The sequence below is a fragment of the Gorilla gorilla genome, chromosome 20 (assembly GCF_029281585.2).
Source record: "Gorilla gorilla gorilla isolate KB3781 chromosome 20, NHGRI_mGorGor1-v2.1_pri, whole genome shotgun sequence".
Classification (NCBI taxonomy): Eukaryota; Metazoa; Chordata; class Mammalia; order Primates; family Hominidae; genus Gorilla; species Gorilla gorilla.
The window spans coordinates 45,403,963-45,535,724 of record NC_073244.2 but is presented as its reverse complement, the minus strand read 5'-3'; the positions used below and the strand labels follow the sequence as shown (position 1 = coordinate 45,535,724).

The following is a 131,762-nucleotide window of genomic DNA, read 5'->3' as shown; positions in this document are numbered from 1 at the left end:
CAAGGCCAGGCTAGAAGCAGGCCTCAGGCTCAGAGCCGGTGGGCGGCGAGCCTCCCCTGTGGCCATCACAGGCAGTCCCCGTGAAATATGGGGACTCCTCCCTTTTCCAGCACCTGCATCCAGGGTGGTGGGTGAGGCTTCGAGGGGAGGTCCTGGAACCAGCGGGGCCATAGGGGCCACATAGGTGGGGAATCGAGAAGTGACTAGGGCTTCGTGCGCAAGGACACAACTAAAATCCCTTGTACAAGTCACACGGCTATAGGGAAGAAAACCAAACCGTTATCTGTCAGGGCCTGATGGATCCAGGAAAAGTGTTGCGTGAGAGTACTGTTTTCCAGGCCCTCTCTGCTCAGAGATTTTCGGGAAGGCGCCTACAGTGGCTAAGCGCGCAGGGAGCACGCACGGGGAACTGTCCCGGCCAGACCGCCCAGGGCAGTGTGGCCTCAACACCACTGAGCACCCGCTGGGGCCGCTAACCCCAGCACCTTCCCATAGCCTGCGGAGTTCCAGCCCCTGCCCCACCAGGGTAGGGGAAGTGGAAGCAAGCATTTCGTGTGCGCGGAGGGTGGGGGAGTTGCACTGTTTTGTTTTTTTGAGAAAAGGTGTCGCTCTGTCCCCCAGGCTGGCGTACAGTGGTGTGATCACAGCTCACAGTGATCACACACACCCCAGAGTCTCAACCTCCTGGGCTCAAGCAATCCTCCCACCTCGGACTCCTGAGTACGTAGGAGTACAGGCGCACACCACCACACAAAATGCTGAGATTACAGGCATGAGCCTCCGTGCGGGGTCTAGAAGCCAGCATTTGGGAGAGCAAATACCCAGGGAAGCCAGGACATGAAAAATGGTCTACCTTTCAAATGAGAAAGGAAAAGCCAGTTCAGTCATATCACATTTCATGGATTGCATTATCTACTATTTAAAAATTACAATATTGGCAGGACTGTGGTGAAACAGTTGCACATATGCTACTGGTATGAGTGCAAATTGGGATATCCTTTTGGGAAGAGCAGTTTGGCGGTGTCAACATCCGCACAAACGAACACGAAACTTAGAAGCAGTAATACTGCTGCTAAACATCTATTCAAGGGAAGTTATCAAAAATGCAGACAATAATCCAATCACAACCGTGTCGTATAATCCCAACATCATTTAGGTAATCTACAGCGGTCCCCAACCTTTTTGGCACCAGGGACTGGTTTTGTGGAAGACAGTTTTTCCACAGACAGGGATGGGGAGGGTGGGAACGGCTTCAGGATGATTCAAGGGCATTATATTTATTGTGCACTTTATTTCTATTATTATTACATTGTAATATATAATGAAATAATTATACAACTCACCATACCATAGAAACAGTGGGAGCCCTGCGCTTGTTTTCCTGCAACTAGACGGTCCCATCTGGGGGTGATGGGAGACAGTGACAGATCATCAGGCATTAGATTCTCATAAGGAGCACACAGCCTAGGTCCTTCGCATGCGCAGTTCACAATAGGCTTCGTGCTTCTGTGAGAATCGAGGTGGGACTCAGGTGGTAATGCTCCCTCGCCTCTGCTCACCTCCTGCTGTGTGGCCCAGTTCCTAACAGGCAGTGGTATACTGGTCTGTGGCCCAGGGGTTGGGGACCCCTGATCTATTCTGTCCTAGGATCTCCAGCCTTCTGAAAAGACGCTCAAAGGGAGCTCTCTGCATTTAAAGGCAGCTGTTGGGCTGAGTGTGATGTAATCCCAGTGCTTTGAGAGGCCAGTATGGGAGGATCGCTTAAGGCCAAGAGATCAAGACCAGTCTGGGAAACATAGTGAGATTCCATCCCTACAAAACGTTAAAAATTAGCTGCCAATGGTGGCACATGCCTGTAGTCCCAGGTATTTTGGGAATCTAAGGCAGGAGGATGCTTGAGCCCAGGAGATCAAGGCTACAGTGAGCAGTGATGGCACCACTGCACTTCAGCCTAGACGACAGAATGAGATTCATCTCTACAATAAAAAACAAAAAATTAAACTGGCGCGGTGACGGGCACTTGTAGTTCAGCTGTTCGGGAGACAGAGGCGGGAGGATTACTTGAGCCCAGGAGTCTGAGGTTACAGTGAGCTATAACTGTGCCACCACACTCCAGCCTGGGTGACAGAGCAAGACCCTGTCTCTACAAAAACAATAAAGTCAAGTATTTAATAACTGTTCTGGCTGGGCACGGTGGCTCACTCCTGTAATCCCAGAACATTGGGAGGCTGAGACGGGCAGATCGCTTGAGCTCAGGAGTTTGAGACCAGCCTGGCCAACATAGCGAAACCCTGTCTCTATTAAAATACAAATACAAAAATTAGCCGGGTGTAGTGGTGCACGCCTGTAATCCCAGCTACTTGGGAGGCTGAGGCACAAGAATCGCTTGAACCCAGGAGGCAGAGGTTGCAGTGAGCCAAGATGACACCACTGCATTCCAGCCTGGGTGACACAGCAATACCCTGCCTCCAGAATAATAATAATAACAACTGTTCTTTCCCCACCTGCCCACTTAGAGCTTTCAAGATTTAAACTATATTCACATCCAGGGTCAGCTAAAACCTATTACTTGCTCTACTAGTAATAAATGACAACTACAAAACCCAGAAACAACCTAAAATGTTTGATATTTACCATTAGAATAGTTTAAGTACATCCTTGAAGTGGGAAATACATTAAGCAGTTATATTCAAAAGATTTAATGAATGGCTTGGGAATCAGACTATTGTGATGTTAGGTGGATTTGAAGTAGTCTGCAGAATTGTGGGGTCTCATCTCTACATTACCCAAATGTCCCCCTGACCCCATCTTCTATCTCCTCGCTCCAGGGGTATTGAGTGATCTCAACAGACTGGCTCTTTCTGTCTGAGATGCACAGTCCAGGAGAAGGATGGGGATGGGGCTCTCTGGAGGGATTTAAAGCACTGTCCATGGACTCAATGTCCAGCCCCCGCTGATTCCCCCTCTGTCCTCCCCTGTTGCAGGAATGTTCTTTGTGTTCACCTCTCTCTGGGCATTTTCCTCCTGAGTCCAGTGGTATGCTGGTAAATGTCTAACAACCAGCTGTCTGGGGAGGAATTTGTATAAATCAGGAGCCCTGATGTGTAGCATTTGCCAATTACCATGGTATAAATACTCCCAGCATGGCCAATTTCAAGCTATAAATATGGGGCCACTGAACTGAGCTGGAAAGAAATGGGTATAACCAGTTCTTGCAAGCTGGGATAAGCTGGCTCCACACACCACTGCCTGAGTCCCACTGTTCCAAAGGAGGGGCTTCACTACACTGTGGCTTCCAGTTTATCATCCTCTCAAGTTAACTGGTCTTCCCTTTGTTAAGCAAAGACACACTTGGAGGCCAGAACAGGACATGTTCAATCTAGTCTTGCACCATGTCCTGAACCACCATCATCATCATCTTCCCAGAACCCAGGAGCTGACCCTACCCAGACTCTGTCCACGCCATGGTGATTTTTTGTTTGTTTGTTTTTTGTTTTGAGACGGAGTTTCATTCTTGTTGCCTAGGCTGGAGTGCAATGGCGTGATATCGGCTCACCGCAACCACCACAACCTCCGCCTCCCAGGTTCAAGCCATTCTCCTGCCTCAGCCTCCCAAGTAGCTGGAATTACAGGCATCCACCACCATGCCTGGCTAACTTTTGTGTGTGCGCGTGTGTGTGTGTATGTGTGTGTGTATATATATGTATGTGTGTATATATGTATGTGTATATATGCGTATATATGTATGTATGTATATGTATGTGTGTGTGTCTATATATATATATATATATATATATTTTTTTTTTTTTTTTGTAGAGACGGGGTTTCACCATGTTAGCCAGGCTGGTCTCAAACTCCTGACCTCAGGTGATCCACCCGCCTCGGCCTCCCAGAGTGCTGGAATTACAGGCGTGAGCCACCAAGCCCAGCCTACAATGGTGATTTTTTAAGGAGCCCCTCATGCCCCTCCTTGTAATCTAGCTTCCATTAGACCTCCTTAATTGTCTGTACTGTATGGACCCCAGGTATTGACAGAATTCAGGGGTTTTCTCATGGAGTCCTAGGCCACTTGTCAATCAGCTGTAATGGATAATGGGTTATGAGGGAAGGGGAATGGCAGCCAAACTCCACATGAAGTTTCTGGGACCCACACTTCTTTCTCCTTAGCCTATGACAGTTTTTACCCTTGTCGAATTTCCAGCACCAGTCTCTCACCTGAAGCACACACACCTTTTCAGCTCAGCTCCTGGGGGCCACTCCTCCCACACACAGCACCAGGCTCAAGATGCACGTTCTGTCCTATCCACTGGGAGGGCTTTTTCCATCCCCTCTTCTCTGAGCACCCACCCTGCCATGAAGCTGCCACGCTGAGAGGCAGCTTCCAGGAGCTCTAAGAGTCATAGAAACCAACCTCATACTCAAAAATGTAATACCAGGCTGGGCACCCAAGGGAATTTTTTCAACCCCTCTTCTCTAAGGCCCCACTCTTTCTGCCAGATTGAGTCTAACTTCAATCTCTCCTGGTCCTGTTATCCCCTTTAGGCCTGGGGATGCAAGAAGATTCAAAGCATTGATCATTGAAGCCATGGATAGACTGGGGAACCAATCTAAGAATTAAGGCTAAGACATGATACTTGCAGCTTGCTTCCTTCCTGTTTCCATGGGGGTTTTTGTTTTTTGTTGTTGCTGTTTGTTTGGTGTGTGTGTGTGTCTGTAACATGATCCCACCCTGTCATCCAGGCTGGAGTGCAGTGATGCGATCACAGCTCAGCTCCCTGCAGCTTCGAGCTCCTGGTCTCCAGTGATCCTCCCACCTCAGCCTCCATGTTAGCTAGGACTACAGGCGCATGCCACCATGCCAAACTAATTTTTTTTTGTATTTTTTTTTTTTTCGTAGAGTGAGGTTTCACCATGTTGCCCAGACAAATTCCTGGACTCAAGCAGTCCTCCTGCCTTGACCTCCCCAAATGCTGGGATTACAGGTACAAACCACTGCATCTGGCAAAGGCCCTCTTTTCTTGTCTTGAAGCCTTACCATGCACACAGGAATGGGAATTTCTGCCCTAACTTTGTACCACAGTAAAAAACCCCAGCCAATCTACAGCTCAATGGGGAGGACTTATTTGGGGATGCCCAGATTAATGGAGCTTTTGGTATTATTATTTTTTGAGACAGGGTCTCACTCTTGGCCAGGCTGCAGTGCTGTGATCATACCTCAGCCTCAACTTCCTGGCTTAAGTGATCCTCCCACCTGAGCCTCTCAAGTAGCTGGGACCACAGACACATGCCACCATGCCTGGCTAATTTTTTATTTTTTGTAGTGATAGGGTCTCACTATGTTGCCCAGGCTGGTTTTGAACTCCTGGGCTCAGATGATCCTCCTGCCTCAGCCTCCCAAGGTGCTAGGATTACAGGCATGAGCCACCATGCCCAACCTGGCATTAGGCTTTTCAGTATGAGGTTGGTGTTTATGACTTCCAAACCTCCCGGAAGCTGCTGCTATAACCAACTGGGACATCTGCCTCTCAGTGTGGCAGAACACAGGGTGTGGGTGCTCAGATCTCCAACTCACCACCTACTGCTGTCAAAATGACATGAGGAGTTGGGTTTTCATTCACACCAGTCTTTAGTTCATTGTGCTTTCAAAGGTTTCCACCCAGGCTGGCAACAGTGGTAACGTTTTCCAGCGAGTGCAGCACTGCACAGGGCAGGGATGCAATTTGTGTTGACAGAATGGCTGAATGACATCGTCTGCACAGTGCCTAAATTTCCTGAGACTGGTTGATCTGAGAATCAAAGTAAACCATTGAAAGACTCTAAAGTGCAAAGCCTGAGGACCTTCTCAGATGCTGTACGTTCTGGTAAAGCTTTTGCTCAGAATCTTCCCCGATCTGTGAGTCATCACTTGTTGCTAGACTTAAAATTTTTAAAACTGGCATGAGTCAGAGACATTTAGCAAAACTTCCTAACATGTTACTTTACCAGGAGATAATTGTCTTCAAAACATGGCCAAACTACACAGTGGCGTTGTAGCCCTGTAGTTCAACTGTTGATTTTTAATTTTTAGTTTGAGTTCTAAAATTTTTCAAATAAGCTTTTGGATGCAATGTGTTTTGAATCGGATGCAGGAAAAAGAAAATGTTCCTTCTGTGAGCACAATGCAAATAATGTGCTCCCAGTGTGAAATAAAAATACTTCTCTAAATATATCCTCCCTCAAAATGGTCAAATGGACCTCAGGAATATTGCTTTAAAATGCAAAGAAACAGGAGGTCCTCCCTACCTCTACATGTCACAATGACTAGAAACATCTGCTGACATTTTTCTTCTCTGATCTTTTTGGGTTTTCTTTACTTTTCACATTTTTATTTATTTATTCATGTATTTATTTTTTTGAGACAGTCTCACTCTGTCACCCAGGCTGGAGCACAATGACACCATCTCAGCTGACTGCAACCTCTGCCTCCCGGGTTCAAGCAACCCACATGCCTCAGCCTCCCAAGTAGCTGGGATTACAGGTGTGCACCACCAAACCCAGCTAATTTTTCTATTTTTTTAGTAGAGATGGGGTTTCACCATGTTGGCCAGACTGGTCTCGAACTCCTGGCCTCAAGCGATCTATCTGCCTCGGCCTCCCAAAGTGCTGGGATTACAGGCATGGGCCACCTCACCTGGCCCACATTTTTGGTTTTTGTATATTACAAAAGGCTGGTATGTGGCTTACATTTGGCCATGTTCCTTGGGTGTAGGCCAAGTCCACGTCAGACATGTATGCCACTGATGGACAATTTTCAGGAACATCTATTATCAACTAAATGCTGTCTGGCAGCCTCTGAGTGGGCCATTCATCTAGTAGGAACCACCTGGCTTAGTTCTCTGGAGGCTCAAATGAAAGAGAATCCTTCCCAAGTCACAGCCTAGCAACAAGAAGGATGGGTAAAGCTGACTTCAACAGTATTGAGCCCGGAATCCCACTAGCACTTTCTCTTTCCACCTTATATGTTTAATAACCTTTATTGCCTTTCTGAATTTAATCATAGGACATACTCAATATAAAACTTGGAAAAGTCAAATAGGCACAAAAGGAAAATAGACTGCCTGTGTATGTATATATGCATTTGTGTGTGTGTGCATATATATATATATATATATATATTCACTTCTATTATGAAAGTTTTCAAAGCTGAATGGTACAATGAAACACACACAGTACCTAGGTTCAATAAATGTTAATTTTGCTATTTTCCTCCCCATATAGCCTGAGAAAGGTGCAGTGGCTCACAACTGTAATCCCAGCACTTTGGGGGAGGCCAAGGAGGGAAGATCGCTTTAGCCCAGGACTTTCAGACCAGCCTGGGCAACAGAGCAAAACCCCTTCTACAAAAAATTGAAAAAATTAGCCAGGCGTGGTGGCATAACACCTGCAGTCCCAGCTACGTGGGAGGCTGAGGGAGGAGGATCGCTCAAGCCCAGGAGTTTGAGGCTGCACTGAGCTATGATTATACCACTCTACTCCAGCCTGGGCACCAGAGCAAGTCCGTCTCAAAAAAAAAAAAAGTTGCTGGTATTGAAGCTTTGCCCATAATACACTAAAAAGAACATAATTACAATCACATTATCGTACTGAAGAAAACAATTCTATATTACCTATATTCGTTCCATTTTCAAATTTCCAATTGTTACAAAAATTGTTACAGTCATTTATTTTGTTGAACTAGGATGCAAAAAAATTATTCATACATTGTATTGGGTTGTCTCTTAAATGTCTTTTAACCCAGAATGCCTACTCCTTCCTTTTTTGAAATGACACTTACCGAAGAGCCCTGGCAGTTATGGAATATCACACATATTCTGCTCACCTGATTGTTTCTGAATGTTAACTTGTGCCTCTACCCCCTCTCCATTTCCTGTCAGCTGGAGGTCTAGATGCTTGGTTAGATTCCAGTCAACAATTTCTTGGTGAGATACTGCTGTGTTCTTGGTATCATCTTAGGAAGCACAGAAACATCAGGCCGTCCCAGAAGTGACACTAGGTTTGATCACTTGAGTATGGTGGCAGCAGTCAGATCTGTCCATTGTGAAGACTGGTGTTTTCCAAATTAGTTAGGCGTGGTGGCTCACACCTGCAGCTACTCGGGGGTGCTGAGGTGGGAAGATCACTTGAGCCTGAGAAGTCAAGGCTGCAGTGAGCTGTGATCACATACATCACTGCACTCCGGCCTGGGGGACAGAGTGAGACCCCCTCTCTAAAATAAGTAAAGATTGATGTTTTCCTTTTGCAAGTGACCTGTGCAGCAACATTTGAGTGTTGTGCTAAAATTCTGTTCCTCAGCAGCCTTTTACCTGAAAGGTTTTGGCATCCAGTGATCTTTGCCTGGTCAGTTATCTCATTAATGGGTTAAAATGTTGGAACCTCTCATGGCACATGCTGAGCAGCCAGTAGTCTTCAGGACAATGGATTCCCTAGGTAAACTTGTCACCACACCGTTCCAAGTGAGGCTGGAAGACAGTTTGTCAACACCATATTTCAGGCTGGAGGTGAAAAGAAGCTGTTGAGGAAACTCCCTTTGCAAGCCCTACTCCCAGCTCCCAGCTGGTGAGACAATTTACATGGAAAAACCATGAATACAACACAAGATCTGAAGTGTCTCCACCCTCTAGGCACCTAGGGAAAGCTTGGATTTGCTTTGGTTCACTGTCTAGTTGTACAGGATCCCTGCAACTAGTAGTCAGACCTGCCTTCCTAACAAACCTGCTGAAAAAGGTAGTAATAGTTAATGCAAAGATGAAAAACACTGGTCTGCCAAATTAGAAACAACTCCGCAGACCTAACTGGCACTTATCATGCACTATACATTCAAATAGGAAAGAACAAAAGAACATACACAAAATATCAGAAACACATTGTTAACTGTGTCTACAAAGCAGAGTGAGGACAGGGCACGCGGCTCAGGGCCTGTAATCCCAGTACTTGGCAAGGCCAAGGTGGGAGGATCGCTTGAGGCCAGGAGTTGGAGACAAGCCTGGGCAACGGGAGACCCTGTCTCCACAAAAGTTGTTTTAAAAATTAGCTGGGCATGGTGGTGAGCTCCTGCAGTTCCAGGGACTTAGGAGGCTGGGGAGGGAGAATTGCTTGAATCCAGGAGGTCAAGGCTGCAGTGACCTATGACGGCACCACTGCAAAAATAAAGGCAGGCAGGATGATGTGTAAGAATGGACAGAATTTCAAAATCAAATTTCTAGAGAGCTTTTCAGAACAAAAAGTTTGAAGAGTGAGACGGCATCCTAAGATATTTCATTTTATATTACATAGTTAAGTTTCAAATTATTTTCTGGAGGAAAATTAAACACCTTCTAAAAACCTAAAGGCAGATGAAGCTCACAGGTGAAAGTCACTCCACTCTGGGGCTCCAGAAGGCTGAGTCTTAGTCAACATGACTTTTTCTTTTCAGAGACAGGGTCTCATTCTGTCACCCAGTCTGAAGTACAGTGGTACAATCTTGGCTCACTGCAAACCCCGCCTCCCAGGCTCAAGCGATCCTCCTCCATCAGCCTCCCGAATAGCTGGGGCTACAGGCAAGTGCCACCAGGCTCAGCTACTTTTTGTATTTTTTGTAGAGATGGGGTTTTGCCTTGTTGCTCAGGCTGGTCTCAGACTCCTGGGCTCAAACGATCCTCCTGCCTCAGCCTCTCAAAGTGCTAGGCTTATGGGTGTGAGCCACCACACCCAGTCTTCAACATGGTTTTTCTGAAAGCTCTGATTACATGCTGAATTTACAAATCGTGGAAAACAAGGAGTAATGGTTAATAAGCTGAATGGTACAGTACAAATTACACAAAGTAGAACAATACATGAATTAGAAATTTAAAATTTAGTTGAAATATAAAATAAATTATTGCCAGAAACACAAAGGGCACATGAATACAATAGGGGAAACAGCTTAATGCGTTTCTGTTCTCTGAAAACTCAAGGCTCATCTCTGAGTGATAAGAGTACCCTAACAGGCAAAGCCCTCTGAGGTCCGGGACCAGGAAGACAGTGCTACTCCACCTACTGGCAGTCTGGCACTATCTGTAGGCTGGAGTTGGGCTGGGGATGGTACATTCAAAATGGACTTTGGTAAACTAGGGGACAACCCAGACAAACACTGCAGAAAGGAGGAAGGACTCCCTTTCCAGCATCTCAAATTCAAGGCTCCAAGTTACTGAGCTTGGGCAAAGTCACACATTTTCTCAACAAAGGACAACTGCTGACAATCCAAATTTTAAAAACACTGCCATTAGGCCAGGCGCGGTGGCTCACGCCTGTAATCCCACCACTTTGGGAGGCTGAGGCAGGTGGATCACGAGGTCAGGAGTTCCAGACCAGCCTGGCCAACATAGTGAAACCCCATCTCTACTAAAAATACAAAAAATTAGCTGAGCATGGTGGAGGGCGCCTGTAATCCCAGCTACGGGGGAGGCTGAGACAGGAGAATTGCTTGAACCCGGGAGGCGGAGGCTGCAGTGAGCCAGGATCACGCCACTGCACTCCAGGCCAGATGACAGTGTGAGGCTTCATCTCAAAAACGAACAAAAAACCCACTGCCATTAAAAGCTTTCTTTTATTTACTTATTTTTTAGAGACAGGGTCTTGCTATGTTACCCAGGCTGGCCTTGAACTTCTGGGCTCCAGCCATCCTCCTGCCTCAGCCTCCTGGGTAGCTGGAACACAGATGTGCACCACCACCACACGCAGGAAGAGCTTTATTTTAGAAAGTACTCTTCCTACATGTGAAGTCTCCAAGAATAAAGAAAAGAAAGTACTCGTCTTTGGCAAACAGTAGAGATCTTCTGAACCTTTTTTGAGATGGAGTTTCACTCAACGCCTGGCTGGAGTAGCAATAGCACAATCTTGGCTCACTGCAACCTCTGCCTCCCGGGTTCAAGCAATTCTCCTGCCTTAGCCTCCTGAGTAGCTGGAATTACAGGTGCCTGCCATCAGGCCCGGCTAATTTTTTTTTTTTTTTTTTTTTTTAGTAGAGATGGGGTTTCACCATGTTGACCAGGTTGGTCTTGAACTACTGACCTCAGGTGATCCACCTGCCTCAGCCTTCCAAAGTGCTGGGATTACAGGCATGAGCCACCGTGCCCGACCGAGTTCTTTTTTTAATGGAAAGAATTTGACATTCCTGCAGTAGATATAAGGCAGCAGAAACAGAAACTGTGCAGGCATGTGTAACAAGAATGCAGATGCCATTTATTTGGTCCATAAGTATAGTCGTTATTTGAGTTTTACAAAACATCGAATATAAATAACCTGAAACTGTAACAATACACAAAAATTGGCTTCTTACACAGACATACCAGGCAGTACAAACTGAAAACTTGAGTAAATTAACATTGTTTTACATTAATATACATAGTGCCATTTAACATTTAAAAACAAGTTTCAATGCATAGCACTCGATACTTCTTTGAATCTGTTTCAATCAGTTAAGAGTATGAAAATGGTTAGATCTAGGCTAAAAATAATTCTTCTTCTAGCCAAAAATAAAGGCATAATATTTATAACCAGGTATCAACTTTACTAAACCACAATATTTTGAAACTATTAATGATACCTAAGGGTATTTACATTAAAAAGGCAACATGCATTGTGTTGTTTTATCTCATGACTGGTTATGCACACACTTTGTTCAAAGGGTTTTTAAAACTATATTCCTACTTTCAATACAGCATACTGCAATGTGTCTAACAGTTCTAGCAAAATGAATGCTTTCAAAGGGAGCAGAATCATTTTCAAGTCACTGGTGTCAATTTTTTCCCTTTGGAACAAAGGACATAACAATCTGGTTCTGCCCAGATAAACTAAGTAGTAAGAGGGTTCTGTTTAGAGGCATTTCTGTTCAATCTAATGCTATGACATCATCAAGCTCTTCCTTCTGTTCTATACGTGACCTCTTTGCACTGAGATTCTCTTTCTCATCTAATTTCCTCTTGCGGCTTCTCTCTTCTTCACTGACGTCGGCATTATTTGAAGAATCTTCTTCATCCGAATCAACTATGAGAACGTCATCTTGCTCTTGAGCTTATTTCAGAAAAAAGGAAAAAAGAAAATGGGTAAAAGTGTGGGAGTTACCTGTGCTCACCAGTATTTTCTATAATTGAAAGGTGACTCTTCTAATACACACCAGACTTAAGAATGGCTGCATTTTCACTTTACACATTATGTACTTCCATACTGTTTTAAATGTTTTATATAAGAACCTATTTATTTTCCAATCAAAACAAAAAATTGTGACAAGCATTATGTAACTCAAAGGACTCATTACACATCCTTGATTCTACCTCTACATTCTCCAATAGAAAAGCAGAGGGTACATATTCTAATAATGGTAGTAGAGGTAACAATAGCAACAACAATACAGCACTTACAATGTGCCAGGAACTGTTCTGAGCACTGTGCATATGACAACTCATTTAATCATCACAACCCTATAAAGAAGATCACATGATTATCTGCTTTCCAGGAAAGGAAACTCAGTGAATGACTTCCCAAGCTTACATAGTAGCAGAGGATGAAGCCAGGAACCATCCCCAATGCAGAACTGATACTAAAGGTGGTTTTATCTCCTCGTCCAACAAAATCAAAGGCAGAATACCTATCTTACTCATGGCTGTAACCTTGGAAACCTACCCAAAGTAGAGAATCAATAAATGTACACTTCAAATTATGATTTTGGAAAATCTACCAGATAGTCTCTTCCTCAAAGGAGGATGATGGACCTTTCTAATTTCAGTGAGGGGAAAAAAACAGGTTATGAACCAATGACCCAGGCCATAATCTCAATGTTCGTCTCCAAAATTCTCAAGAGAACATTAGAGCCAAGAGTAAACATATTCCAAAGAATGCCACAGACATAGGGTCAAAGAAATGAAAACAAAGAAGTAAAAATCTGGTAACCTTTAGTTTCCTAACTAAAGGAAGAAAGGGAGAGGAGTAAATATTCAAATCAGAATACAGTAAACAATCAGTTATTTGGAAAAATACCAAGCACCAGCACTGAAAATCCAGGGAAAAGGACTATACCCAAGTCATACTGGTGACAAGAAAACTCTAACATGCCTAAATTCCATACTTAACAAGCACCTGTTCACTCAAAATAGACAGATGCATGGATTTATTGCTCCTTAAAACAAGCATACAAAACCCCAACCTGCTACTACATAGGCTGACTTTGTGCACTAGTAAACTATCATTTCAAACTGTTAAAAACCAATTAACAAAAAATAACAAAGTGTTCCTATTTTCTGTAAGAAATTTCCATAAGAATTTCCCCCAGTCTTAAATGACTTGTTTGTTTGTTTGGAGCTGGAAGTCTCGCTCTGTCACCCAGGCTGGATGGAGTGCAGTGGCGCGATCCCAGCTCACTGCAACCTCCGCCTCCTGCCTCAGCCTCCCGAGTAGCTGGGACTACAGACGTATGCCGCCACGCCCGGCTAATTTTTTGTATTGTTAGTACAGATGGGGTTTCACTGTGTTGCCCAGGTTACTGTCAAACTCCTGAGCTCAGGCGATCTGCCCGCCTCGGCCTCCCAATGCGTTGGGATTACAGGCGTGAGCCACCATGCTAGGCCTTAAATGACTTTTTTTTTTTTTTTTTTTGAGACATGGTCTTGCTGTTGCCCAGGCTGCAGTGCAGTGGTGCGATCATGGCTCACTGCAGTGTCGAGCTCCTGGGTTCAAGTGAACCACTTCAGCCTCCTGAGTAGCTGAGACTACAGGTACATGCTACCATGCCTGGTTAATTTTTTTTTTTTTTTTTTTTTTGTAGAGATGGGGGTCTCTCATTGTGTTGCCCAGGCTGTTCTCCAACTCCTGGCCTCAAGTAATACTCCCATCTTGGCCTCTCAAAGTGCTGGGATTACAGGTGTAAGCCACCACACCCAGCCTTAAATGTCTTCATGGTTCATAAATTCAAAGCTCCATTACAACAATCAATACCAAACCAATACATACCTCTAGTAGTTTTATGGATTTATGGTCAATGTTCCTAATAATCAGTTTGTTTTTACTTCTGCTTGGTGGGTATTTAACAACCTGCTGGCTGGGGCCATACTCACCTGTGGAGGTGGAGGGCTGAGCTCCATCATCACTGCCATTGGTTATGCTTTTGGCAGCATCTTCAGCTTGTTTGGGCCCCACTTTTTCCGGGGCATCACCAACAACTTCAAATTCAACATCCTTTCCTAGGTCTTCACTGTAGGAGAATCACACAGGTCACTGCTATGACTATTTAGAAAGCAAAGGAGCACCAGAGAAATCCTGTTGTTCCTCAAAGCATACACTATGTACACACCAAATATGTGGATTCTAATTTTTTTTTAATTTTTATTTAAAAAAAAGTTAGAGATAGGGTCTCATAATGTTGCCCAGGCTGGTCTTGAAATCCTGGGCTCAAGCCATCCTCCCACCTTGGTCTCCTAAAGTGCTGGGATTACAGGCATGAGCCAACCATACCCACCTTGGAGTCTAATTTTCAAAGCACTGAACTTATAATAAAAAAGACGGTACACAACAAATTTCTGTGATAATCAAAAACTCTACATGCACTTTCAAATCAGGGCAAGGTTTTGGTTTTTTGTTTCTTTAAAACAGTAAATAACTTTTATTGCTAAAGCATAAAACTGGGTCCAAAGCTTGGTGGCCTAAAGCAACTCTTGGACATTATTTCTTCAGCTACGATGCCAAAAAAAGATTTCTACATCCTCTACTTACAATGTGATCTTTTTCTTTCTATTTTTTTTTTTTTTTTTTTTTTTGAGACGGAGTCTCACTCTGTCACCCAGGCTAGAGTGCAGTAGCGTGATCTCGGTTCACTGCAACCTCTGCCTCCCAGGTTCAAGCTATTCTTCTGCCTCAGCCTCCCAAGCAGCTGGGACTATAGGCGCGCCACCACACCCGGCTAATTTTTTTGTATTTTTAGTAGAGACAGGGTTTCACCATATTGGCCAGGCTGGTTTTGAACCCCTGAGCCTGTGATCCGCCTGCCTCAGCCTCCCAAAGTGCTGCGATTACAGGTGTAAGCCGTCGCGCCTGGCCTACAATGTGATCTTAACTATAGTAATGTGGTGTCTTATGGGCAGAACTACATGATTTCTGGGTCCCCCCATCTTTACAAGCTACACCATGCTTCTGTACATGAACTCCCAAAAACATCAAAAACATTTAAGTCAAACAAAAGACACACATGTTTTAAGGAGTGGGGTTCTGTTCCCAGAGAGCTAAAAAATATGATTAAAAACCCTAATTATGCCTCCTCTTTTAGATACCATGTGGTATTTCCACTTTATTGTACATGTCCTTCCACTTTTCTTTCACAAGTGAAAACAAGCATGCCACTTACATCTAGTGTCCAACTGAAGCAGGACCACTTTGACTCCATTATCTAACTGTGAAATACACTACTTACTAATAACTCACATTCAGTCCTTCCTGTCATTTTTTTTTTTTTTTTTCTGACATGGAGTCTCCCTCTCTTGCCCAGGCTGGAGTGCAATGGCGCAATCTCGGCTCACTGCAAACTCGGCTCCCCGGTTCAAACAATTCTCCTGCCTCAGCCTCCTGAGTAGCTGGGACTGCAGGCACATGCCACCACACCCAGCTGATTTTTGTATTTTTAGTAGAGACGGGGTTTCACCATGTTGGTCAGGCTGGTCTTGAACTCCTGACCTCGGGATCCACCCACCTCAGCCTCCCAAAGTTCTGGGATCACAGACATGAGCCATCGCACCTGGCCTCCTTCCTGTCATTTTATGCTTTTTATAAACAAAGTATGAAATGTAGTTCTCTCCAAATAACCACACCAACACTATGCATGTTTGTATACTCATGAAAATATTGACAAAATAACTGGACGCAGGTGGCAGCACCACTAAACCCTTTATGTTTGTTAGATGCTACCCATAAATCTCAAGTCAGGCACAGTTCCACCATGTCAATGATCATGAACAAAAATGCACCCTGGTCAACACATGAATATATCAGAATAGGGGGCCATGTCTATCTTAACTGTGCTATAGACTCAGGAATCTGTACAGACAATTCTTTTTTTTTTGAGATGGAGTTTTGCTCGTCACCCAGCCTGGAGTGCAATGACACAATCTTGGCTCACTGCAACCTCTGCCTCCTAAATTTCTGGGATTACAGGTGTGCGCCACCACCAGCCTTTGGCCAGGCTGGTCTCAAACTCCTGACCTCAGGTGATCCACCCGCCTCGACCTCCCAAAATGCTGGGATTACAGGTGTGAGCCACCATGCCCAGCCAGTGCAGACAATTCCCAATATTCTTTTGTTGTTGCCACAAAATCACAAACGAAATGATTTGTTTTATGGAAGAAATATTTCTTTTTTCTAGAGAACCTTGAAAAATAATTAATAATTTTATTCCAGTTCAATTACTACAATGAATTTGCCTCTGTTTAAACTATTCAAACACCTGGACTCTAGGTCTTTCTGATCAGCCACCACTGATGACAGTTACTCTTAAAACGTTTTTTTGCTTATTTCTTTTATTTCTGGTTTTCTTTTTTTTTTTTTTAAGTTGGAGTCTCACTCTGTCGCCCAGGTTGGAGTGCAATGGCGCGATCCCGGCTCACTGCAACCTCCACCTCTCGGGTTCGAGGGATTCTCCTGCCTCAGCCTCCCAAGTAGCTGGGACTACAGGCGCCTGCCACTATGCCCAGCTAATTTTTGCATTTTTAGCAGAGACGGGGTTTCACCGTGTTGGCCAGGTTGGTCTTGAACTCCTGACCTCAGGTGATCTGCTACACCCCGCCAATTTCTGAATCCTCAAATTTTTCTGTAGGTCAAACATCACGGAACTCAGTGACCAACTCAACCAAATGTACTATACAGTTTCAAATGAACAGCAGGGTTTAAGGATAAGAAAACACTTTTCCTCCATTTTGTCTAAAGTTTATATATTCAAATAATTTCTTACAATTAAAATATTAATAGCTCTTACCTATGAAGGATGTTGATCAATAAAGTATAGTCCTGGAGGAAGTCATCTGCTTGAAGCCGGCTGCCATTTCTAATTCCAAATTCTGACAACTTCTTGTGATTATTAGCTAGGAAACGTGAATAATTTAGATACTTCAGTTACATCTTCATAGAGCAGTCAGGTTCATTTTTTAAAAAGCTAAACCTCTGTTATGGGCTGAATTGTGTCCCGTTCACCAAAATCCAAAGGTTGAAACCCTAATCCCCAGTATCTCAAAATCTGACTGTATTTGGAGATAAGACTTTTTAAAGGAATGATTAAATTTAAATGGGGCAAGTAGGGTGGGCTCTAATCTGATCTGACTGATGTCCTTATAGGAGGAGGAAGGCAGGCACAGTAGCTCACATCTATAATCTCAGCACTTTGGCAGGCCAGGGCAGGATTGATTCCTGAAGCCCAGGAGTTACACAGTGAGGCGTGTGACTGCACCACTGCACTCCAGCCTGCTAGGCAACAGAGCAGCAATAAAAATTTTTAGGACTCTGTCTCCAGTCAATCAATCAATCAATCCCAAAATCTGGACAGAGACATCAGGGATGTGCACCCCTAGAGGAAAGGCTATGTGACACAACAGAAAGGCAGCTATCGGCAAGCAAAGGAGAGAGGTTTTAAAATAAAACAAACCTGCCAGCACCTTCATCTTGGTGTTCCAGCCTCCAGAACTGTGAGAATATAAATTTCTGTTGTTTAAGCCACCTGGGTTGTGGTATTTGTTATGGAGGCCCTAGCACCCTAAAACATTAAAACACTGGGAATTCAGTCTTAAAACACTTAACTACCGAAACTACTTCAGGGGGACCAAACTGAGAAATTCTGAAAACTTTTCCCCATTCAAATCAATTTTTTTTTAAGACAGGGTCTCACCGTGTCGCACAGGCCAGAGTGCATCCCAGACTTGAGCAGTCTTCCTACCTTAGCCTCCAGAATAGCTGGGACTACCGGTGTGCACCACCATGCCTAACTAATTTTCTTTTTTTTTTTTTTTTGAGACAGAGTCTCACTCTGTTGTCCAGGCTGGAGTGCAGTGGCACCATCTTGGCTCACTGCAACCTCCACCTCCCAGGTTCAGGCGATTCTCCTGCCTTAGCCTCCCGAATAGCTGGGATTAAATGCACCCCCCCCCCCTCCACCATGCCTGGCTAATTTTTGTATTTTTAGTAGAGACAGGGTTTTGCCACATTGGCCAAGCTTGTCTCCAACTCCTGACCTCAGGTGATCCACCCACCTCGGCCTCCCAAAGTGCTGGCATTACAGCTACAACGCCCGGCCTAATTTTTGTATTTTTACAAGAGATGAGGTTTTGCCATGTTGGCCAGGCTGGTCTCAAACTCCTGGCCTCAAGTGATCTGCCCGCCTCGGCCCCTCAAAGTGCTAGGATTAGAGGTGTGAGCCAGCGCACAAAGCCCAATTTTCTATATAATCTCAATTTTCAGTCTCCCCCCACTTTTTTTTGGCTTTTTAACATTTATTTCATTGTTTATAAGGAAAACGCTTAGAAAGCCTTTCCCTACGTTGACACCCAGAAAATACTAACAGTTTCTCCTAGTTCTTTTCCAGATCTGTTGCTTGCTTTACCATTTTAATCTACCAGGAATGCCCTTGGCATTCTTACCCAGATTTCCACCTCCAAGCCTTCTCACACATCTCCACTGACTGCAAACCTCTTGGAACCATCACATTCAAAAGGAAAACCAGTTAATGTGGGTTCACATTTTGGTGAATTAGCATCACCTGTGAAGTCTTGTGCTCGCCTAACAACGCTGCTAACATTGTAATGCTATTCCTCAACTGGGCTCCAAGTTCTGACTTTGCAAATCTCAAATCTATCACCTGCCTCTGCCTTAGTAAAAATCCCTCAATCCCCTCCTCCCTAATAGCTCCCTGCTACTCCCCTGTTTAAACCCTGGTGGCAGGTGGCAGTGAAATACTGCCCCTTCCTCTGGAGGGTAGGGGTCAAGGGAGAGAAGGAAGACACACACTGCACATGTGACAAGAAAGACTTCAACCTCACCACTGCTGCCAACCCCTCAGCACCCCAACTTCCAGTGAAACCAAATAATAGGCCACTCCCAAGGCAGTTTAGGTTGTTTCACAAGTTAACACCTTTGTAGACAGATGTTCATTCTGTCTAAATGCTCTCTTCTTTGTCCAGGGAGTCCTCACTACTACTTCAAAAACTGACCCAAGAGTACTCCCTCTCCTATTACTCCCCCTCCCTTTCACAAAGCTGAATATACTTTCCTTAGATTCGTACTGTGTACACACTCTTTCTAGTTTTCCTTGGACGATGCTCAATCCAGCTGTTGACAATCTCCCTTCTTCCAGGCTGCAAGGCACTTCAAGCCAAGGTCTTTTGTCTTATTCATCCCTGACTTATGAATACCCAAAACTATGCCTGTCATACAGGACTCCACACATATTCTGGTAAGTGCTGTCTCACCCTCCATACCACATGTATTCTGTACAGAAGGGTCACGCTGAAGCCATTGAGATTCCTGACCAGTTTCCATTTTTAAGCTAGCATTTGAAAGAGCTTGCAACAACTAAGGGACAGCATATAATCACAAACAAACATTTTTTTAAAAGTCAGCTGGCTAGAATGAGGCTTGAATACTCAAGTAGACTCCTAAAATAGAGCACCACACAGCCAAAACATGGCCTCCAATTACACATGACCTAATAGCCCAAAAAATTTCTCAACAAGCAACTACAACCAAGAAGAACCTTGACACTAAACCTGAATTTAAAGAAGGCTTAACATCTGAATCGCCATCAGGACCTCACAAAGTATGAATAAATGACCAATGGACAAATAGGTATGAATTAAGTCAATATACAGGGAAAACACAGGGCCTAGAACCTTTGAAAATAACAGTACACTGGCAAAAACCGGGACACGGAAAAAACGAGAACAGCAACTCAAGAAATGAGCTGCAAAAGTGACCAAGGAGGTATGGGATCACGAGTACAGTCTGAAGGAGGAATAACTACGATGCAATCCTTACTATGAAAGCTTCAACAGAATCAAATGTATTGTACCCTGTATAGCAAATGTGTTAGCAAAAGGGATGAACTGCTTGAACTTTTGAAAGGAAAGATCAGAAAGCCAAAACCGGGCACTGAATTTCAATAATCTTTCTGCTATATAGTAGGAACAGGCTACCAAGGCTTCCCCACTCTTGGAGAAAAATCTCCAAATGCCTTAGAACCCTACCCACTGTGATCTGACAGACAGAACAGTCTTCTCATCACAAGGTTAGCTCCCAGGATCCATGATATCGGCAAGGAGGTTCCCTGGAAGTGGACAAGAGCACTGCAGTCACTGAAAATGTCTGACATGGAGTTCCCAAACATGGAAGTGCGATGACCCCCAGCAATGTCACCTTGAAAGAGCACCTCCATGACCAAACACTGCCACTCTCTGCAATACTGAGTATCACATACAGTAAATGAATCAACTAATGTGCACTCTTCAAGCAGTCTCCTCAATGAGAGGAATGAATAAATACAATGTATGATACCTTCCGTCTCTCCCTCTTCGGAAGATATTAGGATTGTTCCTTTCCCATCTTCAATTTGGACATCTGGTGCTACCATAGCAAATTTTTCTTTCACTATCTACAAAAAAAAAAAAAAAAAAAAAAACGGATTCAAAATATTAACGTAGGTAATTAAAGATCATAAGAAATCCTAGACTTCTATAAAGGCTCTTACTTTCCCCTTCTATTTATTGGAAACCGGCGAAGTCACTCTTCAAGATCCCTTAGAGCAAGCAGGAAAGCTGTGGGGATTCACCTGAGTTCCATCCCTACATCTGACCACTGATGCAGATCAGATCCAACTTCATCCCAACAGGGGACTAGGAACTCCCTGGCTGGCTCTTGCTACTTTGTCTTTCCCTGCAGATTAGGTAGTGAGCTACACACACTTGACATATTTCATTTCAGTCTCTGTGCCAACCCTGTAATGGCAGGGGTTTGATAGATGGAATCAGTTCTCATTAACCTGACTCTCAGATAAGTCTCCCCGTTCCATGCATTTAGAGAAGTGATAATATTCTGTTAAATCCTACCAGCTCCTAAAAAAGAAAGAAGGAAAAAAGGAGGAACTCTCTATAGGTCTAAGAATCCTACAAATAGAGGAATAACCTTGAAGCTCAAGAATCAGGAGACACCAAAGATAATTATTTCCTAGAAAAGAAACTGGGGCAACCACCCACTGCTGTACCTGCCACTTCCTTGACCAAAACATAAGCTCAAATCAATCCATCCTGCCTAACCAGTTTCTGGAAGAAAGGCCATTCCCTATCAGGCAGCACTGTTATTTGAGAAGGGCCACTTCCTCCTCTCTCAAGAGGCATGTAAATATGTAGCATTATGATGGTCACAACCAGAGAACAACAGGAAGTGATCCCAAAGTGGAAAGTGACACTTTTGGGTCATAAAAAAAGAAAATCTCCCCTAATACACAAATCTAGACAATTTAACAGGAACTTAAGGACCAGACCATGTCCTAAACCCCCATTTCTTCCCTCGCTTCAGCTCCAGAGGTGAATCCAGGTGTGCAAATGCCCTATGTCCTCAGGGACTAACTTACCATATCAGAATCAGGTCATATTAGATAAGTGTGTACCACCACTTAGCCTCAACTCAGACCTCAGAAATAACAAACGCCCCCTAATTTGCTGGGAGTGGGCACTGTCCAACATGCAGAGAAACCAAAACTCTGCAAGTTACTTATACCCTTTAATACAAAGCTGGTAACTGGGGCTTTGCTCTACTGGAAATGCAAAGTTTGCACTGCATGCAAATACTTATCTGCTCACTGCCACAGTAAGGACCATTCGAGGATACCTGTTATTTGTCAAAAAATACAGAATTTACCCACTGCCTGGGAAGCAAAGAGCAAAGAAGTCCTCTGCTTGCTGTGATACTGTGCCACCACTGTGCTGCAGATTCCAGTCAAATACTCCTACTCCGTTCTGGGAATGTGAGGCACTTATTCTGGAACCACAGACAGAAAAGCCTGCAGGAATCCAGAAGGCAAAATAACCCAGGAAATCACAGCAACACATCTCTGCAGTTGGACCTTTTCAGAATCAGTAGCTAGTGTTTGTTTGTTATCACAGTAATACTGTAAAAGCAAAAGGAAAAGAGACCCAGGCCTTGCACTGACCTTGTCTTGTAAGGTGAGAACAGTCACTTTATGGACATTCAGCCGCACAGTCACCTCTGGCTTGCTGGCACATACGTAACAATTGGGGTTGGGAGGATCCAGTGCACAAGGCACAAGAAGCTTCTTTCTTGGGTTTGGTTGTTTATTCAAAAAAATCTTTGGAGGAGAAATAACAGGCAGAAATCAGAAACATGTGCTGTAATTTTATACACCATACAATCTAAAATCTCGTTTACCAGATATCCAATAAAAAATGACTTAAAAATTCCCGTCCAGATGGCAAAATGGATCAGGAAAATCATGACCTTTTTAGGAACCTGGTTTTTCAACCTTTTCTAATCAGCTAAAGGCTAGGCTTGCTAGGCTTGCTGAAAAGACATCTCCTTGTATTATATAAGACTCCGCGTTCTTCTGCAACCTGATTTGGCAAGAGTAAGGGCACAGGCATGTTCATCTGTGGTGCCATCATTGTATCAGCAGCTGGTGTCCCTCCCTGAGGCTATTCTTATCAAGCAAGCAATCTCCTGACAAGACCAACACATTAATTTCTCCAGTTAACGATAGTGCCTTTCACAGATGTCCAGAATCAACATCACTGCCTTCCCAAATTTTCTGATTAGAATAACATTTATATAATGAGGGAAAAAAATGTATTTCTGGCAGTATATGTACCTATTTACCATTTCTCTAATACTAAACAAAAAAAATAATTAAGAACCAAGGCAAATATACAAATTACACTGAAATTAAGAAAAGCTCCAAGCTCCTGCTTCTACTAAAGTTTAGAAAACACTAGCAAGATCCAACAGAAACAACAAATGTCAGAAGACAAGAAGCTGAGACACAAACCTTTATCTTGTGACTACAATGTAGTGTTGAGTCTGCTAAGAGGAATGAATTCTAAAGGAGTACTCTACGGATTCCCCTGAGAATACAGAACTAAATCCCTCAAGAGACACTAAAGCCCTCCTCTGTAAAATAGCTTCTCCGTACAATGAATACTGGTAGGTGGAAGGGCTAGAAGCAAACTGCCCAGGCCAAGCAGGCTACAGAGGGAGAAAGATTTGTTTGATTTTGGGCTTCACTGGGAAGGTAAGTGTGCTAAGGGAAACTGACAATAATAAAAGCAATTGCTACCACTATTAATACCTGGGCTAACATTAATCCAGGCTGGAATTCATTTGCAAATGTAAAAAAATGAAATCCAGATATATTACTATCTTTTTTCTTGAGGCAGAGTTTCGCTCTTGTTGCCCAGGCTGGAGTGCAATGGCGCGATCTCGGCTTAATGCAACTTCCGCCTCCCAGGTTCAAGTGATTCTCCTGCCTCAGCCTCCTGAGTAGCTGGGATTACAAACATGCACCACCGTGCCCAGCTAATTTTATATATATATATATATATATATATATTTTTTTTTAGTAGAGACCAGGTTTCTCCACGTTAGTCAGGCTAGTCTCGAACTTCCAATCTCAGGTGATCTGCCCGCCTCGGCCTCCCAAAGAGCTGGGATTACACGTGTGAGCCATCGTGCCCGGCCAGACATATTACTATTAATAGTCCAAGAGTGGCATGGAGCTAAGCAGGCAAAGAAACCGGAAGGATGTGATGGGAAATAACAGACATTTTAGTAAGTTCAGTAATTAGTACTGTTGGTGAGCTCAAAGGGATACTACAGCTTCAGGCTGCTATAAAAAAAATTTTAAAAATAATTTAAAAACTGGGTATCGGCCAGGAACGGTGGCTCACTCCTGTAATTCTAGCACTTTGGGAGGCCAAGGTGGGCAGATCACCTGAGGTCAGGAGTTCACGACCAGCCTGGCTAACATGGTAAAACCCTGTCTCTCCTAAAACTACAAAAATTAGCCAGGCGTGGTGGCACCCGCCTGTAATCCCAGCTACTGGGGAGGCTGAGGCAGGAGAATTGCTTCTACTTGGGAGGTGGAGGTTGCAGTGAGCTGAGATCGCGCCACTGCACTCTAGCCTGGGTGACAGAGCAAGACTCCATCTCAAAAGAAAAGATACCAAAAAATAAAGTTCTTAGAAATTAAAAATATAACATATATAATAAAAGTTTAAATAGAAAACTAAATCAAGATGGCAGACTGGGCAATTTGATTCTGTTCCTTCAAACTGAAATTTCATGAAAATAAAATATTTTAAGAGTGCATCGAGGCTGGGAGCAATAGCTCACGCCTGAAATCACAGCACTCTGGGAGGCTGAGGAGGGCGGATCACTTCAGGCCAGGAGTTTGAGACCAATATGGGCAACAGGTGAAACACTGTCTCTACTAAAAATACAAAAATTAGCCAGGTGTGGTGGCATGTGCCAGTAATCCCAGCTACTTGAGAGGCTGAGGCAGGAGAATCGCTAGAACCCAGCAGGTGGAGGTTGCAGTGAGCCGAGATCACATCACTGTACTCCAGCCTGGGTGAGAGCAAGATTCCACCTCAAAAAAAAAAAAAAAGAAAAGGAAAAAAAGAGCGCATCGGGCCAAGTGCAGTGGCTCACACCTGTAATCCCAGCACTTTGGGGGGCCAAGGTGGGAGGACTGCTTGAGCCCAGGAGTTCAGGACCAACCTGGACAACATAGCAAAACCCCATCAGTTTAAAAAAAAAAAAAAAAGGCCGGGCGCAGTGGCTCATGCCTGTATGCCTGTAATCCCAGCACTTTGGGAGGCCGAGGTGGGTGGATCATGAGGTCAGGAGTTCGAGACCAGCCTAACCAACATAGTGAAACCCATCTCTACTAAAAATACAAAAATTAGCCAGCGTGGTGGCATGCACCTGTAATCCCAGCTACTCAGGAGGCTGAGACAGGAGAATTGCTTGATCCTGGGAGGTGGAGGTTGCAGTGAGCCAAGATTGTGCCGCTGCACTCCAGCCTGGGCAACAGAGCTAGACTCCATCTCAAAAGATAAAAAAAAGTAAGTGTGCATCAATGACACTGTAAAATAACAGTACCATTGCAAACTAGATATTTTTTGAAATTTCTGAAGGTAAACAGGTCTTTTTATTTCAACGATAAAAAGGAGAACCTAAACAACTGTCAAAGTATTGGCTAGTATTTCCTAGGAAGCCTTCTTGAGCTGGTAAGAAAGCGAAGTGTCTGCAGACACAACATCGAAGGAAGGAATCCAAAGAGAACATCCAAGTAGTGTTAGTCTTAAGAGATACACCTACCCCACCCACCACTAAGGTAGGAACTCTTAAAATAGGAGACCCTTACACAAAGCAAGGACCTGAAAAGAGAGGAGAAAAATACTTTCTCCATAAAAATGATCTTAAACTTGGTGCTTAGTGGAGGGGGAGGAGTATCTTCCCACATAATTCATGACAATAACATAGGGCACGTGCAGGTTTGTGGTTTGAATACATAGGTATTGAAAATCCTAATTTAAAAGTGGTCCTGTATTGGCAGTGCCCCAAGCACCCAAATATAACCACAAATGCTCTTTGAAGAAATACATCTACAATGGGTCCCTAAAGAATTACCAGACACAATTCTAATACACATTCAGTTTAAAAAAAATCATAAACCATACAAGCAAATCACTACAAGAAATAGCAGAAATGACAGTAGACTCACCCATAAAGATCTCAGACATTAACATTATCAAAAACTATACAATAAAATTGAAAAGAATGACTCAATAGGAGAATGACTGAACAGGGGACTATAAAATGACCAAGCAAATTTTAAAACCCATATAGCACTCTCAGAATTGAAAAACAGTTGAAACATCTTCTTAGTATAAGGACCGCACAATGAATTTTTCCAAGAATTCAGTAAAATTGGAAATGTTAGAAGCAAAAGCAACTTCTTAATTTTTCCTTTTTGTTGCAATTTCCAGGAAGCTTAAACACACACTCACTTGGTAACCAGAAAAATTAGTTTTCCATTGCTTTAAACCAATTTTATTGTTTTCATTTTAAAAATTATCTGTTTAATGTACTTTTAATTAATGATTTTTTAAGGGGGGTTGCATAAAAATGCAAACAGAAATACTCACTGTTCTGCACTGGTCTATTTTTCCTGATAAAATCTTCAATCCTTCCAATACTATCAACCCAGCAATCACTGCATTAGTAGTAGCAATAGCAGGAATAATGTTCCCTGCCATTGCTGGGAAAAAAAAAAAAGGATGAGTATGTTTCACTGTTTAAAAAACAACTTCAAGGTTTGAGTGATACAACTTTAGTACAAATAACTTACATTTGATATCAAATCTACTCTTCATATTCATACTGAAAATATGCATCCTGAGGTTTGCAGCAGAGGTGACAAAATCCATTGCAGATGGGTCATCCTGCCAATAATTTAAACAATTTAACAAGTTTCTCCACAAATTTACTATTTTGAAGCATTACTTTCAGAACAATACTTTCACGTGTTTATAATACTGTAGACTTTTGACTAGAACAAGAGGGTGCTGAGGGAAAGACCAGTCAGCTAGGACCTCACAGTAGCATGGAGGTGGGTTAAGTAGGGGGTGGGGTCTCATCATCAGCTCCTCTGGTCCAGTAATGAGTCTGACAAGAACACCAAGAATCACCAGCTTCTAGGAACTCACTCCAGCCTAAACAAAGGCACCGGAGACTCAGTGTATACACTGGAATCTCAATTCCACTCACTGACAATGACAGCCTTTCCTGGGTCCACTCATCAGTAAAGAGAAGGTTGCTGGACAAACACAGAACCTGGGCCAAAAGACGAGCAATTTAAGAAAACTGTTTTAGGCTGGGCATGATGGCTCATGCCTGTAGTCTCAAGCAATTTAGTAGGTTGAGGCAAGCAGATTGCCTGAGCTCAGGAGTTTGTGACCAGCTCAGGCAACGCGGCAAAACCCCATCTCCACCAAAAACACAAAAAATTAGCCAGGCATGGTGGCGCACACCTAAAGTCGTCCCAGGTACTCGGGAGCCTGAGGTGGCGGGATCACTTGAACCCGGGACGCAGAGGCTGCAGTAAGCCAAGATCATGCCACTGCACTCCAGCCTAGGTGACAGAGTGAGACCCTGTCTCAATTAAAAAAAAAAAAGCTGTTTCATTAACACTTCAGAAAAACCTGGATGACTCTTTTTCACTCCCCTTTGCCAAACTCTCTTCATATGCACCACTCTCTCATATATGCTGTTTCTTCAAATAAGGCAATACAATCCAAGTTTTTCCTGTTACAATTTGTATTTTTCCTGAGACTATATCCTAGTCTGTAGATTTCAGCAAGGCTTCCTGCTTTGAACTGAGAAGATATCACCCTGGTCTAAAATTCAGAGGCATCACAGAACAGAAGAAAAAATATTGAGAGCATAGTTCTTTATGTACTTATTGGTTGGCTGTGAATCCTCAGGCAAGTCAAATTCCCTGAGTCAAAATCTCTTAATCTATTAAATAGGGGAAATTATATCCCCATCTCATAAGATGTGGTGAGGACTAAGAATACTGAATACTCAACACAGTGTCTTCCCTAAGCAGCTGTCTTATCACACCCATTACATGTGGACTTTACTCAAGAGGATAACAATTCCCACTCCAAGGGCTCTTTATTTAGCCTCTGTGCACTAATGAAACTTCCCAAATCACTAGCATAACAATAACAATGAAAATATGAAGTTACCCTTTAAATATCACAAAACCCAAGAGACTAATGTTTATAAGAATCCCAAGAATCTAAATATACTAGCTTCATTTTAGTGTATTTAGATGTCTGATTCAACCAAAGTTTCAAAATCTGTACACACAAATTTTTCTTAGGTTTCTAAAATTGGCCTTTATGCCTTAAGACCCATGACTAATCTTTACCACCACAGGAACATACAAGCTTTATGAGATGAAACAGTTTTAGCCACAGAAAATACTGATTACAATTAAAATTAAGTAAAATTAGTTCATAATATCAAATCTCAAAATATGACATAACTGCAGAGTACTATTAAATATGATTTTAACTTCTAAGAATAATTACATCTCATTTTTGTACCAAGAGCTCTGTCTTTCAGACCTCTGAAATAGTAATGACTATTTCAATTCAAAGACAATCTTACTATTTTCAAGGGCAAATCAGGCCAATGAGATGTTTTCTCCAAATGATTTTATGACTTCTATGAATACATCTACTCTACACAAGAAACATTTCACTTTAATATATTCACGTTATTTTTCTAGTCAACATAATTATAAACCCTGAACACATCACTAGAATCCCAAATGAAGTTTTATGATATTGCTTGAATTCATGTACAGAAAATTCAGCTCCATACAGCAATTAGAGCTGAAAATATCCAAGCCAAATTCAATATATTTCCTCAAAATCTAGTAAATATTCAAAAAATGACTAGCTTCTATTACATCTCAAGAACTAAAACACACTTTTGACATGTAAGTACTTGTCACACATTGTCAAAACGAACCTTATCCCATATGAGCTCAGCTCCATCCCCCTTTTCTGCTAAATGAACTCTCAAAGTCTCGATGCTCTTTGAAAAAAGACGTGCATAGCTCTTTACATCTAGAACCTGCTGGTCTTTCAGGCCTAACTGGGGTTCATTCTGTTGATCTGATGCATTCGTTTCTTCTCCTAAAGAAAAAAAATATATATTAGAAATTTCACTAATTAACATCATTCCTCTACTGTGCTCTGTTTAACAAGTTCAATCCCCGACCATTAAGAAATCAAATATGAAATAAATTCCATTAAAATAATTATCATGGGGCCAGGCACGGTGGCTGACGCCTGTAATCCCAGCACTTTGGGAGGCCGAGGCAGACGGATCATGAGGTCAAGAGATCAAGACCATCCTGGCTAACACGGTGAAACCCCCGTCTCTACTAAAAATACAAAAAATACGCAGGCATGGTGGCGGGTGCCTGTAGTCCCAGCTACTCGGGAGGCTGAGGCAGGAGAATGGCGTGAACCCGGGAGGCGGAGCTTGCAGTGAGCCAAGATCGCGCCACTGCACTCCAGCCTGGGCGACAGAGCAAGACTCTGTCTCAAAAAAACAAAACAAACAAAAAAAAAAACAACTGTTAAACCTGAGATAGGAAAGGTACAAGACCACCTCAGTACCTCATAGGATTACTGGGAGATTTGAAGATATAATGTAGATAAGATGATAAATAAGCATTAGGCCCAGCACCTAGTGAGAATGAGAACTCAGTAAGCGGACACTACTAGAGTCATAATTAAATGTTTGATAACTATCCCTGATTGTTGAGAACTGCTCCAAATGATATCCCAAGTCTCCCGGGATCTTTTAAGTTTCAATGGGTGCTATACTGCTGTGCATAAATTAATCCTAATACAGTTCAGATAAAGGAGAGACAAGAAGTGTTAAAGGGGAGTGGGATGAGAAAGCAGCCACTACAAGTTTTCCTACATTTAAAATTTTAAAATATGCTGGGCACAGTTGCATACAGTCCCAGCTACTCAGGAGACTGAGGGAGGAGGATGCCTTGCGCTATGACAGCCTGTGAACAGCCACTGCACTCTAATCTGGGCAACATAGCAAGACTATGCCTCAAAAAACTTTTCATTTCTAAACATTAAAAGAATTTTAAATTAAAAATATGTTTCTAGATTAAATCTTAAAGAGATAATCACAAGGGTACAAAGGTGTACATAAATAGGCTAGGCGTAGTGGCTCACGCCTGTTATCCCAGCTACTTGGGAGGCTGAGGCAGGAGAATTGCTTGAACCCAGGTTGCGGTGAGCTGAGATCGTGCCACTGCGCTCCAGCCTTGGCAATACAGCGAGACACGGTCTCAAAAAAAAAAAAAAAAGATATACATAAATATATAGCGATTTCAAAACTTTATTTCAGGGAAAATACAAAAACACTACATGTTAATAAGAGACTAGTTAACTATACTGACTGACAAAAGCAAGTCAGAGTTTATCAATAGTGTGATTCCATTTACGCAGTGTATACACAAATGCCTGCATCTGCGTGCATAGGGCGGACCACCAGAACACTCCTGAAAATGTTATTAGTGGCTATTTCTGAAGTGTGGGACTTCAGTGACTTTTGTTCTTCGTATTTTTTTGCACTGTTTGAATATATGAAGACATATCATTTTCAAGCAACAACAGGGCTATACAAAGACTTTACACGAGGATATTTCCAGCTTAGGTGTTCCAAGACTAAAATGTATTCTTTACCTTGACTTTGTACTTCAGCCCAGTCCAACGGAACTGGAGGTTTCCTTTTCCGCCATAGTTTGTCCATTGTCAACAGATACCTGATGTCATCTTTAAAAAGCTTACAAAAGAAAGACAGATCCCATGAACCCTATAATCCCTAATTGATAAGATACAAGAAAATGTCATTGCTGATCTATTATATTACACTATGAAATCTGATTTAAAGATACGTGTCATATACCAGCAGCATAACAATTTTCAAAAGAAAAAACATTTGTAAAAGGAAGTTCTAACAGAATCTCTACATTGAAAACAGCGAAATGCAGAAGTGCTCTGAGGAATGCAGAGTAAGGGAGCCCTGAACTGCCAACTGCCCCTGCCTTCCTAAGTCACCTCTCCAAAAGCTCCCCTAAATTTAGCTCCAAAGATCAGTCTGAAGCACAATCATACAAATAAATGTACACATACAAATAAACGTACATTATGTAGTTGTAAATAAATGCACAACTACAGACAATCACTGAGCCTAGGGATGCCAGTCAGCAATGCCTCCAAGCTCATGGGGACATGCACACAAAGTATACAGATTTTTAAACTAAAGTGCTTCACAACAGAAATTCTGAACTGCGATATCTTTAAAATGTGCCCTCCCCTCCAAAAATAACCCACAGAAACACGAACAAAAATAAAATGTAAAAACCCCCAAACACACAATTATTACAAAAACAAAAACATTACAAGTAGATTGCAAAACTATCATATGAAAAGATGTGTTAGAACTTCAAGTGATTTTAATATTTTTTCTTTTTCCTTATCTGCATTTTCTATTGTTGATTAATTTATTCAACACATTTATTGCTGGTACCAGGTAAGAACAGAAATTTGGCTATATTTAAAAATCACATCCATTTCTATCAAAATATACTTAATCCATCAATACTAACTGAGCATCCTTAATCTTTAGAGAATAAGCCAAACATACAAATAATCAGAATACAATTTAGTGTGAATATCACAAAGCCTTGAGTAAAGTAATATAAGGATTTCTGGCCAGGCATGGTGGCTCACACCTGTAATCCCAGCACTCTGGGAGACCAAGGTAGGTGGATCACGAAGTCAAGAGATCAAGACCATCCTGGCCAACATGGTGAAACCCCATCTCTACTAAAAATACAAAAATCAGCTGGGCGTCGTGGCGCGTGCCTGTAATCCCAGCTACTCGGGAGGCTGAGGCAGAAGAATCGCTTGAACCTGGGAGACGGAGAGTGCAGTCAGCTGAGATCGCACCACTGCACTCCAGCCTGGCAACAGAGTGAGACTCAGTCTCAAAAAAAAAAAAAAAAAAGATTTATATTTTATCTAAGAAATAAGGAAAGAGTCTCCTTGTGACAGCAACATGTGAAATGGGTACAAAGGCAAGAAGATGAATCCACTATGACTTGGGTAACAAATGTGGCTGGAAACATTTTGTAGAGGATCTTGAAGGCTTGAACCAACAGTTTTCTAAGCCTAAGCTCCATCTCTTTTATTCAACTATTACTAAATATCAGAAGCCCCTCAGATTTCTGTACTGAACCATCTTTTCATTCTGTCCTCTGTGGTGTATCATGTCCATTTCCAGTAGTTAACCACATCTATAAAACTAGGAATCCCAACCATATCCCTAGTTGAAACCTCTCTACTTATCTACAAAACCACTTCTCTAATGTTCCAAAACAATCTCAAATGAGTTCAAAATTGATTATTATCACCTTCTCCTACCCTCCCCCAACCCCTCTACACACATCTGCCTCCCAGCTCACTTATATCGGAGAATAGCACCTCTGTTCTTTGACCAGCCCAGGCTGAAGTGCAGTGGTGTCACCATAGCTCACTGAAGTCTCAACCTCTTGGGCTCAAGTGATATTCCCGTCCCAGCCTCCTGAGTAGCTGGGGACCGCAGGCTCAGGCCACCATGCCTGGCTATTTTTTTTTTTCGTTTTTAGAGATGGGGTCTTGCTATATTGCCCAGGCTGGTCTCGTGCTCCTGGCCTCAAGTGATCCTCCCGCCTCAGCCTTCCAAAGTGCTAGGATTACAAGTGTAAGCCACAGTGCCCAGCCAGGTACCATTTTTTATTCCACTGATCTTCACCATATACATGCAAAGTCCTGTTTAGTCTGCTCCTCCATGCTCCAGTGGGAGTACAGATGGCTGTACTCCAGATTATTCTGGCACTGCACAACTCCAGGGGCACTGTCCCAGATTGGTTATAATATGAATATCAGATCCTAGGGTAGTACGTGCATTCCCTCTATCCCCTTATAGTGATCCTGTAAGACCACCTTTCAATGGATTCCCATTGTCTTGCTATAACATCCTTAAGAAGGCCTAGAAAGTCTGCCTGATCTGACCTCAACTTCTCTCTCCAGTCATCTTTTTCCACTTTCCCCCTTAATGGGATTTATGTCAGTTTTCCAACTGAGAGTTCCCTTGTACATACTGTACCCTATTCAGAGAGTTTCCTTGTACATACTGTACCCTATTCCGACTCTTATTCTTTCAAGCCTTGGGCTTAAATGTCACCTGCTCTAGAAAGCATCTTCTGAAGCCTCTCCCTAACAACATCTGAAATGGGTATGCAGGCCAGGAGATGAGTCCTTTAGATGAAACTTATTATTAAAGGGCTGCAAAGCATCTGAACTTAATGTCATTAAGACTCTGAAGCTGAAATTTATTGTTCAATGTTTGACTTCTCATCTAGACTGTGAACTCCCTCTAAAGAGCAAGGACTCTGTCTTCTGTCTTGTTCACAACTAAATCCCCTGTACTTAAAGAGGTGTCTGGCACACAGCAGATGTTTAAAATTATCTGCTAAATAAAAGACTGGAGATGCACTTCAGATTTTTCTGGCTTTCAAGTCTTGCTCAGATTGGAATGGAAATAAGGATACTGGTTTGGAAGATACTGCTGTTGACCATATCAAAGTTTACTGCATCTTAAGTATAATCAAAATAAAAACCATTATGATGCTTAATACTGAGTGTCAACTTGATTGGATTGAAAGATGCAAAGTACTGGTCTTGGGTGTGTGTGTGAGGGTGTTGCCAGACATTAATATTTGAGTCAGTGGACTGGGAAAAGCAAAGCCACTCTTAATCTGGGTGGGCACCATCTAATCAGCTGCCACTGAGGCTAGAATATACAGCAGCCAGAAAAACATGAAAAGACTAGACTGGCCTAGCCTCCCAGCCTACATCTTTCTCCCATGTTGGATGCTTCCTGCCCTCAAACATCAGACTCCAAATTCTTCAGTTTTGAGACTCAGACTGGCTCTCCTTGCTCCTCAGCTTGCAGATGGGCCTATTGTTGGGCCTTGTGATCGTGTGAATTAATACTCTATCCACTCCCCTTTGTATATATCTACCCTATTAGCTCTGTCCCTCTAGAGAACCCTAATACAACCATGTTTTAGAAAAGGGCTGTAGTGAGGAAATAAATGCAATAGGGATAAGAAAGTCAACCTGTGGGCTGGGCACGACGGCTCATGCCTGTAATCCCAGCACTCTGGGAGGCCGAGGCAGGCAGATCACCTGAGGTCAGGAGTTCGAGACCAGCCTGGCCAATATGGTGAAACCCCCTATCTACTAAAAACACAAAAATCAGCCAGGCATAGTGGCGGACCTGTAATCCCAGCTACTCAGGAGGCTGAGGCAGGAGAATAGCCTGAACCAGGAGGCAGAGGTTGCAGCAAGCTGAGATCATGCCACTGCACTCTAGCCTGGGTGACAGAGCAGGATTCTCTCTCAAAAAAAAAAAAAAAAAGAAAAAAAAAAGTCAACATGTGACATCTGCTACCACTGAGGAAATAAGACGAAATACAAGCTGGGGAGAGCAGTATGTCATTTGATTAAGACAGCAGAACCTGTGCGTGTTGGAAAGCAGACAAAAGAAACCAAGAAAAAAAAGATCCGAGACACAGGACAGAGATGAAAATCCTGTCTGAAGAATGGTACAAAAGGAAAGCAAAACACCACATGCAAAAGTTAGCCTTTACCGAAAGTGGCTTCTCTCCAGCAGAAAGAAAAAGAGTTTTCGGTTATGTGGAACAGTCTCTCAACAGGTAAATTATGTCCAATGGTTTCAAACCTGTTATTATATCCTTAAGGTCATCTGCTTAGTGAGAGTTGCAAGAATACTGAGGCAGTTTGATAAGAGCTGAGAAAGTTTTAAGTTCTGTGATAAACTTGCTAGGGGCTAGGCTCAGTGGTTCATGCCTGTAATCCCAGCACTTAGGGAGGCAGAGGCTGGAGGATCTTTTGAACCCAGGAGTTTGAGACTTGAAACCAGGAGTTTGAGATCTGCCTGGGCAACATGGTGAGACCCCATTCTCCACAAAAAGGAAAAAAAGAGTCAAAAAAACCCACACACGTACAACTTGCTAGGGAGTTAAGACAGAACAAAAAAACTTTTAAAACACGGACCTAAGGGTCTAGATGAACAATAATTAGGTAGACCCAATAAAAACAATTTCACAGATTTCTCTAGAAATATTTAACAGGCAAATAGTATATACTACTGATGAAGAGGGATTTCACCAAGAAAAAGGGGCTTATGGGGTTCAAGGGCAATTTAGGACACATGTCAGTCAAACTGCTAATAGCAGATATGAGCAGGAAATAAAAGTGAACATGAAGCCAGGAGCGGCGGCTCACGCCCATAATCCCATCACTTTGGGAAGCCAAGGTGGGCAGATCACTTGCGGTCAGGAGTTCATGACCTACCTGGCCAACATGGTGAGACCCCGCTTCTACTAAAAATACAAAATTAGCCAGGCCTGATGGTACACACCTGTAATCCCAGCTACTTGGAAGGTTGAGGCAGGAGAATCACTTGAACCCAGGAGGCGGAGGCTGCAGTGAGCCGAGATCGTGCCACTGCACTCCAGCCTGGGCGACAAGAGTGAGACTCCATCTCAAAAAAAAAAAAAAAAAGTGAAGATGAGAAGCAGCAGGAAAACGAACGAAGAAGTTCTGTAAAAAGTGAGAGAAGGAAAGACAACCAAGAAGGTATACAAGCCACCTCTCATTTTACCTCCTATTTAGATGTTATACTGATAGATTTAGTGTAGATGGTAACATTTTAAAACTTGCATATCCTGACTGCATCAATCATTTTATTAGGACATCACAAGGCATATACATAGAAGCTTAATTCAATTTTATGGACTATTTTAAAACAAGCAGAACTAGAACAATACATCTATGCACAACAATACATCTATCCATGATTATAAAGAAAGTAAATCTAACCTTGGTAAAAAGTTTAACTGGATCATATCCAGTTGACTTAGCCCATTCCTTAGTAGAAATACGTTTAATGTCACCATCTTCATTAGATGCTCTAGCTCTGGCTTCGGCTTCCGTTGGTTCCCCTATAAAACGATCATTATTTTATTTTCAACTGTAATAAATGTAGAACTGAACTCTTTTCACTCACCTTTGGGAATAAAAAGAAAGTCACTCATGGAAATCCCCAAATGCAACACATTCTGAGTTCAAGGAAAAAGAAAATAACACATTCATCAGCATCTTTTTGTATCCCAGTTTCTTTCTTTCTTGTTTTTGGAGACAAAGTCTCACTCTGTTGCCCAGGCTGGAGTGCAGTGTTAAGATCTCGGCTCACTGTAGCTTCTACCTCTTGGGCTCAAGCCATCTTCCCATCTCAACCTCACAAGTAGTTGGGACTACAGGTACGCACCACCACGCCTGGCTAATTTTTATATTTTTTGTAGAGACAGGGTTTTGCCATGTTGGCCAGGCTGGTCTCAAACTCCTGACCTCAAGCAATCCAGCTGCTTCAGCCTCCCAAAATGCTGGGACTACTGGCGTGAGCCACCTTGCCTGGCCTGTTGTAACTTAGTTTCTGAAAGCTACACATATAACAGTTCAAAGCACAGACCAGTCATGAGATCTAGGAACAACTCGCAGCTCTATTTACTAGACCTGTGAAATTTCTCTTAACCTTGATTTCCTCATCAGTAAAATGGAATCACATTTTTTTTTGTAAAACATTGTTTTGGATAGGCACGGTTGCTTACGCCTGTGCCAGCACTTTGGGAGGCCAAGGCGGGTGGATCACCTCAGGTCAAGAGTTCGAGACCAGCCTGGCTAACATGGTGAAACCCTGTCTCTACTAAACATAAAAAAATTAGCTGGGCGCAGTGGCAGGTGCCTGTAATCCCAGCTACTCAGGAGCCTGAGGCAGGAGAATCATTTGAACCCAGGAGGCGGAGGTTGCAGTGAGCCGAGATCGTACCATTGTACTCCAGCCTGGGCAATAAGAGAGAAACTCCACCTCTGAGACAAAAAAAAAAAAAAATTAAATAACACATGTTAAACACACATTACCTAGCACATATAGCAATTTTTTTTTCCCTTAAGCTACCAAAATTAAATCAACAAAATAAAAATAATAGTATCTGATAAAACATATGCCAAATAATTTACTCACAGGCAGCTTCAGGGTCAGCTCTGTCAGGAGATACTTCTTGATCAGCATCTTCTTCCCCAAACAACTGGCTATAATTTAAGAATAGTAAATACTTGTGTATAACAAAGCATTCTGAACAAACATGTAATTTAGAATATTCCAAATATTTAGCAGAGATGAAGACTGAACAACTGGCTAGGCGCGGTGGCTCACACCTTTAATCCCAACATTTTGGGAGGCCGAGGCAGGCAGATCACAAAATCAGGAGTTCGAGACCAGCCTGACCAACATGGTGAAACCTCGTCTCTACCAAAAATATAAAAATTAGCCAGGCGTGGTAGCGCACGCCTGTAATCCCAGCTACTCGGGAAGCTGAGGCAGGAGAATTGCTTGAACCCAGGAGACGGAGGTTGCAGTGAGCCGAGATTGCACAACTGCACTCCAGCCTGGGCAACAGAGAAAGACTCCGTCTCAAAAAAAAAAAAAAAAAAAAGTGAATAACTGATAAATGACCACAAACTTAAAAGTTTAACACAATGTGCTTGGACAGCTTGCATCCCAATTTCAACAGCAATGTAAGCAAGGTTAAATTTTAGCAGACCTACATCCATTCCTATCAGCAAGGCTCTGCACATTTCAATGTTAAAACCTCTGCTCAAGAAACAGGTGAGTGGTTTTCACTTACAACCTGGATAACATTCTAACACCAGAATAATGTTTGTGTTTACACCTGCAGCTACCTGTTCAACAAACATTATTATATACCTCATGTGCAGAGTCCCAATCTAGGGGATAGAAATTCAGCAATGAACAAGATTAACCTTTTTTCATGGTAGAATGGCTCTTTACTGCTGAACAGAGTCTTAACAAACAATTTGAAAGTATTAAGCTGAGATTCTCTTTTATTAATAAAGTTATCCTAAAAACTGTTTAATAACTCATGGATATAAAAGTTTCCAGTATTTCCTCAAGTATATGATTAATGAAAGTTATCTTACAGAAATCCTTTGTACAACCCCCCACCCAACTATAATTTCAAAGCTCTGATAGTCACTCCCAACAATGGCATGTTAACACCTCCTAGAATTAATGCTTTGCCAACTAGTGAGTGCAAAATAGTAGACAGCCCCTAATTTAAAATGGTTCCACCAATGATTTTTCACCTTTACAACAGGTTTATTGAGGTTATATTAAAATGCATTTTTGGCTGGGCGTGGTGGCTCACACGTGTAATCCCAACACTTTGGGAGGCCGAGACGGGTGGATCAACTGAAGTCAGGAGTTCGAGACCAGCCTGGCCAACAAGGTGAAACCCTGTATCTACTAAAATACAAATATTAGCTGGACGTGGTGGCAGGCGCCTGTAATCCCAGCCACTCGAGAGGCTGAGCAGGAGAATCGCTTGAACCCAGGAGGCAGAGATTGCAGTTGCACTGCACTCCAGCCTGGGCAACAAGAGCGAAACTCCATCTCAAAAAAACAACAACAAAAAAAGCAGCATTTTTTACTTAATGGTATTTTTTATTTATGATGAGTTTATCGGGAAGTATCTGAGGAGCATCTGTAGCTTACTATGGTCTTATACTTAATTTTCCAAGTAAGTCTTATGATTAAAACATAACTTGCTTATTGCCTATTTAGGTTTCCCTTCGAGTGAAAAATGCTGCTCATATTAATTTTGCCAGATTATCTTTTTTGTGTGTGTGTGACAGGGTCTCACTGTCCCCAAGGCTAGTGTGCAGTGGTGTGATCACAGCTCACTGTAGCCTCGACCTCCTAGGCTCAAGTGATCCTCTCACCTCAGCCTCCCAAGTAGCTGGGACCACAGGCATGTGCCACCATGCCTTGCTAATTTTTAAATTTTTTGTAGTGATGGGGTTTCACTATGTTGCCCACACTGCTCCCAAACTGCTGGGCTCAAGCAATCCTCCTGCCTTGGCCTCCTAAAGAGCTGGGATTACAGGTGTGTGTCACTGCACCTGGCCACATTATCTTTTTTTTTTTTTTTTGTCTTTTTCTGAGACAGTCTCGCTCTGTCCCCCAGGCTGGAGTGCAGTAGCATGATCTCCATTCACTTCAACCTCCGCCTCCCAGGTTCAAGCGGCTCTCATGGCTCAGCCTCCCGAGTAGGTGGGACTACAGGCGTGTGCCACCACACCCCACTAATTTTTGTATTTTTAGTAGAGACAGGGTTTCGCCCTGTTGCCCAGGCAGTTCTCAAACTCCTGGCCTCAACTGATTCACCCACCTCAGCCTCCCAAAGAAAAAAAATGTTTGCCAAATAAATAAAGCTTCCAAGTGTAGTTTTTGTGAACACTTATCAAGTTGACACTGTTATGTATACTTTTCTGAGTGCAAAAATTAAAGACAATGTTTGCTGAAGGTTTCTACAAAATACCCTTTATCAGGTTGAGAACATTCTCATTTTAGTAAGAATTTTTTTTATTTTTAATTTTATCTATTTATTTATTTTTTTGAGACGGAGTATCGCTCTGTCGCCCCGGCTGGAGTGCAGTGGTGCAATCTCAGCTCACTGCAACCTCCGCCTCCCGGGTTCACGCCATTCTCCTGCCTCAGCCTCCCGAGCAGCTGGGACTACAGGCACCCACCACCACATCCGGCTAATTTTTTTTATTGGTAGTAGAGATGGGGTTTCACTGTGTTAGCCAGGATGGTCTCGATCTCCTGACCTCGTGATCCGCTCCCCTCAGCCTCCCAAAGTGCTGGGATTACAGGCGTGAGCCACCTCGCCCGGCCTAGTAAGTTTTTATTTCTGTTTTAGTAGAAACTTTCATCATGAAAGGCCGTTTGCTAAATTTTACCAAATGCTTTCTCTGTATCTATGAAAACTATATAGTTTATCTTTAATTTCCTAATAAGTGAATGACATTTACAGATTTTCTAGTTTAAACCAAGCTTGTATTCCGGAATAAACACATGTGGTCAAGACATACTTTTTATTTTATATGATTCTAGATCCATATGGTAATTTTTTTTTTTTTGAGATGGAGTCTTGCTCTGTTGCCCAGGCTGGGGCGCAGCAGAGCGATCTCGGCTCACTGCAGCCTCCACCTCCCGGGTTCAAGCAATTCTCCTGCCTCAGCCTCCCAAGTAGCTGGGATTATAGGTGCCCGCCACCATGTCCGGCTAATTTTGTATTTTTAATAGAGACAGGATTTTGCCATATTGGCCAAGTTGGTCTTGAACTCCTAACCTCAGGTGTTCCACCCGCTTCAGCTTCCAAGTGCTGAGATTACAGGCATGATACACTGCGCCCACCCCCAGGATACGCTAATATTTTACATAGGATTTTTGCATCTATTATTTAGGTGTGAGACTGACTAGCAATTGTTTCTTATGCCATAATGGCCTTGACAGGTTTTGCTATCAAAGACATTGCTAGCCTCATAACACGAGCTAAGTAGTATTCCCTTTTAAAAATTTCTCAGGGAGAGTTTAGCTAATATTACAATATACTCCTTGCAAGTTTCATGAAATGAATCTGTAAAAATAACATAGGTTTGGTGCATTATTTAGAAGAATTTAAACTACTTACATTTCTCTAAGGTATAGTGCTAAATTCAGGCATTCTATTTTCCATTTTTTTTTTTTTTTTTTTGAAACATCATCTCATGCTGTCCCCCAGGCTGGAGTGCAGTGGCCCAATCTCCACCCACTGGGTTCAAGTGGTTCTCATGGCTCAGTCTCCCAAGTAGCTGGGACTACAGGTGCCCACCACCACGCCTGGTTAATTTTTGTATTTATAGCAGAGACGGGGTTTTGCCATGTTGGCCAGGCTGTTCTCGAACTCCTGGCCTCAAGTGACCCACCCACCTCAGCCTCCCAAAGTGCTGGGATTGCAGGCCTGAGCCACCGCACTGGGCACTTAGTAAGTTTTTAAAAATGTATTTACCCAGATCATTTAAATTTTTTATGTACTACCATGGTCTTATTATCATCCCTTTTATTTCTTATAGCCTATTTAATCTCTGCTATCTGTATTCCCCGTTTAGTTCTCACTTACTCCTCTTCTATTTTGTAGTCAAATGTGCTCTTACTTCAATTAATATCCTTCCTTCTCATTCCTTTTTTCTTTCTTTCTTCATTTTAAGACAGGATCTCACTATCACCCAGGCTGGAGTGCAGTGGCACAATCTCGGTTCACTGCAGCCTCAACCTCCCAGGCTCAACGGATCCTCCTACCTCCGCCTCCCAAGTAGCTGGGAGTACACGTATGCCTGGCTCATTTTTCTATTTTTTGTAGAGACACGGTTTTGCCATGTTTCCCAGGCTGGTCTCAAACTCCTGGGCTCAAGGGATCCTCCCATCTCAGCCTCCCACAGTGCTGGGATTAGAGGCATGAGCCACCATGCCCATACCATTCTCATTTCTTAAAGTGTATTCTGTGGTTCATTTTCTAACTTAAATTGGATTCTTAGTAAAGATTTAGTAATTAATGTTCAGCCTTTCTTCATGTATGTAAATCTGTAACTTTTTGCCAACCACCACATTCAATACATTCTGGTATAGCATTTTCATCATTATCAGTACAGAGTATTTTTAACTTCCGTTGTGATTTCTTTTATAACCAATGGGTTATTTGTAAGTATATGTTCACATTTCCAAATATAAAGATTTTTATCGCTTAGTTACATGGCTGTCTCCAATATAAGACTAAGTTTCCTGAACAGTCATGGCCACATTTAATTTTTTTTTTTTTTTTTTTTTTTGAGACAAATTCTCACTCTGTTGCCAAGCTGGAGTGCAGTGGCGCGATCTCGGCTCACTCCAACCTCCACCTCCTGGGTTTAAGCAATTCTCTTGCCTCAGCCTCCCGAGTAGCTGGGATTACAGGCACTCGCCATCACGGCCAACTAATTTTTGTATTTTTAGTAGAGATGTGTTTCACCATGCTGGCCACGCTGGTCTCAAACTCCTGCGCTCAGGTGATCCGACCACCTCAGCTTCCCAAAGTGCCGGGATTACAGGTGTGAGCCACCGCACCCGGCCAGCTGAATTTAACCTAAGAAATACCACAAGAAAGCTACTAAAGCATCCCTTCACCATATTTAAACATCCAGAGTTCAATCTCTTCAAGGTAATTAAATAAAAATGACTCCATTTTCCATCATCAGTACCGAAAAGCATGCCAAGAAATATACACACGCTTACTTGAACAAGTACTTTGCCCAAACGATGCAATGTATAGGTTCTGAAGGTGTGTTACGAATTGTACAGCCAGGAAAGGTTCTCTGGGTCGGCTTAGGATGACACTCATAACACTCGGTCACACCCTATGAAGTCAGGATATGAGAAAAAAATATTTACTCCATGATGGCAGTTTCTCAACATTGTAAGGTAATATAAACACTTCATTCATCTATGTTCCAACTACGTTTTATGTTGTCAAGGAAATTTTAAAATATTAGTGACTCCAAAATGCTTACTTTATGATAAACACAAAAGCTAACTGAATCTACCAGTCATAGGTAAGGCTGTGCCAGGACGCCGACTCCTGGCTCAGTCAACATGACTTACAAGCCCAAATAAAAATTACTACACCTGAGTGTCAAATATGAGTTTACCTTGATCACACTAAACAGAAAAACTACTGGAAAGACAAACAGCAGCTTTCCAAGAAATTATTTCTCAAAGTTGTAAATGTTATTTAAATATTATTTGCAGCCATTTTCTTATATGTGTATTTTTTTTTTTGAGCAAAACTAAGTGGGTCTGGGGAATACAGCCATATCCTTATAATCTCCTGAAATTAAGTAAGCTACAAGATTAATTTCAAGATATATCTCCCTACACAGAAAAATCTTAGGTGTTACTAAACCAAATACTCTTCATTTTACTGATATACGTTTCTTTTTGGCGGTGGGGAGACGGAGTCTCGCTCTGTCATCCTGGCTGGAGTACAGTGGCATAATCTTGGCTCACTGCAATCTCCGCCTCCCAGGTTCAAGCAATTCTCCTGCCTCAGGCTCCCAAAGAGCTGGGATTACAGGAATCTCCCACCACTCCCAGCTAATTTTCATATTTTTAGTACAGACGGGGTTTTTCCATGTTGGCCAAGTTGGTCTTGAACTCCTGACTTCATGTGATTCGCCCGCCTTGGCTTCCCAAAAGTGCTGGGATTACAGGCGTGAGCCACTGCGCCCAGCCCATTTTATTGATACACATTCAAGTTTAAAATTACAATTTAAGGAATTTATGCCTTGGAAGAAGTACATGACACCTGAGACAACTTTTCAAAACTATCAAATGAATCATCTTTCATTATCTCAGATATTCCTAACCTCAGTCTCTTCTTTTTTTCTTTTTGTCTGAGACGGAATTTCGCTCGTTGCCCAGGCTGGAGTGCAATGGCGTGATCTGGGCTCACCACAACCTCTGCCTCCCAGGTTCAAGTGATTCTTTTGCCTCAGCCTCCCGAGTAGCTGGGATTACAGGCGCGCGCCACCACACCCAGCTAATTTTGTATTTTTAGTAGAGATGGGGTTTCACCATGTTGGCCAGGCTGGTCTCGAACTCCTTACCTCAGGTGATCCGCCCACCTTGGCCTCCCAAAGTGCTGGGATTACAGGCGTAAGCCACCACGCCCAGCCACCTTCAGTCTTAACACACAGTGGTGTGTCAGAATCGCAGTAACAAGGATATAAAAAGCAATGTCTGGCCGGGCGTGGTGGCTCATACCTGTAATCCCAGCACTTTGGGAGGCCAAGGCAGGCGGATCACCTGAGGTCAGGAGTTTGAGACCACCCTGGCTAACATGGCAAAACCTCATCTCTACCAAAAATGCAAAAATTAGCCAGGCTAACTGTTCAAGAACCAAAACTCTCAAATACTGTTTTAATATAAATTGCAGCAGATTTAGAGTTTTCTCCGAAACACCATTTCTGATGCCCTCAGCCTTCCAATATGCTTTCTTGAGGGTAGCCACATGGCAAGCAGTCATGAGACTCATATTGCAATGCAGACAGAGAACTTCCGTCTTGATCTGTCAACAGATACTGAAGGCCTCCACTTATTCAACAACTTAATACGCACTGACATACACGACAGTCTTTTGTAAAATGGTATTCAATAAGGTTCCAAGAATAACATTTAACAGTTAAAAGAAACAAAGACACAATTTCTAACATGAATAAGCTGCCAAAAAAAATTAGACACAACCAGCAAATGTTAAGTACATTATAATTCTCTTTCTATAGTTTCAAAACGTGGAAAACAACTCTTCAAATGTATCTACAATATTTAACTTCTTAAAAGAACTGAAAGAAAAAATATCTGAATAGCAAATGAAACTGTGTTGAGGTTTTAAAAACTGAGATATGTGCCAGGCACGGCGGCTCACGCCTGTAATCCCAGCACTTTGGGAGGCCGAGGCAGGTGGATCACCTGAGGTCAGGAGTTCAAGACCAGCCTGACCAACAAAGAGAAACCCCGTCTCTACTAAAAATACAAAATTAGCCAGGCGTGGTGGCGCACGCCTGTCATCCCAGCTACTCGGGAGACTGAGGCAGGAGAACCGCTTGAACCAGGGAGACGGAGGTTGCGGCGAGCTGAGATCGTGCCACTGCACTGCAGCCTGGGTAACAAGAGCGAAATTCCGTCTCAAAAAAAAAAATAAATAAATAAACAAACCAAAACAAAACTGAGGTATGAGCACACAGGTATTTTGTTCTATTATTCTCTAGTTGTATTTAAATGTTTGAAGTACTTCACAAATACACCCCTAAAAAGTTTTCAAAGTTCCCTTCCACATTATAAGCCCAGACTCTTAGACAATAGAATTTTTTGGTTTTTTTTTTTTTTGAGACCGAGTTTCACTCTTGTTGCCCAGGCTGGAGTGCAATGGCGTGATCTCGGCTCACGCAACCTCCGCTTCCCCGGTTCAAGGGATTCTCCTGTCTCAGCCTCCCAAGTAGCTGGGATTACAGGTGCACACCACCACGCCCGGCTGATTTTTGTATTTTTTAGTAGAGACAGGGTTTCACCATGTTGGACAGGCTGGTCTCAAAATCCTGACCTCAGGTGATCCGCTCGCCTCGGTTGACCAAAGTGCTGGGATTACAGGCATGAGCCATCACGCTTGGCTTTTTTTTTTTTGAGATGGAGTCTCACTCTGTTGCCCAGGCTGGAGTGTGGTGCCATCTTGGCTCACTGTAACCTCCACCTCCGAGGTTCAAGCAATTCTCATGCTTCAGCCTCCCAACTAGCTGGGATTACAGGTACACGCCTCCACACCCAGCTAATTTTTGTATTTTTTGTAGAGACGTGGTTTCACTACATTGGAGAGGCTGGTCTCGAACTCCTGACCTCAAGTCATCTGCCCGCCTCAGCCTCCCAAAGTGCTGGGATTACAGGCATGAGCCACTGCACGCAGCCGACAAAAAGAAATTTTTGATGCCTGGTATATCATGCTTACCACTCTAAGGATTTTAATACAAAAGTCAAATGAAACAAAATGGCAGAGCTGAAAGATTTCCTTACCCATAGTCTTTTGAGCACCTTTATAGCATTTTAAGTTTGTTTTTTGAGACAGAGGCTTGATCTGTAGCCCAGGCTGGAGGGCAGTGGTGCAATCTCAGCTTACTGAAACCTCTGCCTCTCAGGTTCAAGTGATTCGCCTGGCTCAGCCTCCCAAGTAGCTGGGATTACAGGTGCCGGCCACCATGTCCAGCTAATTTTTGTATTTTTAGTAGAGATGGGGTTTCACCATGCTTGCCAGGCTGGTCTCAAAATCCAGCCTCAGGTGATCTGCCCACCTCGGCCTCCCGAAGTGCTGGGATTACAGGTGTGAGCCACTGCACCTGGCCGCATTTTAAGTTTTATATAAGCATAAAAGTCCTTACATTTTGGATGTTCACCTGTTCATTTTATATAAACACAAAGTTTATTTCTTCCTGCTCCAAGGTCTCAAATAAATATTTGGGAAGTTAAAAAAATAAAACTTTTCTTTACCTTTTTGATAGTAGTTACTTGTCCAAGATACCCAGCTGTTCCACTTTCAATAAGAGGAACATCAGCTGCCAGGCACATTCTATTAACATGGTTTCGGGCAGCTGGAAGTAAAAAAACAGTATGAGTTTTTGGGAAAAAAAAAAAATTAGTTATCTTTAATTAGGATGACACAGACCCAAAACTATCTTACTGGCTTCATTTTTTGTACAATTTTCTTATAGCTATGGCCAGAATAATACAACTGTTAATTGCAGACATTTAAGAGACATTCACTTAGCAAAATATCAAATAGAATTTATATCACAAATTTACTCCAGAGAAGTACCCACAGAAACACATAATTTTAAAAATCCAACGTGCCATATTTCTCTTCTATTGCTGTACCTTACACAAAACAGTTTCAAGGTGTTCCTTAACTCACCACTATTCTAATATAATTAGCAGATAATACATGATAGAAATGAAGGCAGAATGTGGAATATCAACTTGGAACTATTAAAGTAGTTTAAGGCTAGGAAAAAAGATGAGTCAGGTTAAGAGAGTAATTTCACGCCAGGAGCAGTGGCTCATGCCCATAATCTCAGCATTCTGGGAGGCTGAGGTGGGAGGACTGCTTGAAGCCAGGAGTTCGAGGCCTGCCTGGGCAACAAGGCAAGACTTCATCCCTACAAAAATAAACATAAAAAAATTAGCCGGGTATGGTGGTGCCTGTCTGCAGAGTAGCTACTGCAGAGGCTGAGGTAAGAGTATCACCTGAGCCCATTTGAAGGCTTCAGTGAGTTATGATCACACCAGTGCACTCTAGTCTGGGCAACAGTGAGACCCCCAAGCCTTAAAAAATAAATAAACGTAATTTTGACTTTTCCTTGTGTTTTTTATTTAGATATTTCTGGCCCAACTTGTTGCAAACTCACTTAGTAGATATACTTTTACATGTGGAAGTAATTACAGACAAAGAATATCACTCAAGCATTCCCCACCCCACCCTCCAGTCACACTTTTTCTTTTTTTGAGACAGGGTCGCACTCTGTCACCAAGGCTGGAGTGTAGTAGTGTGATCTAGGCTCACTGCAACCTCTGCCTCCTGGCTTCAAGCGATTCTCCCACCTCAGCCTCCGGAGAAGCTGGGACTACAGGCACATGCCACCACACCGGCTAATTTTTGTGTTTTTTTGGTAGAGACAGGGTTTCACCATGTTGACTAGGTTGGTCTCGAACTCCTGACCTCAAGTGATCCTCTTGCCTTGGTCTCTCAAAGTGCTGGGATTACAGGCGTGAGCCACTGTGCCGAGCCACAGTCACACTTTTTGAGAGCTTTTCACTTCACTTCTATTTATACCTTTTGGTAGAAATGCAGAGAATATGATAGCTAAATTCCCGCCTGGAATAAGTCATTTCTATATAAAACTGCAATCAATGGGCATGCTTTAAACTCGATCATTTCTCTTACGTCTTTTAAGTTCTAAATCACAATAGTCTAATAAATATTAAATTTTAAACAAATTTGATATGGGAGAGAGGAAATACTGAGAAATTAAAAGTATTAAAATAACCTCACCTCTGTTATCTAAAGCATTCATAACCAGTATAAACTGTCGGAAAAATTCCACATTATAGTCAGGGCTACAAAACAAAATAAAAAAAGGTCACCAAAATAACTAGCCTTCCACATGATCTTTGCAGTATAATAAACAGTTCTGAAAAAAACATAGTAACTGTAAACAAAACTGATATCAGGATTATATGCCATATAGATAGTAAGGTTTGACTCTTTCCAAACATAAGCAGATTTTAAAGAAATTATTTCCTTCAAATTCCTATCCTTTTTGGCCAGCTAGGGCACAAGAGAAAGATCTCAAACTGGCAGAAAGATGGCATGACTTCACTAGTCCCACTAGGCCTTCTTTGGGCAGCAAGTGCCTGGGAACGCATAAAGAACACATTCCCAGGATCTGCCTGGCCTCTGACTTCACCTCACATGATCAGGATCAGGCAGGGTTCAGGCCCCTAGGGTATCTGCTTTTAGCAGCACTGGGAAAGCAACACAGGGTAAGGAGGTTATAGGGCTATAGGCAGGTTCACGGAGTAAAAAACTAAAGAACAAGCCGGAGATACAGGCCGGGTGCAGTGGCTCACGCCTGTAATCCCTGCACTTTGGGAGGCCAAGGCGGGTGGATCACCTGAGGTCGGGGGTTTGAGACCAGCCTGGCCAACATGATGAAACCCCGCCTACTAAAATACAAACATTAGCTGAGTGTGGTAGCGTGCGCCTGTAATCCCAACTACTCGGGAGGCTGAGACAGGAGAATCGCTTGAACCCAGGAGGCGGAGGTTGCAGTGAGCCAAGATCATGCCACTGTACTCCAGCCTGGGCAATAAGCGCAAAACCCTATCTCACAAAAAAAAAAAAAAAAAAAAAACCCACAATCCAGAGATACAAATGCCCTGAGAAAGTGTTAAGTACCTCAATTCCAGTACCTCAAACAAGGACTATTTTTAACACTATTTACTTGTAAGCTAAACCACCATAGATAAAGGACAATTTCGGCCCACAGTTCCTTTGCTCCAACACCTCCAAAATTATATATTTACTCTATCTTTACTGAGATAAATATATTTATGTACTGTCAATACTACTGCCCTACCACAATTCCAAGTGTTATATTACAGAAATCAGAGTCATACTACAGATTATTTTGGGAGGGAAACTTTTAAACAAAAAAAGGCAAACACTTTAGAAAAGTCTGAATCATCATAAATAAGGATATTTCATAGTTTAAAATATCTTCTTACTTAAGGCAAGCATATAAGGTCTTTATAAATTTCCAAGTAACTTATTTATTAAAAGTATTAAACTATCTCACCATTTATCTAAATCATTCAAACCATGTATTTATGAACTGGTAAAAAGAATGCCACTCTGTAAGCAGAAACCACCACTGTTTAATAATTCTAGAAAAATCATTTTTTTAAAAAAAGCTGAATGACTTTGAGCTTATATATTTGGCTTACAAAACCCTTATACTTTATACAACTTTGCAATGTAATCACTAGAGCATACTTCATGATGCTGTCATGGTAGGCAACGATATTAGCTTTCGGGTAAAACTGCAGTACACTTTCCTTGGCAACCTGGAAAAAATAAACAACACTGAATTACTACAATATTTCTGTTCCTATCTGAAATCTGCTTCTGGAAGCCACAATGCTGTTATCTATTTACATAACACCTTATTTATATTAAACACCAAAGAAGTCCAAAAATGTGAGAAAATTGCATTAGGGTTAAGCTACACTTATAAAATTATACTTTTATACTTATAAAATAACCGGAGAGCCCCCCCGACCCACGTACCACCAAACACACTTCTACCATGAATGGCAAGCTTCAGCAAAAATACAACATGAAGTAACCAAGTGTCATTCATTTATTCACTTAACAAGTATTTACTGAGCATCTTGCATGTACCAGGAACTATACAACGTTCATGTCAAGCAAGAGAGACATTAATCAAATAGCAATCCAGATTAAGTTCAATTACAAACTCTGATAAATGCCATGAGAATGACAGGAAAAGGCCAGGCATGGTGGCTCATGCCTGTAATCCCAGCACTTGGGAGGCCAATGTAGGAGGATCCCTTGAGGCCAGGAGTTCTAGGCTGCAGTAAGCCATGACCGCATCACTCCACTCCAGCCTGGGGCGACAGAGTGAGACCCTATCTCAAAAAAAAAAAAAGAAAAAAAAAGAAAATGATAGGAAAAGTAAAGGTTGTTATGAGAGAAAAACCAACCTGACTTAGTCTAAAAGGTTTAGGAAAGTACTCCTGGAGAAGGAAGCCAAAATATGAAAGAAGAAAAAGAGAAACAAGTGGGGGTTTGCCAAACAGGTTGGGAGACAGGCAAAGGGAAAAGATGTTTTAAGACTCTGAATCACCAAGGAACACTAAAAAAACTAAACAAAGATCAGGGGGAACTGTCTTGTTTCAACTAGGACAGCAGCATAACGCGCCTCTAGCCCCCAAACATACCAGTAGTCAACCTCTAGGGGGTGTAGGAACACAAGGTGCATCCTAAGCAAACCATCAGAAACTTAAATATAAAGAGGCCATGAAAGTTACACCATCACGGGATTATTTCCTTTTTAGAACAAAAAAGGAGGGCTTAATCTTTAGTCCTTTACTTGATATATCTTTATCCTTCATTATCTCTCAGCTGAAATGAGAGCTTCACCCATTTTTTCCCTCCTATATGACAGGCAGGATTAATCTGTTATCACAAATAGAAGCTCCATCAAATTATAGAAATGGTATGAGAAATATAGTTACCTGTGCCTTTGATCTTCCAACATGTTTCTTTTGAAACAAAAACTGTCTGTTGAGGTTGCTTACATCAATAGTATCCAGATCAATCTACAAATGCATAAACCCCAGATAAATGACAAACGTTTACGTATGTTTGAGCTGTATCACTTCTCTCAGCACCTATAATCCAGAACTTTTGATATCTGCTACATTAGTGGAGAAAACGTTTTTCGAATCCGCCATACCAAAATTGTTAAACTGATAAAGAATAATTTAATGCATGTAAGAATCTAGATTTAATGTCAGAGATAAACTTCTCAAAAATATTTTGAAAGAATGGCATATTTTGTTTGTTTAATCATCCTGGAAAATATTTCAGGAAATTCCCTGGATGCCATAAAAATATGTGAATTCATTAAAACTATATGTGCTGTCGAGGTAAACACTAACTGAAAATATATTAACATATTTCTCTACACCGGGAGTGGTGGCTCATACCTGTAATCCCAACACTTTGGGAGGACAAAGTGAGAGAATCGCTTGAGCCCAGACCTTCAAGACCAGCCTAAGCAAAATAGTGAGACCCTGGTGGCTACAAGAAATAGAAAAAATAAAATTAGGTGGCACATGCCTGTAGTCACAGCTACTCGGGAGGCTGAGGTGGAGGATCACTGGAGCCTGGGAGGCGGAGGTTGCAGTGAGCCGAGATCGGGCCACTGCACTCCAGCCAGGGTGACAGGGCTAGATCCTGTCTCAAAAAAATACTAAAGTATTTCTCTTTCAATCGAATTACTCTTTCAAAAACAAAATATTAAATTTAACTATGCCCTGTTCTTTTTCTTTGTTTTTTGAGACAGGGTCTCCCTCTGTTGCCCAGGCTGGAGTGCAGTGGTGCAAACACAGCTCACTGCAGCCTCGACCTCCCAGGATCAAGCGATCCTCCTGACACAGCCTCCTGGGTAGCTGGGACCACAGGCGCACACCACCACGCCCCGCTAATTTTCTTTTTTTGTAGAGACGGGGTTTCTCTATGTTGCCCAGGTTCTGTTCTTTTTCTTAAATGATACATGGCAAACGTTTATTGATTTTTTGCTGCCTCCCTTAATTCAAGCCTTCATCCATACACAATTTCATTTACTACTAACCTGAGAACTGTGAAAGGAAACTTTTACACATGGTTAAAAAAGTATCATGTTTTAAGTTTTATCTAATTTTTGCTTAAATATATAATACATAAAGAAAAGAAACAATGACTCAGTCGGCCACCTGTACTTTTTTGTTCATTCCATGTTTCCACTAGCCCTTAAGACACTTTAAACTCACACCAAAGGGCCAGTAACATCTCCAATCTCTAAAAAGTTTGCATTAGTAGAAATAACGATTCAAAATAGCACTGGCTTGTCAACGTACACCAATGCAAAAGGCACAGTCCTAACGTCTTTAATGAAACAAGCGAGTGTACCGTCTACTGTGAGAGCAATGACAGTCACGCAGCCTGCGGGAGCCCTGCCACTCGCTCCGTGACCCAGGGTAAGTTAGTTACTCAACCCCATTGCGTCTCCCTTTCCTCATCTGTTAAAAATAAAGCAGGGTGGAAATAGCGTTTGCACTCCTCGGGTGGTATGAAGATGGTGCGCGTTCCGTGTGTAAACCCGCTCGTGACCAGCGCTCGGGACGCGTTGGTCGCTATCATTGCCATCCTCCGCCCCAGGTCGTTACTTCGGAGTTACGACGGGGACCTCCAAATTAAAGTCACAACATCCGCGAGGGACTCAATCCTCTCCCGCATCTCCTAACAGCCGGAAATTTGTTTTGAAGGGAGGATAAGAGGCGGCTTCACGCCCTCGAAGCGCCACACATCGGCGCTGCCGTGGAGGCGGGGGCCCGCGGCCTCCTCGGCGTCCGGAGCCGGCCCAGCGAGCGGAGGCCCGCCCCGTGCCCAAAGAACAGTCTCCTCCCGCTGGGGGGCACAACCCGAGCCTCTCAGCCTGCCCCCGCCCCGCAACTCCGGTCCCGGGCTCCGGGCCCTGAGCCTCAGAGCCCCTGGAGCCCCGGAACCCCCGAATCCCAGCCCCCGCACCACAGCCCGCCATTCACGCGCGCGCGCCCGGCCCTCACCAGGTCGATGTGGGAGAAACCGGTGAGCACGAGATTCTTGAGGAGCTCGCAGCCAATGCCGCCCGCCCCCACCACCAGCACCCGGCCCCCGGCCACCGCCTCAGCCAGCTCCCGGGGCAGCCCCCGCGACAGTGCCATGGCGGGACAACCACGAGCCGCGGCGGAGGCGGAGGCGGGAGAACCGAGCCGCGGCCGGAAGCGGGTGGGGGAAGGGCGGCCTGGTTTCCGCTCCTGCGCACTACAGCCCCCGGCAGACACAGGCAGGGCACAGCGCGACGGGGTGTGCTGCAGCCCGCGGGGACCGGCAGGCTCTTGCAAAGGGCTGGCGACCTCCAGCTGAGACCAGCGGTGTTATTCCCACACCAGCATAGGCCCGCCATCAGACCTAAAAAGTCCAAGGGTCGCCTTCTAGCCTGGGGTTTCAACTCCCAGCCAAGACTTCCTTACAGGTTAGAAAACTGATGTCCCTATACGTAAAGAGCTCTTACAAATTAACAAGTGTCACCTCCCAAAAAATATAGGCAAAGGATGTGAACAGGAAACTCACAAAAAATTGGACAATATGATCAATAAGCGTATTAAAATGTAAACCATGAAAGAATCGCTTGAACCCTGGAGGTGGAGGTTGCAGTGAACCAAGATCGCACCACTTCACTCCAGGCTGGGTAACAGAGCAAGACTCCGTCTCAAAAAAAAAAAAAATGTAAACCATGCAAAATGGTAAGATTTTCACCTGCCGGGCGCGGTGGCTTACGCCTGTAATCCCAGCACTTTGGGAGGCCGAGGCGGGTGGATCACGAGGTCAGGAGTTCTGAAACCAGCCTGACTAACATGGTGAAACCCCCATCTCTACTAAAAATACAAAAATTAGCCGGGCGTGATGGCGTGCACCTGTAATCCCAGCTACTCGGGAGGCTGAGGCAGGAGAATCGTTTGAACCCAGGAGGCAGAGGTTGCAGTGAGCCGAGATCGCGCCACTGCACTCCAGCCTGGGCAACAGACTCCATCTCAAAAAAACAAACAAACAAACAAACAAAAACACCGAAACAGCTGGGGGTGGTGGCACAAGCCTGTAGCCCCAGCTACTCAGGAGGCTGAGGCAGGAGAATTGCTTGAACCCAGGAGGCGGAGGTTGCACCACTGCACTCCAGCCTGGGCGATACAGCGAGACTCTGTCTCAAAAAAACAAAAGTTTTTCACCTACTAAACTGGTAGAAAGAAAAAATAAGTAACACTTATCAAGGGATTGGGAAACAAGCACTCCAACACACTCCAGGTAAAGATTCCAAAGCAAAGCTTCTCTAGAGGGCGTGGTGGCTTGCACCTGTAGTCCCAGCTACTCAGGAGGCTGAGGCAGGAGGATCACTTAAGCCTGAGAGGTCGAGGCTGCAGTGAGCTATGCCCTTACCACTGCACTCCAGCCTGAGAGAGAGCAAGACCCTGTCTCGAAAAAAAAGAAAAAAAACCCCTAAAATTGTGCACAACTTTTGACTCATTCATTCCAATTCTAGGAAACTGTCCTGTAGCAGTTATCATTGATTTAAAATATATATAAATTTAGTTACAGGGATGGCCATCATGGGAATAAAAATTGGAAAATACAAGTGGCTAAAAATTGTATAAAGCTTTTGATGTATATTTAAAAAATAGAGCAATTATAAATTATGTCGTGGGAAAAATATTAATGGGAAAATGCTCCAAATATAATGTTAAATGCAAGAAACAAGCCCACCCCATGATCACCTAGGCCTCATTATCCTCATCTACGTAGGCAGAGCATGTCTGAACATGGCTGGGAGTGTTTTTATACTGCTGTTATGGGGCTGAAGAAGGGAAGGGGTTGATCATGTTAAAAATAAAGAAAGGGGAAGACTGGAAGGCAGCTGGATAAAGGGACAGTCTCCAGAACGGAGTAAAGACCCCTTCCTGGGATACTGCAGGAGCAGAAGATGGGAGTGGGTGAGGGCGGGGACCTGGGCTGATGAACATGGGCAGGTCTAAACAGCCAGGGTCACAGAGCAAAAACCTCCAGCAGCTAGAGCAGGTTCAGTGGCTTGATCAAGTGCCAGAAACAGCATAGGAAGCAGTGGAGTGCAGGTGTCAGAGGTGTACACAAGAGGCTGACCACTGCTCTTGGCTCTTTCGCTGCTCTCCTCCCCCCTAGAATGCCCACCAGGATGGCTGTGCAGGCAACACCAGCCCTCTGGACTAGAGAGGAGCTACCTTCCTAGCTGCCACTGTGACAGCTGGCCCTGGACCCTGGAAGGGCAGACCAACCCACAGTCAGGAGGTCCTGGCCCGGCCCCGGCCCCGGCACCAGCACCCAAAGGCAAAAAGGCAACTCACAAAAACAGAGGTTAATAACTTGTGAGTTAAAATAAGGTACATACACACATATTTGGACATAAACATTTGTTTTAATTTACATTAATAAAAGGAAATGCTCTACTTAAACAATAATTCATCTGGGTCTTCTTGTATAATACAAAATTCTTCCATGGGGGTCTGATGATTTGGGGGCCAGCAACTCTTCTCACATGTGTAAACTAGAATTGTTCCAAATTCCACAGAAAGACCTGAAAAATACAACATATTCAGGCTTCCAGCAAAAAGAGTTATGAGACTGATGTTACTAAAAGGAATGATTTTACCTTATAAGCTGAAAAAGTAATTAGGTAAAGCAAAAACAGTGCTTACTGCTTTCAGCTATAACAGAATCACAGTCTATCCTATAATAAGTGAATATTGATAACAAAAAAGCAAAATTAAAGTGGCAGGAAAATATACTTTAAAAATAAACAAAAATTTCAACAAGTGTTCATTATAACTGTCTAGCTATCTGATGTTGAAAATCTATATTAATCTACATGGTTCATGTGATATACATAGCTTTTGGCTAGGTGCGGTGGCTCACAACTGTGATCCCTGCACTTTGGGAGGCTGACGGGGAAGGACAGCTTGAGCCCAGCCTAGGCAACATAGTGAGACACCTGTCTCTACAAAAAACAAAACAAACAAACAAACAAAAAATATATATATATATATCTCATATAGCCTGGGCAACACAGTGAGACTTTACTAAAAAAAAAAAAAATTCACTGGGTGTAATGGTGCACACCTGTAGTCCCAGCTACTCAGAGGAGACTAAGGCAGGCGGATCACTTGAGCCCAGGAGATAAAGGCTGCAATAAGCTATGATTGCACCGCCGTACTCTGGCCTGGGTGATAGAGTGAGACCCTGTCTTAAAAAAAAAAAAAAAAAAAGAAAATATATATCATAGGACACACTACTGCCGAGAAAGGATAAGGATTCAGGCAAAAAATATAAAATAAACCCTAAGAGTTTACAGAAAATTATCAATGAATAAAGCCATAAAAAAAGATACCAAGAAAACATAAGCAATAAGAACTCTTGATATTAGAACAGAAAAGCAGGAGTCAAGAGGATGACGTAGGCAATGATTTGCAGCAGCAAAGGAGAAATACATTGTTTAAAAATGTATGCACTGGCTGGGCACAGCACATTGGCTCATGCTTGTAAACCCAGCACATTGGGAGGCTGTGGTATATGGATCACCTGAGGTCAGGAGTTCAAGACCAGCCTGGCCAACATGGTGAAACCCCGTCTCTACTAACAATACAAAAAATTAGCTGGGCGTGGTGGTAGGCACCTGTAATCCCAGCTACTTGGGAGGCTGAGGCAGGAGAATCGCTTGAACCTGGGAGGCAGAGGTTGCAGTGAGAAGAGATTGTGCCACTGCACTCCAGCCTGGGCAACAGAGCGAGACTCTGTCTCAAAAAAAAAAAAAAAAAATGAAAAAATGGCAGAGTTTAACTGGTATATGACCTTCCTCTAGGAGCATCTGACTGGTAAGGGAAAAGCGCCTCAAGTGAGCAAGTCTACAACTCCAGTAAACACATTGCGCATGCGGCCTCTCCCAAGTGCTGGAGGGCCACTATGCATGTGGACAGCCCACCCCAAGGGAAGAAACAAGAGAAGTAACCCAAGACCCGGGAAGTATAAAACCCCAAGTCAAAGGTCAAATGGACACTTGAATCTCTCAGGTTGCCTGCTTGGCCCTCTTCCAACTATATTTACTTCCTTTCGTTCTTGCTCTAAAACTTTTTAGTAAGTTTTCACTCCTGCTCTAAAATTTGCTTTGGTCTCTCCTCTGTCTTATGTGCCTCGGTCAAATTCTTTCTTCGGAGGAGGCAAGAACTGAGGTTGCTACAGACCCCTACAGATTCACCGCTGCTAACAGTATTGTGGCAAAAATGTTAGGTACAAAGGGGGAAAAATCAGACCACCCTCATACCTCTACAAAGCTACATTCCATGCAAAAGACATTTCTATATGAGTGAAAAATCTCAGAGACTAGAATGCCCATAAGCCCTTCCAGAAAAATATATTTCCCAGTGAGACTGAACCACCAGGAAATGACAGGAGGCAGCAGGGCAAAGGGCTGGCAGGGCTTTCACTGTCAGAAGACAACACAGGGGTCTACAAGGTTCTGAAAAGAGAAAGTGGGATTTAAAAATTTTATACATGGGTTGCCCCTCAAATATGAAGCCACATTACCATGCACAATCTGAAGCAAGATACCTCTGAGCCCTCCTTAAAGCTATTACTTGAGAAAATCCAGCTACTGCAAAAAGAATCAAAATAAAACAGGAATAAAAAAGCTCACTCTAAGAGTGGTGATAAACACTGAATCCATTTACACATAGAACTAAGGCTATCCAAATAGCTGTGATAATTATGATACTGGCCAGGCGCGGTGGCTCATGCCTGTAAATCCCAGCACTTTGGGAGGTCGAGGTGGACGGATCACTTGAGGTCAGGAGTTCAAGACCAGCCAACATGGCGAAACCCCGTCTCTATTAAAAATACAACATTAGCAGGGCGTGGTGGTGGGCGCCTGTAATCCCAGCTCCTCAAGAGGCTGAGGCAGGAGAATTGCTTGAACCTGGGAGGCAGAGGTTGCAATGAGCCGAGATAGTGCCACTGTACTCCAGGCTGGGCGACAGAGTGAGGCTCCATCTCAAAAAAAAAAAAAAAAGATACTGGGTCCAGGCACGGTGGCTCATGCCTATAATCCAAGCACTTTGGGATGCCGAGGCAGGTCGGGAGCTTGAGGTCAGGAGTTTGAGTCCAGCCTGGCCAACAACAGTGAAACCTGTTTCTACCAAAAATATAAAAAATTAGCTGGGTGTGGTGGTGGGCACCTGTAATCCCAGCTACTCAGGAGGCTGAGGCAGGAGAATCACTTGAACCTGGGAGGCAGAGGTTGCAGTGAGCCGAGATAGCACCATTGCACTCCAACCTGGGTGAAACTTCGTCTCAAAAAACAAAAAAGATACTGAAATATTTCAAGGTAGGAATAGGGTATAAATTTCCTTATCTACTATGGTAAGGAGCCAGATGCATCCTATCTAAAACTGAAACACAGAAAGAATGTTATTTTCTGTTAATAGCAGAAGCACCTTTCAGAAACTTGGGCCTCTTAGGTAAAGAACCTATTACCAAAAGTCCAGGCCAGGCGCGGCGGCTCACGCCTGTAATCCCAGCACTTTGGGAGGCCGAGGTGGGCGGATCACAAGGTCAGGAGATCGACACCATCCTGGCTAACACAGTGAAACCCCGTCTCTACTAAAAATACAAAAAAAAATTAGCTGGGCTTGGTTGCGGGCGCCTGTAGTCCCAGCTCCTTGGGAGGCTGAGGCAGGAGAATGGCATGAATCCGGGAGGCGGAGCTTGCAGTGAGCTGAGATTATGCCACTGCACTCCAGCCTGGGCGACAGAGCGAGACTCCGTCTCAAGAAAAAAGAAGAAAAAAAAAAAAAGTCCAGTAACTGCTTCACTTATACTTAACATTCCTTCTGTTAATTTGTACAAAAATTTGTTCTAAGACTTTTAATTACCATATTAGTGAATTTTCCTATTTTAGGAAAATTATTTTCGTCTAGCCATCCATACATTCATCTGACTTGCTATTTGTCTTTATGTCAAAAATGATTGTTGGAATAATGGTTATTAACATTGATAATAGTTTTAATTTCTGGCCAGGCATGGTTCATGCTTGTAATCACTTTGGGAGGCCAAGGCGGGAGGATCGCTTGAGTCTAGGAGTTCGAGACCAGCCTGGGCAACATGACGCAAACTTGTCTCTACAAAAAATACAAAAATTCCATCCTGGCCAACACAGTGAAACCCTATCACTACTAAAAATACAAAAACTAGCCGGGCGTGGTGGCGGGCACCTGTAATCCCAGCTACTGGGGAGGCTGAGGGAGGGGAATTGCTAGACCCCGGGAGGTGGAGGTTGCAGTGAGCCAAGAACGTGCCACTGCACTCCAGCCTGGGCGACAGAGAGAGACTCCATCTCAATAAATAAATCAATCAATAAATATTAAAAAAAAAAAAAAGACTGGCTGGATTATAAATTTCTTTTTTTTTTTTTTTTTTGAGACAGAGTCTCCTCACTCTGTCGCCAGGCTGGAGTAGAATGGTGCGATCTTGGCTCACTGCAACCTCTACCTCCTGGGTTCAAGCGATTCCCCGCCTCAACCTCCCAAGGAGCTGGGACTACAGGCACGTGCCACCACACCCAGCTAATTTTTTACATTATAGTAGAGACAGGGTTTCACCACATTGGCCAGGATGGCCTTCCTTGATCTCCTGACCTCGTGATCCACCCGCCTTGGCCTCCCAAAGTGCTGGGATTACAGGCGTGAGCCACCACACCTGGCCTAAATTTCTTAAAATAATTTTTTAATTCCCAAATTTTCTGTAATTTGCTTATGATATTTTATAAGTCAACAAAAGGTTTTTCATTTATTTAAAAATAATGCCAGAAATCCACAAACTCAAATTAATAAAGGGCTTCTCACCTAAATTAGCACTCTTGAGCATGCTGACCAGTGCTGGCATAAGCTGAAACTCAAATATCCTTTGGCCTCCACACTGGCTGCAGGCTGGGAGCTTGGTGACTTCTGATGTAGGGCAGGTCAAAAAGAGTGGCTCTCCACTCCAGGAATACCTAGGACAAGGAAACAAAGAACCCCAAATCAGAGCCACACAAGTCGCATTCTAGCATCTAAGGCCATGCTTTGCAACCTTTCTTTGTTTCTTGCAGAAATCTCCCAGAGGCCCAAAAACCTAGCACCATGGCTGTAAAGCATAGCAAGATATCTGGAAATCTTGTCAGTGTTCCATTCAAAGTCTCAAAGGCACTAAAGCCAATGTTCAACTGAATCTAGGTAAAGCTGCAACAAAGTCCAGACCCAGCTCCACTGCAGATTAAATGGAATCAGCCCTCCCATCACTGGCCTTACAGAGGAAAGGGCATGCCTTAGAGAAGAAGTCCCCAACCCCCAGGCCATGGACCCCCAGGCCATGGACCAGTACTGGTTGGTAGCCTATTAGGAATAGGGCCATGCAGCAGGAGGTGAGCAACAGGCAAGCGAACATTACCACCTGATCTCCACCTCCTGTCGTATCAGCAGCATTAGATTCTCATAGGAGCGCAAATCCTATTGTGAACTGCACATGCAAGGGATCTAGGTTGTGTGCTCCTTATGAGAATCTAAAGCCTTATGATCTGAGGTGAACAGTTTCATCCCAAAACCATGCCCCACGTCCCCCACCTCAGTCTGTGAAAAAATTGCCTTCCATGAACCAGTCCCTGATGCCAAAAAGGTTGGGGACCTCTGCCTTAGAGGGAGGAAACATTCACTTCAGTTTTTGGGTTTGTTTTTTTTTAAGATAAAGCCTTTTTCTGTTGCCCAGGCTGGAGTGCAGTGGCACAATCACAGCTCACTGCAGCCTTGACCCCCTGGGCTCAAGCAATCCTCTTACCTCAGCCTCCTGAGTAGCTGGGAACACAGAGGCGCATCACCATACCCAGCTAGTTTTTTAAAAAAAAATTTGTAGAGACAGGGTCTTGCTATAATGCCCAGACTGGTCTCAAACTCCTGGCCTCAAGTGATCCTCCCACCTCAGCCTCCCAAAGTGCTGTGATTACAGGTGTGAGCCACCACATCCAGCTCACTTCAATATTACTGTTCTTCGATATATAATTTCTGGTAAATCATTTTAAAAGTTACTAAACATGCAAAGAAGCAGGAAAATTTACCCCATAAAGAAAGTTAATGCAAGGAGACCCATGGACAAGATGATAAATTTATCAGACAAAAACTTTAAAATACCAGTAATGAATATGTAAAAAAAAAAAAACCTAGTGGAAAAGGTAGGCCGGGTACGGTGGCTCAGGCCTGTAATCCCAGCACTTTGGGAGGCTAAGGCGGGTGGATCACCTGAGGTCAGGAGTTCGAGATCAGCTTGGCCAACATGGCGAAACCCCATCTCTACTAAAACTACAAAAATTAGCCGGGCGTAGTGGCAGGTGCCTGTAATCCCAGTTGTGGGGGAGGCTGAGGCTGCGGCTGCGGCTGCAGAATCGCTTAAACCTGGAAGGCAGAGGTTGCAGTGAACTGAGATTGCTCCACTGCACTCCAGCCTGGATGACAGAGCAAGACTCCATCTCGAATAATAATAATACAAAAATTAGCCAGACACAGTGGTGCACGCCTGTGGTCCCAGCTACTTTGGAGGGTGTGGCAGGAGGATCACTTGAGCTCAGGAGTCTGAGGCTGCAGTGAGCCATGACTGCACCACTGTATTCCAGCCTACGCAAGCAACAGAACAACACCCAATCTCTTAAAAAAAAAAAAAAAAAAGCAACATAAAGAGTTAAAAATAAAAGACAAAAAAGGAACAAAATAGTAAACTAAAAATACTCAGTCACTGACAAGCAGGTTAAATAAAAGGAATACAGAGACAAAAACAAAAAAAACCCACCAAATGGAAAGTCAGGTGTAGTGACAGATGCCTATAACCCTAGCACTTTGAGAAGCTGAGAGGCTGAGGTGAGGGAACTGCTTGAGTCCAGGAGTTCAAGACCAGCCTAAGCAACATAGTGAGACACCCATCTCTTTAAAAAAAAAAAAAAAAAGAAATGGAGGAAAAAACAATAACAGAATAAAATTAACCCAACATGGTGGGGTGTGGTGGCTCATGCCTGTAATCCTAGCATTTTGGGAGGCCAAGGCAGGCAGGTCACCTGAGGTCAAAAGTTTGATACCAGCCTGGCCAACATGGCGAAACCTGTCTCTACTACAAAAAATTAGCCAGGCATGGTGGTGCGCACCAGTAATCCCAGCTACTCAGGAGGCTGAGGCAGGAGAATTGTTGAACCTGGGAGGCAGAGGTTGCAGTGAGCCGAGATCGTGCCACTGCACTCCAGCCTGGGCAACAGAGCAAGACTCCGTCTCAAGAAAAAAAAAACAAAACAAAACAATTAACCCAACAATACCAATGATTACATTAAAGGGACTGCATATTCCGTGTTAAAAAAACTGTAACTGTTAAGTTGAACTTGATCAAAATTTAAAGCCATCTGTCAGAATCTGTTTGAGTGCTAAAAAAAATTAAATTGAAAAAGGACTTGTACTCTTGACCATATGAAGAATTCCTACAACTCAGTAACACAAACAATATGGTGAGAGATTTGAATGACACATTATCCAAGATTATATACAGAGATGGAAAACAAGCACTTGAAATGATGCTCAACATCATTTGCCATTTGAGGAAATGCAAATTAAAGCCACAATAAAATGCCACTACACACCTTCTTAAATGGCTAAAATTAAAAACTGAACATCCCAAGCACTAGCAAAGATATACAGGAAGTAGAATTCTTAAAAACTGCTAGTGGGAATAGAAATGGCATAACCACTTTGGAAAACTGGCCTGTTTCTTAGCAAGTTAAACATGCATATCCCATATAATACAACCGTTCTATTCCTAGGTATCTACCCCCCCAAAATCAGAACATGTCTTACAAAGAGATGTAAACAAATGTTCACAGCAGCTTTATTTATAATAGCCAAACACTGGAAATAACCCAAATATCCATCAACTGGTAAATGTATAGTGGCACATCCATACAATGGAATACGACACAGCGGTCAAAAGGAATGAACTATTGATACATGCAATAAGAATAAATCTTGAAGTATTCTAAGTGAATAAAACCAGACCAAAAAAAAAAAGTATATCCTGTATGACCTTATATACTTTCACAGGAAATGCACTAAGGTGCAACAGAAAGATGATTGGCGGTTGCCTGGGGACTGGGGGAGCAGCACAGGACAGGGTAGGCAAGAACTTGCGAAGAAGTATGAGGAAACTCCTGGCAGGGAGGAATATGTTTACTGTCTTGACTGTTGTGATTTCAGGGGTGTATATGGATGTCAACTTATCAAAGTGCACACTGTAAAAATATAGGCAGTCTGTTGTATGTCAATTGTATCTCAATAAAGCTGCTGAAAAATAAATGTAAACAGACACACTTCACTACAGAAGATACACAGATGTCAAATGAGCATACGGAAAGATGCTCAACATCATTTGCTATTAGGAAAATGCAAATTCAAACCACAAGGAAATACCACCACCACCACCTACTAGAATGGCTACATTTAAAAGACTGACAATATTTTTAAAACCATCACCAGGCTAGGTTTCTCAATGCCAACTATTCTTATACTCCCTGTATTTTAGTATTTGCATATTTAGTTCTTATTTCATTAAGGAAAAATTCCCAATTTTATCTTTGAACATTGTTTCTGATCCATCTATTGCGTTCTCTATTTTGGACACCAATTCTCCTCATAGTAAATATATTTATCAACCCTTCAAAGATACCATCTTCTCTCTGAATGCTTTCTCTTTTTCTTCTGCATTCACTGGATTAGCTCAAGTCTTTCCTCTATACCAGTACTTTGATCTTTAGCCAAGTCTATTATGTTCCTTAACTTTTTTTTTTTTTTTTTTTTGAGACAAAGCCTTGCTCTCTCGCCCAGGCTGGAGTGCAATGGCGCAGTCTTGGTCAACTGCAACCTCCGCCTGCCAGGTTCAAGCAATTCTTCTGCCTCAGCCTCCCGAATAGCTGGGACTACAGGCACCCGCCACCACACCCAGCTAATTTTTGTATTTTTAGTAGAGACAGGGTTTCACCATATTGGCCAGGCTGATCTGGAACTCCTGACTTTGTGATCCGCCTGCCTTGGCCTCCCAAAGTGCTGGGATTACAGGCTTAAGCCACCACACCCGGCCAATGTTCCTTATATTCTATATGTATTAGATATGTAATGTCATGGGGCTTGGTTTCTTTAGCAATTCAATTTCCGATTCATACATAGTTCTTTATTTTCTCACCTTTGAGCTCTTGTTTTATGGAATCCATTCTTATGAAGTTCTTATACATTTTGAAGCATCTGCTGGGACCGATGTGCTCCTTGGATTATATTTTATTTTATTTTATTTTTTGAGACAGAGTCTCACTCTGTCACCCAGGCTGGAGTGCAGTGGCACGATCTCGGCTCACTGCAACCTCCACCTCCCAGGTTCAAGCGATTCTCCTGCCTTAGTCTCCTGAACAGCTGGGACTATAGGCACCCACCACCACGCCCGGCTAATTTTTGTATTTTTAGTAGAGACAGGGTTTCACCATGTTGGCTGGAATGGTCTCGATCTACTGACCTCGTGATCCACCCGCCTCGGCCTCCCAAAGTGTTGGGATTACTGGCGTGAGCCACCGAGTCCAGCTGGATTATATTTTCTGGCAGACTTGGTTCTTGAGCCTTTTCTATGTTCTCTTCATTTCCTTAACTGTTCTTGCCACAGTATGATTACCTAGGTGGCATGCTATTTTTCATCTAGCTCACACCTAAAGGAGGCAACTCAGTTAAGACCATCTATTTGCTCTGAAATGTCTGCAGAGGTTCTCATTGATTTCCTGTCCATCTCATATGAGGCCTGTTTTCCTCTCTCTAAGAGTACTGCCCATTTCCTCTACATTTCTGTAGATGGTAAAAGAGGGAACTGGGGTGAGGAGATAGTTCTTCTGGGACTGGATGCAATCTTTATTAGAATACCTGGGCTTTGCTTTTTCCTCTGAGACAGTGTAAAATGCTGTATGTTGAGAAAGATCCCACTCCAATGGAGGCGAAATTGCCCTTAACTTTCTGACTCATCATGGAACAAAGGAATGTTGCTTCTGAGAGGCAATCCCCGTCCTTTCCTACACCACCTCCCCACCACACCCAGTTCTTCAGCCAACAGCTGGGTCCACCATCCTCCACATTAGGAGGTGCAAACTCTCCTCCTGTGTGCTTCCTTCCAGACATATTATTAACTGAAAATTCTTAGGCCGGGCATGGTGGCTCACACCTGTCATCCCAGCACTTTCAGAGGCTGAGGTGGGTGGATCACCGGAAGTCGGGAGTTCAAGACCATCCTGGCCAACATGGTGAAACCTCATCTCTAATAAAAATACAAAAATTAGCCGGGCATGTTGGCACATGCCTGTAGTCCCAGCTACTCAGGAGGCTGAGACAGGAGAATTGCTTGAACCCAGAAGATGGAGGTTGCAGTGAGCTGAGATCGTACCATTGCTCTCCAGCCTGGGGGACAGAGACAGATTCCGTTTCCGAAAAAAGAAAATTCTTTGTGGACTCATCAGTATATTTTAGGCAGGTGAGAGAAAAGGCCTGTGGAAGTAGAACTTGCACTTAACCATGCCGGAAATTTCTGTATCTTTCTCTGCAAAGATAACTTAGTTACATAAGTGAATAAATATATATGTTAAACACTCAAGAACTCTACTAGACATTTATGGATATTATATCCTGGGCTATCACTTTGAGTTTTATGGCACTAAGCCCTTTTCCTTTGTTCAGTGCTGATAAAAGGGAATTTCTTTTTTAATATTTATTTTATTTGGCCTGATTTTTAGCTTTTAGATTCATTGTGGTAGGTATCGGGGAAAAAGACCATCTGAGCTAATTCTGCCCACTTCGTCTGGACCTGTTTTTACTATGTGGCTATTTTTATAAATTATACCTGCTGGGTATGTCATTTCCTCTGAGGCCTTTCTGATAGCCTACCTAAAATAGCTCTATTTTTTCCTCATTTATCACTTATGGAAATCATACAGGTTTGTTTTTAATCTCCCCCACTAGACACAGTGGCTCAAGCCTGTAATTCCAGCACTTTGGGAGGCTGAAGCGGGCAGATCATTTGAAGTCAGGAGTTCGATACCAGCCTGACCAACATGATAAAACTCCGTCTCTACTAAAAATACAAAAAGTAGTCAGGCGTGGTGGCGCTGTAATCCTAGATACTCGGGAGGCTGAGGCAGGAGACTCTTAAACTTGGGAGGCGGAGATTGCAGTGAGCCAGGATCACGTCACTGCACTCCAGCCTGGGTGGCAGGGCGAGACTCCATCCCAGAAAAATAAAAATAAATTAAAAAATAAAAATAAATATATGGGCCAAGGTTCGTGGCTGATGCCGGTAATCCCACCACTTTGGAAGGCCGTGGCAGGAGGATCACTTGAGGCCAGGAGTTTGAGAGCAGACTGGGCAACATGATCAGACCCCATCTCTACAAAATACATTTTTAAAAAATTAGCCAAACATAGTGGCACACGCCTGTAGTTCTAGCTACTTGGGAGGATCGATTGAGCCCAAGAGGTAGTTGTTACAGTGAGCAATGATCACGCCACTGCACTCCAGGGTGGACAACAGACTGAGACCCTCTCTCTAAAAAAAAATTTTTTTAATAATAATAATAGTCCAGGCACAGTGGCTCATGCCTCTAATCCTAGAACAAACTCTGGGAAGCCAAGGCAGGTGGATGGCTTGAGCCCAGAAGTTTGGAACCAGCCTGGCCAACATGGTGAAATACCATTTCTAAAAAAATATACAAAAACTAGTTGGGCATGGTGGCACGTGCCTGTAGTCCCAGCTACTTGGGAGGCTGAAGTGGGAGGATCACTTGAGCCCAGGAGGTCAAGATGCACTGAGCTATGATTGATCACACCACTGCACTCCAGCCTGAGCAACAGAGCAAGACCCTGCCTCCCAAAAAAAAAAAAAAAAAAAAAGCCAGGCATGGTGGCTCACACTTGTATCTCAGAACTTTGGGAGGCTGAGGCGGGCAGATTACGTGAGGCCAGCAGTTCGAGACCAGTCTGGCCAACGTGGTGAAACCCCATCTCTACTAAAATACAAAAAAATCAGCTGGGCAGGGTGGTGGGCACCTGTAATCCCAGCTACTTGGGAGGCTGAGGCAGGAGAATGGCTTAAACCCAAGAGGTGGAGGTTGCATTGAGCCAAGATCACGCCACTACACTCCAACCTGGGCAACAGAGCGCGACTCCCTCTCAAAGAAAAAAAAAATTAAATAATAATAATAATAAAGGCTATGAGAACATGGACTTCGTCTGTGCCGTTTCTTGCTATATCTGCAGCACCTACAAATACCAGTAACTGGCATGCAGAATAGACTTCATAAGTATTTGTTAGACAAATGAGTGCACTTTACCTTACTGAATCCTCCTACACATCCTATAAAGTAGGTATTAGGTCCTATAAAGCAGGTATTAGGTTCTCTCTTGGTTTGGGGAATACTGTAGGTTTTGCTTTTCTCATATTTTCCTGTGTTTTCCAAACTAATATGTATTACCTTTATAATCAAGGAAAACAATAAAAGGAACTGTGCCTTTTTTTACCTCAAAATCTGCTCCTGACAAGCAGCAATTCGCTTCATGAATTTGTAAAACGTCTGATCTCCACTTTTAATTATGGTCTTCTCATATTTTTCATCACCATCATTAGGAAGGCTAAAAACAGAAGCAGAAAGCACTTTTGAATGTCTATATCCAGAAAATTACAGCATTTGCAAGAGAAAACAAGATAATTTTCTTTTAAAAAAATTTATCAGGCCAGGCGCAGTGGCTCACGCCTGTAATCTCAGCACTTTGGTTGGGAGGCCGAGGCAGGCAGATCACAAGGTCAGGAGATCGAGACCATCCTGGCCAACATGGTGAAACCCCATCTCTACTAAAAAATACAAAAAATTGGCTGGGCATGGTGGCTTGCGCCTGTAGTCCCAGCTACTCAGCAGGCTGAGGCAGAGGAAATCGCTTGAACCCGGGAAGCAGAGGTTGCAGTGAGCCGAGATCGTGCCACGCCACTGCACTCCAGCCTGGTGACAGAGTGAGACTCCATCTCAAAAAAAAAACAAAAAAAAAACAATCACGCCTTTAATCCCAGCACTTTGGGAGGCCGAGGTGAGCGGATCACCTGAGGTCAGGAGTTTGAAACCAGCCTGGACAACATCTTGAAACCCCATCTCTAATAAAAATACAAAAAATTAGCCAGGTGTGGTGGCGGGCGCCTGTAATCCCAGCTCCTTGGGAGGCTGAGGCAGGAGAATCACTTGAACCCAGGAGATGGAGGTTGCAGTGAGCCAAGATTGCGCTATTGCACTCCAGCCTGGGCAAGAAGAGTGAACCTCCGTCTCAAAAAAAAATTTCTCAGGCCGGTGCAGTGGGCTCACGCCTGTAATCCCAGCACTTTGGGAGGCCGAGGCAGGCGGATCACTTGAGCTCAGGAGTTCAAAATCATCCTGGGCAATCTGGCAGAACCTTGTCTCTACAAAAAAATACAAAAATTAGCTGGGCATGGTGGCATGCACCTGTGGTCCCAGCTATTCCAGAGGCAAGGCTGTGGTGAGCCGTGAGCACACCATTGCACTACAGCCTAGATAACAGTGTGAGGCCCTGTCTCAAAAAGAAAAAAAAAAAAACTGTCAAAGTTAAAAAACTGTCAAGTAAACTTTTTTTTTTTGAGAGGGAGTCTCCCTCTGTCACCCAGGCTGGAGTGCAATGGTGCAATCTTGGCTCACTGCAACCTCCACCTCCTGGGTTCAAGCAATTCTCCTGCCTCAGCCTCCTGAGTAGCTGGGATTGCAAGTGTGCGCCAACACGTTCAGCTAATTTTTGTATTTTTAGTAAAGACAAGGTTTCACCACATCGGCCAGGCTGGTCTCCAACTCCTGACCTCAAGTGATCCATCTCGGCCTCCCAAAGTGCTGGGATTATAGGAGTGAGCCACCGCGCTCAGCCAAAAACTGTCAAGTAAATATTTTTGATGTTAAAATTGTGTACATGTAGCTCTGCAGTTCCCTGCCCAACCCTTCTCCCAAGCCATTTTCAACTCTTGGGTAATTATTTACAATTTAAAAAGTCGCAGGGCACAGTGGCTCACACCTGTAATCTCAACACTGTGGAAGGCCGAGGCAGGTGGATCACGAGGTCAAAAGATCGAGACCATCCCGGCCAACATGGTGAAACCCTGTCTCTACTAAAAATACAAAAATTAGCTGGGCATGGTGGTATGCACTTGTAATCCTAGCTATTCAGGAGGCTAAGGGAGGAGAATTGCTTAAACCTGGGAGGTGGAGGTTGCAATGAGCCGAGATTGAGCCACTGTACTCCAGCCTGGCAACAGAGCGAGATTCTGTCTCAAATATATATATTTTCATATATATATATTTTCATATATACGAAAATATTTTCATATATATATTTTCATATATATTTTTCATATATGTGAAAATATTTTCATATTTTCATATATATGAAATATATATATATATTTTCATATATATGAAAATATTTTCATATATATATTTTTTCATATATATATGAAAATATTTTCATATATATATTTTTTCATATATATATGAAAATATTTTCATATATATTTTTTCATATATATATGAAAATATTTTCATATATTTTTTAATATATATATTTTATTATGTATTTTATATATATATATATATTTTTTCATCTGGGTGCGGTGGCTCACGCCTGCAATCCCAGCACTTTGGGAGGCCAAGGAGAGTGGGTCACTTGAGGTTAGGAGTTTGAGACCAGCCTGGCCAACATGGTGAAGCCCCATCTCTACTAAAAATACAAAAATTAGCCGGGTGTGGTGGCGGGTACCTGTAATCCCAGCTACTTGGGAGGCTGAGGCAGGAGGATCACTTGAACCTGGGAGCTGGAGGTTGCAGTGAGCCATTATCACACCGCTGTACTCCAGCCTGGGCGAAAAACTGAGACTCTGTCTCAAAAAAACCAAAAATTTTTTTAATTAGCTGAGTTTGGTGGCACACACCTGTAGTCCCAGCTATGGGGAAAGCTGAGGCCAGAGGATCCCTTGAGGCCAGGAGTTTGAGGCTGCAGTAAACCATGAGCAGGCTGGGCGTGGTGGCTAACACCTGTAATCCCAGCACTTTGGGAGGTCGAGGTGGGCGGATCACTTGGGGCCAGAACTCCAAGAAGAGCCCGGCCAGTATGGCAAAAGCCCATCTCTACTAAAAAGAAAATACAAAAATTAGCTGGGTGAAGTGGCGCACGCCTATGGTCCCAGCTACTCGGGAGGCTGAGACATGAGAGCTGCTTAAGCCTGCGAGGGAGAGGTTGCAGTGAGCCGAGAACGTGCCACTGCACTCCAGCCTGGGCAACAGAGCAAGACTGTCTCAAAAAAAAAAAAAGGCCATAACCACACCACACCACTGCAGTTCAGCCTGGGAAACAAAGCAAGATCCCATCTCTAAAAAAAAAAAAAATGAATAATACTCTAGTCTGAAGAAACCCACCAAAAATAAGCAAATACATAAAAACTTAAGAAATTAAAAAATAAAAAATCCTGCCGGGCGCAGTGGCTCACACCTGTAATCCCAGCACTTTGGGAGGCCAAGGCAGGTGGATCACGAGGTCAAGAGATTGAGACTATCCTGGTCAACATGGTGAAACCCCGTCTCTACTAATAATACAAAAATTAGCTGGGTGTGGTGGCGCACACCTGTAGTCCCAGCTACTTGGGAGGCTGGGGCAAGAAAATTGCTTGAACCCAGGAGGGGGAGGTTGCAGTGAACCGAGATCGCACCACTGCACTCCAGCCTGGCAAGAGAGCCCATATCACACACACAAAAAAATAAATACATAAATAAATAAATATAAAATAAAAAGTCCTTATAACCATCAATTCTATTAAGGATTATTTTCAAACACCAACATGTCTTCATGCATTCCCCTTCATCATTATTCTGAAAAAGCCTACAAATGAAACAGTTCTGGTAAAGAACCAGGCCATTTCTCCAAATATTCTATTGAAATTTTTTTATTCTAATAGTAAAAAATGCTGGGTGCAGTGGCTAAAACAAATTCTTAGGCCAGGTGCAATGGCTCACGCCTGTAATCCCAGCACTTTGGGAGGCTGAGGTGGGTGGATCACCTGAGGTCAGGAGTTCGAGACCAGCCTGACCAACATAGTGAAACCCCATCTCTACTAAAAATACAAAAATTAACTGGGCATGGTGGCACATGGCTGTAATCCCAGCTACTTGGGAGGCTGAGGTAGGAGAACTGCTTAAACCCGAGAGGTGGAGGTTGCAGTGAGCCGAGATCGTGCCATTGCACTCCAGCCTGGGTAACAACAGCGAAACTCAAAAAATTTTAATTGGTCAGACATGGTGGTGTGCACCTGTACTCCCAACTACTTGGGAAACTAAGATAGATTGCCTGAGCCCAGGAGTTCAAGGCTGCATGAGCTGTGATCACACCAATTTACTCCAGCATGGGTGACAGAGTGAGACCCTGTCTCTCTCAGTCAATCAATAAGCAAAAATGATCATTCTTACTTCTTTAGAGAGCTTTGGTTTATAAAGCCTTTCAAGATCTACCCTCTCGCTTAACTCTCAAAAAATCATGGGATGAAACAGAGAACAGAGATATCAGCATCACTCTCATTTTACAGAATTGAGGATCTGAAAGCATCTCTGAGGTCCTGGGCCAGTTCTGGAGCCACAGCCAAGAGTCAATAAACAAATGGCGTTTTTCTTTTCCTTTTTCCATTTTTTCACCCCAATCTTATTATCCCAGATCAACTGGTAGTTTTCTAACTTGCCTGTCTCTGCTATAAAGACATATTAGAAATATAAAAGAAAATTTAAGAGTCAGTGAACGCGTCTTCTATAAATACTTGCCATCTCTAACTTCTGTTTGTTCATCTTCACTTTCTTAACGGCAATTATAAATAGAGCAGGGTTTTCAAGCTAACTCAAGTTGGCTGATAAGGAAGTGAAGCAAAAAGGTCCTACATACAAGTTCTGCCTGAAAGTTTCCCCAGGTCCTGTGGTGAAACTGAAGGGTAACTCTTGTGGCTGCTTCCCAATCCAGTCACCTCTCAACCTCAGCAGCACACATCCTCACCTTTGGGAAAGCAACTGATCCATGGCAATGCCTTCTCTCTGCTGATAGTCCCTCAGAAGGCTGTGGGCATGATCCAGGTTGACAAAGTCCCTGTAATCATCCTCATCTGCAACACAGATGTAGTAGGGCAGGAAGAGCGGCAGCCCAGGAGGCACACGATGGGCAGCACCCAGGACAGCATCCTGCAGGCGGAGGTCTTGGAGCCGAGCAGTCCAGTCTACGTCTTTGGCACTGCTGGCATCATTCCCAAAATCCAAGGTAAACTGTGGTGAAGGCGCCTCCTCAGTATCACTTCCCCAGTCATCAGCACCTTCACACCAGGCCTCAGCTGCAAGGCTGTTTTCCTGTTTCTGGAAAAATATTCAGTGAATGAGGTCCGAGCACATTTGGGAGGTTTATTCTAATCCTTCGGCTCCAGCCACCCACCCCGGCGCCTTCCAGAGGGAGCCTTCACACCATCCCCTTCCCCTCTGGTACACTCCAATCAAACTTTCTAGACCCTATGTACTCAAAAGCATGTTGGAGATGACTTAAAATACTTGTCTTTCCTTTTTGGGGTGAGTGTGACAGATATAGTACAGGGGTTATTCAACCATCCATTCCAATATCTTTCTGTTGTGCTTCATGTATTGCAGGAACTGAAAAGAAAGAACTACCTTTCCCAGACCCCTTAGCAGCTAGGGTTTCAGATATGATTAGGGGTCTGCTAATCAGGTCTACTAGAGAGAAACATGAACTTGAGACAGAGTGAAGTAGAAAGAAAGACCACATAGCAAAAGGTAGCCATTGTGTAGACACAGACAGAACAAGGCTTTGGAGCCAACGGTTCAGTGGCAAAGACAGCCTCTAGTTCACCAGATCACACCTAAGCTTCCTGACAGCAGGGGAGGTGGCATAGCAGCTCCTTCAAGGCCAGTTCTGAGGTGTGATTCTGGAGGGCATTCCTGGAGCCTCCTCCTTCAGCCTATCCACTTACTAAAAACCTCACTCCTGTGTTAAGTCTGTCTCAGCTTAAAAGCCAGGCATGGTGGCACGTGCCTGTAATCCAGCTACTCAGGAGGCTGAGGCAGGAGAATCGCTTGAACCCGGGAGGCGGAGGTTGCAGTGAGCCAAGATCACACCACTGCACTCCAGCCTGGGTGACAGAGCGACACTCGGTCTCAAAAAAAAAAAAAGCAACAGCACTTTTCTAATTATCTGCACCTGAACCCTGACAAATATAGGCAAACACCACTGTCTTCAACTTTTTATTCAAGTACTGCTAATACTATGCCTAGCAAACATCAAGAACTGGGTGCAGGCCGGGCCCAGTGTCTCACGCCTGTAATTCCAGCATTTTGGGAGGTTGAGGTGGGCGGACTGTTTAAGTCCAGGAGTTCAAGAACAGCCCGGGCAACATGACAAAATCCCATCTCTACAAAAAATATGAAAATTAGCTGGGCATGGTGGCACGTGCCTGTAATCCCATCTACTCAGGAGGCTGACGTGGGAGAATGGCTTGAGCCCAAGAGGCAGAGATCATGCCACTGCACTCCAGCCTGGGTGACCAGAATGCAACCCCATCTCAAAAAAAAAAAACAAACAAACAAACAAACAAACTCAGTGTATATATAAAGACACATTTACAGTCAAAGGGAGGCTAAATTGTGTTCTGCAGCTACCAACTTGCCTGCCTTTTCAATAAATTCAGATTTCATCTTATGAAATGTGTTAATACATATATAGCTCTCATAAAGTAAGTATATTTACTATAAAGACACGTATACGTTATCACATACAACCACATATATGTACACACCCATATATATTCCCAAACAGGAAAATCAGTAAACTGTGTGTCTCAAGACCTTCAGTGTAAGTTTTAAAAAACTACTATATATAAAATGGAATATTTTTCACCCTTAAAAAAAAAAGGAAATTCTGTCATTTGTGACAACATGGATGGAATTGGAGAACATTTTGCTAAGTGAAATAAGCCAGACACAAAGACAAATGCTGCATGTATTCACTTATATGTGGAATCTAAAACAACCTCAAAGAAGTAGAGAGTAGAGTGGTGGTTAAAGAAATCTGGAGTGGCCAAGTGTGGTGGCTCACGCCTGTAATCCCAGCACTTTGGGAGGCCGAGGCGGGTGGGTTGCTTGAGGTCAGGAGTTCGAGACCAGCCTGGCCAACATGGTGAAACCCTTTCTCTACTAAAAATACAAAAATTAGCTGGGCGTGGTGGCGAGTGCCTGTAATCCCAGCTACTAGGGAGGCTGAGGCAGGATAAGCGCTTGCATCCAGGAGGTGGAGGTTGCAGTGAGCCGAGATTGTGCCATTGCACTCCAGCATGGACAACAAGAGCGAAACTCGGTCTCAAAAAAAAAAAAGAAAGGAAGAAAGAAACCCGGAGCGGGAAGAATAAGTAGATGACGGTCAAAGAATACAAAACCTCAGTTATTCAGGAGGAATGTGGGTTTTTTTTAAGTCCTACTGCACAGCATGAATATAGTTAATAATGGAGTATTGTGGCTGGGCACGGGGGCTCAAGCCTGTAATCCCAGCACTTTGGGAGGCTGAGGTGGGTGGATGACAAGGTCACGAGATCGAGACCATCCTGGCTAACATGGTGAAACCCTGTCTCTACTAAAAATTTAAAAAAATAAAAAAATTAGCTGGCCGTGGTGGCGGGCGCCTGTGGTCCCAGCTACTCTGGAGGCTGAGGCAGAATGGTGTGAACCCAGGAGGTGGAGCTTGCAGTGAGCAGAGATGGCGCCACTGCACTCCAGCCTGGGCAACAGAGCGAGACTCCGTCTCAAAAAAATATATATAATATTGTGTATCTCCAAATTGCTAGAGGAAATTTCAAATGTTCTCACAAGATGTTAAGTATTTGAGGTGATGAATGCATTAACTAGCTTCATTTAATTATTCCACATGATATTCATGAATCATAGCCATCACTTTATACCTCATAAATTTATACATTATTATAAACTGTCAATTTACAGTTAAAAAAAATGTTGAAGAAATCCAGGAGGAAGTCTCCATCTCCCTCTCTTTTTTTTTTTGGCAGGGGACAGGGTCTGGCTTTGTCACCCAGGCCGGAGTGCAGTGGCACAAGTGTAGGTCACTGCAGCCTCAACCTCCTAGACTCAAGCAATCCTCCTACCTCAGCCTCCTGAGTAGCTGGCACTACAGTTGCGTGGCCATCATGCCTGGCTAATTTGTTTACTTTTTATAGAGACGACGTTTTGCTATGTTGCCCAGACTGCTCTCCCAGCATTTTGTTTTGTTTTGTTTTGTTTTTACAGAGTCTTGTCACCCAGGCTGGAGTGCAGTGGCATGATCTCAACTCACTGCAATCTCTGCCTCCTGGATTCAAGCGATTCTCCTGCCTCAACCTCCCTTGTAGCTGGGATTACAGGTGCCTGCCACCATGCCCGGCTAATTTTTTGTTTTTGTTTTTAATAGAGACGGGGTTTCGCCATGTTGGCCAGGCTGGTCTCCAACTTCTGACCTCAGGAGATCCGCCCGCCTCGGCCTCCCAAAGTGCTGGGATTACAGGCGTAAGCCACCGCGCCCAGCCTGGTCTCCAACTTCTGAGCTCAAGCAATCCTCCCACTTCAGCCTCTCAAAAAATGGTGGGATCACAGGCGTGAGCCACCATGCCGGGCCTCCATCTCCTTTTAACAAAGGAGTTAGAAAATAAAAATAAAGTAAAATAGAAGAAAAAAAAAACTCTCACAAAACCTTAAGAAAGGCCGGGCACGGTGGCTCATGCCTGTAATCCCAGCACTTTGGGAGGCCGAGGCGGGTGGATCACCTGAGGTCGGCAGTTCGAGACCAGCCTGACCACCATGGCGAAACCCCGTCTCTACTAAAAATACAAAATTAGCCGGGCGTGGTGGCATATGCCTGTAATCCCAGCTACTAGGGAGGCTGAGGCAGGAGGATCGCTTGAACCTGGGAGGCGGAGGTTGCGGTGAGCCGAGATCGCGCCATTGCACTCCAGCCTGGGCGACAGAGCGAAACTCCGTCTCAAAAAAACAAACAAAAAAAACTTTACGAAAACAGCATTTTATGGTTCTTCAGAAAAGCAAAAAACACTCCAGTGTACTTCAAAGAACACGGCTTTAAAGTCTGTCCCAAACTATTATCTGGAAAATATCCTCAAATGACAGAAAAACAATAGCATGCCAATCACAACCTTTACCTGAGCGTCCTGCGCCTCTCTCTCTGGCACCTGCAGGCACTGGGAGCGGAACACCTTCCAGCTTCGGGGTGAAGACAAAGGGCCGTGAGGGCTGCACCCCGACTCCAGCCCGCCGGCCCGCCCCAGCCCGCTGGAAAGGACACCCCTGGAGCAGCTCTGGGACTTCCCCGCCTACCTGCGCGCACCGCCGGTGCTACAGCCGGGGCAGGCGCACGCGAACACGTGCAGCAGACGGTGAAACGGGGAGCCTTCCAGCGGGCAGTACACCTGCACGACCAGGGCGAGCGGCTGCCCGCAGCGCTGACACACGGGCCTGGGCGCAGCCACGGTGGGCAGAGCATCCTAAGGGGACAGAGGAGGCGCTCAGACCCCGACTCACCCCGGGACCTCGCCCACTCCCTCCGCACCCTTCAGCAGCACCCATCGACCCCAGCTCCGGCACCCGCCCTCACCGGAATGCCGCCCAGCTTGCTAGCAGTCCAGGCACCCGGCCCTGTGGGGCTGCCGTGCACCGGCGCATCTCGAAGGCCCAGCAGCACCGGATTCAGAATGGCCGCCATGGCCGCCGGGCGACCAGGTGAAAACGCAAACTACGGCGGCCGAGCGGGCGCGCCTCTCTGCGCACGCGCAACGCTACGCTAAAAATGATAACCCCGCTCCCTTACTAGGATCCGATGCGGAGGCGTGGCTTTAAGGCGCGTGCGCTCAGGTCACAGAGCCACAGAGGCGCCGCTGGCGTCAGGGGCTCGAAATCCCGGAGTCCCAGGCATTATGTGCCCCTTAATGCGCAGTGATAGGAAGTATACACCATCTACTAGGAAGTAGTTTTGCCGAAAAGCTAACTTTCTTTTTTCCTTTTTTTCCTGAGACGAGGACTTGCTATATTGCCCACACTGGTCTTGAACTCGTGGGTTCAAGCGATCCTCCCGCCTCCGCCTCCCAAAGTGTTGCGATTACAGGTGTGAGCCACTGGAAAAAAGCCTTCCCGGAAAATAAAAATTTTAGGTGGGATAATGGTATTATCAGTCATTAACAAGAACAATAAAGTTTTTTAAAAAGTTAAAGTTTTTAATTTTTAGAGAAACACACCAAAATGCTTATAGATGAAATATCTCGGATTTGCTACTACATAATTAAGGTGGTGGGGTGTAAATACAGTAAGATTGACCATGAGTTGATAATTGTTGAAATTTGGTGCCAGGCACACGGAGATTTATTCTATTTGGGTTTTATATGTTTGAGATTTTTCAGTTTTTATTTTTGTTTTGTTTTGTTTTGTTTTTGTGACAGAGTCTTGCTGGGTCGCCCAGGCTGAAGTGCAGTGGCGCCATCTCACTGCATCTCAGCCTCCCAGGTTCAAGTGATTCTCCTGCCTCAGCCCCACCCAGTAGCTGGGGTTACAGACGCCCACCACCACGCCCGGCGCCCGGCTTTTTTTTTTTTTTTTTTTTTTTAGACGGAGTTTCACTCTTATCGCCCAGGCTGGAGTGCACTGGCGTGATCCCAGCTCACTGCAACCTCTGCCTCCTAGGTTCAAGCGATTCTTCTGCCTTAGCCTCCCGAGTAGCTGAGATTACAGGCATGTGCCACCATGCCTGGCTAATTTAGTATTTTTAATAGAGATGGGGTTTCTCCATGTTGGTCAGGCTGGTCTCGAACTCCCAACCTCAGGTGATCCGCCCACCTTGGCCTCCCAAAGTGCTGGAATTACAGGCGTGAGCCACCGTGCCCGGCCTTTTTTGTATTTTTAGTAGAGACGGGGTTTCACCATGTTGGCCAGGCTGGTTTCGAGCTCCTGAAATCAAGTGATCTGCCCACCTCGGCCTCCCAAACTATTAGTATTACAGGTGTGAGCCACCGCGCCCAGCCACACAATACAGTTTTTTCAATTCCTGCAGCACAACATGGGTGAATTTCAAAAGCATCATGAGAAGAAGCCAGACACAAAAGGCGCCATTCTGGTAAACGCAGAACTTCAGGGGAAAAAAAATCAGTTCAATGGTAGTCAGGAGTTGGGATGAGGGAGTAGGACTGGACCGCAAGTGTCAGGAACTTTTGAGGGTGAGGAAAATGCTGTATATCTCATCTGTAATGGTTCTAAGACTGTATATACACTTGTGAAAACTCAGAACTGTATACCAAAGAAAGGTGAATCTTATGTAAATCACACCCCAATAAACCTGACTTTTTAAAAATGCAGGCTGCAAAAACATTATTTTAGGATTCATAACATGGTATGCAAAAGAAATGTATGTTTTCAAGGATTTACACCTCAAAGGAGGAAGCACCAGCCTTTGCGAGGTTTGGCTCTAGCCCAGCAAGGATCTGGAGATGAAACCCATTTACTCCTTTTTTACCACACTTCATCCTGATAGCTTTAAAAGGCCCTGTGATGCTGGGCACAGTGGCTTGCGCCTGTAATCCCAACACTTTCGGAGGCCAAGGCAGGAGGATCTCTTAAGCCCAGGAGTTGAAGATAAGCCTGGGCAACACAGTAGTATTACCAGGGGAGGATCTTGACTACAAGTCGTCCAGGTTCTTGGAATATTGAACCAAGAGGTGGACAAAACACACAAACAAAGCAACAAAAGAAGGAACAAAAGCACAGATTTATTGAAGCGAAAGTACATTCCACAAAGCGGGATGAGGCTCAAGCAAGTGCCCTGTTTAGAAAATCTGGGGTTTTAAGTACCCTTTAGAGGTTTCCTATTTGGTTACACCCTATGTAAATAAAGACTTGGCCTGCCACCAATCAGAGGCTGAAGTGAATGCTCCTTTGTCTCCAGACCTATTCTCTGGCCTCAGTGGGATCCTATCACTACAAAAATTTATTTTTTATTTTTCTTATTTTTTTTTTTTACAACAGTACACTGATCTACAAAAATTTTAAAATGAGCCAGGCACGGTGACTCACGCCTGTAATCACAGCACTTTGGGAGGCCAAGGCAGGCGGATCACGAGATCAGGAGATCAAGACCATCCTGGCTAACACGGTGAAACCCCATCTCTACTAAAAATACAAAAAATTAGCTGGGTGTGGTGGCGGGCACCTGTAGTCCCAGCTACTCGGGAGGCTGAGGCAGGAGAATGGCGCGAAGCTGGGAGGCGGAGCTTGCAGTGAGCCGAGATCACGCCACTGCACTCCAGCCTGGGCAACAGAGCAAGACTCTGTCTCAAAAAAAAAAAAAAAAAATTTGTTTTAAATGAGCTGGGTGTACTGGCATGCATCTGTGGACCCAGCTACTTGGAAGGCTGAGGTGAGATCACCTTAGCCTGGGAATTTGAGGCTTCAGTCAACTATGAATGCATCACTGCAGTCCAGCCTGGGCAACAAAGACCCTGTCTCTAAGAAAAAAAAATTTCGAATAGGCTGGGTGTGGTGGCTCACGCCTGTAATCCCAGCACTGTGGGAGGCTGAGGTGGGAGATCTCTTGAGCCCTGGAATTCAAGACCAGTCTAGTCTGGGAAACATAGCAAGACCCATCTTGCCGGGCGCGGTAGCTCATGCCTGTAATCCCAGCACTTTGGGAGGCCGAGGCGGGCGGATCACGAGGTCAGGAGATCGAGACCATCCTGACTAACACAGTGAGACACTGTCTCTGCTAAAAAAATATAAAAAATTAGCCAGGCGTGGTGGCAGGTGCCTGTACTCCCAGCTACATGGGAGTCTGAGGCAGGAGAATGGCATGAACCTGGGAGGCAGAGCTTGCAGTGAGCCGAGACGGTGCTACTGCACTCCAGCTTGGGTGACAGAGCGAGACTCCGTCTCAAAAAAAAAAAAAGACCCGTCTCTCTACAAAAAATGAAAAAACTAGCAGGGCATAGTGGTACAACCTGTAGTCTCAACTACTTGGGAGGCTGAGACAAGAGGATTACTGGCTGCAGTGAGCTGTGATCATGCCACCACACTCCAGTCTGGGCAATGGAGCAAGACCCTGTCTCAAAAAAAAAAAAAAAGCTGTCAAAAAAGAAAAATGGGCTGGGCGTGGTGGCTCATACCTGTAATCCCAGCACTTTGGGAGGCTGAGGCGGGCAGATCACCTGAGGTCAGGAGTTCAAGACCAGCCTGCCCAACATGGTAAAACCCCTTCACTACTAAAAATACAAAAATTAGCTGGGCGTGGTGGTGTGCGCCGTGTAATCCCAGCTACTTGGGAGGCTGAGGCAGGAGAATAGCTTGAACCCGGGAGGCGGAGGTTGCAGTGAGCCGAGATTGCACCACTGCACTCCAGTCTGGGTGACAGAGCGAGACTCAAAAAAAAAAAAAATTCCAGTTTTCAATATCTGCCTTTTAAAGCAAAAGAACTACCCGAGCATCTTGCCAGGAGATGGCAGTCATCCTCAGTCTTGTCCAGGAATTCACCCCAAACTAACATGATCTCAATGCAGTTTTTAGAACCATCGAGTGAACAGAGTATCCAATTTCTCCAGTCACAGAGGTGAGGAGTGGAAAACAGTCTTGGGATTTGGTGACACAGGCCAAGCTGCCCTCCTGACTGATTGTGCCCCCACCCCACTATTGTCTTCTCAGGGCACCTTGCTCCACTCTAGACCCGCTCACCACTTAGTGTTAAGTGTCCGCAGAGGCACAGCCTGCGTCCTGCTGAGCGCTCCTGCCTTCTGCTACATAAAGCACCATCACAGGAAAAAAAAATCAGAGGCTGAGCCTACAACCTCCTCTGTGGCATCTTTATTTTTCTACATGGGATGTGAACAACGTGAACATGGGTCGGAAAAGTCAGCTGCACAAAAACACTTCAGCCAATTGTAACACAGAGGGAGCATAGACATGGAGGGGCTGGGGGTTAGGCTGGGGGATATCAGCCTTCCCTGCTAAGGGCTCATGGTCCAAGCCCACAACCAGAGGGTGCTCTGGGTGGTGTCCAGGACCATGCAGTGCCGGCTCCGGGGAGGAGGGATGAGAAGAGAAAGGGGAGTCACAGAGGAGGCTGCAGATGAGCACGAGTTTATTGGACTCTGGCCTCGCGCTGCTGCTTAATGAAGTTGATGAGCCCATTGGTAGAAGCGTCGTGAGAGGTCACTTGAGCACTGCCATCAAGCTCAGGCTCTATTTTCTTAGCCAGCTGCTTTCCCAGCTCCACTCTGCCAAGAAGGGAAGGGAAGGGAAGAGTGGTATGAGGAAGGCTCTAACGTTGCTACTGTAATCCCTGAGCCGACCCAAAGGTATTCCCGGCCCTCCCCTAAGTGAGCAACTCACCCCCACTGGTCAAAGCTGTTGATGTCCCAGATGATGCCCTGAACGAAGATCTTGTGCTCATACATGGCTGCAGAAGTGACAGACAGGGCACGCCAGGGCTCCACAAGCCCATTCCAACCTACCCCAAGCCAGGACCTTTCCCCTACTCACTCACCGACCAAGGCTCCAAGCATGAATGGTGTGAGCTTGGTGAACACAATAGAGTTGGTTGGGCGATTTCCTTCAAAGACCTGCAGAAAACACCAAGGAATGTCTCCAAGCGAGTCCTGATCCCTAAACCCCTTGAAGGGAAGCACACCCTGCCCCAGAGGCTGAGACGTGCAGGTCTGTGAGGACAGGCCCTCCCATTCTGTAGGACAAGCCAGGCACGCCCCAAGCCCCTGCTTGGTGCCATAGTTTCACACCTCCAACTCCAGCATGCACCCCAAAGCCAAATGCAGAAGTGCTGACCTTATGTGGCAGCAGCCTCTCAAGGTCCTCTGGACTCTTGCCCGCAGCCTGGAGCTCCTTTCGGGCCTCCTCCGTCGATTTTCCCCTCATCAGGGCCTCTGTCTGGGCCAAGAAGTTGGCCAGGAGGATCTGATGAGCGAGACATCAGTTATGCTTGAGAGCACTGTCTGGGCTTCAGGCAGAAGGACAAGACCGCCTGGTACTTCTCAGCAGGGGTCAGTCCCAGCCTGGGTCACTCACTATATAGCTCAGTTGGAGTGAGGGGGACACATCCGATGACACCACAAGGCAGGGAACAGTGATAACTGCTCTTTAAGAACTACACACCAGTGGCCAGGCACGGTGGCTCACGCCTGTAATCCCGACACTTTGGGAGGCCGAGGCGGATGGACCACGAGGTCAGGAGCTCGAGACCAGCCTGACCAACATGGTGAAACCCCGTCTCTACTAAAAATACCAAAAAAAAATTTAGCTGGGCGTGGTGGCGCATGCCTGTCATCAGGCAGGAGGCTGAGGCAGGAGAATCACCTGAACCTGGGAGGCAGAGGGTGCAGTGAGCCAAGATCACGCCACTGCACTCCAGCCTGGGCGACAGACCTAGACTCCATCTCAAAAAAAAAAAAAAAAAAAGAACTACACACCACTTGCCAGGGGTCCTGCTCACAATTTTACCAACATCTATCTTTTAAGATCCTAAGAAGGTAGCTGGGCGTGGTGGTGTGCAACTGTAATTCCAGCTACTCCGGAGGCTTAAGCATGAGAATCACTTGAACCCAGGAGGCTGAGGTTGCAGTGAGCCAAGGTCGCACTACTGCACTCCAGCCAGGGCAACAAAGTGAAACGGTGTCTCGAAAAAAAAAATAATACTAAGATCCTAAGGAGGAAAGGCATCATCGCCCTGTTCTAGTAGAGCCTTGGGTTCCACAAGTCCACAGTGCTGGATCACAGAACTATAGACAGGAACAATCAGAATTCAATCCAGCTCACTGACTCCCGAGATTGTGCTACGGTAACCCTGTGCTGCTCTGCACACCTAAGACAAAGCACAATAAATTCTCTGAAGGAGTTCGAGGGCAGCTTGGGCAACATACTGAGACTCCATCTCTACAAAAAATAAAAATAAATCAGCTGGGTGTGGTGGCGTGTGCCTGTTCCCAGCTACGTAGGAGGATTGCTTGAGCCCAGGAGGGTGAGGCTGCAGAGAGCCTGATTGTGCCACTGCACCCCAGCCTGGGCAACAGAGCAAGACTCTGTCTCTTAAAAAAAAAAAAAAAAATTAGCCAGGCATGGTGTACATCTGTGGTCCCAGCTACTCAGGAGGCTGAGATAAAAGGATTGCTTGAGCCCAGGAGTTCAAGGCTGTAGTGAGCTATGATTGGGCCAGTGCACTCCAGCCTCAGCAACAGAGTGACATGCTATCTCTAAAATAAAAAAAATAAAATAAAATAAACAAAAGGGGAGATTTTCCTGGATTATCTAGTAGCCCCAATCTAATCACACTGGCCCTTAAAAGTAAAAGAGGGCCGGGCATGGTGGCTCATGCCTGTAATCCCAAAACTTTGGGAGGCCGAGGCAGGAGAATCACTTGAGCCCAGGAGTTGGAGACCAGCCTAGGCAACATAGTGAAATCCGGTCTCTACAAAAAGTTTAACAGTTAGCCAGGCATGGTGGTGTGTGCCTGTAAGTCTCAGCTATTTGAGGGGCCGAGGCAGGAAGACTGCTTGAGCCTGGGACGTCGAGAATGCAGTGAACTGTGATCAAGTCCAGCCTAGACAACACAGCATGACACTGTCACTTAGGGAACAAAAGAAAAATGTAGAAGAGGAAAGTAAACAAGTCAGAGAGATGCAACAGAAGTGGCAAGACAGAATCAAAGCTTCAGAGGATTTAACCTGCCATTGCTGGTTCTGCAGTGAAGAGGCCCACAAGCTAGAGGATGCAGGTGACCTCTGAGAATCTGAGAACGACCTTCAGCCCACAGCAAGGAAGCTGGACTTCAGTTCCACAACCATAGAGAAATGAATTCTGCCAACCACCTGACAAGCACAGAAAAGGCTTTTCCCCTAAGGTCTCCAGAAAGAAACAAGTCCTGATGACACCTTGATTTCAGCCTGCAAGACTCTAAGCAGAGACACATCAGGGCCTGCTGGATATTTGAGCTTCAGAAACTCTTCAGATAGCCCAGGAAGGTGGCTCATGCCTATAATCCCAGCACTTAGGGAGGCCGAGGCAGGTGGATTACTTGAGGTCATGAGTTCAAGACCAGCCTGGCCAACATAGTGAAACCCCCCCTTTATCAAAACTACAAAAATTAGCTGGCCATGGTGGTGAGTGCCAGTAGTCCCAGCTACTTGGGAGGCTGAGGCATAAGAATCACTTGTGGCCGGGAGGGGAAGGTTGCAGTGAGCCAAGATCATGCCACTGCACTCCAGCCTGGGCGACAGAGCAAGAAGACTCTGTCCCCCCTCCCCACCCCACAAAAGAAGAGTGTTGTTTTAAGCCTCCATGTTTGTTATCATTTGTTACGGCAGGAATAGAAAACTAACGTGATTGCCAACCAATGCACCAGGTTTTCAGAGGTCTGGGTGCAATGTGAGCCAGACCCTCCAGACGGGGCCAGATGGGGGCTCTTACCTTGTGATGCAGACCCTTCCGTATGGGGTGCTGGGTCTGGACCGGGATGAGGAAGTCACAGGGTATCATCTTGGTGCCTGTGAAGGGCACTGTGGTCACCCACATGACCCCAGCCCATGGGAGCTAGCCATATGGCCTAGAGGAGGGCACTGACCTAAGTGAGATATCTCTTCTGGAAGATCCTTTCCCTCCCCAACATCACCCTTCCCAGGCCACCAAGGGGCCTACCTTGGTGGATGAGCTGGTAAAAAGCATGCTGGCCATTGGTCCCTGGCTCCCCCCACACAATGGGGCCTGTCTGGTGGTCCACACGGGTGCCAGATTTGGTGATGTATTTCCCATTGGACTCCATGTCGCCCTGGAAAAGGAACAGAAACCCAGTTCTTGGCAAAATGAAAGAACATTTAAAAAAAAAGAAAGAGGCTGAGCGCAGTGGCTCAAGCCTGTAATTCCAGCACTTTGGGAGGCCAAGGTAGGCGGATCACCTGAGGTTGGAAGTTTGAGACCAGCCTGATTAACATGGAGAAACCCTGTCTCTACTAAAAATACAAAATTAGCCAGGTGTGATGGCGCATGCCTGTAATCCCAGCTGCTTGGGAGGCTGAGGCAGGAGAATCGCTTGAACCCGGGAGGCGGAGGTTGTGGTGAGCCGAGATCATGCCACTGCACTCCAGACTGGGCCACAAGAGCAAAACTCCAACTCAAAAAAAAAAGAAAAAAATGGAAAAGAAAAGAAAAGAAAAAAAACCCAACCCTCTTCCTGCAAGTCTTGATCCTTCACACACTGTACCCAAATCCTGCTCCTTCCTGCACCATGCCAAAGTCCTGCCCAGATGCTCCAGGCAGACCCACCCTGCCCTGACCCCGTGAGGTGGACCTGCACACGTGTCCACAGGCACGATCCTCTTCCTCCCCACACCGGTGAGGACACAGCCTCCCAACCTTTCCAGCTTAAGCCACTGTGCAGGAAGGACTCATGCCCAGGAAAAGGTGGGTGTCTGGAGGTCAGGCAAGGACCTCCCTAAAGACAAAATCAGTCACAAAATCAGCTCATTTCTTAAGGGAGAGCAGGCTGGGGTCCAGAGTGCACAGCTTCTTTTTTTCCCAAAGAGACAGAGTCTCACTCTGTCACTCAGGCTGGAGTACAGTGGTAGAATCATAGCTCACTGAAGCCTCGACCTCTTGGGCTCAAGCAAGCCTCTTGCCTCAGCCTCCCAAGTAGCTGGGACTATAGGTGCCGCACCACCATGCCTGGCTACTGTTAGTTTTTGTGGGTTTTTTTGTAGAGACCGGGCCTCACTACGTTGCCCAGGCTGGTCTTGAACTCCTGGGTTCAAGCAATGCCCCCCAGCCTCTGCCTCCCAAGGTGCCGGGATTGCAGGCATCAGCCACCATGCCTGGCTAAGAGTACAGCCTTTGAGGGCTGTCACCACAACTAAACACTAGGCTTTGGGTACCCACCTGGGCCCTGGTCATGGCAACCCTCACCAAGGCAGCTGGGATTTGGGGAACCTTGGCCTCTCCTTCAGTCACAGGATTTGCTTCCAGGTGTTGGTGAAGCCTTCTGTACCTGCCCAAAGCAACTCAAGAGCTGCTGGACAGGGACTGGCTTTGTACTAAACAAAAGCAAGGACAGGGTTGGGCATGGTGGCTCATGCCTGTAATCCCAGCACTTTGGGAGGCCAAGGCAGGTGGATCGCTTGAGGCCAGGAGTTCGAAACCAGCCTGGGCAACATAGTGAAACCCTGTCTCCACTAAAAATACAAAAATTAGCCAGGCAAGGTGGTGCATGCCTGCAATCCCAGCTACTCGGGAGGCTGAGGCACAGGAATTGCTTGAACTCAGGAAGCGGAGGTTGCAATGAGCCGAGATCGCGCCACTGCACTCCTGCCTGGGAAACAGAGTGAGAATCTGTTCAAAAAAAAAAAAAAGCAGGGACAGGTGTGGAAAAGCTTTCTGGGATATAATGTGACTAGGAGAGGGCCTGCTAAGCCTCTCGGGGGCTCTGGAGATCCCAAGGGAGAAGAGGGCCATGTAGTCCAAAGAGGCCACCACAGACTAGATACACACTTGCTTTTCTGGAGGGATAAAGGCAGTACAGGCTATAAGGGATTCCAGCTTGCAGCCCCACCCTGTGGCCAAATCCCACCTCCTCAGACATGGACAGACCCAGATCCTCATACCTGTACCAGATCCTTCCTCTCCAGATACTAACAGACCTAGGGCCTCATACCAGGGCTAGATCCTACGTCCTCAGACACTATGGTAGGCATGCATAGTGATGTGCAAGAAAGAAGTGACCCCAGCTGAGAAACATCCCCTGAGTCAAGCCAGGACCTCCCTAGCCAGGGCACCATGATCACCGGTCATGCCCCTCCCATGGTGATCAAACTCAGATGACACTCAAATGGAACCAACCTCAGTTACAAAGATTCATCCTGAGACAAGGAGCACAGATGGACCTTGGCCAGGCCCAAGGGCAATGGGGCAAAGAGCTCCTGGAGGAGCTAAAACCCAGGTTCCTAGACCTCCCAGACCCCCCACAAATCCTGCTGACTCCAAGGCCTGGCTTGGCAGCGGGTACCTGCTGGAAGTACGCAGCAAAGCGGTGCAGGTACTGGTCATAGGGCAGCATGGCGTGTGTCTCACACCCAAAGCAGTTGATGTACCAGATACCCAGCAGGGCCAGCAAGACGGGGGCGTTCTTCTCCAGGGGCGTCGTGCGGAAGTGCTGGTCCTGAAACAGGAGCAGGATGAGTGGGAGCTGAGCAGCTGCATGGGGAGGGGAGGGACAGGACAGTGGGGGAGAAAGCGGGGGACCAGGACCAACACACGCGCCTCTGGCCAGCACTTGGCAGAGAACCAGCCTCAGCACTCACCATCCAGTGAGCCCCCGAGAGCAGCTGCTCGAAGTTGTCAAAACCTGTGACACAAAAGCAGAGTCAACAGAAGTGGCCACACCCTGCGTCCTGTGGGCAGTGGGCACAGCTCCTTCTGCAACCAAGGAAGGCTGCATGGAGAGCCAGAAGATACAACATGGGAGGACTCGGGCCTAGACAAAGCCCCTCCAGTGAGAGGTGGCCCTGAGTGCAGGGATCTGACTCTGCCTAGGATAGGAGAGAAACAGGACTGGAGTTGTGAGGGGCAAAGACGGGGGCCAACTTGCACACGCAAAAAAACCCAGACCTTCCTTCTGGACATGAAATAAATATCCCAGCCAGCTGCAGAGAGGCCAGCAGCCTGTGAGGACAGCATGATGTTCAGGGACACGAGCCCCCTACCCCGACCTTGGACTACAACACTGTCTCCCACAGGGGCTGCAAGACACAGAAACACACTCACCCACGTGCAGGGCAATGGAGAGTCCGATGGCCGACCACAGCGAGTAGCGTCCTCCCACCCACTAGGAGAGACAGGACAAGGTGCTGAGGGAGGGCCGGCACACCCCGCCCCCCACCTCCTGCCAGAAACCCTGTCCCTGGTCTTGCACAGGGGCTTCTCGGAGGGCCCTGGCCCAACCCACCTCCAGGAAGCAAGGCAGCAGGCAGGTGCTGGCAACACATGGGAAGACCAACAGAGCAGACTACAGATGACTGACCACAGCCACAAGACAAACTGAAGAGCTTACCATGGTCTTCCCTGAGATGTCGGGCCCTGTCTCTGCAGACACCAGCAGACCCAGGACCTCATACCTGTGCCAGGGCCCACCTCCTCAGACACGGACACACCCAGGGCCTCATACCTGTGCCAGGGCCCACCTCCTCAGACACGGACAGACCCCAGGCCTCATACCTGTGCCAGGGCCCACCTCCTCAGACACGGACACACCCAGATCCTCATACTCATACCAGATCCTACCTCCTCAGATATGGACAGACCCAGGGTCTCACACCCATGCCCAGCCTCACCTCCCCAGACACTGGCAGACCCAAGGCCTCATACCTGCACACAGCTTCAACTCTTTAGACATGGTCAGACCCAGATGCTCACGCCTGTGCCAGATCCTACCTCCTCAGACATTGAAAAACCCAGATCCTCATACCTGTATGAGATCCTACCTCCTCAGATACTGACAGACCCAGATCCTCATACCAGGGCCAGATCCTACTTCTTCAGACACTAGAAGACACAGACCCTCCTACCAGGGCCAGATCCTACCTCCTCCTCAAATACTGACAAACCCAGATCCTCATACCAGGGCCAGATCCAACCTCTTCAGACACTGACAGACTCAGGTCTTCATACCTGTATCAGATGCTACCTCCTCAGACACAGACCCAGATCCTAATACCTGTATCAGATCCTACTTCCTCAGATACAGAGACATGAAGATCCTCACACCTGTACCAGATTCCTAATTCCTCAGACACTGACACACACACAGATCCTCATACCTGTACCAGACTCCTACCTCTTCAAATATTGACAGACTCAGATCCTCATAACGGGGCCAGATCCAACCTCCTCAGACATGAACAGACGCAGATCCTCACACCTGTACCAGATCCTACCTCTTCAGCCACGGGGGCAGGGAGCAAACCCAGATCCTCACACCGACACCAGATCCTACCTCCTCAGACACTGCAATACCAAATACTCATGCCTGTACGAGGTCATACCTCCTGGATACAGACAGACCCAAATCCTCAAACCTGTACCAGATTCTTACGTCCTCAGATATTGACAGAACCAGCTCCTCATACTGGTACGAGATCCTACCTCCTCAGACATGAACAGACCCAGATCCTCATACCAGGGCCAGACCCTACCTCCTCAGATACTGACAGATCCAGATCCTCATACCAGGGCCAGATCCTACCTTCTCTGACACTGACAGACCCAGATCCTTATAAGTGCACCAGATCCTCCCTCCTAAGACATGAACAGACCAAGATCCTCATACTCATGCCAGATCCTCCCTCCTGAGATATGGACAGACCCAGAACCTACCTCCTCAGACACGGAGAGACCCAGATCCTCATAACAGGGCCAGGTCCTACCTTCTCAGACACTGACAACCCAGATCCTCATGCTTGTACCAGATTCCTACCTGCTCAGATATTGAAAGACCCAGATCCTCAAACCAGGGCCAGATCCTACCTTCTCAGACATTGAAAAACCTAGATCCTTGTATCTATGCCAGATCCTACCTCCTCAGACATGGACAGACCCAGAGCCTCTCACCTGTACCAGAGCCTACCTCCTAAGACATTGACAGACTCAGATCCTCATACCAGGGCCAGATCCTACTTCCTCAGATATTGACAGATCCAGATCCTTATACCCATGCTCAGATACTACCTCTTCAGCTACTGACAGACCCAGATCCTCATAATCCTAATGGGCCAGATCCTGCCTTCTCAGACATGAACAGACCCAGATCCTTATACCTGCTCCAGACCCTACCTCCGCAGACATAAACAGACCCAGATCCTCATACTCATGCCAGATCCTACCTCCTCAGACACAGACAGACTCAGATCCTACCTCCTCAGATATGGAGAGATCCACATCCTCATACCAGAGCCAGGTCCTACCTCCTCAGACATTGAAAGATGCAGATATATCATATGTGTACCAGATTCCTACCGCCTCCAACCCTGACAGACCCAGATCCTCATGCCTGTAACAGATTCCTACCTCCACAGACATAGAGAGACCCTGATCCTCATACCTCTACTAGATTCCTACCTCCTCAGATATTGAAAGACCCAGATCATCATACCAGAGCCAGATACTACCTTCTCAGACATTGATAGATCCAGATCCTTCTATTTGTGCCAGATCCTACCTCCTCAGACATGGACAGACCCAGATCCTAATATCTGCATCAAATCCTACCTCCTCAGACATGATCCTACATGAACAGACCCAGATCCTTGTATCTGTACCAGATTTCTACCTTCTCACACATGGAGAGACCCAGATCCTCATACCTGTACCAGATCCTACCTCCTCAGAGATGGACAGACCCAGATCCTCACATCGGTATCAGATCCTACCTCCAGACATGGAGAGACCCAAATCCTAACACCTGTACCACATCCTACCTCCTCAGACATTGAGAGACACAGATCCTCATGCAAGGGCCAGATCCTACCTCCTCAGATACTGGCAGTCCCAGATCCTTCTACCGGCACCCAGATCCTACCTCCTCAGACACTGACAGACCAAGTTCTTCATGATCCTCACACCAGGGCCAGATCCTACCTGCTCAGACACTGACAGACCCAGATCCTCATAAGCCTCATACCAGGGCCAGATCCCACCTCCTCAGACACTGGAAGACCCAGATCCTCATACCTGTATCAGATTCCTACCTCCTCAGACAGACAGACCCAGATCTTCACACATGTACTAGATTGGTACCTCCTCAGATATTGACAGACCCAGATCCTCATACCAAGGCCAGATCCTACCTTCTCAAACAATTGAAAGATCCAGATCCTTATATCTGTGCCAGATCCTACCTCTGCAGACATGAACAGAGCCAAATCCTCATAGTCCTGCCAGATCCTACCTCTGCAGACATGGACAGACCCAGACCCTACCTCCTCAGACATGGAGAGATGCAGATCCGCATACCAGGGCCAGGTCTTATCTCTTCATACATTGACAGACCCAGATCCTCATGCCTGTAACAGATTCCTACCTCCTCAGACATGAAGAGACTCAGATCCACATACCTGTACTAGATTTGTACCTCCTCAGATATTGAAAGACCCATATCCTCAAATCAGGGCCAGATTCTATCTTCTCAGACACTGAAAGACCTAGATCCTTATATCTGAGCCAGATCCTACCTCCTCAGACATGGAGAGACCCAGATCCTCACACCTCTACCAGTTCCTACTTACTCATATATGGAGAGACCCAGATCCTAACACCTGTACCACAGCCTACCTTCTAAGACACTGACAGACTCAGATCCTCATACCAGAGGCAGATCCCACCTCCTCAGATACTGACAGACTCAGATCCTCATATCTGTACCAGATCCAACCTCCTCAGACATGGAGACCCAGATCCTCATACCAGCACCAGATTCCTATCTCCTCAGATACTGAAAGACCCAGATCCTCATACAAGGGCCAGATCCTACCTTTTCAGACATTGAAAGATCCAGATCCTTATACCTGCTCCAGATCCTACCGCTGCAGACATGGACAGACCCAGATCCTCATACTCATGCCAGATCCGACCTCCTCAGACACGGGCACGCCCAGATCCTACCTCCTCAGACATGGAGAGACCCAGATCCTCATATCAGGGCCAGGTCCTATCTCCTCAGACATTGACAGATGCAGATCCACATACGTGTACCAGATTCCTACCTCCTCAGACACTGACAGGCCCAGATCGTCATACCAGGGAGAGATCTTACCTCCTCACACATTGACAGACCCAGATCCTCATGCCTATAACAGACTCCTACTTCTTCAGTCATGAAGAGACCCAGATCTTCATACCTGTACCAAATTCCTACCTCCTCAGATACTGAAAGACCCAGATCCTCATACAAGGGCCAGATCCTACATTCTCAGACACTGATAGACCCAGATCCCTATAATTGCGCCGTCCTACCTCCTGAGACATGGACAGACCAAGATCCTCATACCTGTACCAGATCCTACCTCCTCAGAAATTGACAGACTCAGATCCTCATACCACGGCCAGATCCTACCTCCTCAGATACTGACAGATACAGATCCTTATACCCGCACCCAGATACTACCTCTTCAGATACTGACAGACCCAGATTCTCAAAATCCTAATGGGCCAGATCCTACCATTTCAGACATGGATAGACCCAGATCCTCAAAACAGGACCAAATCCTACCTCCTCAGACACTGACAGACCCAGATCCTCATACCTGTACCACAGCCAACCTTCTCAGACATGGAGAGACCCAGATCCTCATACCTGTACTAGATTCATTCCTCCTCAGATATTGACAGACCCAGATCCTCATACCAAGGCCAGAGCCTACCTTCGCAGACATTAAAAGACCCAGATGCTTATATCTGCGCCAAATCCTACTTCCCCAGACATGGACAGAGCCAGACCCTCATACTCATGCCAGATCCTACCTCCTCAGACATGGACAGACCCAGATCCTACCTCCACAGACATGAAGAGACCCAGATCCTCATACCAGGGCCAGGTCCTACCTCCTCAGATGTGGGCAGACCAAGAAACTAATATGTGTACCAAATCCTACCTCCTCAGACATGAACGGACCCAGATCCTCACACCTGTACCAGATCCCACCACCTCAGACATTTACAGACTCAGATCCTCATACCAGGGCCAGATCCTACCTCCCCAGATACTGACTGCCAGATCCTTGTACTGGCACCCAAATACTACCTCATCAGATACTGAGAGACCCATATGTTCGTAATCCTCATATCACAGTCAGATCCTACCTTCTCAGACATGGACAGACCCCGATCCTCATAGTGGGGCCAGATCCTACCTCCTTAGACAATGACAGACCCAGATCCTCATGCCTGTAACAGTTTCCTACCTCCTCAGACATGAAGAGACCCAGATCCATATACCACAGCCAGGTCATACCTCCTCAGACACTGACAACCCAGATCCTCATACCTGTACCAGATTCCTACCTCCTCAGATATTGAAAGACCAAGATCCTCAAACAAGGGCCAGATCCTACCTTCTCAGACATTAAAAGACCTAGATCCTGATATCCATGCCAGATCCAACCTCCTCAGACACGGACAGACCCAGATCCTAATACATGCACCAAATCCTACCTCCTCAGACACGAACACACCCAGATCCTTATATCTGTACCAGATTCATAACTCCTTAGACATGGACAGACCCAGATCCCAATACCTGTACCAGATCCTGAGACATGGAGAGACCCAGATCTTCACACCAGTACCACATCCTACCTCCTCAGACATGGACAGACTCAGATCCTCATACCTGGGCCAGATCTTACCTCCTCAGACACTGACAGATCCAAATCCTTATACCTGCACCCAGATCCTACCTCCTCAGATACTGACAGACCCAGATCCTCATAATCCTAATGGGTCAGATCCTACCTTCTCAGACAAGGACAGACCCAGATACCCATACCAGGGCAAGATCCTATCTCCTCAGACACTGACAGACCCAGATCCTCACACCTGTACCAGATTCAACCCCCTCAGAGATGGAGAGATCCACGTCCTCATACGAGCGCCAGATTCCTACCTCCTCAGATATTGACAGACCCAGATCCTCATACCAGGGCCAGATCCTACCCTCTCAGACATTGAAATACCCAGATCCTTATACCTGCTCCAGATCCTACCTCCGCATATGTGGACAGACCCAGATCCTCATACTCATGCCAGGTCCTACCTCCTAAGACACGGACAGATCCAGATCCTACCTTCTCAGACATGGGGAGACACAGATCATCATACCAGGCCAGATCGTACCTCTTCACACATTGACAGACCCAGATCCTCATGCCTGTAACAGATTCCTCCCTCCTCAGACATGGAGAGACACAGATCCTCATACCTGTACTAGATTCCTACCTCTTCAGATATTGAAAGACTCAGATCCTCATACCAGGGCCAGATCCTACCTTCTCAGACATGAAAAGACCCAGATCCTCATACCTGCTCCAGATCCTAACTCCTCAGACATGGACAGACCCAGATCTTCACACTTGTACCAGATCCCACCTGCTCAGACACTGACAGACCCAGATCCTCATACCTGTACCAGATCCTACCTCCTCAGATATAAACAGACCCAGATCCTCACACTTGTACCAGATCCTACCTCCAGACATGGAGAGACCCAGATCTTCATACCTGTATCAGATTCGTACCTCCTCAGATATTGAACGACCCAGATCCTCAAACCAAGGCCAGATCCTACCTCCTCAGATACTGACAGATCCAGATCCTTATACCCACACCCAGATCCTACCTCCTCAGATACTGACAGTCTCAGATCCTCATAATCCTCCTATCAGGGCCAGATCCTACCTTCTCAGACATGGACAACCCAGAGCCTCATACAGGGGCCAGATCCTACTTCCTCAGACCCTGATAGACCCAGACCCTCATACCTGTACCCGCAGCTAGATTCCGCCTCCTCAGATACTGACAGACTCAAATCCTCATAAGCCTCATACCAGGGCCAGATCCTACCTCCTCAGACACTGACAGAACCAGATCCTCCAACCTGTACCAGATTCCTACCTCCTCAGACATAGACAGACCTAGATCCTCACACCTGTACCATATCCTACCCCCTCGGACCCAGATCCTCATACCTGTACTAGATTTGTACATCCTCAGATACTGACGAACTCAGATCCTCATACCAAGGCCAGATCCTACCTTGTCAGACATTGAAAGACCCAGATCCTTATATCTGTGCCAGATATAGTTATGCCAGATCCTACCTCTGCAGACATGGAAAGACCCAGATCCTACCTCCACAGACATGAAGAGACCCAGTTCTGCATACCAGGGCCAGGTCCTACCTCCTCAGACATTCACCGACCCAGATCCTCATGCCTGTAACGGATTCTTACCTCCTCAAAAATGAAGAGACCCAGATCCGTATACCAGGGCAATGTCCTACCTCCTCAGACTTGACAGACCCAGATCATCATACCTGTACCAGATTCCTACCTCCTCAGATATTGAAAGACTTAGATCCTCAAATGAGGGACAGATCCTACCTCCTCAGACATGGTCAGACCCAGATCCTAATACATACACCAAATCCTACCTCCTCAGACATGAACACACCCAGATCCTCATACCTGTACCAGATCCTACTTCCTGAGACATGGAGAGACCCAGATCTTCACACCTGTACCAGACCCTACCTCCTCAGACATGGACAGACTCAGATCCTCATACCAGGGCCACATCTTACCTCCTAAGACACTGACAGATCCAGATCTTATACCTGCACCCGGATCCTACCTCCTAAGATACTGACAGACCCAGAGCCTCATAATCCTAATGGGCCAGATCCTACCTTCTCAGACATGGACAGACCCAGATACCCACACCAGGATCAGATCCTACTTCCTCAGACAGGGACAGACTCAGATCCTCATACCTGTACCAGATTCAACCCCCTCAGAGATGGAGAGACCCACATCCTCATACGAGAGCCAGATTCCTACCTCCTCAGATATTGACAGACCCAGATCCTCATACCAGGGCCAGATCTTACCTCTTCACACATTGACAGAACCAGATCTTCATGACTATAACAGATTCCTACCTTCTCAGACGTGGAGAGACCCAGATACTCATACCTGTACTAGATTCCTACCTCCTCAGATATTGAAAGACTCAGGTCCTCATGCCAGGGCCAGACCCTACCTTCTCAGACACGGTTAGACTCAGATCCTCATACTCATCCCAGATCCTACCTCTGCAGACATGGACAGACCCAGATCCTCATACTCATGCCAGATCCTACCTCCTCAGACATGGGGAGACACAGATCCTCATACCAGGGCCAGATCTTATCTCTTCACACATTGACAGACCCAGATCTTCATGCCTATAACAGATTTCTACCTTCTCAGACATGGAGTGACCCAGATCTTCATACCTGTACTAGATTCCTACCTTCTCAGATATTGACAGACTCTGATCCTCATACCAGGGCCAGATCCTACCTTCTCAGATAGTGAAAGATCCAGATCCTTATATCTGTGCCAGATCTTACCTCCTCAGACATGGACAGACCCAGATCCTCATACTCATGCCAGATCCCACCTCCTCAGATATGGACAGGCCCAGATCCTCACACTTGTACCAGATCCTACCTGCTCAGACATAGAGAGACCCAGATCTTCACACTTGTACCACATCCTACCTCCTGAGACATTGACAGACTCAGATACCCATACCAGCACCAGATCCTACCTCCTCAGATACTGATAGATCCAGATCCTTAAACCGGGACCCAGATCCTACCTCCTCAGACACTGATAGACTCGATCCTCATACCAGCACCTGATCCTACCTCCTCAGACACTGACAGACTCAATCCTCATATCAGGGCCAGATCCTACCTTCTCAGACATGGTCAGACCCAGATACTCATACCAGGGCCAGATCCTACCTCCTCAGACACTGACAGACACAGATCCTCATACCTGTACCAGATTCCTACCTCCTCAGATACAGACAGATCCAGATCTTCACACCTGTACCAGATCCTACCTCCTCAGACATAAACAGACCCAGATCCTCATACCTGTACCAGATCCGTATTTCCTCAGATACTGATAGACCCAGATCCTCATACCTGTGCCAGATCCTACCTCTGCAGACATGGACAGACCGAGACCCTCATACTCATGCCAGATCCTACCTCCTCAGACACAGGCAGATCCAGATCCTACCTCCTCTGACATGGGGAGACACAGATCTTCATACCAGGGCCAGGTCTTACCTCTTCACACATTGACAGACGCAGATCTTCACGTCTGTAAGAGATTCCTACCTCTTCCAACATGGAGAGACACAGATCCTCACACCTATACTAGATTCCTATCTCCTCAGATATTGAAAGACTCAGATCCTCATAACATGGCCAGATCCTACCTTCTCAGACATTGAAAGACCCAGATCCTTATACCTGCTCCAGATCCTACCTCCTCAGACATGGACAGACCCAGATCCTTACACTTGTACCAGATCCTACCTGCTCAGACATAGAGAGACCCAGATCCTCACACCTGTACAGATCCTACCTCCTCAGATATAAACAGACCCAGATCCTCACACTTGTACCAGATCCTACCTCCAGACATGGAGAGAACCAGATCTTCATACCTGTATCAGATTCGTACCTCCTCAGATATTGAACGACCCAGATCCTCAAACCAAGGCCAGATCCTACCTCCTCAGATACTGACAGATCCAGATCCACCTCCTCAGACACTGACAGACTCGATCCTCATACCAGCACCAGATCCTACCTCCTCAGACACTGACAGACTCGATCCTCATACCAGCGCCAGATCCTACCTCCTCAGATACTGACAGACCCAGATCCTCATAATCCTATCAGGGCCAGATCCTACCTTCTCAGACATGAGCAACCCAGAGCCTCATACGGGGGCCAGATCCTACCTCCTCAGACACTGACACACCCAGATCCTCATACCTTTACTCACACCCAGATCCTACCTCCTCAGATACTGACAGACCTAAATCCTCATAAGCCTCATACCAGGGCCAGATCCTACCTTATCAGACATGGACAGACCCAGATCCTCATACCACGGCCAGATCCTACCTCCTCACATATTGACAGACCCAGATCCTCATACCTGTACCAGATCCTACTTCCTCAGACATGCAGAGACCCAGATCCTTATACCAGGGCCCGATCTTACCTCCTAAGACACTGACAGATCCAGATCCTTACACCTGCACCCGGATCCTACCTCCTCAGATACTGACAGATCCAGATCCTCACACCTGTACCAGATCCTACTTCCTCAGACATGGAGAGACCTAGATCCTTATACCAAGGCAAGATGTTACCTCCTAAGACACTGACAGATCCAGATCCTTATACCTGCACCCGGATCCTACCTCCTCAGAAACTGACAGACCCAGATCCTCATAATCCTAATGGGCCAGATCCTACCTTCTCAGACAAGGACAGACCCAGATACCCATACCAGGATCAGATTCTACCTCCTCAGACACTGACAGACCCAGATCTCATACCTGTACCAGATTCAACCCCCTCAGAGATGGAGAGACCCACATCCTCATACAAGGGCCGGATTCCGACCTCTTCAGATATTGACAGACCCAGATCCTCATACCAGGGCCAGATCCTACCTTCTCAGACATTGAAAGACCCAGATCCTTATACCTGCCGCATATCCTACCACTGCAGACATGGACAAACCCAGATCCTCATACTCATGCCAGATCCTACCTCCTAAGACATGGGCAGACCCAGAGGCTACCTCCTCAGACATGGGGAGACACAGATCCTCATACCAGGGCCAGATCTTACCTCTTCACACATTGACAGACCCAGATCTTCATGCCTATAACAGATTTCTACCTTCACAGACATGGAGAGACCCAGATACTCATACCTGTACTAGATTCCTACCTTCTCAGATATTGAAAGACTCAGATCCTCATACCAGGGCCAGATCCTACCTTCTCAGACACTGAAAGATCCAGATCCTTATATCTGCGCCAGATCCTACCTCCCCAGACATGGACAGACCCAGATCCTCACACTTTTACCAGATCCTACCTAATCAAACATAGAGAGACCCAGGTCTTCACACTTGTACCAGATCCTACCTCCTCAGACATTGACAGACTCAGATCCTCATACCAGCACCAGATCCCACCTCCTCAGATACTGACAGATCCAGATCCTAATACCGGCACCCAGATCCTACCTCCTCAGATACTGACAGTCCCAGATCCTCATAATCCTCCTAGGGCCAGATCTTACTGTCTCAGCCATGAGCAACCCAGAGCCTCATACCGGGGCCACATCCCACCTCCTCAGATCCTGACAAAACAGATCCTCAAACCTGTACCTGCACCCAGATCCTACCTCCTCAGATACTGACAGACCCAAATCCTCATAAGCCTCATACCAGGGCCAGATCCTACCTTCTCAGACATGGTCAGACCCAGATCCTCATACCAGGGCCAGATCCTACCTCCTCAGACACTGGAAGACCCAGATCCTCATACCTGTACCAGATTCCTACCTCCTCAGATATAGACAGACCCACATCTTCACACCTATACAAGATCCTACCTCCTCGGACATAGACAGACCTAGATCCTCATACCTGTACCAGATTCGTACCTCCTCAGATATTGACAGACCCAGATCCTCATACCTGTACCTGATCCTACTTCCTCAGACATGGAGAGACCCAGATCCTCATACCTGCGCCAGATCCTACCTCTGCAGACATGGACAGACCCAGATTCTCATACTCATGACAGATCCTACCTCTTCAGACACAGGCAGATCCAGATCCTACCTCCTCAGATCTTATATCTTCACACATTGACAGACCCATATCTTCACGCCTGTAACACATTCCTACCTCTTCAGACATGAAGAGACCCAGATCGTCATACCTGTACTAGATTCCTACCTCCTCAGATATTGAAAGACTCAGATTCTCAAACCAGGGCCAGATCCTACCTTCTCAGACATGGACAGACCCAGATCCTCACACTTGTACCAGATCCTACCTGCTCAGACACTGACAGACTCGATCCTCATACCAGCACCAGATCCTACCTCTTCAGACACTGACAGATCCAGATCCTTATACTGGGACCCAGATCCTACCTCCTCAGATACGGACAGATCCAAATCCTCATAATCCTCCTATCAGGGCCAGATCATACCTTCTCACACATGGGCAACCCAGAGCCTCATACGGGGACCAGATCCTACCTCCTCAGACACTGACACACCCAGATCCTCATACCTTTACCCGCACCCAGATCCTAACTCCTCAGATACTGACAGACCTAAATCCTCATAAGCCTCATACCAGGGCCAGATCCTACCTTCTCAGACAGACCCAGATCCTCATACCACGGACAGAGCCTACCTCATCACATATTGACAGACCCAGATCCTCATACCTGTACCAGATCCTACTTCCTCAGACATGGGAAGACCTAGATCCTTATACCAGGGCCAGATCTTACCTCCTAAGACACTGACAGATCCAGATCCTTATACCCGCACCCAGATCCTACCTCCTCAGATACTGACAGACCCAGATCCTCACAATCCTAATGGGCCAGATCCTACCGTCTCAGACATGGATAGACCCAGATACCCATACCAGGGCCAGATCCTACCTCCTGACAGTGACAGACCCAGATCCTCATACCTGTACCAGATTCAACCCCTCAGAGATGAAGAGACCCGCATCCTCATACGAGGGCCGGATTCCTACCTCCTCAGATATTGACGGACCCAGATTCTCATATGGGGGCCAGATCCTACCTTCTCAGACATTGAAAGAGCCAGATCCTTATATCTGCGCCAGATCCTACCGCCTCAGACATGGACAGACCCAGATCCTCATACCAGGGCCAGAGCTTACCTCTTCACACATTTGACAGACCCAGATCTTCATGCCAGTAACAGATTCCTACCTTCTCAGACATGGGGAGATCCAGACACTCATACCTGTACTAGATTCCTACCTCCTCAGATATTGAAAGACTCAGATCCTCATACCAGGGCCAGATCCTACCTTCTCACACATTGAAAGACCCAGATCCTTATACCTGCACCAGATCCTACCTCCTCAGACATGGACAGACCCAAATCCTCATACTCATGCCAGATCCTACTTTCTCAGACATGGAGAGACCCAGATACTCATACCTACACTAGACTCCTACCTCTTCAGATATTGAAAGACTCAGATCCTCATACCAGGGCCAGATCCTACCTTCTCAGATATTGAAAGACCCAGATCCTCATACCTGCGCCAGATCCTACCTCCTCAGATATGGACAGACCCAGATCCTCATACTCATGCCAGATCCTACCTCCTCAGACATGGACAGGCCCAGATCCTCACACTTTTACCAGATCCTACCTGCTCAGACATAGAGAGACCCAGATCTTCTCACGTGTACCAAATCCTACCTCCTGAGACACTGACAGACTCAGATCCTCAAACCAGCGCCAGATCCTGCCTCTTCAGATACTGACAGATCCAGATCCTTATACCGGCACCCAGATCCTACCTCCTCAGATACTGACAGTCCCAGATCCTCATAAGCCTCATACCAGGGCCAGATCCTACCTTCTCAGACATGGTCAGACCCAGATCCTCATACCAGGGCCAGATCCTACCTTCTCAGACAGACCCAGATCCTCATACCACGGACAGATCCTACCTCCTCACATATTGACAGACCCAGATCCTCATACCTGTACCAGATCCTACTTCCTCAGACATGGAAAGACCTAGATCCTTATACCAGGGCCAGATCTTACCCCCTAAGACACCGACAGATCCAGATCCTTATACCCACACCCGGATCCTACCTCCTCAGATACTGACAGACCCAGATCCTCACAATCCTAATGGGCCAGATCCTACCTTCTCAGACATGGACAGACCCACATACCCATACTAGGGCCAGATCCTACCTCCTGACAGTGACAGACCCAGATCCTCATACCTGTACCAGATTCAACCCCTCAGAGATGGAGAGACCCACATCCTCATACGAGGGCCGGATTCCTACCTCCTCAGATATTGACCGACCCAGATCCTCCTACCAGGGCCAGATCCTACCTTCTCAGACATTGAAAGATCCAGATCCTTATATCTGCGCCAGATCCTACCTCCTCAGACATGGACAGACCCAGATCCTCATACTCATGCCAGATCCTACCTCCTAAGACATGGGTAGACCCAGATGCTACCTCCTCTGACATGGGGAGACACGATCCTCATACCAGGGCCAGATCTTACCTCTTCACAAATTGACAGACCCAGATCTTCATGCCTGTAACATATTCCTACCTTCTCAGACATGGAGAGACCCAGATACTCATACCTGTACTAGATTCCTCCCTCCTCAGATATTGAAAGACTCAGATCCTCATACCAGGGACAGATTCTACGTCCTCAGACATGGACAGACCCAAATCCTCATACTCATGCCAGATCCTACCTTCTCAGACATGGAGAGACCCAGAAACTCATACCTGTACTAGATTCCTACCTCCTCAGATATTGAAAGACTCACATCCTCATACCAGGGCCAGATCCTACCTTCTCAGATATTGAAAGACCCAGATCCTCCCCCCTCAGATATGGACAGACCCAGATCCTCATAGTCATGCCAGATCCTACCTCCTCAGACATGGACAGGCCCGGATCCTCACACTTTTACCAGATCCTACCTGCTCAGACATAGAGAGACCCAGATCCTCACACTTGTACCAAATCCTACCTCCTCAGAATTGACAGACTCACATCCACATACCAGTGCCAGATCCTACCTCCTCAGACACTGACAGATCCAGATCCTTATACCGGCATCCAGATCCTACCTCCTCAGATACTGACAGTCCCAGATATCCTCATAATCCTCCTATCAGGGCCAGATCCCACTGTCTGAGACATGAACAACTCAGAGCCTCATAAGGGGGTCAGATCCTACCTCCTTAGACACTGACAAAACAGATCCTCAGACCTGTACCCGCACCCAGATCTTACCTCCTCAGATAGTGACAGACCCAAATCCTCATAAGCCTCATACCAGGGCCAGATCCTACCTTCTCAGACATGGTCAGACCCAGATCCTCATACCAGGGCCAGATCCTACCTCCTCAGACACTGGAAGACCCAGATCTTCATACCTGTACCAGATTCCTACCTCCTCAGATACAGACAGACCCAGATCTTCACACTTGTACCAGATCCTACCTCCTTGGACATAGACAGACCCAGATCCTCATACCTGTACCAGATTCATACCTCCTCAGATATTGACAGACCCAGATCCTCATACCTGTACCAGATCCTACTTCCTCAGACATGGAGAGACCCAGATCCTCATACCTGCACCAGATCCTACCTCTGCAGACATGGACAGACCCAGATCCTCATACTCATGCCAGATCCTACCTCCTCAGACACAGGCAGATCCAGATCCTACCTCCTCAGACATGGGGAGACACAGATCCTCATACCAGGGCCAGATCTTATCTCTTCACACATTGACAGACCCAGATCTTCATGCCTGTAACAGATTCCTACCTTCTCAGACATGGAGAGACCCAGATACTCATACCTGTACCAGATCCCTACCACCTCAGATATTGAAAGCCTCAGATCCTCATACCAGGGCCAGATCCTACCTTCTCAGACATTGAAAGACCCAGATCCTTATACCTGCTCCAGATCCTACCTCCTCAGACATGGACAGACCCAAATCCTCATACTCATGCCAGATCCTACCTGCTCAGACATAGAGAGACCCAGATCCTCACACCTGTACCAGATCGTACCTCCTCAGACACTGACTCAGATCCTCATACCAGCACCAGATCCTACCTCCTCAGACACTGACAGACTCGATCCTCATACCAGCACCAGATCCTACCTCCTCAGATACTGACAGATCCAGATCCTCATAATCCTCCTATCAGGGCCAGATCCTACCTTCTCAGACATGGGCAACCCAGAGCCTCATATGGGGACCAGATCCTACCTCCTCAGACACTGACAGACCCAGATCCTCATACCAAGGCCAGAACCTACCTTGCCAGACACTGAAAGACCCAGATCCTTATACCTGCACCAGATCCTAACTCCGCAGACATGGCCAGACCCAGGTCCTCATACTCATGCCAGATCCTACCTCCTCAGACATGGACAGACCCAGACCTTACCTCCTCAGGCATGGAGAGACCCAGATCCTCATACTTGTACGATTCCAACCTCCTCAGACATTGACAGACCCAGATCCTCATACCAGGGCCAGGTCCTACCTCCTCAGACATTGACAGATGCAGATCTTCATACCTGTACCAGATTCCTACCTCTTCAGATATTGACAGACCCAGATCGTCATATTCATGCCAGATCCTACCTCCTCAGACATGGACAGACCCAGATCCTACCTCCTCAGACATGGAGACATCCAGATCCTGCCTCCTCAGATATGGAAAGACCCAGATCCTCATACTTGTACGATTCCTAACTCCTCAGACATTGACAGACCCAGATCCTCATACCAGGGCCAGGTCCTACCTCCTCAGACATTGACAGATGCAGATCCCATATTTGTACCGGATTCCTACCTCTTCAGATATTGACAGACCCAGATCCTCGCACCAGGGCCAGATCCCACCTCCTAGGACACTGGAAGACACAGATCATCATACCACAGCCAGATCACACCTCCTCAGATATTGACCGACCCAGATCCTTATACCTGCACCAGATCCTACCTCCTCAGGCATTGACAGATCCAGATCCTTATACTTGTGCCAGATCCTACCTCCTTAGACACTGACCGACCCAGATCCTTATATGTGCATCAGATCCCACCTCCTCAGACATGGACAGTCCCAAATCCTCAATACTGTACCAGATCTTACCTCCTCATACCCTGACAGACCCAGATCCTTATATCTGCACCAGATCCTACGTCCTCAGATATTGACAGACCCAGATCCTCATACTTGTGCCAGTCCCCACCTCCTCAGAAATTGACAGACCGAGATCTTCTTACCAGGGCCAGATCCTACCTCCTCAGAAACTGACAGATGCAGATCCTCTTACCAGTGCCAGATCCTACCTCCTCAGACATTAACAGACCCAGATCCTCACACCTGTAACAGATCCTACCTTCTCAGACATTGAAAGACCCAGATCCTTATACCTGCACCAGATCCTACCTCCTCAGACATGAACAGAACCAAATTCTCATACTCATGCCAGATCTTACCTCCAGACATGACAGACCCAGATCCTCATACCTGTACCAGATCCTGCCTCCTCAGACATTGACAGACCCAGATCCTCATGCTTATGCCAGATCCTACCTCCTCAGTCACTGACAGAACCAGATTCTCATACTTAATACCAGATCCCACCTCCTCTGACACTAGAAGATCCAGATTCTCATACCTGTGCCAAATGCCACCTCCTCAGACACCTGAAGACCCAGATCCTCACAACTGTACCAGATCCTACCTCCTCAGATACTGACAGACCCAGATCCTCATACATGTACCAAATTCCCACCTCTTCAGAAATTGACAGACCCGGATCCTCATACCAGGGACACATCCTACCTGCTCAGACATGGACAGACCTGGATTCTCATACCAGGGCCAGATCCTACCTCCTCAGACATTGACAGACCCAGATCCTCATACCTATAAGAGATCGTACCTCCTAACTCACTGGAAGACACAGCTCCTCATTCCTGTACCAGATGGTAACTCCTCAGACTTTGACAGACGCAGATCCTCATACCTGTACCAGATTCCTACCTCCTCCGATATTGACAGACCCAGATCCTCATTCCTGCACCAGACGGCAACTCCTCAGACATGGACAGTCCTAGATCCTCATACCAGGGCCAGATCTTACCTCCTTAGACATGGACAGACCCAGATCCTCATACCAGGACCCGATCCCACCTCCTCAGATACTGATGGACACAGATCCTCATACTTGTACCCAGCCTCACTTCCCCAGACACTAGAAGACTCAGGGCTTCATACCTGTGCCAGATGCTATCTCCTCAGGCACTGGAAGCCCAAGGGCCTCAAACCTGAGTCCAACCTCACCTCCTCAAACACTGGAAGACCCAGATCCTCATATCTGTGCCAGGTGCTACCTCCTCAGACATGGAAGACCCATATCCTCATACCTGTGCCAGGTGCTACCTCCTCAGACACAGGAAGACCCAGATCCTCATACCTGTGCCAGCTGCTACCTCCTCAGACACGGGAAGACCCAGATCCTCATACCTGTGCCAGGTGCTACCTCCTCAGACACGGGAAGACCCAGATACTCATACCTGTGCCAGGTGCTACCTCCTCAGACACTGGAAGACCCAGATTCTCATACCTGTGCCAGATGCTACCTCCTCAGACATGGAAGACCCATATCCTCATACCGGTGCCAGGTGCTACCTCCTCAAACATTGGGAAGACCCAGATCCTCATACCTGTGCCAGGTGCTACCTTCTCAGACACAGGAAGACCCAGATCTCATACCTGTACTAGATGTTACCTCCTCAGACACCAGCAGACCCAGGGCCTCATACCTGTAACCTGCTGTTATCTCCTCAGACACCAGCAGACCCAGGGCCTCATACTTGTACCAGATCCTACCTCCTCACACACTGGAAGACCCACCTCCTTGGATACCTCTTCCAGCACCACATACCTGTACCAGGCCCTACTTCCATAGACACTTGCAGACCCAGAGCCCCGTACCGGTGCCAGGACCCACCTTCTCAGTCTCATACTTGTGCCCAGGTATGCTTCCTTGGACAATGAAAGACCCAGCAGCTCTCTGCTACACTTGGCTGGGTCTCCTCAGATATTAAAAACCCACAGCTACATTTCTGTTGCCCAGCCCACCTGCTTGAACAGTGGCCCAGTGCCTCATACTTGTGCCAGGCCCCACATCCTCAGATACTGACAAACCCAGATCCTCATACCTGTGCCATTCTTTGTTGAACAATTAAGACTCATCACTTTGTACCTGTGCCCATTCCCAACTCCTCAGGTGGTACTGACAGATCCAGAACCTTAGACCTGTGCCTCACCCCACCTCCTGGACACTGACAGGCCCAGTGGGTCATACCTGGGCTTGACCGATCTTCTCGGCCTATCACCTAGGCCTATCATTCACACTGCACCTTCTCAAGCCACACCTGCAAGCTCCACTTGGTGCCATCAGAGTCCTCAGAACTTCACGGATGTCTTCCTAACAGCTGTTTATGGAACACCTCCCACATTTCTAGCACAGGCAACAGACACAGAGTGTGGGAGAGAGACGTACATCAAATAATCATGCCAATAAATGTGAAACTGAGAAACAAGTGCTGAGGAGAAATTGGAACATGGTGCCGAGGCCACTTATAAAAGGAACCTGAGGGGTACTTGACCCTTGATCTCAAGAACGAGCAGACATGACCCAGAGAAGCACTAAGGGAGCATTCCAGCAGCCATAACAGCACATGCAAAGGTCCCGTGGCCAAAGCAGCCTTTCTCAAGCGTGACAGAATTAAGGCCCACAGAAAATGATCTGAGTGACTTCTCAGTTCTCCCAAGGATGGTCCAAGACTAGTAACCTTCTAGACACGAAGGAGAGGTGCCCACTTATTACATCCAGTAGATGCCTTGGGCTGTGAGGGCTTAATTCTCTCCTGGAAGCCCACTGAGGCAGGGGGAAGCATAGCACCTTCCAGAGGATAAAGGAAGGGGTGGGGACCGCAGGGTGGAAGCTGAGAGGCACGGTGGGAGGACTGAGAACAGTCTGTGGCTAAGGCAAGGACAGCAGCAAACAAGCCACTTTGAAGCCCCGGAGATGGACTGGGTAGTGCAGAGGACTCATTCTGGGAGCTCTCCAGTGTGGCCAAGAGGTTTCTGGCTTGGGCAATGAGATGACCGGTGGGGCCACTCACTTGGAAAGGCTCTGGGTTTCCGGGAACCTTACCTGACAGACGCAGTCCTACAGACTACATCATGCTTGACATAGGCTCTCACATCTCATCTAACAGAACAGATGCAGTTCTATTTTTTTCTTTTTTTTTTTAAGAGACAGGGTCTTGCTCTGTTGCCCAGGTGGAGTGCAGTGGCATGATCACAGCTCACCGCAGCCTCAAACTCCTGGGCTCAAGTGATCCTCCCATCTCAGCCTCCCCAGTAGCTGGGACTACAGGCACACACCACCATGCTTGACTATTTTTTAAATTTTTTGTAGAGATGGGGTCTTGCTCTGTTGTCCAGGCAGGTTTTGAACACCTGGCCTCAGCCTCCCATCTCAGCCTCCCGAAGCTCAGGGATTACAGCCATGAGCCACCACACCTAGCCCAGACTCAGCTCTAGAAACTAAACTTCAGCACACAGCCAGCCCTCTGGCTGACAGAGTCCAGGCTGCTCACCTTGGCCGAGAACAGGTCCTCAGATCCCAGTTTTGTGACAGCCCAGCAATGCCAAGCAGTGTCTGACCTGAGCCTCCGAACCCTCAATCTGCAGACATGGGTCTCTAGACCTCACCTTTAAGTGCAGTGGCCTCTGAGACCATACATTATAGATGCAGCTCCTCAGTCAGTTCAATGTTCTGGGCCTAACCTGCCCCAGTGCCCCAGATCTCACCTTATCTAACCATCATCTACCTTTTTCCTCACTTTACTCACTTGCTTTTTTTTTGAGACAGGGTCTCTCACTCTGTCGCCCAGGCCTGAGTGTAGTGGCATGATCTCAGCTCACTACACTCAGTTTCTTTTTTTTTTTTTCTTTTGAGATAGGGTCTCTCCCTCTGTCGCCCAGGCCTGAGTGTGGTGGCATGATCTCAGCTCACTGCAACCTCTGCCTGCCAGGTTCAAGCAATTCTCCTGCCTCAGCCTCCTGAGTAACTGGGATTACAGACATGTGCCACCATGCATGGCTAATTTTTGTATTTTTAGGAGATGGGGTTTCACCATGTTGACCAGACTGGTCTTGAACTCCTGACCTCAAGTGATCCACCCACCTCGGCCTCCCAAAGTGCTGGGATGACAGGCGTGAGCCACAGCGCCTGGCAACTTTCCTCACTTTTAACTCAGACCCTATGTCAACTGGAGCACAATGCCATCTTGGATGCAGACCAACACCATGGACTGGTTACAGATCCTCAGCCCTCTGTATTACCCTGAGCTCTGTCTATCATACCTGACCAGGGTGCTGAGAACAGATACCTGCCCACCTGATCTTTAGGGTTCCCCAGACATCACCAGACAGACCCAGGTACAAACATCTACAACGAGTACGGCTTTCCCTTGATATAAGAGCCCACACTACTCACCTAATTGTGTCTGACCCTACCACCGAAGGTCCCACCTGTGTCTGACCCACCTTCCCCAGGCCTGGCCAGCCTCACCATTATGCATTCCTGTGCTAGACCCCACCCACTTCACCTAACAAGCCCAGCAGTACTTTTGTGCTTGAACCCAGGTGTCAAGAACCCACCTAAGACCATGTTTATACAACCTCTGTGGAACTGAGCCTGGATCCACAGACTCACTGCTAATGTCAGGTCAACATACCAGCACTGAGCCTGAATCCACAGACTCACTGCCAATGCTAGGTCAACATACCAGCACTGAGCCTGGATCCACAGACTCACTGACAACACCAGGTCAACATACCAGCACTGAGCCTAGATCCATGGACTCACTACCAATGTCAGCTAAACATACCAGCACTGACCCTGGATCCACAGACTCACTGACAACACCAGGTAAACATGCCAGCACTGAGCCTGGATCCACAGACTCACTGACAACACCAGGTAAACATACCACCATTGAGCCTGGATCCGTAGACTCACTGACACAACCAAGTAAATATACCAGCTCTGAGCCTGGATCCACAGACTCACTGACAACACCAGATAAACATACCAGCACTGAGCATCGATGCAATGGTTTCACCTGGGAGACCTAGTTCTGCCTATTTGTGTCCAACTCCAGTGCCTCAGGCTACAGAGTTATACACCTGTCAAAGATGGGTTCCAGACATCTCAGCTGATAGACCAGGCTTCACATAACCTGACCCCTCACACCTTGACTGACAGACCCGGTTCCCTTGCCTAAGCCCAACTCAGATTCCTTACAGCCTCCCAGGGTCCAGCTTTATTTATGTGAGCCTGGCCTCGGCAGTCCACATCCTGTGTCTGGCTTGGCTTTTCATGTCTCACAGACAGATCCAATGCTGCCAATCTCTGCTTAATGTCAGCACCAATGAGCTCACTGAGAAGCCTCAGACCTCATCAAATGGAACATCTCTGCCTACCTGTGCTCCCCAGCTGAGATGTGTAGTTCTACCAACTTGTGACTAACCCACTGTCCCCAGGCCTAAGACTGAGTCAGCACAACTGAGCCAGAACCACGCACCAATGACTTCACCTGCAAGACCCCAGCTGTATGTCCCTCTAGCTACAAAGTCCTTGCTTGAGAGAGATACATCTACCTACCCACGTCTAACTTAGGGGCCACAGACCTCCTAGGAAACCCACAATGTTCCGCCTGCCTGTAGAGAGAGAACCCCATGCTATGGGGTTGACCTGGGAGGCCACTCTATACACCTAGGCTCAACTCTGGTTCTTCAGGCTTCACCTCAAACACCCAGGGGCACATTCCTGTGCCTGAATCCAACTCCTGAAAGAGCCAACTCTATCTACCTGCATTCAACCTAACTCCTCAGCTTTCCTTCAAGAGACTACTCCTGGCAGACCAGTTTTGTCTACCTGCCTGACCCTGGCTCCTCAGACCACACATGGTGGGCCAGCTCTGCCTACCTGTGCTTGACCCTGGGTTCTCAGACCACACCTGAAAGGCTATCTCTACCTCCCTGTGCTTGACCCTGAGTTCTCAGACCACACGTGAAAGGCTATCTCTACCTACCTGTGCTTGACCCTGGGTTCTCAGACCACACGTGAAAGGCTATCTCTACCTACCTGTGCTTGAACCTGGGTTCTCAGACCACACCTGAAAGGCTATCTCTACCTACCTGTGCTTGAACCTGAGTTCTCAGACCACACCTGAAAGGCTATCTCTACCTACCTGTGCTTGACCCTGGGTTCTCAGACCACACCTGAAAGGCTATCTCTACCTACCTGAGCTTTTCGCTGGGTTCTCAGACTACACCTAGTGACCCAGACTACCTACCTGTACTTGATCCTGGCTCTTCAGACCATACCTGGCAGGCAGCTCTACCTACCTGAGTCTGACCCTGGCTCCTCAGACCATACCTGGTGGGCCGGCTTTGCCTACCTGTGCTTACCCTGGCTCCTCAAACCACACCCAGTGGGCCAGCTCTACCTACCTGTACTTGACCTTGGCTCCTTAAACCACACCTGAAAGACTATCTCTACCTACCTGTGTTTGACTCTGGCTCTTTGGAGTACACCTGGCATGCCAGATCTACCTACCTGAGCCTGATGTTGGCTCTTCAGATCATACTTGGTGGGCCAAGTCTGCCTACCTGTGCTCAATGCTGGCTCCTGGGCTTGTACCTGGTGGACCAGCACCCCCTACCTGCATGTGATGAGGGTTCCTGAGCTTGTACCTTGTGGGCCAGCTCTGCCTACCTCTACTTCACACCTCAGCTGCTTACACCTCATCCAACACACTTGGTTCTTCTTATCTGGGCTTGACTATGACTTTTTAGGTCTCATGAACACACTCAGCTTTGTGAAGCTGCCCTGATCCTGGCTCCAAAGACCTTACCTGCCAAACCCTGTTCTACACACCTGTGTTTAACTCCCGTTCTTCAGACCTGATAGACCCGAAGATGTACCTGGGCCAGGCTCCAAAGACCTCACCCAAGAAACTCAATTCCACATACCTACATACCTGTACCTGGCCACAGCTCCTCAACCTCACCCAGGAGAAGAACTTCTACCCACCCATCTTTTTTGTTTGTTTGTTTTTTGTTTGAGACAAAGTTTCACTCTTGTTGCCCAAGTTGGAGTGCAGTGGCATGATCTCGGCTCACTGCAAACCCCACCTCCCGGGTTCAAGCAATTCTCCTGCCTCAGCCTCCTGAGTAGCTGGGATTACAGGCGTGTGCCACCACACCCAGCTAATTTTTGTATTTTTTAGTAGAAATGGGGTTTCACCCCGTCACCATGTTGGCCAGGCTGGTCTTGAACTCCTGACCTCAGATGATTCACCTGCCTTGGCCTCCCAAAGTGCTGGGATTACAGGCATGAGCCACCACACCCAACCCCCGCTTTTTTTTTTTTTTTTGGAGATAGTCTCACTGTCACCCAGGCTGGAGTGCAGTAGCACGATCTTGGCTCACTCTGCCTCCCCAGTTCAAGCAATTCTGGTGCCTCAGCCTCCCAAGTAGCTAGGACTGTAGGCATGCACCACCATGCCTGGCTAATTTTTGTAGTTTTAGTAGAGATGGGGTTTCGCTATGCTGGCCAGGCTGGTCTCGAGCTCTTGACTTCAACTGATCTGCCTGCCTTGGCCTTCCAAAGTGCTGGGATTATAGGTGTGAGCCACTGTGCCTGGCCTACCCACCTGTCTTGACACCACCTGGGAAATCCAGACCTGCTCACTGTGCCAGATCCCAGCTCCTCAGACCTCCTGAGATACCTGGCTCTATCCACCTGCCTTCACTTCATATCCTCAGAGGTCATCTACCACATCCAGGTCTTTCTAGATGAGCCTAACCCGGACTCCTTGGGCCTCACCTGATAGATCCGTTCTCTCCACCTGTGCCTGATCTCAACTGCAGGACAGTTTAATTGGTTTGACCATGGCTGTTCCGGTCAACCTATCTTTGCATGCCCCTGGTTTCATAGATGTCACCCGACAAACTCTACCCACCATGCTTAACACAGCTTCTCGGTCTTGGGATACAAACCAGGGTCTGACCTCAGTGGCTCAGACCTTAACCTGTGAGACCCAAAAATACATACCTGGGTCTCACCTTAACCCCTGAAACCTCGCCTGCTAGATCTGCTCTACGTACCTCGACCAGACCCAGGCTTCATCCACCTTTCAGACGGATGCGGTTCGTCATCCCTTTGTCTGACCCCATCCCTTTGTCTGGTCTCTTCCCAGGGGACCCAGGCTCACCCACCAGAGCTGCTCAGACATCGCCCAAGGACACAGCTCCAACCTGGACCCAATCACAGATTTTCAGCCCTCACTTGTCAAACCCAGCTCGACCTGTCTGCCTATCTTTAGCTCCAACGTCCTTACCAGACTGGTCCAGTTCTGCCTACCTGAGTACAGTCTTGGCTCCTCAGGCCTCCCCTAGAAACCCAGCCATACAAATCTGTCTGATTCCAGCTCCTAGGACCTCAGACAGACGCGGCTCTGAAAGGCTGCATTATACACACCTAACCTGAACAGACACTTTCCTCACACGACAGATCCCTGGCTGCTGACCTCGGCCTGAGGGAGCCTGGTGAGAGCCCAGTGTTGACAAACACTGTCTGACTGGCTCAGCCTTGATGTCTGCCCTGTAGACCCAGGTCTCTGGCCCTTTACCCAACCTCAGCCACTCAGACCACACCCACCCAGCTCCTCATGCCACCTGCCTGCCTCACCTGCCCCAGCTCCCCTGTCCTTGCCTCATATCACCAGGTACATTCCTACCTCTCCCGCATCTGGGCTCTGCAGACCCTGATGCCACAGACTTGGACTTCAGTCACGAATTCTCAGAGGCCTCTGACGCCCTGAGCTCTGCCCATCACACCCAGTCAGGATGCTGAGAAGCAGGTGCTGACCTGTGTGTCCCTAATCCTGGGTTCTAAACACCCCACTTGTGCAATCAGCCACCCACTACCTGATCCTCATTTTTCGGAACCGGCCAGAGATCCCAGCGTGCACACCTGTCCCATGTCATAGGTCTACACCACCTCCCACAGAGCCCGGCTGACATATGCACATACATAGCTTTGGCTCCTCAGACTTCACCTGACAGAACCACCTCTAAATACCTGCCTCTCCTCTGGAATTCACAGACCTATGGGTCCCTCTCCTGTCCTGGCTCCTCTTCAGAACTCACCTGGACCTGCTCTGGCTCTGCTTCAGGCCTCTCCAGCCAAAACTGGCCCTGTGGCGTGCGCTGACCCTGGCCGAGCCCTGAGAGACCCCGTGGTTTCCCACCACACCCCTGCCTGATCCCGACACCCATGGCTGCCGCAAAACTGGCCCTGGCGGACCAAGAATTACCTCTTCTACATACCCCACCAGACGGGACTCTTCTGATCTCACCTGAGAGCCAGCACTGCATCCCTAGGCCTGAGCTGATGGCTGTAGCTCACCCGAGACCCCACCTGCAGGAACTTCGCCTGCTCCTATCCCTGGGTTCTTCAGATATCACCTTCTTGATTCAGCAGGATACACTCTAGTAACTCAGGCAGGTCCCTCCTCCAGCCGCTGTGGGCTGTCTAGCCTGGCCCAGGAGGCCTCCACTTAGGTCTCACCAGCCAGCCCTGGCCCCATGTTCCTCTGTCCAGCTATCATTCCTTGGCCTTACCTGGGAGGCCAGACCCATCCTCTCCTTAAGCCACACCCTAACTCATCTCTACATGCTGGGTGGTGACGAGCAAGGACACCCCGATCTGCTCGGCTCCTTGGCTGGCAGCAGCACCCACACATCCCTGCCCACCACCTGCTCAGGCTCCAGATCCCAAGGAGGAGGTGGAAGGTGCCTGCCCTCCATTATCAGGCATGCAACATTTATTAGAAGCCGCACAGTCTCTCTTGACCAGGGTTCCGCATCTGAGCCACAGGATGCAGAAAATGACTTGAGTGACTCTCGTCAATTCTTCCAAGGATGGTATGTAACTAGTCTCATTCTAGAAAGAAGTTAACTCATTATACACAGTGGATGGCTTAAGGGATTAGGGCTTCATTCTCTCCCAGACCCTGGTAGTAAAAGGCCTTTAGAGCTTTCAAAGGAATGAGGTTATGCCTGGGGATGCCATCACCAAGCAAAGGGCCTCTGGTCCAAATGCCTGGAGACAGCCCCAGGTGGGAAAACCACCAAATGGGCAATGCCCTCTCTGCTGCGCCTGCCACAGCGTTAGAGCCCTGCACGTAAGCCCGGCCATGCCCACAGCATTCACAGTGCCCGCATCACACCCTGCACTGCACCCCTGCACCCCGGGCTTCACAGCCAGAGCCCTCCTCACACCACTGCTGAGCTCAGGCAAGTGCACAAGGAAAGCTGTGGCTCACTGCTCGGCTCCAGCAGAGGTGGTCCCATGGACCACCTGTTGCTACAGAGGGGTCTGCAGCCCTGTCACTCAAGGCAGGGTTTGCTCTGCAAGCTGCCCCAGCCTGGCGCCTCCTCTACGCCACCCCCCAGCTCCTCCTGCAGCTCCTGTTGCTCCTTTCCAGGCCTACCCGGTCATACCTCATGCCTCACCCTGCCCTTGGCCTTTACAGATGGTGGCTGCAGTTCAGAGAAAGGTCATCACTGAGAATAACTCACAACCTCAACTCTGTGAGTGGGGCAAGGGGGACTCGGGTTACCCCACAGTGGGTGTTGCAGGCAGGCACCCAAGGGAGTGTCATGTGGCCCCGCAAGCTCAGCCCGCCCTCAGGTGGAAGTGGAGCCCTCATCCTGCCTGGGTTGCTCTTGCCCTCCAAGCCTCTCTGAGGGCCTCTCTACCTTTCCCCAAGCTAGGTATGCAACAGGTACTCAATAAACACTGACCTGACCTCATGGGCCTCTCTACAGCCATGACTTGGCAAAGGACACTTAATTCACCCAGTGCAGAAGTGCTTGTACTTACATCCCAGAACTCGAACATGTTTTGAGGGTCAATTCCAAACTCCTTCACTTTGGTCTACAAAAAAAAAAACAAAGGGAGAGAAATGAAAGGAAGCATTTGCTAGCGGGATGGGAACAGGAGCTCCGGGAGGCAGGGAGCTGTGCTCTGTGAGCTGAGCCTCACCTTCCCCAGAGCCAGGGATGGGGCAGGGCTGGAGCAGCCTGTGAGTCGAGGGCAGGGCCCAGGATCTGCCCACCCCAAGCTGGACACCAGGTCAGTCCATGACCAGCACGCCAGTGACGTTGTGCCTACAAAGCCCCCTGCTGAGGGCAGCTGTAACCCCGTGTGAGGACCTGGCCCACACACTGCTCTGCAACAGCTCTCACCCAGGCCTGTCTGGGACACCAGAGCATGATACCCCTGGACATCTGGGAACCAAACCTAGGACTGGGACCCGAGTGTGGGCAGGGGCCACCTACCAGGCCAGGCAAAAAAACACAGGCTGAACAGCCACCCAGCCCTTCTCATGTGTGGGAGGGTGACTGCACCAGGAAGCTCTGAGGAGCCATCAGGTATTCTGATCCCCAGGACAGACAGGGCCAGCAACTCCTTACCTATTCCACATAGGAGGAGAAGCCCTACTGACCAGTCGGTTGGAGGCAGGCAACAGTGCTATGGTTAGCCAGCCTTATGGCGTCCTGCTGCAGCTGGGTAGGCACTGGAGGCAGAGATGTGGGGATGATGGTGGAGGGGGTGGGAGGGAGATGTGGGTGTAGTCCCCAGCTCTGACACAGCACAGTGCCCACTGGCTGACTGCTGCTGTCACTCCTGGAGCATCCCTCACTCTGTCATGCCCTGCTGAGCCTGCACAACCTCGAGGCCAGGCAGACTGTGAGAACTTGGAGACAGGAGACCCAGGTTCTAATCCTGGCATCACCTACTCATACAATCACTAAGTGGGCCGGGTACAGTGGCTCATGCCTATAATCCCAACACTTTGGTAGGCCGAGGTGGGCGGATCACTTGAGGTCAAGAATTCGAGACCAGCCTGGCCACCATGGAGAAAACCTGTCTCTACCAAAAATACAAAAATTACCTGGACGTGGTAGTGGGCGCCTGTAATCCCAGAATCAGCAGGCTGAGGCATAAAAATTACTTGAACCCAGAAGGCAGAGGTTGCAGTGAGCCAAGATCGCACCACTGCACTCTAGCCTGGGTGACAGAGCGAGACCTTGTCTCAAAAAATAAGCTGGACATGGTGGCACACACCTGTAATCCCAGCACTTTGGGAGGCTGAGGTGGGCAGATCACTTAAGGTCAGGAGTCAGAGACCAGCCTGGCCAACGTGGTGAAACCCCGTCTCTACTAAAAATACCAAAATAGCTGGGCATGGTGGCATGCACCTGTAATCCCAGCTACTCGGGAGGCTAAGGCAGGAGAATCGCTTGAACCTGGAAGGCAGAAGTTGCAGTGAGCCAAGATCAGGCCACTGCACTCCAGCCTGGGCAACAGAGTGAGACTGTCTTAAAAAAAAAAAAAAGAAAAAAAAAAAACCACACACACTAAGTAGGGGACAAAATGTCACCTCCCTTCATTGGGGCTGTATGTCCTTACGTGAAAAATGGAATGCATCCTCTACCCCTACCTAGCATGTCACATTTGGGGAGATGCTGGGCACAAAGGCCTAGGAAGGTCATGTGTATGAAGGGTTCTGTGTATCAGTCAGGCCTGGGAGATGGAAGAAGGGGTTATCATGATCCCACTGACTCCAAGCCTCCCTCCTCAAAGCTGCAGAGGTTGAATGGGTAAATGCGGAAAAGGCAAGGAAGGCTTGCAGCCCACAGGCAACCAAACCTTCCATACCATCAGCCAAGCCAAGATCCACCAGACCTATGAACCGCGTCTCTGAGAGGCCATGACCTGGACATGCTGGGCACTCCCAGGAAGGCAGTACAGGGGACCACGGGGGCACTTACTGTGTTGGTAGACAGGGCAACAAAGTGCTTCGCCACTGCAGAAGGCTACAAAAGACAGAGCCAAGTTACCACAGCCAGCCCAGGGAGACAAAGGGTAGTCACTTCCCATCACTAGAGGAACCAAGGCCCTGCATGGGACTGAGATTCCCAGTCCTTGCTTCTGAGACTGTTGGAGAAGGCCCACATCGAGGTCAAGGTCAAGAAAGCAGACAGGTCACAGGCCGCCTGCTCATCCCATCTTACAAGCATACGGGGCTCAGGGACGTCCCTCCCCTATAAAATAGGTGTGGCCAAGAGTTCCTGCAGCGCCAAGGGCCTGCAAAGAAAGGGCCATGCGAGGGCTGTCAGCCAGTGAGAACAGGTTCTGTCACATCTGCAAGGCTGGGTCTGACAAAACCAAGATGAACAATCATCTCATCTAGCAAAGGCAGGCACCGGCAAGGCCGCCTTCCACTTCCAACTTCAGGAGAAACACAGCCAGACTTGGTCACTCAGGGGCCCACCCTGCTCTTCCCAGCCCAGAGGCTGACCACGACGAAGGCCCTATAGCCCACTCACATCCTTGGCCGCCTGGAGAAACCACTCCTTCGCCGTCTCTGCATTCGTGATGGTCTCCTGGGTAGTAAAGGTCTGCAACCAAAGAGAACAGCAGTGGGCGCCCGAGCTTAGGGGTGGGTGCAGGCCTTGAGCCAGGGTTCAGCAGCAGAGGCCAAGGCAATGCCCAGCTGTCCCATGGAGCAGTATTTGCAGGTCAGTGACAGTGACGCCACATAACCTCCTGAGATTCCAGCTCTTTAAAACCGAGGAGGGGGGATGGTAAACACACCCCCCCACCCTAAGCCTGCAGGTCAAAGGCCGCAGCTTCTCCCCTGAGGGGCTGCAGTCAACCTGAGGCTCTCTTCGGCCCAGGCTGGAAGGTATCTCAGAATTCAGATGGAATTCTTCATATTTTATGTACATTCATGTGAGTAAATAGAACATAAATAAAAACAAACAAAACCCCTCTATTATCAGGGCATGGCTCTGGGATCAGAAAGGAGCAAGCATGGCTGGGCATGGCGGCTCAAGACTGTAATCCCAGCACTTTGGGAGGCCAAGGGGGGTGCATCTCCTGAGGTCAGGAGTTCAAGACCAGCATGGCCAACATGGCGAAAGCCCATCTCTACTAAAAAATAATAATAATAAATAAATAAATAATAAAATTAGCCAGGCGTGGTGGTGTGTGACTAGTCCCAGCTACTTGGGAGGCTGAGGCAGGAGAATCGCTTGAAACCTGGGAGACGGAGATTGCAGTGAGCCGAGATCACACCACTACACTCCAGCCTGGGTGACAGAGCCAGACTCTGTCTCAAAAACAACAACAAGAAAAGGAGCAGGCATAAAGGACAGGTTTGTAAGAAAGTGGCGAGCAGTCCCAGGCTGAGCAGAGATGCCGCAAGGCGAGCGGGTGTGGTCAGGACACAAAGGTTCAAACTGATGTGTTCAGGCTTTCAACAGTCAACCTTATTTGCTGCTAGGCATGGAAACAGTCTAGGGCAGCTGTACTGACCTGATCCACAAACCACGGTTCACTCGGAACCCACCAAAAGGGACCAATGGCCAGGGGGATGGCAAGACAGCTGTCCCTCCCTGCCCCAACACACACAGGGCCAGGGGCCGGGCAGTTTTCGGCGCTCATACCTTGGAGGCAATGATGAACAGGGAGGACTCGGGGTTCAGCTGGGCCAGGGTTTTGGCAATGTGAGTTCCATCAATGTTGGAGACATACCAGACACGGGGACCTCCTGAAGAGTATGGCTTAAGGGCTTCAGTCACCATGAGGGGTCCCTGTGGGGAGACATAGCATCAGAGAATAAGAATTCAGGACCCACGAAAAGTGGAGACAGCCAGGTCCCATCCCTGGAGAAAGTAAGGACCTGAGTGGGACCAACAGTGCCCAGACTCCCACCCTACCCCAAGGCAGTTTTCTCCTCACCAGGTCGGAGCCGCCAATGCCAATGTTGATGACGTCCGTGATGGTCTTGCCTGTGTACCCCTTCCAGTCACCGCTCCGGACACGCTGGCACAGGGGGGAAGATGCCGTCAGCCCAAACCCCCAGGCATAATCCGCTGCTCAAAAACATCATTACTGCTGTGTCCTGGTGCCTCAGTCCCAGCTTTCAGGCCCTCGCAGGTGCCTCTATTTTTTTGTTTTTAATTTACTATATATATATATATATATATATATATATTTTTTTTTTTTTTTTTTTTTTTTTTTTTTTTTTGAGATGAAGCCTTGCTCTGTTGCCCAGGCTGGAGTGCAGTGGCGTGATCTCGGCTCCCTGCAATCTCTGCCTTCCAGGTTCACGTCATTCTCCTGCCTCAGCCTCCTGAGTAGCTGGGACTACAGGCGCCCGCCACCACACCCAGCTAGTTTTTTGTATTTTTAGTAGAGACAGGGTTTCACCGTGTTAGCCAGGATGGTCTCGATCTCCTGACCCTGTGATCTGCCCGCCTCAGCCTCCCAAAGTGCTGGGATTACTGGCTTGAGCCACCGCACCCAGCTATTTATTTTTAATTTTTTTTTTGAGACAGAGTCTCCACTTTCTGGGTTCTAACAATTCTCATGCCTCAGTCTCCTGAGTAGCTGGGACTACAAGCCTGCGCCACCAGCATGCCTAGCTAATTTTTTTGTATTTTTAGTAGGGACAGGGTTTCGCCATGTTGGCCAGGCTGGTCTCGAATTACTGGCCTCAAGTGATCTGCCCAGCTCGGCCTCCCAAAGTGCTGGAATTACAGGTGTGAGCCACCGCGCCTCGCTATTTACTTACTTTTAAAACTGTGCCTTAGGGGCCAGGCAGGGTGGCTCAAGGCTGAGACAGGAGGATTGCTTGAGCCCAGGAAGTTGAGGCTGCAGCAAGCCAAGATCGCAACACTGCACCTCCAGCCTAGGTGACAGAGGAAGACCCTGACTCCAAAAACAGAACAAAATGCTCTGCTTTAGCCTTTTTTTTTTTTTGAGACAGAGTCTCACTCCGTCGCCCAGGCTGGAGTACAACGGCACGATCTCAGCTCACTGCAGCCTCCGCCTCCAGGCTCCAGGGTTCAAGCAATTCTCCTGCCTCAGCCTCCCAAGTAGCTGTGATTACAGGCACCTGCCACCCTGCCCAGCTAATTTTTAGTATTTCCAGTAGAGATGGGGTTTCGCCGTGTTGGCCAGGCTGGTCTCAAACTCCTGACCTCTGGTGATCCACCTGCCTCGGCCTCCCAAAGCGCTTGGATTACAGGCATGAGCCACCACGCAAAGCCTATTTTATTTTTTGTAGAGACAGCGTCTTGCTATGTTGCCCAGCCTGGTCTCTAACTCCTGGCCTCAAATAATCCTCCCATCTTGACCTCCCAAAGTGTTGGGATTACAGGCGTGAGCCACTACACAAGGCATAGGAGTCTCTGGAGACCACACTGGTCCCTGCCACACTCACCACCAACTAGACTGTTTCCTGGTTACAACAGTGAGACATCCCTACCTTACAGTGACACTGTCAGAATTTGCAAAACCAGGGATAACTCGGCAGAATCTGCTATGCCAGAGACCAAGAGATGTGAAATGCTGAAAACTGTGACTGGGCTATGCCGGGGAAAGGAGTATCAGACCCGCAGCCAGTCTCCAATCAGACACCAGTGATCCTTGCTTCCTGGAACTCATGCCCCTGCATAGCTTCCGCCTGTGCTGGGAGGGGTGACCTATGCACCCACCCAGAGACTGCAAAAGGGGTGAAATGTGACTTCAGAAGTGAGTTCAGAGAACGTGCAGTTTCTGCTTTGCTCTCCTGGATGACTCGCTTTGGGGAAGCTGTCTATCATGTTGTGAAGACATTCAAACAGTTTCATAAAGAAGCCCACGCGGCAGCGAACTAAGGCCTTTTTCCAACAGTCACAGCCAACTCGCTTCCTGTGTATGGGACATTTTAGAGGGGGGTCCTCCAAACCCATCAAAACTTCCGATAACTGGGGCGCTGGCCAACATCTTGACTACAGCCTTATGAGAGATCCCCAAACCAAGACCAACCAGCTAAGCTGCTCCCAAACTTCTGACCCACAGACACTGTGAGAGGTAATAAAAGTTTACTGCTAGGCCGGGCACGGTGGCTCACACCTGTAATCCTGGCACTTTGGGAGACCGAGGAAGGTGGATCACAAGGTCAGGAGTTCGAGACCAGCCTGGTCAACATGGTGAAACCCCGTCTCTACTAAAAAAAAAATACAAAAATTATCCAGGCATGGTGGCGTGTGCCTGTAATCTCAGCTACTCGGGAGGCTGAGGCAGGAGAATTGCTTAAACCCAGGAGGCGGAGGTTGCAGTGAGCGGAGATCGCGCCATTGCACTCTAGCCTGGGCGACAGAGCAAGACTCCGTCTTAAAAAAAAAAAAAGTGTATTGCTGTTTTAACCCAAGTTTTGATGTCATTTGTTACACAATGATAGATAACTAATACAGATTTTGGTACCAGAAGTACAGCGTGGTCATAATAAAAACCTAAATATGCAGGCCGGACTCAGTGGCTCATGCCTGTAATCCCAGCACTTACTGGGAAACTGAGGCAGGAGGATCACTTGAGCCCAAGAGTTTAAAACTAGCCTGGGCAACATAGCAAGACCTCGTCTCTACAAAAAATAAAAAAGTAGCCAGGCATGGTGACATGTACCTGTAGTCCCAGCGACTTAGAAGGTTGAGGTGGGGAATTGCTTGAGCCCAGGAGTTCAAGGCTGCAGTGAGCGGTGACTGCACCACTGCACTCCAGCCTGGGTGACAGAGTGAGACCCTACCTCAAAAAAAAAAAAGAAAAAAGAAAAAAGAAAGAAAAGAAAAGAAATAATTATCCCATACATACCAGTCATCCCATGCCCACCTCACCATTGTATGTTGGGTGTGTGAGGGGTAATTTGTCTCTTTAAATTCGCATGTCTTCAGATTGAAAGGAACTGTACTAAAGGAAATGCAGGTACTACTACACCTGTACTTGACAAAATGAGGTTCTAGACTTCTAACAGACTTCTAATACTGTAACAGAATATGGACTTAGGAGAAAGTGAGTGGGGTATCTGTGTGTGGAAGGAACAAAATCAATCACTAGGCGCCAGAAGCGGGACTATGATAGTCCCCCACCTTCTAAGATGGTGACCAGTGGTCCTTGTCTCCTGGCATTAACCCACTGGTGCAGTCCCTTCCCATGATGACCAGAGCTGATCTGTAACACCAACAGGGTATTATAGAAATCAAAGAGTGTAGTCGGGCGTGGTGATTCACCCTGTAATCCCAGCATTTTGGGAGGGCAAGGCAGGCGGATCACTTGAGATCAGGAGTTCAAGACCAGCCTGGCCAAAATGGTGAAACCCCATCTCTACTAAAAAAATTAAAAAAAAAAAAAAAAAAAAAAAAAAAAGGTGGGCATGGTGGCGGGCACCTGTAATCCCAGCTACTCAGGAGGCTAAGGCAGGAGAATCGCTTGAGCCGGGGACTGGAGGTTGCAGTGAGCCAAGATCAAGCCACTGTACTCCGGCCTGGGTGACAAGAGTGAAACTCCGTCTCAAAAAAATAAAAATAAAAAAAAGAAAGAATGTGAATCCTGATATTAGGTCACAAAAGACCTCCAGGCATCTGCCTTGCTCTCTATTGGATCACTCACTCTGGGAGAAATAAGCTGCCTTGTCATGAGGACACTCGAACTGTCTGTGCCTCCCAAAGCCAGCACTGCTAGTGAGCCATCTTCAAAGCAGACCCTCCAACCCCCATGAAGCCTTCAAATGACGACATCCTTAGCCAACATCTTGACTGCAACCTTAGAATATCAGAGCCACTACACCAAACACAGCCACTGCAAATTCCCCACATAAAGAGATGGTGATTGTTGTTTCTAGTTGCTAAATTTTGGAATAATTTCCCACACATCAATAAAAAATTACTATACACTGATAAGATCCAGCAATTTTCTTTTAATTTTTTTTTTTTTTTTGGAGATGGAATCTTGCTCTGTCACCCAGGCTGGCGTGCAGTGGTGCTATCTCAGCTTATTGAAACCTCCACCTCCCGGGTTCAAGCGATTCTCCTGCCTCAGCCTCCCAAGTAACTGGGACTACCGGCATGCACCACCATGCCCAGTTATAAATTATTATTATTATTTTTTGAGACGGAGTCTCGCTCTGTCACCCAGGCTGGAGTGCAGTGGCGCCATCTCAGCTCTCAGTAACCTCCACCTCATGGGTTCAAATGATACTGCTGCCTCAGTCTCCTGAATAGCTGGAATTATGGGCGCCTGCCACTACTCCTGGCTAATTTTGTTTGTATTTTTAGTAGAGACGGGTTTTGCCATGTAGGCCAGGCTGGTCTCAAACTCCTGACCTGAAGTGATCCGCCCACCTCGGCCTCCCAAAGTGCTAGGACTACAGGTGTGAGCCACAGCACCCAGACCATAAATTATTTTTTAATTAAAAAAAAAAAATAGGCCGGGCATGGTGGCTCACGCCTATAATCCCAGCACTTTGGGAGGCTGAGGTGGTCGGATTATGAAGTCAGGAGTTCGAGACCAGCCTAGCCAACATGGTGAAACTCCATCTCTACTAAAAACACAAAAATTAGCTGGGTGTGGTGGCAGGCACATGTAATCCCAGCTACTCGGGAGGCTGAGGCAGGAGAATCGCTTGAACCTGGGAGGCGGAGGTTGCAGTGAACCGAGATCAGGCCATTGCACTCCAGCCTGGCTGAGAGAGAGAGACTCCGTCTCAAAAAACAAACAAACAAAAAAGAGACAGGGTCTAGGTTGCCCAAGCTAGTCTTGAACTCCTGGCCTGCAGTGATCCGATTCACCCTTCCAAAATGCTGGGATTATACAAGAGCCACTGCACCTTGCTGGGTATTTTTTAGTTTTGTTTTAATGACAGGGTCTCACTCTGTTGCTCTACCTGGAATGTAGGAGTATGATCATAGCTCACTGCAGCTTCAAATTCCTGGGCTCAAGCAATTCTCCCGCCTCAGCCTCCTAAGCAGCCAGGACTATAGATACACACCACCACAGCTGGCTAATTTTTAAATTTTTGTTAAAGGCAGGGTCTTGTTATGTTGCCCAGGCTGGTATTATACTCCTGGCCTCAAGCAATCCTCTTGCCTCTGCCTCCCAAAGTGCTGGGATTACAGATGTGAGCAACTGTGCCTGGCCCTACTTTTTCTTTAAATAAACTGCCATGGGAAAATTTCCATCGATACAGAAAGAAATAAAATAAGTTGTTCAACTTCTCAACCCTCCCTCACAGGCATGTGACAAAATAGGTTAGAAAAAGCAAGTCTTGGCTGGGTGTGGTGGCTCATGCCTGTAATCCCAGGACTCTGGGAGCCCAAGGTGGGTGGATCACCTGAGGTCAGGAGTTCGAGACCAGCCTGACCAACATGGTGAAACCCCATCTCTACCAAAAATACAAAAATTAGCTGGGCGTGGTGGCGGATGCCTGTAATCCCAGCTACTCAGGAGGCTGAGGTAGGAGAATCGCTTGAACCTGGGAGGCGGAGGTTGCAGTGAGCCGAGAACTCGCCATTGCAGTCCAGCCTGGGCAACAGAGTAAGACTCTGTCTCAAAAAAAAAAAAAAAGCAAGTCTCCTTTCCCGACTGTCAAAGGTTTGTTATAATGAAGCATCCCAGAGGAAAAATGTGTCTTTTTTTTTTCTTTTTGAGATAAAGTCTCACTCTGTTGCCCAAGCTGGAGTGCAGTGGCGTGACCTTGGCTCACTGCAACCTCCACCTCTGGGGTTCAAGTGATTCTCCTGCCTCAGCCTCCCGAGTAGCTGGGACTACAGGCATGCACCACCATGCCCGGCTAACTTTTTTGTATTTTTTTTTAGTAGAGATGGGGTTTCACTATGTTGGCCAGGCTTGTCTTGAACTCCTGACCTCGTGATCCACCCACCTCGGCCTCCCAAGGTGCTGGGATTACAGGTGTGAGCCACTGCACCAAGCCAAATGTGTCTATCTTTATTACAATTACACCCAGCCTTCATTTGACCAAATGAGGCTTTACCATACCCACCAATTCTGCAACTTCCTTTTTCAACTTCCCAGTCCATCCTGAACAGCATAGCAGGTCAATCCAACTATAGCTCCCTAATTCCTAACGGTGCCCAGGATGACAGTATATGAATATGTGCTGACTCTACTTGGTAAGTCCCCTGACAAATGAGTACAGCTTGGTTTCAGGTTTTGCCACTACAATCAAGGTCACAGTGAATGTCTTCACCCAATCTTGGCAAACTGGAGAGCATAGCCATGGGGAATGTTCCTCACCAGGGGATTACTGCCATTCAGCAACGTTTTTTGAACTATAAATACCTTATCAGCCTGAGTCAGGTACTCCAGTGGCCAGCTTTAAGGGAAGGCTTTCCTGGAAACAGCACCCCAGACGGTGCAGTGCCATCCTCGCCATGTGGCATGGCTGAGCACACCCAGACTGATCACATAGCACTAGGCTTTTAATGCACTTCAGCTCTGCCACTCACAGCAGATGGCTGGAAGGGCCCTGCCACACACCCAAAGACCGTCACATGGACTGATCACCCTAAGCGACATTCAGGAAATCCAGATTCCCATCAGGACCCCACAACTTCCTTGCCCTGGAAGCGTCTCACTCTGTCACCTGAGCTGGAGGACAGTGGCACAATCTCAGCTCAGTACAGCCTCAACCTCCCGGGCTCAAGCAATCCTCCCACCCCAGCCTCCCAAGTAGCTGGGATACACCACCACGCCTAGCTAATTTATTTATTTTTTGCAGAGATGGGTTGGTTTTTTTGTTGGTTTTTTTTTTGAGACAGAGCCTCACTCTGTCACCCAGGCTGGAGTGCAGTAACGTGATCTTGGCTCACTGCAACCTCTGCCTCCCGGGTTCAAGAGATTCTCCTGCCTCAGCCTCCCCAGTAGCTGATATTACAGGTGCTCACCACCATGCCCACCCAGGTAATTTTTTTGTATTTTTAGTAGAGACGGTGTTTCACCATGTTGATCAGGCTGATCTCAAACTCCCGACCTCACATGATCCACCTGCCTCAGCCTCCCAGAGTGCTGGGATTACAGGCGTGAGCCACCACGCCCAGCCCATTTTCAGGTCTGAAAGTGGCTCTTGGCCAAAGTAACTGGACTCTGACCAGCCACACGTGGAGGCCACTGCTCCTAGGACAAGCAGCAAATGATCACAGCTGACAAGAGTTTGGACGATCACCCTCGCAGCATGCACAGCCCACACAGACACACCGGCATCACCCTCGTTCTCCAGACGTGAGGATGTCTGCCGACCCACCCCTGCAGAATCACCGCTAGGGTAGACACTGAGGCAAGTGCTTGACGTGGGGAAACTTAGCTGGTCTCTGAGGCAACCCCTACCACCCTACACACAAGGAAAAGAAGGCATGTTACATGCACTGTCACTGACACACGGACACTGCTTACATACTTCCAGGTGGAAATAAGCTTCAGAGGAGCAGGGAGAAAACCAACCTGTGTGCACGTGCACATGTGTACGTGTTTCAAAGAGGAGATGACAGATGTGTATGTGCACAGGAACTTTCTGGAAGACTTCACAGGAAAACTTTTCTATTTTTAAAATTTATTTAGAGACAGGATCTTGCTCTGTTGCCCAGGCTGCAGTGCAGTGGTGTCACCATGGCTCACTGCAGCCTCAACTTCCCAGGCTCAAGCCATCCTCCCACCTCAGCCTCCTGAATAGCTGGGACTAGAGGTATGAGCTGCTGCGCCTGGCTACAGGAAACTTTACAAAGCCTGCTTCTGGAGGGTTAGCTGGGAATGGGGATGAGGAAATTTTTTTTTTTTTTTGACAGAGTCTCCCTCTGTCGCCCAGGCTGGAGTACAGTGGCGCAATCGCAGCTCACTGCAACCTCTGCCGCCCGGGTTCAAGCGATTCTCCTGCCTCAGTCTCCCAAGTAGCTGGGATTACAGGCGTATGTCACCAAAACTGGCTAATTTTTGTATTTTTAGTGGAGATGGGGTTTCACCATGATGGCCAGGCTGGTCTCGAACTCCTTACCTCAAGTGATCCACCTGCCCCGGCCTCTCAAAGTTCTGGAATCACAGGCATGAGCCATCGCGCCCAGCCAGGGTTGAGGAAATTTTACAATGTTTTATCTGTTTCTAGACTGGGTGATAAGGGCATATGACAAAAGAGATTAGAAAAAGCTCCTTCCGGCCAGGCGCAGTGGCTCATGCCTGTAATCCCAGGTGAGGCAGGCAGATCACCTGAGGTCAGGGGTTTGAGACCAGCCTGGCCAACATGGTGAAATCCCGTCTCTACTAAAAATACAAAAATTAGCTGAGCAGGGTGGCGCATAATTGTAATTCCCGCTACTCGGGAGGCTGAGGTAGGAGAATAGTTTGAATCCAGGAGGCGGAAGTTGCAGTGAGCTGAGATAGCACGACTGCAGTCCAGTCTGGGCGAGAGAGTGAGACTCCATCTCAAAAAAAAAAAAAAGAAAAAAGAAAAGGCTCCTTCCTTTCCTGACTGTCCTGTCTCTCAGGGGCCCCACTTTTCATTTCAAGCCTCTGTGGTTTGTCACCATGAGTCCATAGGTGTCTACAATTCAGGAAAGAAACTGGCCCCACTTCTGCCAGCAGCAGATTCCTTCAGAGCAGAGCCAGGAGAAATTCAGGCCTCAGCAGAGACCCCAGGGTCAGCGATCACACAGGCAACCCCTCCCTTAAGCTGCAGTGAGAACCTGAGTCCTGCCTACAAGAAGAGGGGAAGAGCTGCCCCTCAGGGCTCCCAGATTCCCAAATACTCACACACACGGCCAAGGGTGAGTCCGGCCCAGTAGCCACTTACCTGGCAGAAAGACTTCATCTTGTCCAGAACCTTGTTGACCTCTGGCATCACATCCTTGCCGTCTACCAGGATGGGTGTGTTTGACCGGTTCCGCAGAGCCACGTGCAGCACGGCTCGACCCTGGGGATTACGGTCAGGATGTAAAGACTGTCCCCCCAACCCCAGGCAGCCATGCTCCCAGCTGGGCATGGTGCCATAGCTCGGCCCTCTATCCACTAGACAGGCAGGCCCTGAGGTCTCTGTTAGCACCATAACCTTGTTCCAAGAACCCACTGTATGCTTAGAGGAGTAGGAGCTCCCCAAGGACTTATGTGCTGCAGACAGTCAGGAGGAGAGAGGGGGACCCATATATGCCCAGGACAGGCCCCGAAGGCCTGCCAGAGGTGCTCAGGGCATGAACAGTGAGAGAAAAGAGGAACAGTGAGCAAAGGCAGAGAATGGCAACAATACATGTCAGAAACAAGCAATAAATGCTTTCAGAGGCCGGACGCCATGGCTCACGCCTGTAATCCCAGAACTCTGGGAGGCCATGGCAGGTGGATAACTTGAGGTCATGAATTCGAGACCAGCCTGGCCAACATGATGACATCCTGTCTCTACCAAAAATACAAAAATCAGCCAGGTGGGGGTGGCACACACCTGTAGTTCCAGCTACTCAGGAATCTGAGGCAGAGAATCGCCTGAACCCATTAGACAGAGGTTGCAGTGAGCCAAGATCGCACCACTGCACTCCAGCCTGGGCGACAGAGCAAGACTCCATCTCAAAATAAATAAATAAATAAACGCTTTCCGAAGATGAGTGCTCATGAAGCCTGAAGTAACCTCATCCTCCCAATGTGTGTCCATGGTGTTTGCTGGCACCTTTTAGGCAGTGTCCTCAGCTCCTTGGATTTGCAGCAAGGCATGCAACTCAAGCTTCCCTCACCAAGCAGCCCGATAACTACCAACTGCCAGGAACCAAACCAGACTTGAAGTCTGTGACGGGTGCCAGGCGGCTGGCCCGGCCACGTGAGTGAAATGGCCTGAAGTCAGCAGAGGAGTCCTTGAGGGAAGGTCTAACGACCCCAGGTGGACAGGAAAAGGATCATCTTGGGATTCCGACCCAGTGAGAGGCTTGCTAAGGTGGAGGGCTTCATGCCACCCCACCCTCACCCTGCCAGACCCCACTCCTGCGCCACATTTTATTGGCAAATGCACTCCTCCAGAAAGCCTTCCTTGATTGCATCCTCTCTCAGCTTAGACCCACAATGCAAGACAGGTTAAGCGTGAATCTCCATTCTGCCTCTTACAGCTGTGACATCTCAGATAAGTGATGTGACCTCTGAACCTCAGACTCCTCACATGTAAGAGGAGGATAATGACATCATGAGGACAGAGTCCGGGTGCTCAGTGTCCATTATACCTCCAGGCTGGGCTCCCATACTGAGTCAGGAACAGGGGCCCCCAGGCCTGGCCTCACCACTGCTTCCTATTGACTCCTACTGCTTGAGTAGGCTGAGGTCTTTGGTGATCTAAGATTCTTCTTGTCGCTACTAAAACTTGCAGTGAGAATATATTAGAGTTAACTTCTCCAAGAAAATGTCAGCCTTGAGAAATTCTCCCTCTGGGTATGAGATGTGCTCCTCCCAGGCAGACACTGGGAACCATTCCAAGGAGCTCACCAAACCAATCTTGTGGAAGACACACCCCAAAGCCCTGCTACAAGCAGGAGGAAAAAGGCCTTCAGGCCCCTCATTAAGCAAAAGCATTGCCCAAGAGAAGGGGTGAAGACACAAGGTGATGCAGCTAACAGTCAGATAAACCCCAAAGGGAAGGAAGGAGGCCCCAGAGGGTATGTGGGGCCTGCTCACCTCGGTGTAGTTGATCTTCTCACCATTGAACATCCGCTCCCGGGCGGCCTCCACGCCCCTGGACTTGGCCTAGAAAGAGACGATACTGAGGCCTGGTCCCACCCACACTGGCCACCCCAAGTGTCAGCCCCCAAACACAAGGCTTGGTGCTGTCCCCAATGAGACAGACAGACGGCTGCTGTCCGGTTCCCTCTCCCACTGTCTGGGAAGGGTCTACTCAGACATCAGACACTGGGGTCCCTGGGATGCTGCTTAGAACCTAAGCCAGGGACAGGTGCCTCACCAGCACAGAGGAGGTGACTGAGGTCTAATGAGAGGAAGAACTCAAGATACTCAAGGTCCTGGGGACTCCCAGGAGCCCAGCTCACCCACCACTCTGTCGGTTACCAGTTATGCCTCCCCAAGCAGAACATTACCAAGTCCACCAGCATCCGCATCACGTCCTCCGTCACCAGGTTCTTGGAGTAATCCACCAGGATATGCCCATGGTTGGTGTTGAGGGTCAAGCTGCAGAAAGATGGAGATGCTGCTGACCACACCCTGGTCTCCCTAGCGGGGAGCCATGCCCTAAGCAGGAGCTGTTCACAGAAGAAACATCCTCCCTGACCCACGCCCCACAAGGGCCGCGGCCACCCAGCACAGTGGTGGTGTCTGTCACCTGCTGGCCCACCAGGATGATCTGCAACAGCAGCCCAGAGAAAGAAGCCATCCTCACAGACCCTAGATGCAGGCAGACCCTGGATGAGGAGCCCGGACTGAAGTGGGGGACCACCCCTTCCCAGGGCTTCCACTTTCTGCCGTAAGTTACTCAGGCACCCATCCAGATGACAGGGATGGCCATCGGGACGTCTAGCCCGGAGCCACAGTCGCTCCCCTCCCCCCCCCCCCACAAGTATCAGTGATCAGAGCTCCCTTGGCCGCACTCCCGCCCATGATTTGCTCAAACACTCCTTCCCACTTCCCGGTCGTGCACAGGTGTCTTCTGCAGGAATCACGCCCGACGTCTCCATCCTTCCACCCAGCTCCCTCAAACACCCCCGCCCGGGCTGCCCGCCCTGCAGACGCTCCCAAGCTCATGTGGCCAGGAGCGGATGGAAAGGGACAGCCCTTTCCCCCTTGCTGCGTCAGCCAAGGCCTCTCTTCACAACTGCGAAAGGAGCCCCTGCTCAAACGGCCAGAGCTGCACGGGGAGGGGGAGGGGAAATGTCCCCACGGAGGGGCCCGTTTTTCCTCGTAACGAAGCAGACCCGGGGCCGAGACTCCCGGCGAGGCCGCAAGCCCCCAGGAACGCACTCCAAGGAGACTCCAAGGACGAAGTGCGGACTCGGCCTGGGCCCCAGTCCGTGGCCTGGAGGTCGGGGACTGGGGTCCCCGGGCACCGCTGCCCCTGCCTCCAGACCCCAGGCCCGCGTGCCCGGTTCCGGGCGCCGCGCGTGGCAGCCCCGGCCTCCGGCCCGCCCGCACCTGAAGTGGTTGAAGCGGTCCTTGTTGGCATCGAAGAGGCGGCGCAGGTTCAGCTCGGAGCCGTGCTCGCGGTACCATTGCTGCAGCTTCTGGAACTGTGGGTCCCGGGTGAGAGCGGCCATGGCGGGACTAGAAGGTACACTGACTGAGACGCGCGCCGAGGAGGAAGGAGCGCCGGCAGCGCGCAGCAAGCGAGGCGCGTGGGCGCGCGGCGGCCTTTATGGCGCAGGCGCCCGGCCCGGCCCGGCCCCACCCCTGAGCCCCGGCCCCGCCCCCGACCCGCGCCCCGATACCCAGGCCGGGTGCCCGCTGAGCGACCTTGCCCGCGGCCGCTGATCTGGGGCCTCAGCTCCTCTCTCCCTACCTCTTGCGCCGCCGCTTTGCTGGCCTCTGCCCGGAAGTGGCAGTGGGGAGGGTGGGCAGAGCCCGGGGATCACTGGAGCCCAGGAGTTGGAGGCTGCAGAGGGCTACCATCGCGCCACTGCACTCCCTGTGCACTAGTCGGCTTCATTCATTCATTCATTCATTCATTCGACAAAACTCTATAGATCGAACACCTTCCACGTTACAGGCAGCGTTCTAGGCGCTGTGGATACATATGTGCCAAATAAGCAAGTACAACAGATGATGTGTGTCTGGTGGTGGTAAG

At 46.9% G+C, this 131,762-nt stretch overlaps 3 protein-coding genes across 6 annotated transcripts; all 3 read right to left on the bottom strand.

Annotated features, from left to right (window-relative positions):
- Positions 1 to 11,217: 11,217 nt before the first annotated feature.
- Positions 11,218 to 52,657, bottom strand: UBA2 (ubiquitin like modifier activating enzyme 2). 4 transcript variants are annotated; one of them, XM_055368921.1, is made up of 18 exons: positions 52,222 to 52,657; positions 50,602 to 50,695; positions 50,128 to 50,211; positions 48,863 to 48,933; positions 47,360 to 47,424; positions 45,802 to 45,902; positions 42,004 to 42,125; positions 36,853 to 36,920; positions 35,652 to 35,773; positions 30,381 to 30,480; positions 28,633 to 28,799; positions 26,438 to 26,531; positions 26,235 to 26,347; positions 22,223 to 22,378; positions 20,569 to 20,665; positions 17,009 to 17,114; positions 14,106 to 14,242; positions 11,218 to 12,069 (listed from the first exon to the last, which is right to left on the bottom strand). In XM_055368921.1, the coding sequence occupies exons 1-18, from the start codon at positions 52,599 to 52,601 to the stop codon at positions 11,888 to 11,890; spliced, it is 2,259 nt and encodes a 752-aa protein (XP_055224896.1). In that variant the 5' UTR covers positions 52,602 to 52,657; the 3' UTR covers positions 11,218 to 11,887. The 4 variants fall into 4 exon arrangements, with proteins under 4 accessions (XP_055224896.1, XP_030859957.1, XP_030859958.1 ...); XM_031004097.2 differs by lacking the exon at positions 50,602 to 50,695 and having other exon boundaries at positions 52,222 to 52,489; XM_031004098.3 differs by lacking the exons at positions 50,128 to 50,211; positions 50,602 to 50,695 and having other exon boundaries at positions 52,222 to 52,430.
- Positions 52,658 to 54,618: 1,961 nt separating this feature from the next.
- PDCD2L (programmed cell death 2 like) lies at positions 54,619 to 76,235 on the bottom strand. The gene is made up of 7 exons (XM_004060470.4): positions 76,069 to 76,235; positions 75,792 to 75,958; positions 75,617 to 75,677; positions 71,419 to 71,768; positions 66,865 to 66,975; positions 59,113 to 59,261; positions 54,619 to 54,797 (listed from the first exon to the last, which is right to left on the bottom strand). Exons 1-7 carry the CDS (start codon positions 76,174 to 76,176, stop codon positions 54,667 to 54,669), a joined length of 1,077 nt encoding a protein of 358 aa, XP_004060518.3. The 5' UTR covers positions 76,177 to 76,235; the 3' UTR covers positions 54,619 to 54,666.
- A 4,056-nt stretch (positions 76,236 to 80,291) lies between these two features.
- On the bottom strand, positions 80,292 to 131,378 carry GPI (glucose-6-phosphate isomerase). Its single transcript, XM_055368923.2, has 18 exons — positions 131,114 to 131,378; positions 130,066 to 130,156; positions 129,650 to 129,718; positions 127,800 to 127,919; positions 118,925 to 119,008; positions 118,630 to 118,776; positions 117,508 to 117,579; positions 116,950 to 116,994; positions 114,995 to 115,048; positions 87,261 to 87,321; positions 86,798 to 86,841; positions 86,503 to 86,655; positions 84,147 to 84,276; positions 83,919 to 83,995; positions 81,285 to 81,413; positions 80,989 to 81,064; positions 80,835 to 80,901; positions 80,292 to 80,719 (listed from the first exon to the last, which is right to left on the bottom strand). Exons 1-18 carry the CDS (start codon positions 131,233 to 131,235, stop codon positions 80,584 to 80,586), a joined length of 1,677 nt encoding a protein of 558 aa, XP_055224898.1. The 5' UTR covers positions 131,236 to 131,378; the 3' UTR covers positions 80,292 to 80,583.
- Positions 131,379 to 131,762: the final 384 nt, after the last annotated feature.

Excerpts from the sequence above, each read along its gene's own strand:
- PDCD2L (XM_004060470.4), bottom strand. The coding sequence starts at position 76,176 with ATGGCGGCCATTCTGAATCCGGTGCTGCTGGGCCTTCGAGATGCGCCG. Across the intron at positions 75,959-76,068 it reads GCAAGCTGGGCGGCATTCCG|GATGCTCTGCCCACCGTGGC; the intron begins GTGAGGGCGGGT and ends CTGTCCCCTTAG. Across the intron at positions 66,976-71,418 it reads GATCAGTTGCTTTCCCAAAG|CCTTCCTAATGATGGTGATG; the intron begins GTGAGGATGTGT and ends TTCTGTTTTTAG.
- UBA2 (XM_055368921.1), bottom strand. The coding sequence starts at position 52,601 with ATGGCGGGCCTATGCTGGTGTGGGAATAACACCGCTGGTCTCAGCTGG. Across the intron at positions 22,379-26,234 it reads AAATAGACCAGTGCAGAACA|ATTTTTTTGAATAAACAACC; the intron begins GTGAGTATTTCT and ends TCTCCTCCAAAG. Across the intron at positions 17,115-20,568 it reads CGAAGAGGGAGAGACGGAAG|CTAATAATCACAAGAAGTTG; the intron begins GTATCATACATT and ends CACGTTTCCTAG.
- GPI (XM_055368923.2), bottom strand. The coding sequence starts at position 131,235 with ATGGCCGCTCTCACCCGGGACCCACAGTTCCAGAAGCTGCAGCAATGG. Across the intron at positions 118,777-118,924 it reads GCATTGGCGGCTCCGACCTG|GGACCCCTCATGGTGACTGA; the intron begins GTGAGGAGAAAA and ends GTCTCCCCACAG. Across the intron at positions 116,995-117,507 it reads TTCTCCAGGCGGCCAAGGAT|CCTTCTGCAGTGGCGAAGCA; the intron begins GTGAGTGGGCTA and ends TGTCTTTTGTAG.